Source organism: Vipera berus (genome assembly GCF_964194415.1).
Source record: "Vipera berus genome assembly, chromosome: 1".
In the NCBI taxonomy this organism is placed as follows: Eukaryota; Metazoa; Chordata; class Lepidosauria; order Squamata; family Viperidae; genus Vipera; species Vipera berus.
This window is the reverse complement of record NC_138202.1, coordinates 119,623,789-119,756,223: the sequence shown is the minus strand read 5'-3', so window position 1 is coordinate 119,756,223 and position 132,435 is coordinate 119,623,789. Positions and strand designations below refer to the sequence as shown.

Genomic DNA, 132,435 nt, shown 5'->3' with positions numbered 1-132,435 from the left:
TCTTCACTGCAAGTAAGTGTAGGGTTTGCTGGCTGTTTATATGCCAGTGCTTGCCTTGTCAGCTTTGGTGGAGGTGTAGTTTCCTCCTTGTATAAACAGGCAGCAAAACGCCATTCTAATTCACACTGATGATGTTACTAGCTGGGTAATGAAATATTAGCAAGCAAAGAACCAAGCTCAGAGAGCACCAAAAACTCCACAGTTGTGTTATATACACTATTGTAAAATCAACATATACCAGAACTAATAAAATCAGCAGAATAGAAATTCTGCCAAGATAAAACAAATCAAATATACTATTTTCCCCCTTGGGACTAAAGCAAGAAATGAATGAAGGACCAGAGTAGATACATGTCTTTCTAACCATTGGGTCTCGGTCAAAGAGATGGCCATATAATACAATATACTGGTTACAGAGCTTAGCTGAAAATTTTCATACCCAGGACAGCATATGTTGAGACAATAGATTCTTTAGATGCCTTGTTTTCTTTGGTCTCCAACTTTTAAAGGTCAAAATTGGTATTTTGAATTGAATTTGGAAATGGGATCCAGTGTTATATTCTGCTCAGAAAAAAAACACCATATTAATGGGGTGAAGAAAATAGCTTTGATGTCCACATTCCCAACTTGAATGTTGTGCTCTGATGTCTCCTATGGCATGTTCTTTTCATAGCTATATTTTACAATGGCTTGGTCCATTTATTTCAGGAAAGGTAATTCTAAAATGATACAAATATCCATCGATCAAATTACTGCAGTCCCTTTATTTCTGTAGTAGTTTTATAATCTGGGAAAGAAAGTGATGATCACATCAGCAGCAATAATTAAAAAAAAACTAATTCCCCCTAGCCTAGAGTAATTTCTTATATGGCAAAATAGATGGGAAGCCATCCCAGTAATTGGCAGGGTTTCCCTTCATTTTTGCAAGGAAAATATTTTCTTAAAAAAAGCAGGAAGGATAAGGATAGTGTTGAGACATCTTCATTCTGCTTTTTTTTTTGCCTTAGGAAGATAGTTTTGGAGTTTGAAAGCAGCCATCCAAAAGTAGGGGTGATTTCTGAAACCACACAGAATCTGTAAAGAGTCCCATTCTGGATATTTCCACAGGCTACCAAGTAGCATTAAAAATCAAAACATCTCTACGATTTTAGGGTATTTTTATAAGGAACATCAGGGCTTTTTTTCTCATAGAACGGTCAGAACGGAGTTCCCGCACTTTTTTTGGATGGAACCTTGTAGGGTAGGCAAGGCGGGTTGTATAACATGTGTGAGTTCCAGCACCTTTTTCTTTTACAAAAAAGCACTGAGTAACATTAATTCTTCCATGTTGGAATCTTCCAATGCTAGATATTGATAACAGCATACAAGCATTTTTATGAATGTCCTTTCTAGCCAACTCTGATATGGCATATTTGTTTTGGCTACCCAGTTGTTCTTAGTGCCTGGGCTGTTTTATGATTCACAACACCCACTTGTAGTTTTATAGATGCTTTTTTATGTGCTAATTGTCAGCTTGTAGTGTGTTGAAATGTTCAAAGTGGAACACATACTCTTGCTGGTCTTCTGAGAATTTGCAGCTTTTGGTCTGCCAATTTGGTGGAGGTGAAATCAGGCATTCTGCTGCTTTGCAAATGTTAAGGGAGCCCCCCCCCTTCCAAATTGAGTTTGTTCATAACTTTCACATTGATTCCAACTTCTTGTGCTATACTGTAAGTCCTGGCAGACTGATGACTTCCTAAAAATTTTCCACCCCCGAACACCTTGTGACCCAGCATGTGGGAATTGCCATGACTTCAACAATTACTCTGTGTAGGGATCCATCCAAAGCAGCCCATTTTGGCTGGGGATTTGATTTGCTCATTCCAATGACTCATGTCTTTCTTGTTGGTTTGGCATCTGCAGCCCCTTTCAGTTTTGCAGGTTTGATCTTCAGGTCAGAAGCTGTATGGCTGGGGAACAATACTTGATGATTATAATGTGTGTGTGTGGGGGGGGGGAGGTTTGAAAAAACCCACAAGCGTCTGCACGAGGCTATTATGCTGCTATATGGTGGAAAACAGTGAGTGGGAATATAAAAAAAATTCCCACATGCTAGACTTGCTTGGGCCCCTCAGTGATGTGTATGTGTGCACGCATTTATGTGCGGGGGGGGGGCGGGAATCCAGAAATGCGATGGGAACCACAACTCGTTACTCTCCTTGGCCTCTGCAAGTTAGGCTCTTAAAGGGAAACTCTGCAGTCTGCACATGCCAAGTGACCCAGGTGAACGAAACATGTGACACCTGCTTTAATGGGTTGCTGGTTTCCTCCGCTGAGCCGGGGCCAGCTTCACTCCAGTCCCCAGCCAAGCCCGGCAGGAGGGGGTCAGCCGAAGGCTCGGCGCGTGGGGCGGGAGCAGGCCAGCAGAGCCGCGGCGGGGAAATAGAGGAGATGGCCGGATACGAGTAGAGCGTCGGGAAATGATTTAATGGCGAGAAGAAGGAGACAAAGCAAACCCCGCCGACCCGATCCTTGTCCCGCGCCTGCTTCCGACCCAGCCCCGGCAGATGGTCGCGCTCGCTTCCTGGGACGGCAGCTGGCGAGGAGAGCTGAGCTCCGCTGCGAAAAGAAAAGCCAGCTCTCCCTCGCGCCTTGCTCTCTCGCCGCTGGCGGAACCGATATATCGCCGCCCGGCCATTCCTCCCGCCAGCTCTCGTATTTAAGGCCCAGGGCGGGTGACCTCAGCGCTCCTTGAGCCAATAGCGGCTCTCAAGGTTGCTGTGTTATTATTATTTTTTTGGAGAGGTCTCTCTCTCTCTCTCTCTCTCTCTCTCTCTCTCTCTCTCTCTCTCTCTCTCTCTCTCTCTCCTTTTATTTTTCCCTTTCTTGCACTTTTAGCTTTCTTTAATTTCTTTTTTTCTTATTTTATATAAACTTGTATTTTTTGATATTTTCTTAATATCCTGTTTGTCTATCTCTATTTCTCTCTCTCTCTATCACTATGTTGCTATCTTTCTCTGTCTCTGTCTCTGTCTCTCTCTCTCTCTCTCTCTCTCTCCTTTCCTTCTTTTATTTTTCCCTTTCTTGCACTTTTAGCTTTCTCTTTAATTTCTTTTAATTTTTTTCTTATTTTATATAAACTTGTATTTTTTGATATTTTCTTAATATCCTGTTTGTCTATCTCTATTTCTATCTCTCACTATGTTGCGCTCTCTCTCTCTCTCTCTCTCTCTCTCTCTCTCTCTCTCTCTCTCTCTTTCTCTCTCTCTCTCTCTCTCTCTCTCCACACGTGGCCGGCCTGTTAGAAACACAAGAAAGAAAGCCAGAGGGAAGATTAATATATAGATCACGCTATCCACCCTAAACCTCAGTCAAGGTTATTTCAGCGAACGTAGCTGCCTAACAAGGAAAGCTGCACGTCTTCTTGTGAAACCCAAGGTGTGGGTGTACTTGGAGGGATACTCTACTGAATTCAAACTTCCTCCCACCTAAACATATCTTTGCGGCAGGACAACCCACAGGACTTTCTCCACAGTTGAAGGGAAGTCCTTGTCAGCCATTCTGGAATCTGCAAGGACCATGCTGGCAGGAACTTGGCGGCTGCCCGCTTCTGTTGCTTCTCTCTCCATTCAGTGCCAAGCACCTGATTTCCCTTCAAAGTAAGGCGTGAGGAATCTTAGCAGGGTCTGACATTTGAGGCTGCCTTTGAGTAGCAGTGAAATAAGGAGGGAAATACTACTTGGGGGAGAGATTAAGGTAACTTTCTAGGAACATGGCAGAAGAGGAATATTGCCAGGGTATATTGTTGTTGTTAGTTGCGAAGTCGTGTCCGACCCATCGCGACCCTATGGACAATGTTCCTCCAGGCCTTCCTGTCCTCTACCATCTTCTGGAGTCCATTTAAGCTCACGCCTACTGCTTCAGTGACTCCATCCAGCCACCTCATTCTCTGTCTTCCCCTTCTATTGCCCTCGATCTTTCCCAGCATTAGGCTCTTCTCCAGTGAGTCCTTCCTTCTCATTAGATGGCCAAAGTATTTGAGTTTTAGCTTCAGGATCTGGCCTTCTAAAGAGCAGTCAGGGTTGATCTCCTCTAGGACTGACCGGTTTGATCGCCTTGCAGTCCAAGGGACTCGCAGGAGTCTTCTCCAGCACCATAGTTCAAAGGCTTCAATTCTTTGGCGCTCAGCCTTTCTTATGGTCCAGCTTTCACTGCCATACATTGCAACTGGGAAGACCATAGCCTTGACTATACGCACTTTTGTTGACAGGGTGATGTCTCTGCTTTTTAGTGTGCTGTCTAGATTTGCCATGGCTTTCCTCCCCAGGAGCAAGCGTCTTTTAATTTCTTGACTACAGTCCCCATCTGCAGTGATCTTGGAGCCCAGGAAAATAAAATCTGTCACTACCTCCATTTCTTCCCCATCTATTTGCCAGGAATTGAGAGGGCCAGATGCCATGATCTTGGTTTTCTTAATGTTTAGTTTCAACCCAAGTTTTGCACTCTCCTTCTTCACTCGCAACAAGAGGCTCTTTAGTTCCTCTTCACTTTCTGCCATTAGAGTGGTATCATCTGCATATCTTAGGTTGTTGATGTTTCTTCCGGCAATCTTAATTCCAACGTTTGATTCATCTAGCCCTGCCTTTCTCATGATGTGCTCTGCATATAAGTTAAATAGGCAAGGCGACAGTATACAGCCTTGCCGGACTCCTTTCCCAATTTTGAACCAATCAGTGGTTCCGTGTCCAGTTCTCACTGTTGCTTCTTGGCCTGCATATAGGTTTCTCAAGAGACAAATAAGATGGTCTGGTATGCCCATCTCTTTAAGGACTTGCCAGAGTTTGTTATGATCCACACAATCAAAGGCTTTAGCATAGTCAATGAAGCAGAAGTAGATGTTTTTCTGGAACTCTCTAGCTTTCTCCATGATCCAGCGTATGTTAGCAATTTGATCTCTAGTTCCTCTGCCTCTTCAAAATCCTGCCTGTACTTCTGGTATATTAGTGTCTTGGTAAGATGTACACCCAGAAGGCTTTATAGAATGTTGCTCAGGCCTATGGGCACATCCTCACTGTTTGGCTTGTCTAACACCAGGATCCTTGGTCCATTAAGAATGATGCTGCAGGCATAGAATAGATAGAGCAAAGCTTCAACTGGAATTACTCTGTGACCAAGGCTGTTTCTATATCAAGAATTTATATAGGTAATCCTCCACTGATGACTGATCATTTAGCAGCCATTCAAAGTTAACAACGGATCTGCCAGGGCTACTTACAACTCAGATTCAAAGTTCTGAGGACTCTCTCCCCACCCCACCCACAGTCACGTAGTTGCATTCTGGGCATTTGGCAACTGACCTGCATTTATGGCTCTTTGAAGCATCCTGTGGTCACATTTATGACTTTGGTGGAACCTGGTATTCCACTTTCTAGCGAAAAGTGCCTATTTGGATTTTCCCAAATGGATTCACTTAACAACTGTAGCATTTGCTTAATGACTATGATGTTTGCTTAATGGCAGCTGTGTTTGCTTAATGCCACAAAAAAGTAGTAACAGTCATGATCATATGATGACCCACTTAATAACAAGCACAATTTATGAGCATAGTTCTGGGCTTAATTACAGTTGTAAGTGGAGGACTTCTGTAGTCTCTTACTGTCATTCACCACTGCTGTGTTAACACATTACAAAGAAGACAGGCCTTACTCTGCCATAGCAATGACTTTAGCTTAGTGATGTTGTCAGTTCCTGGGATGAAAATTTATCCTATTAGTATCTTATGTCAATCTATCCTGGCATAAATAGTACTTTGTACTTACCTGTGATGGCCAGATTGGATTGGAGTAGGTTTTCATGCCTTAAATCACAATAGCAAAACCACAACAGCAAGGACTCCTGTGTTTTTAGACAGTCAAATGAAGAGGTGAAGTCTTTCCTGGCAGAGATATAAATGATGGGGAAGGAGCAGAGAAATTCCTGTCAAATGTCTTTATGCCAAAATCATAATAATCATAATCACAATAGTAAAGTTGCAAGGGACCTTGGAGGTCATGTAGTCCAGCCCACTGCTCAGGGAGGAAATCCTATACCATTTCGGACAAATGGCTCTCCAGTCTCTTCTTAAAAACTTTCAGTGTTGGAGCATTCACAGCTTCTGGAGGCAGGTTGTTCCACTGGTTAATTGTTCTGTCAGGAAGTTTCTCCTTAGTTCTAGGTTGTTTCTCTCCTTGATTAGTTTCCATCCGTTGCTTCTTGTCCTTGTCCATGTTGAAGAATGAAAGATATGGTCAGGAAATATATGTGTAATTATTTTATATGGAACTAAAATGCTTTCTATGCATAAGCAAGTGTTAGGGTTGGAAGGTTCCATTTAGATGTCAAGTCCAACACCCTGTTCAGTTTAGCAATTCAAATTAGTGCAACCCTGATAGATGCCTCTATTGCAGCCATCTGGCAAAGGGCAGCTGAGTAACACTAGGGAAATAGCTTCACTGTTAAAATGTTCTTACTGTTAAGAATTTTTCCTAATAATCAAAATTTGCCTTTCTATAACTCAGACTATTATCCTGTGCCCTACCCCATAGGGTGACAGAGGTCATAATCAGCTTCTGTGTAACTTGATAGGGGCTAATTAAAATAGACTATAAAAAGTGCAAATATTTCAGTTTAACACCAAAAGATACTGGGACAAAGGAATAAATTACTGTTTTTCCCCAGGAAAAAATAAAGACTAATGAAAGTTATGTAGACTAGAGATGCCTATTTGCTTACCCTGTTATTCCTCACCTACCACAACCTGAAGGCAAGAAACTTCAGATGTAGGATTTCTGACCCATGATTTTTATCAGAAATTGTCACTTCTTTTGGACAGTGAGAAATTAAGCCCTATTTGTCAGTTGCATATGTAATTTTATTTACAGCAAGCAATTTTGCGCTAGCTGTCAATTGCCTAACACAGAAATTAATTTTAATAAATAGAATTATACTTGATTTTTACCCATGATTTATATCATACTTGACCCATGATTTTTATCAGAATTTGCCACTTCTTCTGGACAGTGAGAAATTAAGTCCTATTTGTTATAAAATAATAAAATTATAGTTTAATAAATATATAAAAAACAAATAAATTAAGGAAAAGCAAGACTAAAACATAATGAGACATCTCAGAAATCTTCAAATCTTACACTGAATTATAACCTTAGTGCTGGGTATATAAATAAGATTTTGGGAAATTCATGTTAGTTCTCTGTAATTGTTATTTCTGCTTTCCCACTCTCCTTAACAAAAGGGTGATGGGAATGGAAGTGGAACAAAGGAAATAATGTAGAAATTGCAGTCTAAATTCTGAACAATTAGAGTGAGGATTATTGGGCTATTTTTCATTCCTGATGAGTATTTAATCATATTTACATAGCACTGAACATAGCATTATAGTTGTTTATAGGCCTGGGATTTTTGCTCTGCATATTACTTATCTCTCACTCCCACCCGCTACTAAGAAGTGGTTTCTTCTGCAGTTCAGTGCCAGGGGGCTAAATTTTAGAGTTTAAGAGAGATTGAGTTTGATCATGGCTGCAACTGTGATTGGTAACAGATGTTCAATTTATGAACACATATGCAGAAGTCACTTTCCATACCAGTACTGCTCAGGCTGTTACAGACAGGCACGATCAGATAAGGAGTCATCCTTCCACTTACCACTAACACAAACTGAGATGATAAAAAAAGGGGAAAATGATCTGGAATAAAGGCTTCAGCCTTATTTAAGCACAATACCTCTGTTATTTGTTAAAGCAAGATGATTCTCCCCCCCCCCCCTCTTTCAGGAGCCTTAAAAAAGACGCCACTGTTTTAAGAATCATTTGGATTTAAACGTGGTCTCCTTAAAGAGGTGGGATTTTATTTTCAGATTTGTATAAAAACCCGAAAAAATCCATTAGCAGGTAGATGCTGTGCAGTGTCTGAAACACTGAAACATACACAGCTCTAGTAAAAACTAATACATTGAACTTTTCTGGATCAGCAGCTAATACATCTGTGGTTCTCCAGTTGTCCTTAAACCTCTATTCCTAACATTTCCCAATACTAGCAATTGTCTCCATAGACTCTGTACATGTAGAAATTAATCTAAGGCTATTGTCCTTCCCTAATTGTTTCTCCCACCCATTGAAGAATCCCAAGTGTCCTTGCAAAAGAAATACTTGAGGACCATTTTAAAAACCCAGAGAGTAGAAAGGGAGTTTCATTATATACAGAGGTGCATGGATGAGGAATGCAGAGTCATTCTCCCACTTATAGAGCATCTATAAAATAAGACAGTTCCAGGTGCGAATGAAATACCTCCTACCTAGTTTAAAGCTGAAGAAGGAGGAACAATTAAAATGCTAACAGTTTTATGTCAACAAATCTCAAACATGACTGGATGACTGAAAAATATTTCTGTGTGTATACTGAAATACAGCAGTGCAAGAACATGGAGAATACTGAACGATCCATTAACTTCTACTTGCGAGCAAGGCTTTACTTAAGATCTTACACAGAAGTGTACAAGGAAAGAGATGAACAGGCAAGTTTCCGAAAAGGCAGTTCGGAGAAATATGGCTCATCAGTTACTAACATACAATAAATAACAGAGCAAGCAAGTTAAGAAAGAAGTTTATCTTTGCTTTATTGATTACAGCAATACATATGATTGTTTAGATCTAGAACATATGGAACATACTGAGGTTAACTGGGCATGCCAAAATACCTGATTATTCTTTACAACGAGCAAGAAACAATTGTAAAAACTGAATCTTAGGAAATGGAATTCAAAATAGGGAAGAGAGCAAGATAAAGATGCATGTTGAGCCCATATCTGTTTAATTGATACAACAGATACTGTATGTTAATGAATGGCAATATTAACAGAGATGACAGCCGGAATCAGATGTGAGGGTTGAAACACTAACAGTTGAGATAATTTAGATGGTACAAATACTATTACTGCTAACAATAATGTTTTCTACAGCTGAAAGTCTCAAGTAGCAAAATGGAAATATAATTAAAAGTTTGATAGAACTTGATAGAAAATAAAACAGTTTAATAGATAAAGTAATAGAAGCTACATAATACATTTAAAAACTAAAAAAAATAATTTATTAGAAAATATCTTGTTTTTATAGTCACAGTTTAAAATTTGGCTGTTGCCACTATCTGCTATAAGTAATACTACTTGTTAGCTAAAATCATATTGTAGAAGACTTTACAAATCTCATTAGGAAATCCAATTGTGGCCAGTGGTTAATTTTAAGAAGATAAGGTAGTGCTAGCCAGTATCCTTAGTGAATTGACAATTGACTATGAAAAAGTAGTAGTGGTAGACAGTTCTGTATTTTAGGGGCACAAGAATAATGAAAGATGGAGCGGAGTTTAATGCTATGAAGAAACAATGGCAAACTTAACCAGGATGACAGATTTTGGATTTTACCAGTACATACATACTATAGAAATATATTCTATACTTCAGCATTCATTAATTTGGTTTGGCTAACATGAATTTGGACTTTTAGTCAGTTCTGCATTTTATGTAATCTTCATACCTAATTCAGAGAAAACAAATGTGTGAGGAGTAAAAAAAATAATATAGTCCACATTTTTTGACTGATGGTAAAATGGTATGGGATTATATATATAATCTTCTGGGCTACAGTTTGATAAATATAAATATATAACGTTAAAAAAGGTTCCCTGGCTATGGCACCTTCTGGAAGATAAAGCTGCATGTCTACTTCTTGACAGGAAATCTTACCACTTCTTTAAAAAATACAATCATTCTATTTCTCATTAAGTCCCATAGCTTAGCAGATGTTGCTTTTGATACCAGCTCTGTAGATGCAGCTTTTAATTAAAGTGTGAGCAGATACAGTCATGTGAGTCTCTGAACTGCCAAATTGACAGAGATTCAATGTGGGCTTCCCTGGCAAATCTTACTGATAATCACAAACAGTTACTGCTGTTTGATGGTTTGTGATTTCAGGTTGCTAAGCAAACCCAAACACACCTTTCCTGCTTTATTGCAGATGCAGTGGCATTCTCAGGGGTGCAGCATTTCCCAGAGAGGATTGGTATGTTTGAGGAAACAGTTTTCCTTCTGCAACATGTTTGCAAAGGGGTGTGTTGCTTCTTAAAAGCTCTGCAATGGTTCATTTCTCAGCAGCAACAACAACAAAATGCCAGAAAAATCAAGTGCACATTTCTTTTCCTTGCAAAACACACCTAACATGAGTTGCAATGTAGTCTTTGGCATTTGTCCTTTGCCAGTGTAGAACACACTAGGACTAGGAAATCTGCAGCTCAGGTTGATTCAACATCTGCCTCACAGTTATATGGGCCTTGTGAATCAAGATCTCCAATCTTTATTGCTAATTGTTCCCACCTTCAATCTCGGGATGTTTTTGTGAAAGCCAGGAAGATGTTAAAGTGAGGGAAAAGGAAAGATCAAGCAGGTTTAACATATTTTACAGGGTGGATGGGGGAGTGAGTTATACAAAACAATTTCTATACTAATTTCATTTAACTTTCAACTGCTTTCTATTAACCCTTCATTTTGCTCCCCATGGGCTAGGCCTCTTCCACCTCCTCCCCATTTTTAAAATTTGACTTTGGAATCTGTTTATCTAAAACAGACCTGGGCTAGCTAATGAATACAGGTAGCGATGTAGCACACCACATACGTTCACCAAATGTATCACACAATCTGTGTGGAGCCTCTGTATTTCTTGGCACCTTATAGCTCAGAGAAAGGGAGAAAACTTTAGTATATTAAATGTTCCTGTGCTCTAAAATTTTATTTTATGTTATTTTATCATGATGGCTAAAAATTAGTTGATCCCACAAAACGTAATAAATAAGGTTACTTAAGTGCAACAGTTATACTTTTTGCTGTTATTATACAAACATGAGTCTAATTCACACCATTAGCACATATGTTACAAAATACTGGAAAAAACAGTTTCCCAACATACAAAAACAAGAAGATAAGGCATGAATTAAATTCTGGGAAAATTTGCTTGGAAATTTCAGATATTTTAAAATATCTGAAATATTTTAGAAACCTTTTAAACATTGGTAAAGAAATATCTCTTACTGAAGCATTATTAGCAAAAAAAGGAAAGTACAGAACAAATGCACCTCCAGATTAGAAGTTTTGATATAGTACATTATGATAAATGATAAGCAAAAGATCTTTAAATGTCCATATAAATTATTTTACTATATTATAAAATATAGTTATAAAATTCTATATACCTTCTATAACAGATAATAATACAGAAATGGTCAGTTAAATGCAGGAAAAGTGTATGTTGCAAGATTACTTATATTCCAAGATCATGGGATTTTTATGAGAGAAAAGGCCAATGTACTTATATTATGAACAGAAATGGCGTACTTGTTAAAAGACCACCATGGAAAAATATCTGTGGGAAATATTTTTTGTAAGTTGCAGAAATTAAAGACAGGTATCTAAAATCAGACTTCGTGGTTTTGTACCCGCACTTAGATATATTTAGATTTCTTCCTGCTGCCGACTACTATACATTCTGAATAGGCTGGGATTCGTTGTATTTCTACCTCAGGACTAGACAACTTGCCCATTCCAGTTCTCAGACTTTTCTGTCAACTGGAGGGTAGGTGGAAAGCACTTTAACTCAGCAATTGGGGGCAGGGGAGGGTGGTGGCCCAAAAACAGGTTCTCATTTCCTCCTCCTCAGCCCCATCCCCATCCTATGTTAAGGAGATTAGTGATGGTTTTTCCCTTTGGATTAGAATTGATCTTTGGTGTGAGGAGAAAGCCGGGGAAATCCATCAGCTACTTTCCTTGCTTGTCCTGCATTAATCTCTAAAACAGCACCCCTCCCTGGCTTGGTTACCAAAGCAGAACAGGGCTAAGTAATAAGGGCCCTGCACTGCATGCCAACCATCATCTTTTTTTGACACTCCCAGGCCTGGAGGAAAGCCCTTTAATGTGGTTGGCCAGGAGGAAGAGCTCATACATGCTTGTAAATCAAATAGTGTTTGAGCTATCATTGTTGCTCCACCTCGTATGATTCAGGTGGCTGCTTCCTCAATTATTATTATTCTGGTTGGTCACGCAATCACCCAGATGTTTAGACTGGATTAGGCATTTTTGTCCACCTGTTGAATCCTTCCCAAGGACCCAAGATAGGCAGATGTTTAATAACATTTCATCTCAGGATGATAATATAGTATTATTGTTAGCCACACAGTCAATCAGGCATTTAGACTAAATTTGGCATTTTTATCCACTTACTGAGTCGGTCCCACGTACTTAGGTTAGGCAGATGGGGTTGTTTAACAATATTAAAGGTATTGTTGCAGGATAAAAGCTGTCCCAAGTAAAGCTGTCTTTTGCAACTGACTGATGTTGATTTTGTCAATGCTGGTGGTGCTCCAGATCTTTTGGAATTACACCCAAGGCCACTATTATTGTCCATTTGTTTCCTTCTCTTCTTGCTGAATCGTCTTGCATTGAACATCACCATCTTTTTAGAAAGCAAAGTTTTGGGTTTTTTATAATGCTGCAAAAATGTTCCGGGCATCAGAGGAAGGAGTTTTCTGGTGACTCATCAGTGGCAGCAAATCAACATCAGGCACTAGTTTCGCATTCACCCCCTTTCCTCCCCACCCAAAGCTATCCTTCAACAGAAAAGGAATATTTGGACTGAAAATCCATGAGGGCATTTTTCACAGCATTGCGATGTGCTAATAAGTTTGTCTTTGCTTAAAGCAAATTTTGATAGCGAATGTCTGATGCTGAGGAGGGCTGGAGAAACAACCTCTTGTTTTTCACAAGCTGTTTTTCTTCTTTGTGGCTGTTCGCTGTAAAAACCTTTTCTACTAGACGTAAGTGTGCAAGCACACACAGAGAGACACAAACATGTATCTATTTCTTTTAAAGAAATTCCATATATATTTTCCCCAAAAAAATCAAGTCCTAGTTCACAGTAAATTTTCAGAGACTAATTTTATAAGAAAAAAAATGGACTTGTGCTTTTTGTCAGAACAGATATAAACTAAATAAAATAGTTATCAAGTTCTTCTGAACTGGAGGTGTGAAAAATACATGCAGTTCATTTGGTGTGTGTGTGTGTTAACTATTGATTTTGGTAAATTCGTACAAGCATCTATATTTTTCAACTAATGTCTTAATAAAAATAATAATAAAGTTGGAAGGGACCTTAGAGGCCATCTAGTCCAACCCCCTGCTCAGGCAGGAAACCCTATACCATTTCGGACAAATGGCTCTCCAGTCTCTTCTTAAAAACTTCCAGTGTTGGAGCATTCACAGCTTCTGGAGGCAGGTTGTTTCACTGGTTAATTGTTCTAACTGTCAGGAAGTTTCTCCTTAGTTCTAGGCTGCTTCTCTCCTTGATTAGTTTCCATCCGTTGCTTCTTGTCCTGCTTTCAGGTGCTTTGGAGAATAGCTTGAGTCCCTCCTCTTTGTGGCAGCCCCAGAAATATTGGAACACTGCTATCATGTCCCCCCTCGTCCTTCTCTTCATTAAACTAGACATACCCAATTCCAGCAGCCGTTCCTTATATGTTTTAGTCTCCAGTCCCCTAATCATCTTGGTTGCTCAAAATTGATAATGTGAATCCAGTTAACTGCAGGGTTTAAAAAGATGCCATAACCCAAAGTAGGAGAAATACAAAAAGAATATTGGTAGGATGTGAAATAGGAAGAAACATATCACCTAAATGAAAGGCAGGATTTTTTGAATTATTTCTGGCCTTGGAACCTGTTAATTATAATTTTTAAAACCCAGAATCTCTCATTAAGAGGCAAAAACTCTAATGACAGAAAATTGACTGATTCAAGTGAACTTTTTTTTTACTTCAAGTGAACAAAAACCTCCAAATTTTCATGGAACCCTAGTTTGAAAAATTTGAGCATAGCTTTACTGTGAACAAAAGAGGCATTTTTATATTGAAAGAGGCTATTAGTTCACCTAGGCATAGACAAAATGGTATCATCCAGATGTTTTGAACTTAATCAGGCCTAGTCAACACAATCAGTATCAATGGACTGTGGGAATTATATCCAAAACATCTGGAAGGCCCCAGATCTCTAACCTTATTCTAGAAAATGAATCTGAAATGCTGTACAACTTGCTAGTGAATTTTGAGAGAGAATGGAGTTTTGTTTCCAATTTCTCACATGCTGTCTTGTTCATAATTGAGTGTGTATGTGTTTGTGTTGATTAAAGCTCACATAGTACTTAAGGTACTGGATTTGAACTGGTGGTCTTATGCCTGCTTCCTATAAGAGATTATTGTTGCAATGGCAAATTGTTGTACAGTTACATGTTATTGCAAAAAAGCTACTATAATCTTTATTTAAACAATAAGATACAGTGTCAGCTTGCTAATGCATTCTTTTTGAAAAAATAGTTTCTCCATTACGTTAAGAATTTGGAGACGGCATCTGATGGTGTATATGAAATGTTTCTCTATGTGACATTGCATTGCAGAAATACCATTTCACAATGTTCTTCATTCAATTGGCTTATTAGGTCAGCCTGAATATCATGTGTTCACTTGCAGCTTCCTACAGACATTAGCAATTAAACCAATAATCTTGAACTATGCCATGGGAAACCCATAAGGCTGTACTTGGTTCCTTTATTATTTTAAAGGCTCTTTCTCGCGTTCATGAAGTGCATGCCTCCATTCTTCAGTGGTTGCAAGTAGCACTGTTCTAATTGTTTTAGAACGAACAAATTAAGGAAAGCAATTGGTGATGGCTTTGTTTCTCTTCTCACCCACTAAGGCATCATCTGCCAGGATGTGGTGGGGCAGACATGAGGGAGAGTAAATGGAATGGGAAGGAGACCTGGATAATCAAGGAATCATTGGTTAGTGCTGCAAGGGAATGGCAATTTATTTATTTATTTATTTATTTATTTATTTATTTATTTATTTATTTATTTATTTATTTATTTATTTATTTATTTATTTATTTATTTATTTATTTATGGGACTTATATGCCGCCCTATCTCCCGAAGGACTCAGGGTGGCTAACAACAATAAAAAACAACAATACAAAAATTTAAAAAGAATTAAATAACAGCCCCAAAATAAATTAACTGCCAGGATTTAGTGGTCATTGCCAGAAGCACCACAATAACCGCCTGTGGATAGACAAAAGATGGTGGGAATAGATAAAATGGGACTGCACTCCCTTCCCAAATAATAGAAACGGTAAAGAAAAAAAGTATAGCCATGTGAAACTGTAGATGCATTGAGAGACAGTTTGGTGTGGTGGTTAACATGCTGGCCTGGAAACCAGAACACTGTGAGTTGCAGTCCTATCTTAAGCATGAAAGCCAGCTCAGTGATCTTGGACCAGTCTCTCTTTCAACCCAAGTCACCTCACAGGGTTGTTGTATGGAAGATAGGAAGAGGAAGGAGCATTATGTATGTTTGCCAGCTTAAATTATTTGTAAAAATAATAAGGGCAGGATAACAATCTAATAAATACATAAAAAAAATCTCTAATGCACTCATTGATGTCAGAATCAGGAACATACCTCTGGCAAAACCAGGTTCTCTTTCCTGGTTTAAACTGACTTCCTGCATAGCACAGGACTATCATGCTTTCAAAAGAGCAGTGAAGGTATTTTTTTAGGAAGAAAAAAAACAAGTCTAGTGTTCTTTGTAAAAAGCACCTTGACATTAAGAGTCAGCAAACAGGTTGACAGATGCTAGTCAGCCCTATGTGGGCAGAAGACTCTATGAAAACCAGATAACCAGCCTCTCTTGTATCCCAAGCCAAAATGGTCTGGCAGACAGAGACCACTGAGCAGAGGGGCGGGACCTGGCTGCAGAAACTGAAGCCTCAGTTGGAGCTGGGCAGATCTGAGCGAGGCCGTGTCATCAGCCACATCACTGATGAAATGTTCTAGACCACGGGTGTCAAACCCGCAACGTCACATGATATGTTGCGACGTATCGCGACTTTTCCCCATTGCCGGCAATGGGGTGGGAGCGGTTTTGGCATGACGCATCTGGCCCACGGGCCGGCAGTTTGACACCCTTGCTCTAGACTGTGTCCATGGCCAAAGTTGTGTCAGAAGAAGGGAGAAAACTCTGTTCTAAATCTGGAACGTTGAAGTTGCCTTCCACTAAATGTGTATTCTGGGAAATTTAAGGAGTGAAGAAGAAAGAGTAATGATTAATAGTAAGGGCAGTCTTATGTATAGGTAATGGTAGAAATCAGTTGATGTCATGGGGTCATTTGGAAAAAGACTCCATTTGTCTAAAAAAGAAAAGCAGGAGACAATCTGAGGCTGAATAACTACACTCCGTCAAAAGCTGCCAGAATAAAGCGGATGAATCATCCTTACAGTGTCTGCCAGTTTCTGGTTTGTTGTAGACCGCTGGTAATCAGCATGATGATTAGGATAGTCTTAATTTAGTTTGCAGGTACTAAGTGTTCTGATTCAGAATGGATGGCGCCTACAGCTGAAACTGCCTTTAGAATAGGGTTGAGGAAGCTTCTGGTGGCTGGTATCCAGGCTGAATACTTTGCAAGACCCTATGATCAAGGAAAAGGCGGAAGGGAGTGAATCATGTACAAATGGGCAAGGCAAAGTTTTTCCCCGGGGGGGGGCTTGGGGGCTGTGAGATCTACTCTTTCGAATGGTGCTAAACTTACCTTAGCCTATACTCCGTGTTATGCTGCAGTCTTTCCAGTCTCAAAAGTGATGAGAAACTGTGCCGACAACCTTCAGCAAGGCCAATTTTACAAGAGATGCACAGAAATGGTTATTCACCCATCTCTTAAATGCAGGGGAAACTTAAGCTGGAAAGCAATAAACATAAGAGGAGAACTAGACCAGGTACAACTTTATTTCACAGTGAGCTTCCAGGAAGGTGCTGTGGCTCATAGTGCTAATATGATTTGTGGTCACATTCAAACCAAGATATCTGGCAGGGAATACTATTCTTTTCTGCTAGTAAAGATCGTTTTTGAATCTCAGAAAAACAAAATTTGGAAGACAAATAGAGATATTTAAAATGATCACAGTAGAATGTAAAATGCTGTATTTATTTCTGTCAGCACCTACTTTACCTTCACTAATCTAAAAAGCACAACAACATTGAAAACCCTGGAGAGTATTTTGATGGGAGACCACAAGTAAGGCTAGACTTAGGTACTACTGGTATTACAAGAAAACAGTCTAGGTATGTCAAACTCAATTTGAGAGAGATTTCATTCTTATCTTACTTAGCTGTTTGGCTTATATAACAGGAGATTAAAAAGTAATGTAAATGTAAAGATTTTTTTATTATGTTTAACAATCTCTGTGTGCTGTCAGAAATACTCTGAAATCACTGTTGTAAGATATAGATAGATTCAACTTCAAATAATATATTTCAAAATAAAGGTATTATTTAAAAAAATGGAATTTGGCTTTGTGGGGAAAAATATAGACTTGAGACATGCCCATCATAGTTTATAGGATAAATATTGTGTTTTTCCTTTATTCATTTAAATATTAAATATTGATTTTTGACATTTCTCCTTTTACATGGCTAACATTTTCCCCAAAAAAAAAATTGTAAGTCACCTTCAAGCAGTGAAGGTGTATAGGGATTAATGCTGTTTTCCCCCAGTTCACTACAACAGAAAGTCTAGCATCTTCTTTTAAGCATCTAAGCATTTTCATCATCTTATTTAATGCAATTGTTTCAAAAGGATGGGGCTTGTCATTTTCTTCATCATATTCCACTCTTTTTCCATCCACAAGTATAAACTTTGTCCATTGAATTGAAGAAAAAGTCTAATGGCTATACAGTCTAGCAGACAACAAACACTTATCAGATTAACGAAGTGTTAAAATTCATATATTCATAACTTAATGAGGAAAGTATAAATTATTAACCAAGAGGACATTGGCTATAGCCGCTATACAAAGTCCTCATATGGATTCTGGTAAATTGTGTTGAATCAGTTAAACAAGGTTCTTTATTCTGTCTTTTTCATCTTAATTAATTTGTAATAGTCTAAATAGAAGGTGGATCTTTCTGATTATACAGAAATGCTGAGAGGATTGGGATAATTTCACCTTATCCTTTATGGAGCTGGACTATTTATTTGGGTGCTGGATTTAGCAGTTATTAGGTACCTTCATGTTATCTGCATCTGATACAACCCAAGCAGAGAAAATGTAGAATTACCTTCAATTTAACATTATATCTGAAAAATAAAAATATTATCATGTGATTGCAACCATGATAGAAAGGAGCAACATGTATCCGAACTGCCAGCCCAAATGTTGGAGGTGTGGTTGTGAGGATGCAACGTATTTTCATATATGGTGGACTTGTAAAAAGGTTAAAGCTTTTTGGATAAAAATTTGGTGGAATATGAAAAAGATATTTAAGAAAAGGATAAAGTTTTCTCCGCAATTGTTTTTATTGGGTATTATTACACATACTACTGTTATAGATACAAAGTTGATGTTGAATTTAATTACGGCAGCAAGACTTTTAGTAGCACAATATTGGAAGAAGGAAGAACTGCCGACTATAGAAGAGTGGACTTTGAAAGTTTCTAACTTGGCGGAAATGGCAAAGATTTCAGCATATTTGAAAGATCAATCGCAACAGAGATACATTGTGGAATGGAGTAGATGGATTGAATATATTCAGAATAAATATGGGACTAAAAAGTATCATTTAGCATTTGAATAAGTAGCGGATTTTTATGACGTATAATTAGTAGTTATTTTATTAATATTTTGACTGGAGAGTTAAAGTGTGATAGAATTTAATGTTTTATTATTGTTGTTAGCATATTTTAGATTATGCTTGTTTGTATTATTATACCCTGTATTCAGCTCTGGGAAGTCGGGGAGGGGGGAGGGTAGGGTAGGGTGGGGTTGGGGAGGGGGAGGAGGGGGTTTTTTGTATTCAAAAATGTATTGTAAAACTTTTCAATAAAAAAAAGAAAAGAGCAACATGTTATTATGCAGGATGAGCCCTCTCATTGGGCCTGGGGAGCAGTTGCCTCAGACAGCAGGAGAAGAGTGAAAAAGTACTTCATGGAAGGAAAGCGATGCATATTGATGTATTATATACAGTATAAGCTACTGGCTTCAGATGTAGTGTGGAGGACAATGTCTCATTGCTAGTGTGGAACCAACATTCAGTTCAAAGTCCAGGTGCTATCAGCACATTGAAAACATTTCCACATGCAGGATTAGTGTAATCTTATCTAGTTCCCATTCTCAGTCTTCCTGACCACACAAGTTTGCTTCCCTTTTTCAGGCATCCAATTAACTTCCTGGCACAAAGTGAAGGGCGATGAATGCATTTGAGCAATTGAAAGGATAGGCCTTGGGGGTGGGCCATCTGGGAAGAAGCTCCTTGCTATTCTCCCCCTAACTTACAGAGGCTAAGCCACTGCAGCACTCTGCTGTTCTTTCAAGGGTCTTCTTAAAGCCCAGTCTCCCAGCAATTCGACAGTTTTTCCCCCCTTAATTGCAAAGAAGGAAGAAAAAAGCATTGCAAACCAAGAAAGGTATAGGGGTGCTAGGTTTTTCCATTCCTCTCCTGGTTAGCTGGAGGGGATGCTGGTGGTTGGCCACTGCCATTTCTTGGGCAGTAGTGATGAAGACGATCACTGTAAGGATGAGGACAATTGTTTTGACAATGTATCTAAGTAGCTATGTGGAACTTCCCAGAATGAAGATAAGGGTGGAACACTGAATATTTCCTTACGAGAAATGGCAAGCCGTCATTGGTGATGAAGCAGAATTTCTCATATCACAGCAAGAGCCTTCCAAACCCTCCCTCCTCCTTCATTCTCTTTAGAAAGAATGATCAAGGTCGGGCAGGAGCTACTCTATAGCTGACATCCACTTGGGACTAAAAAAATATCCTTTACACTTTTGTTAAGACACCACCCCTGCCCTCTTCAAACTTGCAAAAGGAAAGTGGTACAGATTCCTATAGAATTTATACCAAAGGCAAGGAAATCTCTGGGTTGCGTGGGAGAGAGAATGGGTGGATGCTGTCCCTGGTGGGCAGAAGAACAGTGGAAGCACTGAAGCAAGATGGAATCAGCGAGGCTGGGCTACGCTTGGGTGTGGCACGCCCTGAAAAATGCCACGGGATAGTCTTTAATGAAGCGCGAGTGGCCGGGACAGGCTGCGTGCTTCGTAGGTGAATCACCCAAGTGGGAGGCATTGGCATGAGTAATGCACTAGGTTTTTAGGGCAGCTTTACAGGCATAACCATATTCCTATCCTTGGTCTGGGAATAAAGATATATTGTAAATATTTCTGTCTCCGACAGAGCAAAACGGAAACACCAAGCAAGCTAAATGAATAATTTTTGTGGCATTCCTAACAATGCAGGAATGTGCCTTAGCCTTCCATGTAATGTTTCATGTTACTTAGAGCTTTTTGGCTGTATTTATCTTTTCTATTAGCATCCAAAATTTCACTCTCAAAATGTTAAGGTTTTTTGTTTTGTTTTTTAGAATTACATCATTTATGGTGTGCTAATAAACTTAGGAAATATAGTTTCTCTTTGGGGCTAAGAGCATTATTTCAGCCAAACAGTTAAATGTTTGATAGAAAAACTGTAGTTTAAGGTATACGCGGAATGTATTTCAAAAATTCGTTCATTATCTATAAAACATATAATGTTTAATGTACATTAATGAACCCAGATCACTAACACAGAATCTCTGACTAGTATTCTGTCAAGTATTAGATCACTTAAATTTATGCCTTGCTGAAAATAAGCCTTTGCCTCAGTTCTGAACATTCACTGGGAATTCGGGTGGGATTCTTAAGGAGACATTGTTCTCCTTAACAATAAGAGGGCCAATTTGATATAATGGCTAAGGCACCAGGCTAGAAACCAGGAGAGCATGAGTTCTAATTCTGCTCTAGGCATGAAATCAGCTAGGTGATCTTAAGCCAGTATCTCTCTGTATACCCTAGGAAGGAGGCCATGGCAAACAACTTCCAAAATATGTTGCCAAGAAAACTGCAGGGACTAGTCCAAGCAATTGCCAGGAGTCAAAATTGACATAGATATTTCCAGAGAGACCTGGTAATCTCCCTAATCTGCCAGCACTATATGGGCAGGAAACAAAAATAAGGAGTTTCCAAAAGAGAAAAGGGGGAAAAAGACATTATGTAAGAATCTTTTCATCCTAGAACAATCTTGGTAACCTTTAGGCTAAACTGGATTGGACTTGAGGTGAATCCAAGTAACATGTTTTATAATGAAAATAGCAATCTTGGTTTCAGGCAAGCAGTACTAGGGATTTTTCTTCTCCCTGCCCTGGCCCTACTGAAACCTACACATGCAGGCACACATCCCCTAAAGTTGCTATTTGCATCTGGGGAAAGTCTTAATTGGCCGTGATTGCTTTTAACTGTTGCCATGGGAAACCCTTTCTGTGGGGGAGGAAAAAAATAGAAAAATTTCTGCTGACATGTCAGAAGTACAAGAATACATGCAGCCATTTTGCTTGTATGAAAGAAGGACGGGACAAATAGGGTTGATGGGGAATAAGGATTGCTTGACAAAAGGCTTTTCTGGTGAACTCTTCCCCACAGCATCAGAATATCTTGAATCACTCCAAGCTAAAAGAGCTACCTGTTCCCAGGGTCTGAGCCATGCATGTAGATTTGATGTGTGTAATGAGTTTGGGGGGAAAATACATTCAATAGGAGTGAACAAGACAAGTCCTTTTCTCCTATGATTTCTCTTGGGAGCAGTGGGGTGTGGAGGAAGGAGGAATGGGGAATGCAGGCTTTGCTCCCCCGGTCACAGTGCTCCCTTTGCCCACAGCTCCTTACAAGTGTGCTCCCTGCAGGAGATTCGTGGGGGATCCTTGCCTTCCTGTGTGCCACGCTTTGGAACCTGCCCGGGGTGCCTGCACTGAACCGCACGGACCAAGTGACCACCAGACAGTCCATCCAGCAGATGTACGACCTTACTCGCTATCTGGAACACCAGCTGCACACGCTTGCGGCCACTTATGTGAGTGTAGAAGCTTTGGGAGAATGGAAGCAGCTGAGCTGAGCAACTGCCTAGACATTTCTTTTCTTGCTTCTGCCTTCCCCTTTCCTTGAACCATCTCCCACTTTTTCCTGCCCAGCTGATCTCCTTGGAAAATTTTGCCTCCGTGTTTCTCTCCACTTGGATATCTCTGTAGCAAAGGAAGGCCAGGCTGTGCTTTTCTCTCTCTGAATTCTGTCATGTGGGCTTAATACACCTCAGGTCACTTCTGCATGAAGGGTTCCTGTTGTCACCTTTCCATAGGACTCAGGCAGTTGTTTGTTGGTTTTTTTCCCCATTCTGGAACTTAAAATGATGCAAGAAGTGGTAGGGAAAGATACGAGTGCTGTAAACAGAAAGCAGTGTAACTTGCAGCTTCATAAAATTATGAATAAGACTGGTGCATAAGAAGAGAAAGATTATACAACCAGATATCGAATCCTGAAAGCCCATTGCAAGAGAAGGCAACAGACTGATTCTTCATATTATTTGAAAAGGGATTTAGGGATATGGAAATTTTGTGCCTGTAACACTTTGTGCCAGCACCTAAAATTTCCTCCTACCTGGTGAATAGCTGAAATACTGTTCGCTCTCCAGAGCTATGGCTGTCACTTGGCAGAATATCTGACATCTTTTCTCCTCCCTGCCTTCAGGCACCGGTGGAGTCTCCCTGTTTACAATCTGTTGTGGATCTCCTGCTGGGGTGAGGTGAGGCCTCGTCTGTCGGAACTTGCCAGGGAAACGCCCAACTGCAGAAAGTGGGGGTAGCCCCTCATCAATTTGCGTGGCATCCCTGCTCTCTGGCCTACCTGGCATTTCAGGCCCTACCCCTTGGCAGCTTTCCCTGACACTGAGCGTCAAATGCAATCAAATCAGGAATTTAATTGGTTTGGACCATGGAAAATGCAGGACCCATGTTTTCTAGCGTGTCAACATTCCAGAAATATTTTTTTAAGGAGGTGGATCAAGAAGGTCAGATTTTCACAGTCTAGAAAACTAAAGAATTGTGCCATTATACAGCAGCTAGTTGCTTGATGTCCCAGAAATGAACAAATTTCGGTAATAATAAGATGGAAGAGGCTGATCAACAGAAGCAAATTTAGCCTAAACTGAACTCTCTGGGCCTCCACTGTGCTCACTGAGGTCAAAATGATAATCATTTTGATCTTGTCCTCTTTCCCTGTCAGGGCAGGGATTGAAAAACTACATTCTGATAAAACCTGGGATGGTGAATATGTGCCATTTGTTGATAAAACTGTCCTCAATTAAATATTGATGCTATAATACTCATCAAAGATATCATTATAGCAACTAGAAGGGAGAGAGATACCATACTGGATTAGTAACTGTATACTGATCCTATATTATATACATACTGATGATCAATATGGGAATTTACTTTGCCAATCCCAGTAAACGGTGCATTCCCGTGTAGTAGCCCACGTGGAACACAAAAGATCTGAATGTCTTCAAAATATATAGCTCTGTATACAGACAGACATACACAGTTTTCCAAATTCATGTGAAAACAGGTATGAAACCTGTTCACAGAAAAGCCAAGTTTCAGTTAACACTTATTTTCAGTGAGTGAACAAGAGATGGCAATAGCAGTTGGTTCTCATCTGCAATGCATACTTAGGTTCACTTTGAACTTAGTCTCTCAAACTCTCAAACTGTTGTCTATTTGTAAAGATTTTTTTTTAAAGAAAAGTATTAACTAAATTTATATGGCTGGTCATCCCATGGAAAATGACTCTGGCTAGCATACAATAATCTGTATAAGTTATATAATAATTATTAAAAGAATTAAAAATTATAAAAGCAAAGCTAAAACAGGTAAAGAGGGACTTTCAGAAGTTCAGAAGTGATGAGATCCATAATATGGGACCTACAGCAAAAAAAGACACCCCCCCATCTAGGCCCTGCCGAATGTAGGTCTCAAGACATCAGAACTGGAACATACCTGTATTATGAGATCTGATGGGATTGATAAATGAAGTTGGAGAAAGGTGTTCCTTCAAATAAGCCAGTCCCGTGCCATTAGAATTTTAAAGGTCAGCACCATAATGGACTATCTCCAGTCCATCTTAATTGTCAAGAAATTAGAGCATGATCCAGGCCTCTAGAAATAACCTAGGCCAAACAGATTAAGATTTTAGTAAAGCAAAGTAAAAATTGCTTCCTGCAACCTGGTAGTTTCCAAACCTTTGGGACTGTGACTCCAAGCACCAGACTCTTAGTGAATTGATGGCAATATAAATGTAATAATAAATATCCCCTCATGAAACAGCCAGGGGCTAGTGGAACTTAGAGTCAAACCATCTGGAGACAACGGTATCAGGTTGGGAAAGGATGTTTCATAAGAAACCAACCTGAAAATAAAGAAATGGAAGAGGCAAGGATAAGTCAAATGAATATAAGGAAAGGCACTGTAGCAATACGATTGCTGAGGCCAATAAGTGCAGCAACTGGGAAATCAGATCCTATAAAAAGGCTATATTGCTCATTGCCTTACCTTGCAAAGAAAAATCTAACACTTATTTTTCCTGAGCTTTCCTGTGGAAATGGGAGCACAAGCAAACACCTACCACCCATCTTTGGAAAAGGGCGGGATATAAAATTGAATTAAAATAAAAAAAAAAAATCTACTGAAAAGACCTGAACTTGATTTGTGCTAATACTACCATTCCTCTCATTATAGAAGAAAGAAATTAACTGAGGTCAAATTCAGGAGATTAATACAAAGGAGGAATTCGGAGAGTAACAAAGAGATGATGGTCAAGGAAGCTGTGTTGATGCCTTGGGGTTAGGGAGGGACCGCCCAGCCTATCTTAAGTAGCATTCGCAATGTTTAATGGTTGGCAACCAAGCAGAAGGGGGAAAAGCAAAACAACACAAATAGGCCTAGGGAAAGTGCCCCACAGTCAAAAGAGCTCTGCTCTCAACCTGTCGGGGAAGGAAAACAATTAGGCAGGCCATCCTGCTGGCAGCTTTTGGAGGGATGTTACAAACTTATTCCCAAGTGATTTCTGTAGAATCAAAACTACTTCCAAAGGCTGCCATAGGAGGTATAGTCAGAGCAAGCTGCTTAGGCAGCCAGGAGAAATGAAAGGATGTTGACTGGTAACAGAACAGTCTTACCCACACAAGCCGTTTAGAGACTCTAAGTGTGTGGTTTAAGTGCATCAGATCTCTGCCATGGCCTTTTCTTGGTTTTCTGTGCTTGTGGGATGTGCAGGAAATGAAGTCTGTGGTAAGCATGGGCTTCATTAAGTGTCAAAAGCCTTTTCCTAAGAGATGCTGAAGAAAGTTGTTGTCTAGCCAGTTCTCTTTGCAACATCCCTCCAAACGCTAAACACTAAATGAGGACTACCTGATTAGCTACCAAAACTTAATGGCCACTGACTGGCTGATCCTCCAAAACCTATCTAAGATGCCTTCTGCAGAAACTCAGGTCTAATTGCATCTATATGCAGATGTTTTCTTCAGTGTTCCAGACAGCTTTTGGATCCTCCCCATTAAACAAATCCCAAATAAATGACAAAATGTAAAGAAGAATTTTAGTTTTTGAGATTCATACACATTTTCAATCTGAGCATTTGTGTATTCGCAACACACCTTTCTCCCTCTGTCTGATCCCACACTTGCAGGGAATAAGGCAACAAACAGTTGAGATCAGTGAATGAGGTTAATAATGGTCCATGTGTGAAAGCTGAAATTATTAGGAAAAGGAGAGCCCTTGACAGAGGCAGGGTCATATCACTTCATATTTTAAACAAACATTGTATCTTCCAAAAAACCTTCCGTGTTCCTTTCCTTAATCTTTTCCCCTACGAAGCCCCTATTTTTAAATATAACAGAATTTCTTTTTCTCCTTCCCCCATTTTCTCCTGCTGGTCTCATGGTGATGGCCACGTCCCAGCCTGCCTGTTAGCTGATCTCTGCTACTGCTATAAAATTGTTTGGGGAGCCTCTACTTGCCCTCGGGCAACAGAGAGGAAATTAATTTGTCTCCTGAGCTTGTCAGGTTCTTCACACACCCGCAGGGTTTGACACACCTCCCTTCCGCTTGGTGCTTCACCCACCCCACTGCCTGGGCAATCCTGCTGCCTGCGGGACACCACTGTTGGCAGGGGGTGGGGAATCCCAGGAACGCAGCCCAGCAGGGCAGGCAGGCAGGTGTGAATAAAGCCAGCATGTGTCTGTGTTTGTAACAGAGTGATCAGCCGGGAAGCTAGGCTTTTTCAATGATAGAAACTGACTAACTGCAGTAGAGCATGGAAGTGCAAGAAGTGCAACAGGTAACAGTGAGGTTTTTGCAAGTCAGTGGATTCAGGGACACTTTGCCCATGCCCAGGAATGCATTGGTCAACGGGCATAGGTGGGCAACAGCGTACAGAAATACATCCTCTGGCAGGTAGCACTATGTACAGCTAGTCCTCGACTTGTAATCATTTGTTGAGTGACTGTTCAAAGTTACAAATGCATTGGAAAAAAGAGACTTAAGACCTTTCCCGCCTCGCACTTACAACCATCTCAGCATTCCCATGGTCACTTGATCAAAATTCGGGCACTTGACAACCAGTATGTATTTACAATGGTTGCAGCATCCCAGAATTAGGTGATTGCTGTTTGCCACCTTCCCAGCCAGCTTCTGACAAGCAGAGTCAATGGGAAAGCTAGATTCATTTAATGACTGCATGATTCACTTAACAACTAGAGCAATTCGCTTAACAACTGTAGCAAAAAAATTATAAAATTGGACATAACTCACTTTTCAACTGCCTTGCTCAGCAACAGAAATTCTGGTCCCAGTTGTGGTCATCAGGACTACCTGTACTGCAAATAATCTTTCCCGCAACCAAGCTATCCACCCTTCCATCAGCAGAAACTCTACCAGTTGCCCCCACTGCATGGATCTATATTCCATTTCTCTTATCTATATTCCTGGGCACTACCAGTCACATGTTTTCCTTCCAGGATCACGGGTGACAAGGCATGACAGCTATTGCACAGCTTGAGGGCCGTTGGAATAAGCAGGAGTATTTTTATATGAGAACAGCTAAAAAAAAAGGTAGCCTTCCCCCTGGTGGACAGGAGATCAGAGGAAGCAACATCAGGGGGATCACAACAGAAAAAAAGAAGATTGTTTTGTGGATCACATATCCTGTGATCCCATAGACTTACATCTCCTTGTCTTGCCTGTCCTTTGTATGAGACAGAGGATGCATTTGTAGAGGTGGTGGGTGGAAAGAACTGAGAAAGTGGGTATTCCTGTTCAAGTGAGTTTTAACACTCTCCTGTCTTTTCCCCTCAGCTCAACTACCTGGGGCCACCTTTCAATGAGCCGGACTTTGATCCTCCCCGGATAATTGGGGTAGAAGCTGTGCCAAGTGCCACCGTAGACATTCAGGAGTGGCACAGCTTGAATGACAATGCCCGGCTAGCAGCTAATTACCAGGCCTACAGCCACCTGCTCTGCTACCTGAGGACCATGGATGGCACGGCTCCAACTGCCTTGCCGAGTCTGCGCCACAGCCTAGCCCACTTTCGGGCTAGCCTGCAAGGGCTGCTGGGCTCGATCGCAGGCATCATGGCTTCCCTGGGTTATTCACTTCCAACTCCAGGGCCCCCTCTAGAGCTTACCCCACCCAGCCACTTCCTGCGCAAGATGGATGACTTCTGGCTGCTCAAAGAGCTACAGACCTGGCTGTGGCGCTCAGCCAAAGACTTCAACCGACTGCGTAAAAGGGTGCCTCCGTCTGCTGTTATGCTGCATCTGGAAACCAGAGGCTTTTGATTCCTGCCGTCGCCATTGTCTCTGCCTTCACCTCATTCACTGACACCATTCAGACCTGCCACTCAAGGACTAGCACTTCTGAAAGACTCCAAATCCACTGCCTTCTCCCAGCCCCTCCTCAAGATTGCCCTCCTCCTCCTCCTCCTCCCTTGCTTTTTTGGTGCTGCATTGCTCTCTGCTACTAAGCTGTGCTCTGGGTGAGCAGATACACATCTATACAGCCTGTTTCTTCGCATCTCTTCCTCCTCTACCTTCTTGTATAAAATTAATATCTCCTCCTCCTCCCCCCCCCTCTCTCTCTTCCAGAGGGGCCATTCATTTTCCAGAAGGAGAGGGAGACTGTTTCCCTTCCAACCTCCAGGATGAGCAATTAAGCCCTGGCTGCAGAGCAGCCAACAGCTGCAGCCTCCGCTGCTGATGCTCCACTTGCCTTAACACCTCACTCCTTCTGTAGCTGGATTTCTCTGCATTCTCCCCATTCTCTTTAAGGGGCTGCGCCAATTAGGAGCTTACAAAGGGCATTCAGTGATCAGTCAGTTACATGGGAAGCATCTCTCCAGTCAGGTTGTAAAATATGCCCATACTGGACCTTCTGCTGGACCTTAATTCTAGAGGCTCTCTTCACCAGAAGGGGCAAACTGGACTCTGAACCATAGATGAGAGGCCTCATTTAGCTCAAACACTTGCAGGTTTTCAGCCTTTCTTTCCCCTCCGTGGTTAGGTAAGATCGTTCATTCATTCACTGTTGCCACATGCAGACCTACCCTTAGTAGGATAATTGTCTAAGCCAGCTATAATGGCCACTGCTTGTCTGTACATAAAACAGGATGGGTGAAGTTCTGTGGTTTACACTGTCACCAGCAAAGGAGAAATTTCCCACATGTGGCCCCATCTACCGTTCTTTCTCTCCATCTTTGCCCGCCCCTCCCTCCCCTCCTATCAGGTTGTTATTCTAAGTTTGTTTATATTAATATTTATTTATTTTCAGATGTTATTTATTAGATTGTATTTATTGCAGAATTTCTATTCTTGTATTAATAAATAAAATGCTTTCTCTAGGAGTAGCACTGGCTTTGTTTTCTCTCAACCCAGCATGCTCAGGGCAAGTCGCTGTCCCATTTAGGCTCAAACCTATAATTTGTGTCTATGTGGGTGCTGTACGAAAACGGGGTGATTATATTGTTTTCTTGCACTAGACGTTTACAGTATTTTTATAATGATTTAAGTTTGTGTCGACTAGAACCTAAACCAGCCTTATCCATCCTGATGTTTTCAAAATATTTTGGAGCTGTAACTCTAGAATTAAAAATATAAACCCATAACAGCAGTTTCTCACAAAATTGCTTGAGCAGGGGGTTGGACTAGATGACCTCCAAGGTCCCATCCAACTCTCTTATTATATTACATCCCTCCGTTGCCACAATTTTCTGTAACTGGTACTTGAAGCAATCTGCCTCCAATCTGAAAATAGCCCAGAATCTCGAGGCTAATAACTGTCAATAGACCCTGGCTGCCATGATTTTTCCCAACTCCTTTTTAAAGCTCTCCAAGGTGGGGGCCCTCAACGTACTTTATGGCAATGAATTCCATAGTTCATGAACAGTGTGAAGAAGTGCTTGGTTTTGTCTATAACTTCTTTTCGTTCAGCTTTATTAGGTGACCCATGTTCCCCAGGTTTTGAGAGAGGGAGAATAACATTTCCATGCCTATTTTCTCCACATAATGCCTTATTTTGTACACCTCAGTTACATCTCTCTCTGTTTCCTTTTTTCTCTTCTAGCATTTTAACCTTTTCCCCATAGGATCTCCTAGGTTGCCCTTGCCGTATCTTTTCTCCAAAGTTACAAGAACTGAATGTAGTAGTCCAGCTGTGGACACACCATAGATTTTTATGCAGGCATGATAACGTTGACCATTGTCAATCCCTTTTCCAATGATCCCAACAAGGAATTTGTGTTGTTGTTTTTTACAGCTGCCACATTTTGAGTTTTCATTTGGTGACTGACATGGCAGAAAGTGGACCTGCCCAATTCCTATTAGCCATTTTACATCACTTGGGACTCACCCCATTCCCTCCAGTCACTGCAAACGTCCCTCTGTGGCCATTTGGAGTTGAGTTATAGGAAGGGCTGAACAACTGACCTTTGCAGAGACATCTCATCTGCCCACACCCTCAGCACTTTCCAAAGCCCTTGTTAGATTTGTACGCTAGCTCTTTTGTACAAGTTTACCATTCATTTCCTACAGTGTTATAAAGTTGATTTAAAGCTAGAAAAACAGCCAGATTCTTCCAGATGATTGTAGTTAATTTTGTCACAATTTTGTGAATTGTGCCAATGGGTTTTTTTCCATAGCCATATTTGTTATTTCTTTTAATTATTTCTGAGGATCCAGTGGTAATGAGCTTCTGATCTAATTATCTGGTATCCATGATGTTCATTCATTCATTCAACAATTTATATAGCTGTCCATCTCACCGCAGTGACTCTAGTTTGCTTACAAAAAAATTAAAACCAAAAGAACAGAGTATAAACTCTATATAGGAAAACCCTAATATCTCACATGCCTGGAGCCGAAAGAAAAACTGTTCCATTTCAGTCACTAAGACAACAAGTGACCCAGCCAAAATGCTTGTGGGAACATCCAGGTCTTTAATAGCTTATGAAAGCCCCAACAGGTTTGATGCCAACCAAATCTGAGAGGGAATGTTGTCTCACAGAGCAGGCGCAGTGACAGAGAAGCCACAACTCCTAGATCTCACAAGATGGCATTGTCTTAAAAGATGGGATCTGAAGCACGCAAACTCTACTAGTTCTGGTAGGGTGAGCAAAAATACCATGCCCTGTGCCATATAGAATTATATAGGCGATAGCTCTTGAATTGCACTGAGAAACCTAGTAGGAACTAGTACACCTTGCAGACCAGAGGTTACACAGTCTTGTTGTGGATCGCCCCAAACTGCCCTTGATACCACATTCTGGGCAAGCATTCTGTTCTTCAAGGGCAGCCCATGTAGTGTGTGCTATAGTAATCCAACCTGGAGGTAACTACAGCATAGATTGCTGTGAGTAATGCCTCCTGAGCCAGAAATGGTGTAATAGGTGCACATGGTAAATTTGTGCAAAGACCCTCCTAGCCATGGTGAGACCACCTGCTCCTTGAGATGTTGAATTAAGCTATGCTAGTTTGTGGACAATCTTATTTTTATTCATTTCCTTTGCATGTTTATATCCAACCCCTACTGTTAATATTTATGAACATGAATATGCACAATTGCACTAGGGAACAAAATATTATCTCAAGGTAGGACAGTATGATGTTTTACTGTTTTAATTTTTCATTACCAACTTTTTGTTCACCCATAAGTGTATTTTACTGTACAGATTGCCTTTTCTGCAAGGCCACTAACTTAAGGGGAAGATCGGATGTAGATGCAGATCAGTGGTGGTATTCAAATATGTGAACAACCGGTTCTCTGTGTGGATGCCACTTCTGGAAGTCCGTTCTGGGCCTCGGCAACAAAAAATTAGCTACCATTTCTGCTGAACTGGCGTGAACTGGCTGAATCCCATAACTGATGCAGATGATTAAAACTCATTTTTAGTAAGCTAGATATATTCCAGGGAAGAAAAATGAGAAAGTTTATTACTAATAACTTCAGTATAAAATATGTAAAAACATTCCAAATATTGTTAATAACATCTTAAGGAACTCCATGATCTGAAACTTCTGTTTTCAGGACAAAAAACAATGTACTATAAAAGAAAAATTCAGGATATAAAATGTTGCAATATTCTACATATTAAGCTATAACTATTAGGGATCCCAGGTAAAATATCACTGCCAATTTCCTCATATACTATCAAGGAACTGAGTGAGAATATAAGGCTTCTTCCCTGGATGATATTTTAATCCTATTGAATATATTATCAACATATTGGAATATTAGGGTTTGAAGAGGTTGTTTTAGATCATCAAATCCAACCTCCTGTTCAGTACAGCAATCCAAATTAAAGCTTCCTTGAGAGATTGCTACCCAGCTCCCTCTTAAACATCCCCTTCCATATTGGACTCCACCAACTCTCTTAGTAATTGGTTCCACAATCAAAACATCTCTTATCATTAGGAAGTTTTTGTAATACAGGTAGTCCTCAACTTACTACAGCTGACTTAGTGACCGTTCAAAGTTACAATGGCACTGAAAAAAGTGACTTCTATTTTTTTGCATTTACACATGATCAAAATTCAGATGCTTGGCAACTGGCTTGTATTTATGACAGTTGCGGTGTCCGGGGATCATGGAATCATCTTTTGCGACCTTCTGACAAGCAAAGTCAATGAGGAAGCCAGATTCACGTAACAATGTCATTGCTAACATAACTACTGCAGTGACTCACTTAGCATCTGTGGCAAGAAAGGTTGTAAAATGGGGCAAAATTCACTTAACAGCTGTCTCATTTAGGAACAAACATTGGGAGCTCAGTTGTGGTCATAAGTCGAGGACTACCTGTATTCAGTTGGGGCCAGTGGTGGGATTCAAATATGTGAACAACCGGTTCTCTGTGTGGTTGCCGTTTCTGGAAGTCCATTCTCGGCCTGGGCAACAAAAAATTATCTACCGGTTCTGCCGAACTATGTGAACCAACCAGCTGGTCGGGACCTATCTTTCTGTAATGTAAAACTATTATTCCATGTCCCACATTTTGAGATGTTAGAAAATGTTGTGACCTTTTGTGTGGCATCTGTTCAGTTATTTGAAGAGTCTGATCACAGCACTCCCCTTCTCAAGGCTAAATATTCTCAATTCTTTCAATCTGTTTTCGTGAGATTTCATTTCAGGTTCTCTGATCATCCTCGTCATTCCTCCCTGTTCTTGCCTGAATTCTTCTTGTGGTGCAGAAGTAGGACACACTATTCAAGGTGGAAATTGATCAGTGCTTCAGAATTAAGTAAAATTCTTCCTTCCAAGGATGTGAAAGTTCAAGTCACAGATTACGTTGTAGGAAAAAAATATTAAGCACTACAGTATGTGATTTCTAGACATAAGAACCTCACTTTTACTATGCCTTGATTTTCAAATGTCTCATTGTATCTTGGTGAGAAGTACTTTTCAAATTTTGTCATCAGACCATTCATGAAATATTAATATTTCATTGAACTTGTGAGTTATGGCTTTTATGATTAGACAGGGTAGATAATAGAAAGAAGAGCTCTATTATGTAACTTTAGAGTGAGAGATTAAAATATAATTATACTTAGAAATGCTGTGAAGAATATCGAAAGCCACATTTTTGTATCATTTTTTTCCTGTTTTTCTTTTACTTTTGTCCCCTTTTTTGCACTTTTAGCTGTCTCTTTGATTTTTTTTCTTTTTCTTTTTTCTTACTTTATGTTACATTGTATGTTTTTGTTTTCTTTTTTAAAAGTTTCAACATGAAGCATATAAAATGTTTCACGATTTGTATATTGAAAATTTCTCTAAACTTCCAATAACATGCAATAGGAAAGTTAATTTCTAACCACATTTGTCCCTGGCCCATACAGCATCAAGTTACACGTCTGCATTTCCTCCAGGATTCTATAGGAGCCTAAGATTTTGAAGAGAAGGGGAAGTTTCAAAAGCTCCTTGTTGAACTTGTTCTGTAAAGAAGTGACAGTTCTTATAAACAAGATTTGGGCTTTCCTGTGTAATCCTGGAGCCTTTTCTACTGAACATGCTGCATTAGGAGGAAGAAGATATATTTTTTTATCATGCCACACCTGCTCTGTGCCGGGACTGTAACTATTTGTCCAAGTTTCAGACAATAAAACCCCCAGAAAGGACAAATAAAGGACAGAACATGCCTTCATTTTAAAGGAAGTATTATTCAACAGAATAAATATACAATCTCCTGCTTTTCCAGCGCTGATCTACAGTATTTCTATTGCTTCTTTCAAGGAAACATCATGAGTCACTTAGACACTGAGACCTTGTTTTAACAAACTAATTGGGAGGGAGGGAGATCCATTATTCATCAATGTCCATTAAATCAGAAAGTATGTCACAGAGATAGTTTGTTATGCAAATGATGTCATTGTGCCCATTGTGCCATGTCTTCTTTAAATAACTTACAGAAATGTAATTGACATTTTGTAAAAGACAGAAAGTTGTTCTGTGCATGTCCGTGCACAAAGTGTTGCATAGATCTCTGGTTTCATTGGTTGATAAATCCTAATATTAAGATCCATACTGAATGTCCATATGAAATTGCCTTAATATTATGATGTAGACATATCCTGAAACAGTAAATGGATAAGTGGATAAATGAATAAATAAAAGGCTGACTGGCTGTCTGGATCATAGGTAGGATTATATACACAGCTTAGGTGCTTCTCATGGTCATTACAATGATTTCATTATACTTTTTCACTTGTTATCAGGGCCTTTTCTGATCCCCTCTCTCTGTGTGTGTATATGATTGCGCATATACACAGATACAGAGATTTCAGGAAAATGAGATTTCAGAGAAATGAGATATTCTCATGGAAATCCTCTTTGTTTCAGAGGATCTGTGGCTTCATTGCCCAGAAAATGGACTTCTTTCCACTGAGCATCCTCCCCATTGTTACACATTCATTGGGGCAGATGGAGGGCTCAGTCTGTCTCCCAGAGTGCATCTAGCTCTCTTCTCCTTTTGAAAACCTCTTATTAGGTATGATGAAATCATAATCACTGTGTATTTTTAAAAAATTGTGAGTCTCACACTTTTTGCAATGCAGCCCAAGATAAATTGTTGCATTTCTATTCCAAATAAAAAGGATTGGAATCTTTTGCATGCATTTCTCACATACATATTCATATATTTTATAATCACTATTCAGCTTCATAAAACACTAGACCATAGTGTTTGGTTTTTAATTAGCATGTTGCAAGAACTCAATCATAATGCTATGTGGACTATAGGCTTAGAATATTATGTGAATTTTGCCAGTTGTGATTTAGTCAAGAAACCACAGTTAAATCATTGCTTAGAATAATGAACATTGCATAGAACAGGTGAAGCTTTATAGTATAGGTATTGTACAAAAGGGTATTCTTGTTGTTAGCCTAATTACCGCCATTTTGCTTCTGTAAACTGTGCTTGCATTAGGGCCGCCATTTTGTGAATGAAGGAAGAACATGTACCCAGACCCAGAGATAAGGAAAAGAGCGGGAAAGGAATGAAATGTGATTGGCTGATATGTGTACTGACATGTGTAATTTTATGATTGGTTATTGCCTGCCTATATAAAGAACTGCCTAACTGACCAGTGGGTGACACTTCTGAATGCAGCTGCCAGTGTTTCAGATAGTGTTCCACCCAGCAACTTCACTTGGCCAAATAAAGTTCTGTTTCTCTTGGAAGTCTCCACTTGAGTCTCTTGATTTGTCCTCTTGGAACCTCAAGCTCTTTGGTAGCTGCTGACCCTTACAATAGCATACTGAGCTGGGTAGAGTGCAGTATACTGGAGGAATATTCTGTGCTCTGTGACAGTCTGAGGAAGGTTAATAATATGGAGGGGACACTATGCACAAAACTGAGGCTTTGTTTTTACTTCCTATTTACTCTGTTTCCACAGGATCTTTCAAATTTCTTGAAGACAACAGGAATCTACAGACTAACATTTTAATTTGCCTATTTGCACATCAACACCCACCCCAAATGTACATACCTCTAATACTACCATAGTAGAACTTAATTTTCAAAGCAAAGCTTGGTTTTTCAACATAATACTTACTTAGAACAAAAATAAGTTTCACAGGCCCCATATCTGCACACTTGACCTTTACCTTTTCATGAATCTGATATTTGTTACCAAAAGTTGAAAATCTTGAAATATAAAGCTAAAGTGAAATTTTGCATTTTGGTTTAACAGCACCGAGAAATTACTGCTAGATACACTAAGAATTCTCCTGATAAGTGCAATGGGAATATTCATATTTATTTGCCTCTATGTTTATTTAATGAAATGCATATCCTATCCTTTTCTGGGCTGCTTCTGTAATTAATAAAGGCAGCAACCACAGGCAGAGAATTGTAAATAAAACCAATACAGTGAACCTCATGAACTGCTTGCTTGGGATGTTGAGTTTCAAAATATGTTTGGAAAACATTGCAGAAAAAGTAAGAGAGAACGCATCTGTCTCCTCTGCCTGAATGTTGACAAGCAAGCCCTCCATGCTGGGTCTAATGCTATTTCAGAGAAGATTTTCAGTTTTAAGTCCTAAAAAAATGGTGGGGATAATTGAAAACCACCTTCCTTGGGAAGAGAGTCTATTAACTTTCCCCAGTTATGAATAATGATTGATCCCCTGTGTCCTGGGTCTAGAGAGCAAATCAGGAATTATTTATGACTAAACCTACTTTTGTAATGACTTAGTTAAGGCCCTGTCTGGTTTTCATCAGTTGTGCTATTGCATAAATGAAATCACATTGGATAAGTTGTTCTGGTAATCAAAAGATAAGTTTTATTTATTTGAATCCTCCAGTGTTGCATGAATTTATCAGATTGCCACCCAAAGCTAGGAGTTCACTCCACTTTATTTTCAATTACCAACCATCTCATGAAGGGCTTCCCAAGCTAGTCATGTTGGAATGACTCATGGAATCTGGTATTTAGTATGCAATAAAGGATTTTAAGGAAACCAAATTTATTTTTCCTTACCAATGAAAGGATATTATAATCAGAAAACAAAAAACAACAATGCATGCAAATCAGTAATGTTCACATTTATTATGGTTTTGTGGGTTTGAATGGGAAAGAATTGTCTTCAGTTCAATCCTACCAACATTAAATTGGCTGTGGTTGTTAAGGGCACTAAGATCTTAGGATATTTCATCTTTAATCTTTGACGGGATAACATTTCCCCATTCAAATGCATAATTTGGGATTTTTTTCCTGGACTCACTGTTTCTGCTCAGTAAGCAGGTAGCAACTATGGCCAGGAATGTCTTTGTACAAATTCATCTGTTGTACCACTTGCACCCCTTTCTAGACCATTAGGCCCTTCAGTCACTCATGTTCTGTTCTATTCATAGCTCAACTACTATAACACACTCTACATGAGGTTGCCCTTCTGGAACTTCCACCTGGTAAGAATGCAATGGCACGGGTAGTGATGGGCCTGTTTTGGTATGCCCATATAAGCATTTCTGCTTCACGAGATTCAAGGTACTGGTGATCACCCATAAAGCACTACATGATGTAGGGTTATTTGAGGGACCATCTATCTTCCATAGCATCTGCTCAGCTGATTCAATATACAGGGTTGGTAAGCTCTGGGCTTCTTCAATTAAACAATGCCACCTATTGAGTCCCTGAAATTCTTTTTAGCAGCGTATGCTCTCTGGAATGAGATTGCCCATGAGAGCCAGATGGCTCCTATTCTGTTATTGTTTAGAAGGGCAGTGAATACCAAGCTTTTCACCAGGCCTTTGGTGAGGGTGAGTGAAGCCCCATTTTAGATTGTGTTGGCTGGTCTTTGTTCCTCGGTAGTTTTGCTATATTGATATCTGTTATTCTTATTCATCATTGTGTTGTATTGTTTTTCAATGTTTTTTTTTATTTTGATTCAGAGTCATTGGGAAGAAGAGGAGAAGGAGGAGAAGGGAATGGAGGAAGAAGAAGAGGAGGAGGATCCCATTCAAAGTGTTTTTATTATTGATCTATAATGCAACTCTTGTCCATCCACTATTATCAAGAGAAGAAGGCTAATTTCTGTCAGCTAAAGCCAGAAACTACTTTTCTATATGAAATATAGACTGAAAACATTACAGCAAGCAGTACAAAGAGCCCATAAATAAGGCATTATTATGCCCTCTTGGACATGAATTGCCTATTAGAAGAGTCATTTCAACTAAGAAGTGGACTGGCTCAAAAAGCTGAAGAACGTGAACAAATATTTGAAACAGTAATTGCAGTTCTGTTTTTCTGAGTCAAGAGCTAAAGATGTGGACTTGGCTTAGTAAAGTGGCTCAGACCCACACTGCTGCTCCATAAAACAAGGCTGAAGCTCAGTCTCATAAAACACATTAGTCACTGTTACGGACTAAGAATAAAGGGCAGACGGGAGAAATTGAGGGTGAAATAGGGGTTGAGAGGGTAGTAAGACCGGGATGCCGAAGATACATTGAATGTTGTCCAACTTGCTCCATACTCCTTTCTCTTGAGCCCTGCTCGCTCTTTGTGGGTTGGGGGAAGAGAATGAGGGATAGTGACTCATGTTCCATTGGATTCCTGATCGCAAAGTTCAGTCTGGGGCATGGCCTGAGGTTGGCGCCTCCTGCCATCTGTCTTTGTCTCATGGACAATCTTGTCCTGGAAACCAGCTGACTTGGTTCTGATTCCCAGCAGGGGACAAGGCCTAGGATGGGACCATGGCCAAGAATGGGAGGAGAGCATAAAGTAGGCCAGGAAATAACCTTGAATTCACCAGCGTTGTTTCATCACCACCCTTCATCCTCCTCCATCTGTCCTCTTATTGTTCACTGGCTGGCACACAGCAGTGCCAAATCATGGCCATTTAGAGGGCAATTTCCACAGCAGATCTAATGAGACATATTCTGTGTGAGTGTGTCTGTACGAAGGAAAGACTGAGAGAGATTGCAGTATTTGACTCTCAACCTTTCATGTTCAGAGCCTGAACAAAAAGAAAAATGCCTGATCTTATTAAATGGTATGATCTGAGAAATCAGCCAGCTTCACTTTGGCTTAGAATAAAGGTGAACAATCTGAGGAGCTACACATGACCCTTGATAACCTTGAACAAGGCATTCCAAAATGCCTCATTAAATTGCATTTTTTTGATGGAGAAGTGCCAAAAGCATGCCTGAAGAGTTAATTGCATCAGTTGCCTTTAATTTAAATTACATTTTTAAAGGATGAATAACATGTAGTTTATGTCCTTCTGGAAATACTCACCCACCACTTTGGTCCGGATAGATTGTGTATCCTGCCCTAGAATCATAAACATGGTTTGGGAAGAAGCATTAACATATATCTCTATGGTGTCATGATCCCAACTGGAATCAAGTAAATTTGTCATTTTAAAGTTGTACGAGTTCACAGGTTATTGCTTCAAATTGTATTGCACTGTCCTTGAAAGGAAGAAAAATATGCATGTAGTGTGAGAGTTAAACCTGACAAGGTCAAAAGTCAGCAATCCAAGCACAGCAGTAACAAGGAAGAGGTCAAAATCTTTCTTCCCATGTACAAGTGGGACACCTTGAACTTATGGCCCTATGAGAGAAAGAGGTGCAAAGACTGAATTTTGAATTCACTATAAAAAAGGCTTGCATTTTCTAGTTTGCAGTCATTTCTTAGTGGCTTTCTGAATTTTTGTTACAAAATGACTTATAGAGGTCTGCACTTCTAAATCTAAAATCAACCAAAAGAAGTCTGAGAGACAAATTAGCCATCAATAGCTACCTAGCCACAAACAACATCTATAGATTATGCAAAAGAGACTATCACCCAGCCCAAAAAGGAACAAAAAGACCCAAGCAGCTCTCCACCATCAGTCAGCACCCAGATCAGCACAGATTAACTCCAAGGTTAACATCAAATCAACAATCTAGTAAGTAATACCCCAATCAAGAAACTGCCAAAGAAGCCAACAGCAAACAGTGCAACCAAAGAATCTCTAAGACCACCCCCACCAACACTGACAGGCAAACCACTGGAATATAAATTGATAGCAAACTGCACTCCTTACTAGCACTGATGATGTTACCTAGTTTGGGCAATGAAATGTCTGCAAGAAAACAACCAAGGTCAGAGAGCATCAAGTACCCCTGTATTTACAACGTCTATGCAACGTCAACACACACTATATGTAAAAACAGCAGGACATGCCTTGTAATGTCCCATTTGCTATCTTCCTGATTTTGATGTCCTCTTCTGGAGTACCCCTGATTATGCTTCATGGGAGTCAGTGCCGCTATGTAGACCTTACCAAGAAATTAACTCCTCATGGTTAAAACTAATGTTATTAATTTTGGCTATAATAACATAATCTTGCAAGTCTTTACCTCACTCCCTAACCCCTTGTCCTTATTTGAATTAGAAGCTGTTTGCCTGAGTCTTTTGCAAATGCCTCCTTGTTTTCAACTCAAAGCCAAACACTTCCCATGATTCATATACTCAGGACAACTTCGCACTGCAAAACCTGAATTCATTTATTTGTTTATTTAATATATATTCTGCCCATCTCACAGCGACTCTGGACAGCTTACTATCTTGCAAGTCTTTACCTCACTCCCTAACCCCTTGTCCTTATTTGAATTAGAAGCTGTTTGCCTGAGTCTTTTGCAAATGCCTCCTTGTTTTCAACTCAAAGCCAAACACTTCCCATGATTCATATACTCAGGACAACTTCGCACTGCAAAACCTGAATTCATTTATTTGTTTATTTAATATATATTCTGCCCATCTCACAGCGACTCTGGACAGCTTACTATCTTGCAAGTCTTTACCTCACTCCCTAACCCCTTGTCCTTATTTGAATTAGAAGCTGTTTGCCTGAGTCTTTTGCAAATGCCTCCTTGTTTTCAACTCAAAGCCAAACACTTCCCATGATTCATATACTCAGGACAACTTCGCACTGCAAAACCTGAATTCATTTATTTGTTTATTTAATATATATTCTGCCCATCTCACAGCGACTCTGGACAGCTTACTATAGGACTTCATGAGTTGCCTTTCCTCCTTTTGACAAATTGTCACCATCACCCATTTCTACTTTCTGCTTTTATTTGGACCCAGCCAAGCAACTATTCCATATAAGTGAAGTCCTACAGATGAAAATGCAATCTATGGATTTGCATATGGCATAAATAGTGAATAATTCAGTCAGTTAGCCAGTCAGTCAGAAAAGAAACTGTAAAGATGAAGGTATCAGTATAATCTTAGATCGACTTAGAAGTCAACCCTACAGAGTTCAATGACTTATTTCAATGAAAGCAGTGCTATGTCTGTATGCCTATATTTCTGTATCTCCAACAAGAAAAAGTTATTAAACTGCTTCAAGCATAAATAATCTGCAGTGATTTTCTGAACTGTTTCCACGAGTATCCTGAGGCAGACGAATTATAGGGTTAACTTCTAACTTTTATAATAATTTTCATGAATTTCTTCAATAAAGCCAGTCTGTAAGTTTTCATGGGAGTAAATGTGACATCTGGTGGTGAGAGGTAGTAGGACTGATATCCTGTGAAAGAAAATATTTTTCATCCTTTTATGCTGACTTTTGACATCCCTTAAAAGTTCTCGAGCGACTTCTCTATTTAGTAAAGCTTTTTTAGGATTTTTCAGTCTCTAGTAAACTTATTCAAACTATTTGTTTTGTTGTTACTGGATTGACACTCTTCCTCTTAAAGGCTAACAACGTCTTATTTATAGCAAAGTCTGTGGTAATATTATAGTAATATTGAGTCATTTTTGGAGTTTTAAAATGAAATTTCCAGTTTGGACTGGCAGTTGATGACACTATGCTTCAAAAGGGAAGCCATCGATAGAAGGCCACATGGGCGCCTCTACCTGGGAACAGTTTTGCGGGAAGCGGAATGAGTGAGATTTCTTCACTGGTCCAAGTGCTACAGTTTATCAAGAAACAAAGCAAGTAGAAACAAACCTAGATAAAGCAGATTTCTGGAAACAGGTCTATTCTACAAATGCAGCAGAATTAAGTTGTAGAGACTAGGACTGGGTTACTTCAAAGGACAGTGGGAACAATCATATTTAAAATATGCTCCTAGGTTACCAACAGCAATAATAGTTCCTCTTGAGGTCTAGCCATGTAAAAAAGAAAAGAACAGGATGAGCCTGCTTAATTCTGAATATGTGCTATTTTTCTAATCTTAAAGATTGGGCTTTGCATACTACCAGATGTGACAGCATCTAGTTCACCTTGGCTGACTTTGAACAAAAGCTAGGCAAGGTCAAGTCAGGTTACGAATACTTAGATAGGTGACTATTAAGAAAAAACCACAGGGCTGTAAGCTAGACCAGAAAATAAAAAATAAAAAAAATGGAAGAAGGAAATAGTAAGTCACTTCCATGTTGCTCCCATGGATGTGGATAGGTAGTCTCAAGAGACAAGCTTGAGTTAAGGACACTTGTGTGTTAACTTTATTTATGACATGGAGAAATTGCCTACCAATGCTAATACTAGGCCAGGGTTTCTCAACCTTGGCAATTTTAAGATGTGTGGACACAGCTACCAAAATTCCACATCCACCATCAACCTGGACTGCCTGCCATGAAAGACTTTTCCTTCTCCTCCTCCTCCTCCTCCTCCTCCTCCTCCTCCTCCTCCTCCTCCTCCTGCCTGCCTAATTTGACTTTCTGATTTTCTAAAAAACAAATGCAGCAGAGAAGGAATAAAATATTGTCCATTGATCTGAAGTCTGTTTCTTCTTTTAACTGGGCAAACTTGTCAATTTCTGCCAAATTTCCCCTTCTTCTAACCCAAATGTAAAATTGTTGATCTACTAGTCCTCAAAAGACCTGCCCATAGAAGGGGAAGCAATTGAGACTGGCTTTCCTGGCGGGGAGGGGCAAATGGGTGAAAAGAAGCATTTTCTAGTTGGGGCCCAGGTTAATTGCAATGTGTACAGCCCTCGGTTGGGGCCACAGCAGAGGAAGTGGTTGACATTCAGAAAAGGATTTCTTAAACCAGTTTCATTTCTAACTGGTTTACACATGGGAAACAAGCTTCTCCTGTCCATGATTGCCACCTACTCTTGAATCAGGCGGGGGTATTCTAAGGCCTTTTCTGTACTGCAGCCTTTAAGCTGCTTGGCTCCTGTAGGAATAAACTGCAAATGAAGCCTGCTTGAGAATTCCCTTTCTGGATTTCAACTCATCCTTTGCTTTTTCTACAGTGACAGCTTGATGTTCTGTCTGAAACACTATTACTGCAGTCCCTGACTGGTAGATTTCCCTGCCAATCACGAGAACGTAGTTTTCAACTAGCTTTTGTAACAATATAGCAGCCATGCCCTCCAGACAGAGGAAGAGGGCATCCATACATCATACAACTAAGTGGATTGCTAAGAATCCAGAAAACTGGTTGGCCTTTCTTACCCAAGAAGTAAATTTTAGGGTGGTTGTTGATAAGACTGTCAAGAAATCAGTGGCTGAAATTGTTTTTGCCAAAATCCTAATTTTCATTTAGAAGAGCAACATGAGTTGACTTGTGGGTGCCAATGTGTGAATTCACATTTTATTCTAAAATACAAGAGCAGGTAGAGGAAGATGAATAAATGGAAAATCCTGAAAGAAACTTTGGGGTTTGCAGACATAATTTGGGGTTTGACCCCACAAGAACCAGAAAGCAAAGTGTTTTTTTTTCTTTTTAAAGGAAGAAGGAGAAGGAGTTCTGACTTTAAATTACTTCCAGATCTCTCTGGAGAAAATTATGTAGAAAATGAAGTCATTATTTTATCATACAGCTTGATTGTACAGGGAAATAACTTGTAGTCAAAATATTTGGAGAGGATCCATTTTACCACTTAATTTCCTGATTAATTTTGCAGGTGGAGCAAATCAGGAATAAATCTGACTATATAAATGACCTATCAAGCTATTACGTACACCAGAAGTGGACTCATGGTTTGGAACCAGGCTTCAGCAAGTCTTCTTCCAGACAGATCACGCCAAGCATGGACCAGACATTGCTTCTTTGTGGTCATCTACAAGCAACTGACTTTCTACAGTCTAACTATGCATATATATCCTGTTCTGTTCTGACTCCACCACTTGGGCAAGATCATAATAGATGTACTCCCATTACATCCTTTGTGGTGGATGTTCTTCTATGACAATTTTTTAAATTAATCCTTGAATTATTGCTGAAATTTTTTCCCCAGGAAGACTGCTTTTGTCATATTATTATTTTTTAAAAAACAGAAATGAAAGACCAATCTCATTGCCACAATGGTGATAAGTAAAAAGGCTTTTAAAACCACTCTTACATTATAATATTATAGCCTTTCTCACTTTCCATGAAAAAGAAACATCATAACACCATAATTCTCTCAGGTTAAATTTAATATTTGTATTTTATCTGCTCGTAGATTTAGGTCTCACTTTTCATTCAGTAGCCCAAGAAGGAAGGACATTATATTTGTTGATTGTTATTACATCATATAATAATGACAAATTTTAAATGGCATCTTAAATAAAGTAATAATCACCAGCTAGCAAACTTTCTAACAGTAATTTAAGTTGCATGAAAAATTAAAATTGGAGCTTTACAAAGGAATGTAGTGCAAAAACTGGTATGAATGAAAGAATGTTATGCTGTGATTGATTCAGTATTTGAATATATTGCCATCCACACCAAAACTCATCAAAAAGAATAATGCTAAAAGATTCAATATTTGTGTAGGTACTTATCTTTTCCATTTTTATTGGGGGGGGGAGGAATTAGACCTTCTGCATTCTGAAAAAAGACAAAATAATGACAGTAAAAGGGCAAGACTGCTAATGACACTATGTGATAATGACTTAGAGAAAAGCATGGTACTCATCTGTTAAAAATGATTGAAACTCTACAGAACATATCTCAATAGATTGATACAAATACAAGGCAAACAAGAAGAACTGTGGAAGTAAATTGGCTATAAGGTATGGGAAATCACCTATATATATTTGTGCATATACAGCGTGTTAAATATGGAGGCCAAACTGACACAAAGAATACTGGGGGTAGCACATTCAGTGATTGATTTCCCACACAATCAGCAAGAAGCCTTTTAAAACTCAGCTTTCCCCAGCATTGACATGAAATGCCTCTGCTTTTACTCTCCTCCTTCAGGCTATTTGCACACAGCATCCTCAGTATTCGAACTGAATCAGGATAGCGTTAGAATTTAAGAGTAGTTCATAGCAGCTTCCCTACATCTTTCTGATGGAGGAAGCATTGATAAAGCAAGGGCAAGTTAATATTAGACATACCATATTAGGCAGGAGACACAGCTATTTATCAGTTGGGAAATAGATGAGTGAAATTCACTAGCTTCTTTCAAACATGCCACACACACACACACACCCATGTAGAATACATGGACAGAAAGACAAGTGGGCAGGTCTAGCTCCAACATTGCCATTCCTTGGGCCTGGAGTTCTGGCTTTCTATTGATTTGATTGATTATATTTATATGCCGCCCTTCTCCCTAAGGACTCAGGGCGGCTCACAACAATAAAAACTAAAAAAGAACATGAAAATACAAATTTTAAAAAAGAATTAAACAGTAGATATGTTCATACATAGTAATTTAACCCCATTCTGCTTTCAGTCCTTTAATAATTGAACGTCTAGAAAGTTAGAAAACCAGGTTGCACCCGAAACACCTCTGTGGATATCAGCACAAGAAGGATTCCATAGAAGAGAAACAGCAAGCAAAGACAAATGGGTGAAACACCAGGAGTTATTAGGAAAATCATCAAGACGAATATAAGATTAAACCAACAGAGCAACTAATAGCAGAAGAAAATAATTGTCAATATTTTTCCTGTCTACAGTTATTTTTTCCCATTTACAGATTCAAAATGGACAAATGTTAAATGGTTGTGAAATAATAAATTTTATACACTGTCCAGAGTCGCTTTCCATGAGTTCAGCAGCTATATAAATTTGATTAATATGTAATAAAAATTAATAAATAAAAAGACTGATGGTATGAAGCAGACCAAGACAGAATCCAAAGTACAGTTGTGCACCAATGATGAGCATGTAATTGCAGAAATGTATAAACTTGTAATGAAATTTGAAACATAGGAAGAACAGATTAAAGAATGTACTGAGAATTTGTCACAACAGATAGATCAATATGTGTTAATAAGATTGAAATTTATGTTATGATCTTAAAGAGAATGGTTATGTTCTGATGTATTACTGATACATAATGCTAGAGAAACTGCCTAGAATGTATAAAGGATTTCAAATATATGCTAGAAATGTACACAGGAAGGGTCATTTTATCATGCTTACCAGACATGCAAAAAAGCTAAACAAAATTGCCTACAGATACAATGCTACAGAGGATTTTAAAAATTAATTGAAGCCAGAACATTTCCTTTTAGGATTGATGGACAAACAGTTAGAAAAAAAGTCTATGGAATATTATTTTAATATATATGATTACTACAGCAAGATTGCTATATGCACAAAGATGGAAAGATTTGGCACTGCATATCATGGAAATAGTGAAACTGACAGAACTTCCTGAGATGGACAAATTGACCTGTTTGGAGCACCTGAGATGTGATTAAAGTGAGGAATCCAAATGCTTGTGGGCTTTTTCACAATGCCATCTTAAGCTACTTATCTCCAATGCATAAACTGGAATGGTAAAAGCCAGATTCCAGCCTTCCTTTGCTTTAGCTACAATGTTGGCCTTATGGTCTACCCCACAGGTCTGCAACCTGCGGCTCCGGAGCCGCATGCAGCTCTTTCAGCCGTCTCCTGCGGCTCCCAGTCCTCTGCCATGTGCAGTCCCAAAAAAAAAAAGTGGGACTAAAAAAGTTCAACCAATCAATTCAAATATGCAGGGGCTCCACACTGCAGTCAAACCCTGTTCTGCGCATGCGCATGTACGCACATGCGCACACATTTTTTGCGGCTCCCAGTTTTTCCTTTTGTGAGGGAACCGGTTCCGAGTGGCTCTTTCACTGTTTCAGGTTGCTGACCCCTGGTCTACCCAAAACCTCCATGTACTTCCTAGCACGTATTTGCCTATGCGCAACCCAACACCTATGAAGAAGAGGTAAAAAGAGAAACATATATAAAATGCAATATGTTTCTTCATTACACAAAGGACAGTCAAGATGTATCCTGTGGCCACTGCTTGTCCTGCAAAAGGCTTGGGAAGAATTCCAGAAGTTGTGCTCCATAGATATTGTGCTTTGCTTGCTTTCTCTACCATTTTTTTTTAAACACACGGACAACTATTTTGTTTTAAACTTGCTTTGCTTCTTTCCCCTCCTCACCTAAATATATTGCATTGATGTCCTTCAAGAGCTCAAGGTGGTGTTCAAAAGATTCTCCTCTTTCCCAGTTTTAATCCTCAGAGAAACCTGGGGGTGGGGTGGGAGTTAGGTTAAACTGAAAGAATGACTCATCTGGTTACATAGTGGACTTCATGGCTGAACATACATCTAATTGTGGCTCTCCCCAGTCCTAACCCACACTTTTACACTGTAGGCAGGGACTGGCTTTTTTTTCTTCCAAAAGTTGGCTGAAGAACAAGATTTTTAAAATGCTATAAATACATGTTTATGCTGTATTCCCTATTTATTCTGAGGACATGGACATTGCCCCGTTTATATACATACTCTCTTTCATCTGAAGAACTGCCAACTATCACCCACTTACCCATTTGTTGGCCCACTATTGATGGACAGTAGTATTTTAAAAAGTGTATTTTTACTGCACTTTTGATGGGGGTAAGAGTGTACCCTTCAAAATGCCCATGGGTAATGACTGCTCACATGAAATTCAGATTAGGCAAAAGAAGAACAAAACAGCCTGTCATGTCATGGAAGTAAGCTTTTAAGGAGCTGCCTTAAGAGACATCTCTGCCATGTGGCAAAACAGCCTTTTATTTCTAGTGAAATGAACTAATTTGGCTTGATTTCCAGAAACTCTGGGAGTTGCAACATGCTCTAAATCTGATGTGACCTGATACCTGGTCATAGGACCAGAGGTGCAATGTTCACTTAACAAGTTGGGGGGGGAGGGAGTTCTGCATCTTACAGTATTAATTTGAATTTGAAAGAATTCCATGAACAATCAAAATGGAGGAAGCAGGCAGTGGAACCAGGTAGATGTTGGTAACACCATCTTGCTGGATTACTTCTGTCTGAAAGAACTAATCTTAGGTGACTTCTCAAGATGTTTTCCACAGAGAAGGCTGCCAGAGGGCCCAAGGCATTTTTTTAAGCTTGGGAAAAATAAGCATCTATATCTACCCATATCTTATCAAAATGACTATGAGAAGATTAGGGTTAGATATGTTCTACTGTCCAAGCGTTTTAACAGTTGATGGGTAATTTTTTCTTATGGTTCTTCAATGTAAAACGGAATTTGCCTTAAAATACAGAATATTTTCACTCAGTAACCACCATCTTTTGAGCCTGCTATCCCAGGAAGGAAAGTAAAAAAGAAATTGCTCTCTCTTTCTCATGTTTTAAAACAGGCCATATCTCTTCATTTTCAAAAACTCTGAACAGAGGACGTCACTTAAATATAAGCCAGCAGTGTGCTGCAGCTGCCAAAAAAGACCAACACAGTCCTGAACTGTACTAAGAGAGGGATAGAATCACATGAAGTATTAGTATTGCTTTATAATGCCTTGGTAAGGCCACACTTCGAATACTGCATCCAGTTTTGGTTGCCCTGATATAAAAAAGATGTGGAGAAAGAGTGCAGAGAAGAGCAACAAAGATGATTAGAGGACTGGAGCCTAAAATATGTGAAGAACGGTTGCAGGAATTGGGTATGTCTAGTTTAATGAAAAGAAGTACTGGGGTGACATGATAGCAGTGTTCCAATATCTCAGGGGCAGCCACAAAGAAGAGGGGGGTCAACCTATTTTCCAAAGCAATGGAAAAGGCAGAGCAAGAAGCAATGGATGAAAATTAATCAAGGAGAGAAGCAACATAGAACCAAGGAGAAATTTCCTGACAGTTAAAACAATCAGTTTGCCTTCTGAAATTGTGGTTGCTCCAACACTGGAGGTTTTTAAGAAGAGATTGGGCAGCCATTTGTTTGAAATGGTATAGGGTCTCCTGCTTGAGCAGGGGGTTGGACTAGATGACCTCCAAGGTCCCTTGCAACTCTGTTATTCTGTTATTTTCTCCTCTGCCTATTAGTTCCCACTGAAAACTGTAATGGCAGCATGACACTAGTTATACAGCTCAGTGGTTTAGTTGCACTGTAAATTCTCTATAGTTGTTTATATGGCGGAGTTGGTGGTAACTATGTACGTGCACCTGGAGAAGAGCAATGATCTGTTTGAACTCAGAAGCTAAGATGACAGTGTAAAGTTTAATGTACTTTATCCTGCTTGTATAATTAAGGGAATTCAAGTTTAACTTTTTTCCCAAGATTATGCAACAGACTAGAAGGATTGATATTGGTTCATTATTAAGGTCGATCACACAGTTACAAATAGATTACCAAGTTTCAAAATCACATGACCGGACGACAACAGTTGCTGCAAATGAGAAAATAGCCTATTCAAAACCCCGCAGAACTTCAACTTTGTAAGTTGCCAAACTGAGACTTTTTGACTGCCATAACAATGGATAAATTCTGGAGGAAAATGGCTCAAGTAATTTGAAGGACTTCTTGAAGCAAAAGGCTGGACATGAAAAGTAGCTTCAGAGACTCTGCTATTTGGTCTGGAGTGAAAGCTTTCAAGGTGCTGACAACCACAGACCTTTGTGAACATCTGTTCTTGGAAAAAACACAGGGGCTTTTCTTTATTGGTTGTTAGGAGATCATTAAAGGAAGTGTTTTTCTGGCATTCTTTCGTCTTTAAAAAAATAAACTTTTTTTCCCCCAATAGATTTCTGTTCTTTCAAACTAAAACATACATTTTAGGAATATGCAAATAAATTCCTTACATGAGTATTTTTTTCTCTGCCTTTCTGGAAACAGAATTTTAAACTTAAACATGTCCATTTTATTGTGTAAACTGTAAACTCTTTAGGCAATCATATTAATGGTCCACATGAGTTTTTCCAAGTAGAGGCCTCTTCTATTTTTGCCACTATAATCAAATTAGGCACAATTTCCTGTTTTGCCTCTACATCCAAGAAGTAATCTTAATGGTACTTTAGGGACAAAGTAGCATGCTGTGATTTTTTTTTACAGTGTCAAGTACCTCCTTCGATTATGCTTGAATTTTTTTCACCCACCCATCACATCTGACAATCATCTATTCTTGTCCTTATATATTACAAATAGAATTTTTTTCTCCTCATTGAGGCATCAAAGACCCCCTTTGCCTCTCCTATATTCAGTTTGGTATCGAACCCATTGGCCTGACTGAGGGGATAAATGCAGGACCATCTAGGCTTGAAAGGAATGGGAAAACAGATTGTTCTTATATGCCATTGTCTTTAATCAATGTTACAAATGCTTTACACTCACATTTATTGATGTGGTGCAATAACTTCATGAATTGTTAATCAATTGGAGTAAGTCTTATATACTTCATATAAACCAGTGTTTTTCAAACTTGGCAACTTTAAGATGTGCTAATTTCAACTCCAGGAATTCCTCAGCCAGCATGGTGGCTGGGGAATTCTGGGAGTTGAAGTCTACATATCTTAAAGTCGCCAAGTATGAACAACAATGACATAAGCTAATGTATTTGGTGTTTGAATTCTTGCAAGCATCTTGGAATATTAAACCAAGAAAAAAATAATTATAGCTGTAAATATTTCAAATTGTTTATTTCAGATTTGTGTGCATGTGTGTGTGTCTCTCTGTGTGTGCATGTGTGTCTTCAAGGCAGTCTGTACTCCTTGTGACTACATTAACAAGTTCTTGCAGTTCTCTTGGCAAGATTTCAGAAGTAATTTCCTATTGCTTGCTTCTTAGACAGACAGAATGACTGGCCAAAGGACATGCAACAGGCTTCATGCCTAAAACTGGACTAGAACCCATGCTTTTCAGGAGAAAGATAGATGTTATAAAAGTAAATACCACATCAAAGGGCATGTGTATACTGTATAAGCACACACACACCAATATAAACACACATATTTTGGACAGATGTAAATATCTTTAAGGTATACTACATCTACCAGACCTGGGTTGCAAAATAAAGACAGTCACTAAGTGATAGTAAAGAGTTAGATTCTTCTGTATCTTTTTGCTACCACCTAATGGGCATCCTAATTTGTGCAGCTTAGCTTTGGTAGTTGTGAAGATTTTTTTTAATGATGGGGGAGGATGGGAGAGTTAAGTCTTTATTTATAAAACTGTAGGGAAAAAATAGCAAATGGAACAAGAAAGAAAGTGGGGGGAAAACAAGGCTGTACAACACTACATATATACAAGTATGTTTCTCATATACATACATACATACTCTATAATGAATTGAGTATCATTTGAAAAGAGATTCCCAATGTAAGCTTTCAGTATATGACCTTGTTTCTTTCTTTCTGGAGAAATCAGTGCCACTTCTTGCAATGCTATTCATGTTGGGACCACATGAATCATAGCCACATGAAGGAAGCTATTATTCTCCTTTGCTAGGGATATCTTTCTTGGCTAGAAAGGTCCTTCATCTGGAGCTAGCTGCATCAAAGCAAAACCAATAAAGACACTATCATAAAGCTAAGCTATCTTTTCATTTTCATTAGTATTATTGATGAGTGGGCAACTACAGATTTTGTCTGTTTCCCCCCCCCCCTGCAAACGCTTCAGGGTGGTCTGAAAATGAGTTGAACAGAGAGGAACATGTTGTACTCCAGTCAAGGACCCATTATGACCAGTGGGGTTTCTACAGTTTATGTCAATTACTGCCCTGTGGCCTGATCAAGTATTTGGTGGAAGCTTGTATATGTTGACTTTCTGTATATGTATCTGTTTTCTTTGCTTGAAGAATGGTATATAGAGTAGTTTATTATTGGCAAACAATTTCAAAACAATTTCCATAATGATGGTGTTCAGTGATATTTAGCAGTTGTGTTCCTCCAAATCAGGCATGTGTCTTTAATTCACAAAAGCACAGTACAAGAGAATCAGATACAGAAGAATTTAACAAAGTGTTATATATGCTATAGATTAAATTTCTAGATCCTGAAATCCTGGATCATAACAGCTCTTTTAGCGAGAATAATGTTTTAGAGATTACAAAAAAGAACCCAACATTTTCCTATATGACATAATGCCTAATATAATTAGTTTTCATCGTTCACATTATGGCAGCATACAAATTGATTGACAGGCAATACAGATGAGATTATTTCAAGGAAATAATATACTACAACAAATAAAATAAATTTCAAAACTTGGGGGTGTGTGTGTGTTAATGGAAGCAGAGAATATGTAACTTTCAGCCATATTTCTGGGCAGCACCTTCCATGAGTTTAGCAGCAAAATAATGCCCTAATTGACAGGGGCAGGTAAGAAGAGGGGCAACACTCAGGCAGGCAGAGGGCAAAAAAAGGATAGCTTGTATTTCTTACAGCAGCCATCTGCCCATCCCACGGTCATAAGGACAACCACTTCTCCAGAAAATGCCTGTGAGACATACCCATCAGAGATTATACAACAGATTCTTAGGAATTCAGATTTGAGAGGGAGGATGAGGATAGGCAGGGGGTCTGCATACTGGGACAGTTATCTGTATATGTTATGATACAATCTGGTCCTTCACATTCAATGAGCTTGGGCAGTTCCCTCAAAGTACTCTAAGAAGTATAGATCTTTCTCTATTTGTCTGGTGCCAATTATGTAGGACTACTGTATCTGGGCTGTTAAATCTGGGTAACAAATAGACAGTAGCCTAGAGATGCAGAAAACTCCAATTCTTTGTTACCATCTCATAAATTTTGCAGCGGAGATATAGCTACACTATAAACATGGCTGCTCAGCTGATACCTAACAAATACAGCCTTCAAATGTTCTAAGTAGAGCATACTGGACAGCCGTAGCAACGACAGTCTTAGAGGATGTGTTACAATTAATTCACTAAAGTGAATTTCTGCCTTGTTATGTTAATGCCTGCAAAATGTCATAAGCTGTTTTCAAATTCCAGAGTTTGAACTTTGTCCACCCTGCTCGGTCCCATCTTTATGCATTTGTGCAGATACAGCACATTGGGCACTTACGTTTCTGCTCTACTATGATCTACAGCCCTGTACCTCCTTTAACTCCATATCCTTTTAATTCCAACTCTGTCGTAAGACTTGAGGGTTCCCAAACCAGCCAAGCCGGCCTTTAAGGAAGTAGCGGACTGTAAAAGTTCAAATAGAAATGTAAACAAATTCAACAATGGCTAGTCCAAGGCATTGTCTCACAATACACACACATACAAACTCCCTACTGTGTGTAATTTCCCTCCTCATCTCCTCCTTCCCTATGGCCAGAAACTCACTGCCTTGAAAACTGAGAGCCGTGGGACAGTCTGGCTCCAGATGGATCATTTGCTTAAGTTGACCATAAAATTGTCTCTGTTTCAAAGGACGCCATTGTGTCGCTGGAGGCGGCCGAGCCCATTCCAGCTGTTTGGCAAGAGGATGGAAAGGCCATGTGAGATGCCAAGGCAGGCCTCCCCAGAGAGTAACCATGCTTCAAATTCCTCCTTGAAGCCTGTGGCATGGATATGTCCTCTGAAAAGAACAATTGGTATCACCACAGACTGAGAAAGAGCTCTTACTGCTTTGATAGGATAATCATTTGAATAGTTCCTTCATTCCTGTAGCGGGCTTGCTCTTTAACGAAGGCTCTGGAAAGATGCTGAGGCCTCCCAGCTTCCTCGGTTGGTGGTTTGGGGCTCCGTTTGTCTGCAGCCAGCCCAGGGCTCTGACCAGAAGTGGCTTCCGCCGTTTGAGCAGAAGGATAAAGGATTATTATAGTCAGCACTGAGGTGGTCTTCTAGGCTAAATAAAGTAGTGGATGATTTTGCCAATTTGCTCTACTAAGAGAAAGCAAACAAACCCAAGACAGAGTTCCTACACAAAAGCTGCTGTGGGCTTGCATACTTCTTTTTATTTTCACCTTTTATGTTCTTATAGAGTTTGGTTTTGCTTTCATAATGGGTTTGGAAATGGTAGCTTTCTCCCACCTTTAGAGATCTTGCCATGGCTTCCTATTACCCCAGTCCTTCCTCCCAAGTAAATCCTGTCCTAATGGATGGAATAAGCCCTTTGCTCACACAGCTACTCTTTTTCTTGGCTACCTAGCATTTCACAACTTTTTTCCTATCAAGAGTAACTCAGAAGTATTTTTTAGGAACAGTACAGAATTCTTCCGTGATAGGATGCTGCCATCTGTTTTCATTATGAAGGTGAACCAAGGTGAAACCAGGAAATCTTTATTTTTTTATTGTATCTTTTTGAGTTTGTAGCTTATGGGGGCAAACGCGAGTTCTGAATTTTATACTCATCTGGTATCCAGTGGTTATGCCTAAACAGCAGATTAGTCCATATTTTAATCTCAAATATAACTTAAATTTAATTTTTTTTAGATGACCAAGAACTCTGTTACAATAGGTGGTACTATTAAAATCTCTTGCAGTGCACAACTTTATTAACCCTCACACATACTTGTCGCCAAATCACAATCAAAAATAGATTATTTTAATGTACCTCACCAAGCAAACATGACCCTCCACTCCGTACTTTCTAGACATTTTTACTATTTAACAAACCAAAATGGTGTTTTTTCATCTGCCAATTTCTAGCTATGTGAACTTCAACTTTCAGAATTCCCGAGCCAGCATAACCTTTGCTGAGCATTCTGAGAGTTGTAAGTCCATAATATGGTTGTTGCTGCAGTTTGGGAAGACTGCTCTAGAGAGGTAGTCTTATATACATTCCAAACCAAATCAGAAATCTACATGATGATTTTTGTTCAGCTCATTTTTTTTAATAAAAAAAGATAAAGAATGATTTGCACCCCGTTTCCATGAAAGGCTTCAAAGCCACATTACAATTTTGATGCAGTCGAAAGCATTACAATCACCACACTCCAAAAAAAGCAAGGCATCAGTTGCATTGACCTTTCCTAGCATGGGCAGCAATTGAACATGCCTGTTGCTGACTTGACAGTCTCAACTGAAGCAGTCAGTGTGCCTTATGCTCAGTATGCACATCTAATATTGAGCCTTGGTGGAGCAGTGGACTAATGCCTCCTTAAGTAACACCAGCTGCCTGCAATTAGTGCAGGTTCGAGTCCCACCAGGCTCAAGGTTGACTCAGCCTTCCATCCTTCCGAGGTAGGTAAAATGAGGACCCAGATTGTTGGGGGCAATTAAGCTGACTTTGTAATAATGCCGCTTGGGTGTGTGTGTGAAAGCCCTAATAATAAGCAGGCATATACATAGAATGAAGGCTACTGCTAAGCTTGTAAGCCGCCCTGAGTCTTCGGAGAAGGGCGGGATATAAATGGAATTAAAATAAAAAAATTAAAATTAAAATAAAAAAATTGCAGCCTCTTTAAAAAGAATTAAATAATACAACTTTCCCCACAAAAAACACAGCACTAGGTCCTTGCTGGTCTTTTAACTCTCTGAATTGCTATTTGCACAATGTGGTCCTATACTTTGTAGCATTCTTAAGCAGAATAATACAAGCAGAAGCAGCTTTACAATAGCAACCTACTCTTAACCATTGCCTTATCATATAATGAAAGTCTGATCAGGAAAATCATGTTTATAATTTGCATCCTGTGTTGCATGCACGTTTTTACCAAAGATCTAAATCTGCATATAAGTAAATAATTTTTAAAATAATAATACTAATAGTCACTCAAAATTGTTCCAGCAATAAATCTGGGCTGCAAAGTCCAGGAGGCAAAGAGGTGACTGGGCCATAAACTGCAATTAGCCATGAGCAGCTTATCTTTGTCCCTAATTGGCTGCAAGAAGGAGCAGGCTCCTGGCCAAAATGCAACCACGAAAAAAGCATTACTCAAAAGAAGCTCTCTAGAGGGGACAACCAAGCAAAGTAAAAGCAAAAAGAAGATGCTCTTCAAACACAGCACAATTATTGTTTTCAGTTGTTTTGAGGGCAGTATTCACTTGTGGGACTATAATCCAAAAATGTGTGGTAGTCTTGGGAAAATTGTAATATTTGGTAGATATGCCAATGCTATCACCTTCCATATCCACCAGCCTCTTCCCTATTCCTTCTGGCAAGGACAAAGAATTTTAATTCCTCTCCCCCACTCCCTCTTGGAGAAGGGCACCAGTTCATAGTTTGGCTTTTCAGCCAAATCTGTGAAGGGGCAAGGGGCTGATCTAGAAATCTTGTGTCATCTAAAGCCGTGGTGCATTCAGCAGAGCTACTGAGCATGTTAGGTCTAAGTGTGCAATTCTAAGAGAGGCCCTCCTCCAGCCTTTCTTCAAATACAAAAGTAAATTGATTATTCAGCAACAGGTGAATTTATTTACCAGTACTGCCTTGGTTAATAAGCTTTTATTTGTGGTTATATATTAATAAAGCAGCAGGCACTTAAACTGAATCCCATCCCTAGTATTGTGGGCACCCCCTTACCTGGCAGAAAAGGCAGGTTAATGTGCATTCAGTGGCAATTTGCAGTTGTTTTGCTGCCTTTAGTCCAATAGTAAGTCATTCCATCTAGTGTTCATACTTAAGGCTAACGGCTAGGTTACAGCAATTCTGACAATCATTAGATAATGCCACAAAGTTATTTTCTATGTGTCTTTGCTCTCAAGTGGCTCTCTGGATTCTAATAATAGCCCAGATTTGGACTATCTAAAATAATTGAAGAGGTATCTGACCAATATAAACAGATGTTGAAATTGTGTGAGATTCTTGTATGGTTTGAATGGAATTATGTGAATTTTTTATATGGTTTTGATGATTATATGCTAGTTAGTATTGCCATGTAGGATTTACAAACTTTGCCATCTCCAGAAAAAAAAGATCCAATGAAGACTGTTCAGGAGCTCTTGACTTGAAATCAAACCGTAAATGAGTACATAAATGAAAAGCATAAAAACTATTATCTTTCATGCTTCATCACTAGATGGCAGCAAGAGTACCCCTTTCTGAAATAATATTTCAGTACTGCATCTCATTCTGAGATAACAAAAGTGGATTTGCCTGGTTTTCATAGTGTATGATGTGATTGTGATTGAAGACGGCGAATGTAGCAAACAGATGCCCTTTGTCTGCCCCTTCCAAAAGTTGTTTTCTTTGTCGTGTATTGAAGGAATTTTATTATTTTGGTACACTGACAGTTGACTGTAGAGAAAAAATACTAATGAGCTATTAACTGCCTGTATTCCCAAATAATGAAAACCAAAATACGTCTTGCTATCTTCCTCCCCATCTTTTCAAATGTAATTTGTTAGTTATGTTAGAGCATGCACAATCTTATTGCGCAAGTTAACCCAGGAGTAAACACAGTAAACAGTTGTCTATATTAAATGGTGGTTTATCTTACACTATCTACAATATCATACACCAAGAACAATATACATACACGTGCTAATACAGCAAGATTCAATAAACCACAGTTACAGTAGGAAATGGAAGAGAGAGAACACATCACTGGAGCCTTCCCTTCATACAAAGGCTCTTAAAGAGACACAGAGCTTGCTGAGTCATTCCCATCATTACATCTTAAATCTTACTTTGCATAAGCTGGTTGGCTGTTAAATCAATGCCTTGACATGTTATTGTATTTATTGTTGCAATGTTTTATGGCTTTTAATATTTGCAAGCTGCCCAGAGATGCCTTGAGGTGAGATGGTGGCAAATAAGTCTAATAAATTAATTGAAAAGTTCACAGATAAAAGTCTGTCTATAGATCCAGCTACAACTTTATTTACTTTTCCTATTTCTGGAGTCAACCATTCTATCTATTATAACTCTTGACTTTTCTCTACATAATGATGGCCTACTGGAACCTGGCCTTGCAAGTAATACACTAGAGCTGAGGATTATTTTTCAACTTTGTGACTCTGGAATAAAGCTGAGAGCTCATGGAGTTCAAATGTATCTGGGGTTAGTGTTTCTATTTTTCCTTTATCAATAGATGTTCAGCTTCTATTGCTATTTGTCTGGAGAAAGTAAATTTTGCAAGAGGGGGAACTCAGTATCAATAGCTATTTTATTCTTTCTAACTCTCTTTCACGGTATTGGAGACCTCTTCTTTTGATATCTAGCATGCTTATGCTAATTTGTTGCTGCTTCAGGTTGACAAGCTAACATGGACTATAGCAGGTATTGTAAATAATTGTGGTAAATTGCTCTTGTTTTGTATGGCTTTGTTCAGTCTCCAAAAGTACATGCAAGTCATCAACCTGTTTGACATCTAAATGATAAGCAAATTCTTGGTTGGTACCATACAATATTTCCTGTTTGTGTAAGACTGAAGCTTATCATTAACCAGGTTGAGGAGACAACATCCAACAACATCCATTCACAGAATAGACAGAAATTCTAAGGTGGTGTGCAATACACTGGTTCCAACAGAAGCACTGAAATAAAAATTCAGAGAGGCATACTACATCCCAGATGTTTCCCTATGATAACTAGCAAAAACCAAGTATTATTGTCCCAACTTACGCTTGATTAGTCCAGTTTTATGGAGCTTTCAGACAAATTTCCCAGTTGACAAAAACCTGTACCTGGATTTTTTTTAATAAACTAGTCATAATGCAGAAGAAACGCCAAATATGTAGACATTTTTATATATGTTTCTTAGACATTGGGAAGGACAGCAGAATATTTGTTTGTATCCTGCCTTTATTATTTTTACACATAACTTAAGATGGAGCACTTATCCAACACACCTTTCTCTTCCTATTTTCCCCACAATAACAACCCTGTGAGATGGATTAACCTGAAAGACAGTGACTGGCTCAAAGTCACCCAGCTGACTTTCATGGCTAAGATGGAACTTGAACTCACAATCTCCCACTTTCTAGCCTGGTGCCTTAACCAATAGACCAAACTGTCTCTCACAGTAATCCTCATTAGCAATCATCTTTCTTCCTCTAAGAGTGGCAGAATCCTAAAAGATGGCACTTGGCATATGGAATGGATTGAAGGACATACTTTACACTATCCTACTGGTTAGTTGTCGGAACAGTAACTGCTGCAGGTAATCATTGGTCTGTTCTCAGCTCTTTGAAATTGGCAGAGGTGAAGATGATTACAGGATGGGGGGCTCCAAGCAATGGTAGGGTGGAAGAGCTCTTTTGAAATAAAAAGCGGTTTAAGGCCAAAATACTGGATCCAGATAAGGTGTAAAATGAATGTCAAGGGATATCTATGAGCTATGCACCATTTAAAGGATGCAAGAATTTTATTTTAGAATGCACAGTTATTCCTTCATAGCTATTCCTGGTTTTTGTGATCCTTTTTTTGACTTAAACTTGAATATATCCAGACACAGTCCCTTACATCTCTGTGTGAATGTTACTTCCAACCTCCCCATATAATGAAGCCTGAATGCTTCCCCCTGCTATTTCATGTGATTTGGAATGAAAAAAAGAATATACTTTGTCCAAGGCAAGAGATGAAAGCCACGGCTCCTTAAATGTTGCTTGGAGATCTCATTCTCTGGCCGAACTCTAGCATACAAGGCAAAATCTTTAGCATGCAACTTTCTGGCTACTGCCTGCACCACTGTTTTCATATGTCCCTTTCCCCGGTACTCAGGAAGAATATAACCATGTGTCAGGCACCCAAGGCCATCACTTAGGCTCCAGGCAACCAGCTGCCCTTTCTGATCTAGGAGACAAGCATTTGGGAAGTCCTCAATCAGACTCCTGAGGTAGCGCAGGCTCTGATCATTGCCTCCAAATTCATAGGTCTCATTGAGTTGGGCTGCATGGGATGGGTTGAGCATTCCCAAGTGGAAGGGGTCACTTCTGAGCCTGAAAGGAAAAAGCAGATGGCAGTGAAGGCAGAACAAAAGGAGAGCATCCCACCACTTTGGAAGAAAGCTTTGCTCACACCCAAAGCTAAAATGCCGATAGGATATTTCAAGGAGAATAATGATCTCAGAGTTACCCAGCAGTGGAAGAATGAAAATCCCAGTTACTCTGAAATATTCCCTTAACAGTCTCTTGAAATGCAATAATCAACTTCAGGATCTTTTTGTGTTTTGCTTTATTTTAAATATCATTAATATTTCCAAAGCCATTTTCTTTTGGAGAAGCCAATTGAGCAGTTACATTTAGGGAATTCTTCCAACTCTCTGTTAACTGTTGTCCATTCCACATCTTCCAAGTTGGCAGCAAAACAGGGAGCTTATTTGTAAACCTGTCTCTTTTTTATAAATAGGACAAACAACATATTCCTAGCTTTCTACAGCGGATAGGAATTAGTTATGGAAATACCAGAGGTCCCTGGTTTCATTACTGAATTGCAGAACTTTGCATGGAATCGAATCCACTTAACAGATCCCTGAAACTGCCCCTCAAAAAGAGAGCATGATCACTCACTGGTTCTGACATAATGTGGCTGCATCTGGGTGCAGTACTGCCTGGTAGAAATAGGGCTCCATGTGGACATGTCTAGCCTCTGCCATGACTTTCACAGCATGATAGAGACCATCCTGAAGACCTGCATAGAATAGAAATACCATTGGAAAACAGCCTGAGAGTCAGAATGAAATGTTATCTTCTCTCTCCTTCTAATCTCTATAACTGGGTGGCACAGAGTCATTTCCCAGTCAGAGGAAAATGGTGGGGATGGCAGAATAGAATAGAATAGAATAGAATAGAATAGAATAGAATAGAATAGAATAGAATAGAATAGAATAGAATAGAATAGAATAGAATAGAATAGAATAGAATCAGAGTTGCAAGGAACCTTGTAGGTCATCTAGTCCAACCCCCTGCCCAAGCAGGATACGCCACACTATTTCTGGCAAGTGGCAGTCCAGTCTCTTCTTGAAAGCCTCCAGTGATGAAGCACCAATAACATCTGATGCAATCTGTTCCACTGGTTGATTATTCTCAGTGTCAGAAAATTTCTTCTTATTTCCAGGTTGAATCTCTCCTTTGATCAAGGAGTTTCCATCCATTATTCCTTGTCTGGCCTTCAGGTGCTTTGGAAAATAGGTCGACCCCCTCCTCCCTGTGACAGCCCCTCAAATATTGGAACACTGCTATCAGGTCTCCCATGGTCCTTCTCTTCACTAGGCTAGCCATACCCAGTTCCTGTCACCCTTCTTCATAGTATGTAGCATAGAATGGCCCACTAGGACAAATGTCACCTATCATGGCAAACTCTAGATTGAATTATCTGGAATTATAAAATAACAGAGCACCACAATTTTTCATGATAAAGAACTTCTCCTGAGTTTAAAGGCCAAATAGCAGTTCTACAGGTTCCTCTGTGGATTTCATGCACAGGGCCAAAAGGAAGGTGACATATCCAGGATTATTAATTCTATGCATCATTTGATTTTCTCCTATGTTATGTAGTTAGGTATTTAAAAAGACATCGGTCTAAAGAACATTGAGAATAGGGTTTGTATCTCTCATAAGGCAATGTGACTGATGCTTTGACTGGTAATTTCACTTCAATTACAGAGGTAAAATGCCTTTATATTGATTTTGCAAAAAATTAAGAGAAATTTCTTAATGATTTAATCTGTTCATCTGCTTGCATTGACACCATTAAACTCAGTGGATCCCATAATTCTAGTGGATAGCTCCAAGCAAAATATGAAGAAGTTTTTTCCTTCTGTGATTTTCCTGTTTTAAACATTAATTGCAAAGTTACTCAATTTATGATTATTTTAAATGATAACTGAGACTATTTCCTAAACCATATGTTTAATTTTTCATACTGTGAATGTTTCTTTCTCTATGCATGTGTATGCACGAATGTATGTATACACAGAAACACACACACAGAGAGAGAGAGAGAGAGAGAGAGAAGAGAGATTTGTAGATATTTATTTAATCCAATTTTGGGAGTGCCCAATTCCAAAAATAACTCTGGGTGGCTTACAAATAAATAAAAAAAACAGGATAGCTGACCAGAAAAACAAGCACTCTGTCTTAAACTAAACAAAACTAAGCTAAGCTAAACAGGGTTCCACAACTACCCTATCCTGAGAGTTGGGGGAACAACCAGGTTTTAGCACTTTTCACAATCTTCTAAGGTTGGAGAAGAAATTGCCAGAGCCCAGGCCTTGCCTTGCAGCTGGAAGGCTTTGTCCCAATCTACGGCATCTTTGTTTTCCAGGAGCCTCCTGCAGGCATCTTCCTCCCGGTAGAAAGCGGCATGGAGGTTGGCATAATAATCCCTGTGGTCCTTCACCACCTGCAGGAAGTGGCACAGAGACACTCAGGGCACTGGGGATAGAGCAGATGGCAGAGACCAGGTAGAGGAGTTGGTGAGGTCAGGCTAACTTGAAAGAGGGATATTTTTTTAAAAAAAAAAGATGCAAGAACTGCTACAGCCTCCTGAATGGCTTTTGTGCCCCAGATGCCTAGGTTTCTTGTGTTTTTTCCCCTCCCATTTTTGCCAGTGGGCTGTGGGAAAAACCCATCAATTTTCTTTTGTAATTTCCTACCTCCTTCCGTGGTCGGGTAAGAACAACTTTAAATTCTGGCCAAGAGTCCACCACGACTTCGTGCTGAGCTGGGTTTCCACGGTTGATGTGCATCACTGCCCCACAGACCTTAAATTAAAAAGAGGGTCAGGAAGATCTAGTCCAGGAGAGATTCTGCTTTTCCTCTCATATAATGCATGAAAAGCTTTGGATAGGAGTGGATCTGGGTGCAGAAGTGAGCTGTCTCTGATTGGCTGAATCAGAAGCCACCCAAAGCCTGTTGAGAGCCAAATGCTAAGATGGGAGAGTTGTAGGAATTCACTGTCTCACTGAAAGGCCAAGTGGTTTTTGGATTTTCTGTAGCAGGAGAAATCAGCAAAGAGAGATTCTCTTGCTTCTGCTGTTGCAGGTACACTTATATTTTGGACATTATTGGCTTTGCATTTGCAAATGTGACTAAAGGAAAAGTAGACTTGAATGTGAAATAACTGCATGGCTGGTATCAGATGTTACTATGCATTTAGAAATTTAACAGATGCAGTTTTTTCCAAATTCACAGTAAACGGGGAAACAATCGGCTCTTACTGTATATTCACACTGAGAGAAGAGGAGTGCTAAATAGATGATTACCAGCAGCGTTTTGGGGAGGCCCTTTCGCAACACACTCTCCAGCAGCTGCAGCTTGGAAGAGCAGGTCAGGATCAGCATGGCTGGCCAGGTAGAAGGTGCCCCGCAGGTCCCGGAAAAATGTCTTTTGGTGATCAAATCTGAAGGGAGCAAAGAGGCAGAATTGCATCAATTGTTTATGAACCAACTTGCCTGCCTGCCTGCCTGCCTGCCTGCTGGAGACCAAACAGATGTGCTCAAATGGTGATGCAGACTGTGAATTCTCAGGGGGGAAAAAGTCTTCTTGATCAAATATGGACTGAACAGATCCCGAGTCATAGAATTAGACAGTATGTGAGCTGGAAAGCACCCTGCCCAACCTTCAGTCAGATATTTATAGCTTAGCTCCTTTAATCATTCTTCATAGGAAATGGTTCTCCTTTGATCCTGGTTCTCCTCCTTCTTTTAAAAAGCAATGACCTGAATCTGTCACAGAACGTCAAGTGTAGGATATAACAGGACTCTTTTCTCCTATATGCTGGATATTTTGGTTCCCTTTTAGGCAGCCCAGTCCCCTATTGGCTTTCTGGGTGCTGCATCCCAGTGTTTGCTCATATCTACCCTGTTACCTGCTTGGTCTCCTAGATCTTTATCATGATCTCTGCTGTCATGCCAAACTTCCCCAATCCTCTGTCCATGTGTTTCATTTTTCCCACTAGAGATAGGACCTTACATTTGTCACAGATGAATAACCATCTTGTTAGATTTGGCAAGGTGAGAGAGAGAGAGAGAGAGAGAGAGAGAGAGAGAGAGAGAGAGAGAGAGAGAGAGAGAGAGAGAGAGAGAGAGAGAGAGAGAGAGAGAGAGAGAGAGAGAGAGAGAGAGAGAGAGAGAGAGAGAGAGAGAGATGATAGATGATAGATAGATAGATGATAGATAGATAGATAGATAGATAGATAGATAGATAGATAGATAGATAGATAGAAAGAAAGAAAGAAAGATAGATAGCAACATAGTGAGAGAGAGATAGAAATAGAGATAGACAAACAGGATATTAAGAAAATATCAAAAAATACAAGTTTATATAAAATAAGAAAAAAAGAAAAAGAAATTAAAGAGAAAGCTAAAAGTGCAAGAAAGGGAAAAATAAAAGGAAAGGAAAGGAGGAGGGAAGGAAGGAAGGAAGACAGAGAGAGAGAGAGAGAGAGAGAGAAAAGAAAGAAAGAAAGAAAGAAAGAAAGAAAGAAAGAAAGAAAGAAAGAAAGAAAGGAAGAAAGGAAGGAAGGAAGGAAGGAAGGAAGGAAGGAAGGAAGGAAGGAAGGAAGGAAGGAAGAGCTTCCAATTAATGCTGTTTCTCTAGTTAATGCAGTCAATTTGGCCATCTCAGCAAATTCCATCAGCTTCACCATCCATTCCTCCATTGTGGGTAAAATTAAAACTTTCCACCTTTGTGCATATAATAGTCTTGCTTCAGTCGTATATAAAAACAAAGTTCCATAATTTTTTTCTAGCTGCTTATCCATCAATTTCAAAAGAAAAGTCTTTGGTTTTAATTGTAGAAGAGTTTTTAAAATCTTCTATTTGTAATTGAGTCTAAAATTTTCTGAGTTTTTTACATGATCACCAAACATGATAAAATATCTTGTTTACATTTCCAACCAACGTATGAAGAACCTTTATACAAATTAGCCAATTATTCTGGTGACCTGTACCAAAAAAGTATAAAATTATACATCATCTCTTGTTGTTGTTGTTAGCAGCGAAGTCGTGTCCGACCCATCGCGACCCTATGGACAACGTTCCTCCAGGCCTTCCTTTCCTCTACCATCTTCTGGAATCCATTTAAGCTCACGCCTACTGCTTCAGTGACTCCATCCAGCCACCTCATTCTCTGTCGTCCCCTTCTTCTATTGCCCTCAAACTTTCCCAGCATTAGGCTCTTCTCCAGTGAGTCCTTCCTTCTCATTAGGTGTCCAAAGTATTTGAGTTTTAGCTTCAGGATCTGGCCCTCTAAAGAGCAGTCAGGGTTGATTTCCTCTAGGACTGACCGGTTTGATCGCCTTGCAGTCCAAGGGACTCGCAGGAGTCTTCTCCACCACCATAGTTCAAAGGCCTCAATTCTTTGGCGCTCAGCCTTTCTTATGGTCCAACTTTCACAGCCATACATTGCAACTGGGAAGACCATAGCCTTGACTATACACACTTTTGTTGACAGGGTGATGTCTCTGCTTTTTAGTGTGCTGTCTAGATTTGCCATGGCTTTCCTCCCCAGGAGCAAGCGTCTTTTAATTTCTTGACTACAGTCCCCATCTGCAGTGATCTTGGAGCCCAGGAAAATAAAATCTGTCACTACCTCCATTTCTTCCCCATCTATTTGCCAGGAATTGAGAGGGCTGGATGCCATGATCTTGGTTTTCCTAATGTTAAGTTTCAACCCAGGTTTTGCACTCTCCTTCTTCACCCGCAACAAGAGGCTCTTTAGTTCCTCTTCACTTTCTGCCATTAGAGTGGTAACATCTGCATATCTTAGGTTCTTGATATTTCTCCCAGCAATCTTAATTCCAACTTTTGATTCATCTAGCCCTGCCTTTCTCATGATGTGCTCTGCATATAAGTTAAATAGGCAGGGTGACAGTATACAGCCTTGCCAGACTCCTTTCCCAATTTTGAACCAATCAGTGGTTCCGTGTCCAGTTTTCACTGTTGCTTCTTGGCCCACATATAGGTTTCTCAACAGACAAATAAGATGGTCTGGTACTCCCATCTCTTTAAGAACTTGCCACAGTTTGTTGTGATCCACACAATCAAATGCTTTAGCATAGTCAATGAAGCAGAAGTAGATGTTTTTCTGGAACTCCCTAGCTTTCTCCATGATCCAGCATATGTTGGCAATTTGATCTCTAGTTCCTCTGCCTCTTCGAAATCCTGCCTGTACTTCTGGTAGTTCTTGATCCACATACTGCTGGAGTCTAGCTTGTAGGACTTTAAGCATAACTTTACTAGCATGAGAAATGAGTGCAATGGTGCAATAGTTTGAACATTCTTTGGCACTGCCTTTCTTTGGAATTGGAATGTAAACTGATCTTTTCCAATCCTGTGGCCACTGTTGAGTTTTCCAAATTTGCTGGCAAATTGAGTGTAGCACTTTTACTGCATCGTCTTTTAAGATTTTGAATAGCTCAGCTGGAATACTGTCACCTCCACTAACTTTGTTGTTGCTCAGCTTTTCTAAGGCCCACTTCACTTCACATTCTAGGATGTATGGCTCGAGGTCAGTGATCACCTCATCGTGATTATTAGGGACGTTAAGCTCATTCTTGTATAGTTCTTCTGTGAAATTTTGCCACCTCTTCTTAATCTCTTCTGCCACTGTTAGGTCCCTGCCATTTTGGTCCTTTATCATGCCCATTTTTGCATGAAACGTTCCCTTCATCTCTCCAATTTTCTTGAAGAGATCTCTAGTCCTCCCTATTCTATTGTTTTCTTCTATTTCTTTGCACTGTTCATTTAAGAAGCCATTCTTATCTCTTCTAGCTATTCTCTGGAATTCTGCATTCAGTTGGGTGTATCTTTCTTTTTCTCCCTTGCTTTTTGCTTCACTCCTTTCCTCAGCTATTTGCAAAGCTTCCTCAGACAGCCATTTTGCTTTCTTGCATTACTTTTTCTTTGGGATGGTTTTAGTTGCTACCTCTTGTACAATGTTGCGAACCTCTGTCCATAGTTCTTCAGCCACTCTGTCTATCAAATCTAATTCCTTAAATCTATTTGTCACCTCTACTGTATATTCAACAGGGATATGATTTAATTCATACCTGACTGGCCTAGTGCTTTTCCCTACTTTCTTCAGTTTAAGCCTAAACTTTGCAATGGTCATGGTCTGAGCCACAGTCAGCTCCTGGTCTTGTTTTTACTGACTGTATAGAGCTTCTCCATCTTTGGCTGCAGAGCACATAGTCAATCTGATTTCTGTGTTGACCGTCTGGTGATGTCCATGTGTAGAGCCGTCTCTTGGGTTGTTGGAAAAGAGTGTTTGCTATGACCATCGTATTCTCTTGACAAAATTCTATCAGCCTGTGCCCGCTAAATTTTGTACTCCAAGGCCAAACTTGCCTGTTATTCCAGTTACCTTTTGGCTTCCTACTTTAGCATTCCAATCCCCCATGATGATAAGAACATCATTTTTTGGTGTTAGTTCTATAAGGTGCTGTAGGGCTTCATAGAACTGGTCAATTTCATCCTCTTCAGCACTGGTGGTTGGGGCATAGACTTGGACTACTGTGATATTGAATGGTTTGTCTTGGATTCGAACTGAGATCATTCTGTCATTTTGGGGATTGTATCCCAGTATTGCTTTTTCTACTCTTTTATTGACTACAAAGGCTACTCCATTTCTTCTGAGGGATTGTTGCCCGCAGTAGTATACCTGATGGTCATCTGAATTACGTAAATTCACCCATTCCTGTCCATTTTAGTTCGCTGATACCTAAGATGTCGATGTTCAGTCTTGTCATCTCTTGTTTGACCACATCCAGCTTTCCTTGATTCATGGATCTTACATTCCAGGTTCCTATGGAGAAAAAATCTTTACAGCATCGGACTTTCCTTTCACCACCAGACACATCCACAGCTGAGCGTCCTTTCGGCTTTGGCCCAGTCGCTTCATTCTTTCTGGCGCTACTAGTACTAGCCCTCTGCTCTTCCCCAGTAGCATATTGGACGCCTTCCAACCTGAGGGGCTCATCTTCCAGCATCATATCGTTTTGCCTTTTGGTACTGTCCATAGGGTTTTCATGGCAAAGATACTGGAGTGGGTTGCCATTTCCTTCTCCAGTGGATCACGTTTTGTCAGAACTCTCTGCTATGACCTTTCCGTCTTGGGTGGCCCTGCACGGCATAGCTCATAGCTTCATTGAATTACGCAAGCCCCTTGGCCACGACAAGGCAGTAATCCATGAAGGGGTACATCGTCTTTATAAAACAATTATTTTTAAGACTATAAAAATCATAAATTTAAATCCTCTCTCACTGATGGATCTCCCTCTGATATATATATGTACAGAATAGGGTAGATGACCTTGACAGAGATTGGGTATTTGGGAGACTGGAATTTCTATGCACAAACTGGGTATCTCTGTCAATTTTTTTGTCATTTTATCAGTGTTGTATTTTTCCCTTTTCCTTCCAAAGTTAGTCGGGCATAAAATCTGAGAGGTTTTGTTGGACTATTGGCTGCATCTAAGGACTAAGCTAGGTATGTGCAGGAATTGCTAGCTTCATGAAAGAGACAAGTTGTTGTGATGCAAAATTGTGTTACCACATACATTTCTCCTACCAGCCATTACACAGGCTCTTGGACAAAAAGGCACAGTGGCCGTGGACAAGCATCCATGAGAAAAGTTTCTCAGCAGTCAAATCACTACTGTCTTCAAACTCAGTACTCACCCACTTTAATGAAAAGGTGCCTATCAGCATTGCTTGTGATGCAACCCCATATGGGGTAGGAGCCGTGTTGAGCCATTTAATAGCTGACAGGAGGCAGGCTCCCATTGCTTATTACTCTAAGACTCTGTCTTCAGCAGAACGCAACTACACACAAATAGACATGGAGGCACCGGCCATAGTGGCCGGTATCAAGAAATTTCATGACTACTTGTATGGCTGCCCATTTACGGTCTTCACGGACCACAAGCCACTTCTGGGTTGGTTCACCATGAACAAACAAGCACCTCAGATTCTATCTCCATGAATGCTAAGGTGATCTATCTTTCTTTCAACCTATAATTGCAGACTGATTCACAAACTGGGCAAGGAAATGGGCCACACAGACGGCCTCAGCAGGCTGCCCCTGCCACACTTAGAGCCAGACCCCGCTCTGGCTGCATGCATCCTAGTTATCCAGGATTTGCTGGAGTCTCCCCTTCATGCTGGGGATGTGGCTGCTGAGACAGCCGCTGACAAGACACTTAGCTGCGTGTTGAATTGGGTGTACACAGGATGGCTGTACAACAGTCCAGGGCCAAACTACCAAAATTTCTACAGGAGGAAAGCTGAGCTGTCAGCTCACAAAGGCTGCATTCTTTGGGGGAGTCAGATCATAATCCTGAGCTCCTTGAGGCCCAGGGTTTTAGAGTCTCTGCATGATTGACATCTGGGAATAGTCCAGATGAAGGCACTTGCGAGAAGCTACCTATGGTGGCCTGGGTTGGATAAAGATATTGAGGCCCAAGTACACAGTTGCTACATTTGCCAGCAATCCAGACCAGAAATGCCTCAAGACCCAGTCCACCGCTGGGAAACCATGCAAGCCCCATGGTCAAGAATCCACATTGACTTTGCGGGACCATTTCAAGGACAGCTGTTCCTCATTGTGGTGGACAGTCACTCAAAGGGGTTAGAGGTCGCACCAGTCCTAACTATGACTACTGCCAGGACCATCCAGGAACTGTGCAGAATCTTTGCCACACATGGGCTGCCCGACGTCCTAGTATCGGACAACGGAGCTCAATTTACTGCTGCAGAATTCCAGTCCTTTTTGAGGGCTAACATGATCAGGCATGCCATTTTGGCTCCCTTTCACCCGGCCTCGAATGGCCAAGCAGAATGCATGGTCCGGACAACCAAAGAATCCTTGAAAACAATCGGAACCAGCAATTGGCAGCATCGGTTGGCAGACTTTTTACTTTGCCGACACACAACTCCTTGTACTTCCATGGGCAGAAGCCCAGCAGAACTTAGATGGGGTCGGCATGTAATTACTAAGCTGGACCGTCTGCATCCAGACAAGGTTGCCGCAAACACGGTACAGCCTAAACCACCACGAAATTTGCAATTTGGTGACCAGGTTTGGGCACGGAACTACACTCAAGGGGCACTGTTGGTGGTAGCTGTGGTTGGTAAGGTGTCAGGACCACTCTCTTATGAAGTGATCCTGGAAGACGGACGAGTGCTCCAAAGGCACATCAACCAACTGCACTGGAGGCTAGCGAACCAGTCACTGGCTCAAGACTCTCATGAAGGCCAACCCCAGGGGCAGCTCGACAGCAGCCCAGCAGCGGAGTCTGCATGCACCGATAAGACTCCCAGCCGAGGAGACGGAGGGCTAGCGCCAGGCAAATCACCCTCGAATGAAGAGACTGCACCTACTAAGTGGAACTGGCAGGAGGCTCCGATTTCCAGTTCAACTGAAACTGTTCCACCAATGGACTTTGGTTTGGGTCTAGGGACAGGCCAGCCAAAGGGACTCGGGTCAACCCATAGCAAACGGGTCTCAAAGCCCTGGTCTACCCAGCCTCACAGGCGAGCTGGTAGCCCGGGAGCAATCAGCGGCTCCGAGATGTTTGGAGAGGTTGCAAAGACCACTTAAGAATTTGCAGGACTATGTTCAATACTTGAGATAGTGAACCATCTAGGGGGAAGGGGTGTTATGTATTGATATTAATTGCTTGTAAACCATTGTGTAATAGTTAACTGCTGTGTTTGTTTGAACTCCAGACTGCTGGTCTCTAGGACTCTTAGCTTGTGTTTTGAGCGGGAATTAATGCTTTAATTCTATTGGCCACCACCTAGCGGTGATCCGTATAAATAGTAGTTAAGCGGCAGTTAGTGCTGCTTCTGTGTTAATTGAATAAACGTGTTGCTGTTTCACTGTACTGCCTCGTCAATGCCTCACCGATCCCAAAACATAACACCTACGATATACCATTTTGGGAGATGTTCATTCACCAACAACTGACTACTATTCTTGAAATCACATCCCATTCTTCTATGATTTTTGGAAGCTGTGGATGCCTCATGAGAATGGGGTATGCTTTTATGAGGCCTCCAAACATTTAGTCAGAATGGGGCATACTTGTCAACCATCCCATGCAGTTCATTCACCAAATAAGGATTCCTGGACCAGTTTCATTTTCCAAGAGTACAATTTACTGAGCTGGCATGGATACAGAAGTAGCAAAGCTAAGTTCTAACAGGTTCCCCTGAAAACAGCATAATTAAACATCCTCTTTCCACCCTGCTGTCCCACAGTCACTTTATTTCCTCCAATCTATTATGTTCATTTTGTTTGGATAACGGACTTAGCTTTCCCAGCTGACTGACTTTGAGGTGTTGGCATAGTTGGAAGCTTCCAGTTGCCTCTTTTGCATTCCTTTGGTCCCATCCCAATACCTCCCTTACATTCCAATCATTTCCTTCATCTGTTGCTTCCTGTCTGGCTGTGAGCAAGGTTTGCACTGCAAACCATGCTTCAGCCATGACAGTATTTTTGCATTGTTTTCAGAGATGGCAGAAGCCACGGAAGTTTATTCTCTGAAGCCTCTTCAAGAACAAAGGCCTCAGGTCAGCTGCATGGTCCTGTCAAAAAAACAAAGAGCAGCACCTGAAGGTAAATGGCATATGGCAGGCCCAGGTAAGTCCTGGGCCACTGAGGCAAGCACACTGTTCTGTAAGGTTTGAAATACATTGGGGAATGGTGCGAGGCAACCATTTTCACTGGCAGCAGTGGTCCTAGGGTTTAGGTTGAGCTTCAGGCCTCTACTTCCAGCCAGCATTGGCTGCCATTGAGTGCTGCTGTTCAGGGTGGCCTAGATGGAGGATGGAATACAGAATTGTTCCTCTTTTGTTGGTGGGGAGGTGACACATCAGCAGAATCAATTTCCAAATGTTTGACATACTGAGCTGAAAAGGTTTGCCATCACTGTTTCCAAGGGTTCTATTTTAGAATGCACATTCACTGAGAGCTGTTCTTGGTTCTTGTGATTCTTTTCAGATTCAATCTTGAATATATCCAAAGAGGCAGTCCCTTCAATCTAAGGTTCAAATTTACTCCTAACCTCTTAGTCTAATGAAGCCAGTAGCGGTGCCACTGATTCAAGGAGGAAAAATAAACTAGGCTATTTCATGTGATTTGGAGTGAATAAAAGAACGTACTTTATCAAAGGCAAGAGCTCAAAGCCCTGACTAAGTAAAAATTTCTTGGAGATCTTGTTCTCTGGCAGAACTCCCCCATATGAGACAAAGTCCTTAGCATGCAACTTTCTGGCTAGTGCCTGAAATACTCTTTTCATATGACCCTTTTTCCGATATTTGGGAAGGGTATAGGCATGTGTCATACTCCCAACGGCATCACTTAGGCACCAGGCAACTGGCTGGCTTTCCTCATCTAAGACACAAGCATTTGGGAAGTTCTCGGTCAGGCTTCTGAGATAGCGCAGGCTCCGATCATTGCTTGCAAAAGCCCAGGTGTCATTGAGCAGGGCTGCATGAGATGGGTTGAGTGTCCCCAGGTGGAGGGGCTCACTTCTGAGCCTGAAAGGAAAGAGAAGGCAGTAGTGAAGGTGGAACAAAAGGAGAACATCCCACCATGGTGGAAAAAATCTGAACTGAATCCACTTAACAGATCTCTGAAAAAATTGCTCATCCCCAGGAAGACTAAAAGTTTAATTGGGTATTTCAAGAGAATCTCAGTTATTCTGAAATATCCCCGTAACTGTTTCTTGAAAGTGCAGCCATCTATTGGGGATCCTTTTTTTGTGTTTAAATCATACTCTATGCTTTTGGAGAAACCAACAGAGCACTTGTATTCAGTGAATTCTTCCAATTCTAATAATATTGTCCTTTCCACATCTTCCAATTTGGCAAAGAATGATAAATTCTGCACTATAACCACTGGGGCCGTATACTGTATGTAAATCCATCTCTCTTTTACATAGGGGAGAAACAACTTCTTGCTCTTGTGTGTCTTGACTTGGATATATTTTTAATGTTTTTAGCTGCTTTTACTCTTTTTATTGTTTTGAAATGTTTTTACATTTTTAATTGTAATATATTTTATAAACCGTAAGCCACATCATTGTCTGAGATGGGCTGCCATAGAAATTGAAAGCAAACAAACAAATAAAATAAAACATACTCCTAGTTTTCTACAGAGGATATGATTAGTTATAAAGGTGCCAGAAGTCCTTGGTTTCATTATTGAATTCCAAGTAATTGCATGGAACTGAATCCACTTAACAGATCTCCGAAACAGTTCCCTCAGAAAGAGAGCACGATCACTCACTGGTTCTGACATAACGGGGCTGCGTCTTGGTGCAGTACTGCCTGGTAGAAATAGGGCTCCATGTGGACACGTCTAGCCTCTGCCATGACTTTCACAGCATGATAGAGACCGTCCTGAAGACCTGCATAGAATAGAAATACCATAGGAAAACAGCCTGAGAGTCAGAATGAAATGTTATCTTCTCTCTGCTCCTAATTCTCTGCAACTAGGTAGCACAGAGACATTTCTCCATACACAAAGAAATGTTGGTGGTGGCTGGAATGGGGTGTGGCATAAGGTTATAAATTTCTTGTCTTTGGTTACAGCTGGGGGAACAACCAGGTTTTTAGCACTTTTCACAATCTCCTAAGGTTGGAGAAGAAATTGCCAGAGCCCAGGCCTTGCCTTGCAGCTGGAAGGCTTTGTCCCAATCTACGGCATCTTTGTTTTCCAGGAGCCTCCTGCAGGCATCTTCCTCCCGGTAGAAAGCAGCATGGAGGTTGGCATAATAATCCCTGTGGTCCTTCACCACCTGCAGGAAGTGGCACAGAGACACTCAGGGCACTGGGGATAGAGCAGATGGCAGAGACCAGGTAGAGGAGTTGGTGAGGTCAGGCTAACTTGAAAGAGGGATATTAAAAAAACAAGGCAAAGGAAAAGTGCTACAGCACCTCCTAAATGGTTTTTGTGCCCTAGATACCTAGGTTTATTTTTTTTTCCTCCAATTTTTTGATAGGACGTTGTGGGAAAAACCCATTGTGTTATAATTTCTTACCTCCTTCCGTGGTCGGGTAAGAACAACTTTAAATTCTGGCCAAGAGTCCACCACGACTTCGTGCTGAGCTGGGTTTCCACGGTTGATGTGCATCACTGCCCCACAGACCTTAAATTAAAAAGAGGACCGGAAAGACCTAGTCCGGAAGAGATTCTGCTTTTCCTCTCATATAATGCATGAAAAGCTTTGGATAGGAGTGGATCTGGGTGCAGAAGTGAGCTGTCTCTGATTGGCTGAATCAGAAGCCACCCAAAGCCTGTTGAGAGCCAAATGCTAAGATGGGAGAGTTGTAGGAATTCACTGTCTCACTGAAAGGCCAAGTGGTTTTTGGATTTTCTGTAGCAGGGGAAATCAGCAAAGAGAGATTCTCTTGCTTCTGCTGTTGCAGGTACACTTATATTTTGGACATTATTGGCTTTGCATTTGCAAATGTGACTAAAGGAAAAGTAGACTTGAATGTGAAATAACTGCATGGCTGGTATCAGATGTTACTATGCATTTAGAAATTTAACAGATGCAGTTTTTTCCAAATTCACAGTAAACGGGGAAACAATCGGCTCTTACTGTATATTCACACTGAGAGAAGAGGAGTGCTAAATAGATGATTACCAGCAGCGTTTTGGGGAGGCCCTTTCGCAACACACTCTCCAGCAGCTGCAGCTTGGAAGAGCAGGTCAGGATCAGCATGGCTGGCCAGGTAGAAGGTGCCCCGCAGGTCCCGGAAAAATGTCTTTTGGTGATCAAATCTGAAGGGAGCAAAGAGGCAGAATTGCATCAATTGTTTATGAACCAACTTGCCTGCCTGCCTGCCTGCCTGCTGGAGACCAAACAGATGTGCTCAAATGGTGATGCAGACTGTGAATTCTCAGGGGGGAAAAAGTCTTCTTGATCAAATATGGACTGAACAGATCCCGAGTCATAGAATTAGACAGTATGTGAGCTGGAAAGCACCCTGCCCAACCTTCAGTCAGATATTTATAGCTTAGCTCCTTTAATCATTCTTCATAGGAAATGGTTCTCCTTTGATCCTGGTTCTCCTCCTTCTTTTAAAAAGCAATGACCTGAATCTGTCACAGAACGTCAAGTGTAGGATATGCTGGATATGCTGGATATTTTGGTTCCCTTTTAGGCAGCCCAGTCCCCTATTGGCTTTCTGGGTGCTGCATTCCAGTGTTTGCTCATATCTACCCTGTTACCTGCTTGGTCTCCTAGATCTTTATCATGATCTCTGCTGTCATGCCAAACTTCCCCAATCCTCTGTCCATGTGTTTCATTTTTCCCACTAGAGATAGGACCTTACATTTGTCACAGATGAATAACCATCTTGTTAGATTTGGCAAGGTGAGAGAGAGAGAGAGAGAGAGAGAGAGAGAGAGAGAGAGAGAGAGAGAGAGAGAGAGAGAGAGAGAGAGAGAGAGAGAGAGAGAGAGAGAGAGATGATAGATGATAGATAGATAGATGATAGATAGATAGATAGATAGATAGATAGATAGATAGATAGATAGATAGATAGATAGACAGACAGAAAGATAGATAGCAACATAGTGAGAGAGAGATAGAAATAGAGATAGACAAACAGGATATTAAGAAAATATCAAAAAATACAAGTTTATATAAAATAAGAAAAAAAGAAAAAGAAATTAAAGAGAAAGCTAAAAGTGCAAGAAAGGGAAAAATAAAAGGAAAGGAAAGGAGGAGGGAAGGAAGGAAGGAAGACAGACAGAGAGAGAGAGAGAGAGAGAGAAAAGAAAGAAAGAAAGAAAGAAAGAAAGAAAGAAAGAAAGAAAGAAAGAAAGAAAGAAAGAAAGAAAGAAAGAAAGAAAGAAAGAAAGGAAGGAAGGAAGGAAGGAAGGAAGGAAGGAAGGAAGGAAGGAAGGAAGGAAGGAAGGAAGGAAGGAAGAGCTTCCAATTAATGCTGTTTCTCTAGTTAATGCAGTCAATTTGGCCATCTCAGCAAATTCCATCAGCTTCACCATCCATTCCTCCATTGTGGGTAAAATTAAAACTTTTCACCTTTGTGCATATAATAGTCTTGCTTCAGTCGTATATAAAAACAAAGTTCCATAATTTTTTTCTAGCTGCTTATCCATCAATTTCAAAAGAAAAGTCTTTGGTTTTAATTGTAGAAGAGTTTTTAAAATCTTCTATTTGTAATTGAGTCTAAAATTTTCTGAGTTTTTTACATGATCACCAAACATGATAAAATATCTTGTTTACATTTCCAACCAACGTATGAAGAACCTTTATACAAATTAGCCAATTATTCTGGTGACCTGTACCAAAAAAGTATAAAATTATACATCATCTCTTGTTGTTGTTGTTAGCAGCGAAGTCGTGTCCGACCCATCGCGACCCTATGGACAACGTTCCTCCAGGCCTTCCTTTCCTCTACCATCTTCTGGAATCCATTTAAGCTCACGCCTACTGCTTCAGTGACTCCATCCAGCCACCTCATTCTCTGTCGTCCCCTTCTTCTATTGCCCTCAAACTTTCCCAGCATTAGGCTCTTCTCCAGTGAGTCCTTCCTTCTCATTAGGTGTCCAAAGTATTTGAGTTTTAGCTTCAGGATCTGGCCCTCTAAAGAGCAGTCAGGGTTGATTTCCTCTAGGACTGACCGGTTTGATCGCCTTGCAGTCCAAGGGACTCGCAGGAGTCTTCTCCACCACCATAGTTCAAAGGCCTCAATTCTTTGGCGCTCAGCCTTTCTTATGGTCCAACTTTCACAGCCATACATTGCAACTGGGAAGACCATAGCCTTGACTATACACACTTTTGTTGACAGGGTGATGTCTCTGCTTTTTAGTGTGCTGTCTAGATTTGCCATGGCTTTCCTCCCCAGGAGCAAGCTTCTTTTAATTTCTTAGCTACAGTCCCCATCTGTAGTGATCTTGGAGCCCAGGAAAATAAAATCTGTCACTACCTCCATTTCTTCCCCATCTATTTGCCAGGAATTGAGAGGGCTGGATGCCATGATCTTGGTTTTCCTAATGTTAAGTTTCAACCCAAGTTTTGCACTCTCCTTCTTCACCCGCAACAAGAGGCTCTTTAGTTCCTCTTCACTTTCTGCCATTAGAGTGGTAACATCTGCATATCTTAGGTTCTTGATATTTCTCCCAGCAATCTTAATTCCAACTTTTGATTCATCTAGCCCTGCCTTTCTCATGATGTGCTCTGCATATAAGTTAAATAGGCAGGGTGACAGTATACAGCCTTGCCAGACTCCTTTCCCAATTTTGAACCAATCAGTGGTTCCGTGTCCAGTTTTCACTGTTGCTTCTTGGCCCACATATAGGTTTCTCAACAGACAAATAAGATGGTCTGGTACTCCCATCTCTTTAAGAACTTGCCACAGTTTGTTGTGATCCACACAATCAAATGCTTTAGCATAGTCAATGAAGCAGAAGTAGATGTTTTTCTGGAACTCCCTAGCTTTCTCCATGATCCAGCATATGTTGGCAATTTGATCTCTAGTTCCTCTGCCTCTTCGAAATCCTGCCTGTACTTCTGGTAGTTCTTGATCCACATACTGCTGGAGTCTAGCTTGTAGGACTTTAAGCATAACTTTACTAGCATGAGAAATGAGTGCAATGGTGCGATAGTTTGAACATTCTTTGGCACTGCCTTTCTTTGGAATTGGAATGTAAACTGATCTTTTCCAATCCTGTGGCCACTGTTGAGTTTTCCAAATTTGCTGGCAAATTGAGTGTAGCACTTTTACTGCATCGTCTTTTAAGATTTTGAATAGCTCAGCTGGAATACTGTCACCTCCACTAACTTTGTTGTTGCTCAGCTTTTCTAAGGCCCACTTCACTTCACATTCTAGGATGTATGGCTCGAGGTCAGTGATCACCTCATCGTGATTATTAGGGACGTTAAGCTCATTCTTGTATAGTTCTTCTGTGAAATTTTGCCACCTCTTCTTAATCTCTTCTGCCACTGTTAGGTCCCTGCCATTTTGGTCCTTTATCATGCCCATTTTTGCATGAAACGTTCCCTTCATCTCTCCAATTTTCTTGAAGAGATCTCTAGTCCTCCCTATTCTATTGTTTTCTTCTATTTCTTTGCACTGTTCATTTAAGAAGCCATTCTTATCTCTTCTAGCTATTCTCTGGAATTCTGCATTCAGTTGGGTGTATCTTTCTTTTTCTCCCTTGCTTTTTGCTTCACTCCTTTCCTCAGCTATTTGCAAAGCTTCCTCAGACAGCCATTTTGCTTTCTTGCATTACTTTTTCTTTGGGATGGTTTTAGTTGCTACCTCTTGTACAATGTTGCGAACCTCTGTCCATAGTTCTTCAGCCACTCTGTCTATCAAATCTAATTCCTTAAATCTATTTGTCACCTCTACTGTATATTCAACAGGGATATGATTTAATTCATACCTGACTGGCCTAGTGCTTTTCCCTACTTTCTTCAGTTTAAGCCTAAACTTTGCAATGGTCATGGTCTGAGCCACAGTCAGCTCCTGGTCTTGTTTTTACTGACTGTATAGAGCTTCTCCATCTTTGGCTGCAGAGCACATAGTCAATCTGATTTCTGTGTTGACCGTCTGGTGATGTCCATGTGTAGAGCCGTCTCTTGGGTTGTTGGAAAAGAGTGTTTGCTATGACCATCGTATTCTCTTGACAAAATTCTATCAGCCTGTGCCCGCTAAATTTTGTACTCCAAGGCCAAACTTGCCTGTTATTCCAGTTACCTTTTGGCTTCCTACTTTAGCATTCCAATCCCCCATGATGATAAGAACATCATTTTTTGGTGTTAGTTCTATAAGGTGCTGTAGGGCTTCATAGAACTGGTCAATTTCATCCTCTTCAGCACTGGTGGTTGGGGCATAGACTTGGACTACTGTGATATTGAATGGTTTGTCTTGGATTCGAACTGAGATCATTCTGTCATTTTGGGGATTGTATCCCAGTATTGCTTTTTCTACTCTTTTATTGACTACAAAGGCTACTCCATTTCTTCTGAGGGATTGTTGCCCGCAGTAGTATACCTGATGGTCATCTGAATTACGTAAATTCACCCATTCCTGTCCATTTTAGTTCGCTGATACCTAAGATGTCGATGTTCAGTCTTGTCATCTCTTGTTTGACCACATCCAGCTTTCCTTGATTCATGGATCTTACATTCCAGGTTCCTATGGAGAAAAAATCTTTACAGCATCGGACTTTCCTTTCACCACCAGACACATCCACAGCTGAGCGTCCTTTCGGCTTTGGCCCAGTCGCTTCATTCTTTCTGGCGCTACTAGTACTAGCCCTCTGCTCTTCCCCAGTAGCATATTGGACGCCTTCCAACCTGAGGGGCTCATCTTCCAGCATCATATCGTTTTGCCTTTTGGTACTGTCCATAGGGTTTTCATGGCAAAGATACTGGAGTGGGTTGCCATTTCCTTCTCCAGTGGATCACGTTTTGTCAGAACTCTCTGCTATGACCTTTCCGTCTTGGGTGGCCCTGCACGGCATAGCTCATAGCTTCATTGAATTACGCAAGCCCCTTGGCCACGACAAGGCAGTAATCCATGAAGGGGTACATCGTCTTTATAAAACAATTATTTTTAAGACTATAAAAATCATAAATTTAAATCCTCTCTCACTGATGGATCTCCCTCTGATATATATATGTACAGAATAGGGTAGATGACCTTGACAGAGATTGGGTATTTGGGAGACTGGAATTTCTATGCACAAACTGGGTATCTCTGTCAATTTTTTTGTCATTTTATCAGTGTTGTATTTTTCCCTTTTCCTTCCAAAGTTAGTCGGGCATAAAATCTGAGAGGTTTTGTTGGACTATTGGCTGCATCTAAGGACTAAGCTAGGTATGTGCAGGAATTGCTAGCTTCATGAAAGAGACAAGTTGTTGTGATGCAAAATTGTGTTACCACATACATTTCTCCTACCAGCCATTACACAGGCTCTTGGACAAAAAGGCACAGTGGCCGTGGACAAGCATCCATGAGAAAAGTTTCTCAGCAGTCAAATCACTACTGTCTTCAAACTCAGTACTCACCCACTTTAATGAAAAGGTGCCTATCAGCATTGCTTGTGATGCAACCCCATATGGGGTAGGAGCCGTGTTGAGCCATTTAATAGCTGACAGGAGGCAGGCTCCCATTGCTTATTACTCTAAGACTCTGTCTTCAGCAGAACGCAACTACACACAAATAGACATGGAGGCACCGGCCATAGTGGCCGGTATCAAGAAATTTCATGACTACTTGTATGGCTGCCCATTTACGGTCTTCACGGACCACAAGCCACTTCTGGGTTGGTTCACCATGAACAAACAAGCACCTCAGATTCTATCTCCATGAATGCTAAGGTGATCTATCTTTCTTTCAACCTATAATTGCAGACTGATTCACAAACTGGGCAAGGAAATGGGCCACACAGACGGCCTCAGCAGGCTGCCCCTGCCACACTTAGAGCCAGACCCCGCTCTGGCTGCATGCATCCTAGTTATCCAGGATTTGCTGGAGTCTCCCCTTCATGCTGGGGATGTGGCTGCTGAGACAGCCGCTGACAAGACACTTAGCTGCGTGTTGAATTGGGTGTACACAGGATGGCTGTACAACAGTCCAGGGCCAAACTACCAAAATTTCTACAGGAGGAAAGCTGAGCTGTCAGCTCACAAAGGCTGCATTCTTTGGGGGAGTCAGATCATAATCCTGAGCTCCTTGAGGCCCAGGGTTTTAGAGTCTCTGCATGATTGACATCTGGGAATAGTCCAGATGAAGGCACTTGCGAGAAGCTACCTATGGTGGCCTGGGTTGGATAAAGATATTGAGGCCCAAGTACACAGTTGCTACATTTGCCAGCAATCCAGACCAGAAATGCCTCAAGACCCAGTCCACCGCTGGGAAACCATGCAAGCCCCATGGTCAAGAATCCACATTGACTTTGCGGGACCATTTCAAGGACAGCTGTTCCTCATTGTGGTGGACAGTCACTCAAAGTGGTTAGAGGTCGCACCAGTCCTAACTATGACTACTGCCAGGACCATCCAGGAACTGTGCAGAATCTTTGCCACACATGGGCTGCCCGACGTCCTAGTATCGGACAACGGAGCTCAATTTACTGCTGCAGAATTCCAGTCCTTTTTGAGGGCTAACATGATCAGGCATGCCATTTTGGCTCCCTTTCACCCGGCCTCAAATGGCCAAGCAGAATGCATGGTCCGGACAACCAAAGAATCCTTGAAAACAATCGGAACCAGCAATTGGCAGCATCGGTTGGCAGACTTTTTACTTTGCCGACACACAACTCCTTGTACTTCCATGGGCAGAAGCCCAGCAGAACTTAGATGGGGTCGGCATGTAATTACTAAGCTGGACCGTCTGCATCCAGACAAGGTTGCCGCAAACACGGTACAGCCTAAACCACCACGAAATTTGCAATTTGGTGACCAGGTTTGGGCACGGAACTACACTCAAGGGGCACTGTTGGTGGTAGCTGTGGTTGGTAAGGTGTCAGGACCACTCTCTTATGAAGTGATCCTGGAAGACGGACGAGTGCTCCAAAGGCACATCAACCAACTGCACTGGAGGCTAGCGAACCAGTCACTGGCTCAAGACTCTCATGAAGGCCAACCCCAGGGGCAGCTCGACAGCAGCCCAGCAGCGGAGTCTGCATGCACCGATGAGACTCCCAGCCGAGGAGACGGAGGGCTAGCGCCAGGCAAATCACCCTCGAATGAAGAGACTGCACCTACTAAGTGGAACTGGCAGGAGGCTCCGATTTCCAGTTCAACTGAAACTGTTCCACCAATGGACTTTGGTTTGGGTCTAGGGACAGGCCAGCCAAAGGGACTCGGGTCAACCCATAGCAAACGGGTCTCAAAGCCCTGGTCTACCCAGCCTCACAGGCGAGCTGGTAGCCCGGGAGCAATCAGCGGCTCCGAGATGTTTGGAGAGGTTGCAAAGACCACTTAAGAATTTGCAGGACTATGTTCAATACTTGAGATAGTGGGGTGTTATGTATTGATATTAATTGCTTGTAAACCATTGTGTAATAGTTAACTGCTGTGTTTGTTTGAACTCCAGACTGCTGGTCTCTAGGACTCTTAGCTTGTGTTTTGAGCGGGAATTAATGCTTTAATTCTATTGGCCACCACCTAGCGGTGATCCGTATAAATAGTAGTTAAGCGGCAGTTAGTGCTGCTTCTGTGTTAATTGAATAAACGTGTTGCTGTTTCACTGTACTGCCTCGTCAATGCCTCACCGATCCCAAAACATAACACCTACGATATACCATTTTGGGAGATGTTCATTCACCAACAACTGACTACTATTCTTGAAATCACATCCCATTCTTCTATGATTTTTGGAAGCTGTGGATGCCTCATGAGAATGGGGTATGCTTTTATGAGGCCTCCAAACATTTAGTCAGAATGGGGCATACTTGTCAACCATCCCATGCAGTTCATTCACCAAATAAGGATTCCTGGACCAGTTTCATTTTCCAAGAGTACAATTTACTGAGCTGGCATGGATACAGAAGTAGCAAAGCTAAGTTCTAACAGGTTCCCCTGAAAACAGCATAATTAAACATCCTCTTTCCACCCTGCTGTCCCACAGTCACTTTATTTCCTCCAATCTATTATGTTCATTTTGTTTGGATAACGGACTTAGCTTTCCCAGCTGACTGACTTTGAGGTGTTGGCATAGTTGGAAGCTTCCAGTTGCCTCTTTTGCATTCCTTTGGTCCCATCCCAATACCTCCCTTACATTCCAATCATTTCCTTCATCTGTTGCTTCCTGTCTGGCTGTGAGCAAGGTTTGCACTGCAAACCATGCTTCAGCCATGACAGTATTTTTGCATTGTTTTCAGAGATGGCAGAAGCCACGGAAGTTTATTCTCTGAAGCCTCTTCAAGAACAAAGGCCTCAGGTCAGCTGCATGGTCCTGTCAAAAAAAACAAAGAGCAGCACCTGAAGGTAAATGGCATATGGCAGGCCCAGGTAAGTCCTGGGCCACTGAGGCAAGCACACTGTTCTGTAAGGTTTGAAATACATTGGGGAATGGTGCGAGGCAACCATTTTCACTGGCAGCAGTGGTCCTAGGGTTTAGGTTGAGCTTCAGGCCTCTACTTCCAGCCAGCATTGGCTGCCATTGAGTGCTGCTGTTCAGGGTGGCCTAGATGGAGGATGGAATACAGAATTGTTCCTCTTTTGTTGGTGGGGAGGTGACAGCAGAATCAATTTCCAAATGTTTGACATACTGAGCTGAAAAGGTTTGCCATCACTGTTTCCAAGGGTTCTGTTTAAGAATGCACATTCACTGAGAGCTGTTCTTGGTTCTTGTGATTCTTTTCAGATTCAGTCTTGAATATATCCAAAGAGGCAGTCCCTTCAATCTAAGGTTCAAATTTACTCCTAACCTCTTAGTCTAATGAAGCCAGTAGCGGTGCCACTGATTCAAGGAGGAAAAATAAACTAGGCTATTTCATGTGATTTGGAGTGAATAAAAGAACGTACTTTATCAAAGGCAAGAGCTCAAAGCCCTGACTAAGTAAAAATTTCTTGGAGATCTTGTTCTCTGGCAGAACTCCCCCATATGAGACAAAGTCCTTAGCATGCAACTTTCTGGCTAGTGCCTGAAATACTCTTTTCATATGACCATTTTTCCGATATTTGGGAAGGGTATAGGCATGTGTCATACTCCCAACGGCATCACTTAGGCACCAGGCAACTGGCTGGCTTTCCTCATCTAAGACACAAGCATTTGGGAAGTTCTCGGTCAGGCTTCTGAGATAGCGCAGGCTCCGATCATTGCTTGCAAAAGCCCAGGTGTCATTGAGCAGGGCTGCATGAGATGGGTTGAGTGTCCCCAGGTGGAGGGGCTCACTTCTGAGCCTGAAAGGAAAGAGAAGGCAGTAGTGAAGGTGGAGCAAAAGGAGAACATCCCACCATAGTGGAAAAAATCTTTGCTCATCCCCAGGAAGACTAAAAGTTTAATTGGGTATTTCAAGAGAATCTCAGTTATTCTGAAATATCCCCATAACTGTTTCTTGAAAGTGCAGCCATCTATTGGGGATCCTCTTTTTTTGTTTAAATCATACTCTATGCTTTTGGAGAAACCAACGGAGCACTTGTATTCAGTGAATTCTTCCAAGTCTAATAATATTGTCCTTTCCACATCTTCCAATTTGGCAAAGAATGATAAATTCTGCACTATAACCACTGGGGCTGTATATGTAAATCCATCTCTCTTTTACATAGGGGAGAAACAACTTCTTGCTCTTGTGTGTCTTGACTTGGATATATTTTTAATGTTTTTAGCTGCTTTTACTCTTTTTATTGTTTTGAAATGTTTTTACATTTTTAATTGTAATATATTTTATAAACCGTAAGCCAAATCATTGTCTGAGATGGGCTGCCATAGAAATTGAAAGCAAACAAACAAATAAAATAAAACATACTCCTAGTTTTCTACAGAGGATATGATTAGTTATAAAGGTGCCAGAAGTCCTTGGTTTCATTATTGAATTCCAAGTAATTGCATGGAACTGAATCCACTTAACAGATCTCCGAAACAGTTCCCTCAGAAAGAGAGCACGATCACTCACTGGTTCTGACATAACGGGGCTGCGTCTTGGTGCAGTACTGCCTGGTAGAAATAGGGCTCCATGTGGACACGTCTAGCCTCTGCCATGACTTTCACAGCATGATAGAGACCGTCCTGAAGACCTGCATAGAATAGAAATACCATAGGAAAACAGCCTGAGAGTCAGAATGAAATGTTATCTTCTCTCTGCTCCTAATTCTCTGCAACTAGGTAGCACAGAGACATTTCTCCATACACAAAGAAATGTTGGTGGTGGCTGGAATGGGGTGTGGCATAAGGTTATAAATTTCTTGTCTTTGGTTACAGCTGGGGGAACAACCAGGTTTTTAGCACTTTTCACAATCTCCTAAGGTTGGAGAAGAAATTGCCAGAGCCCAGGCCTTGCCTTGCAGCTGGAAGGCTTTGTCCCAATCTACGGCATCTTTGTTTTCCAGGAGCCTCCTGCAGGCATCTTCCTCCCGGTAGAAAGCAGCATGGAGGTTGGCATAATAATCCCTGTGGTCCTTCACCACCTGCAGGAAGTGGCACAGAGACACTCAGGGCACTGGGGATAGAGCAGATGGCAGAGACCAGGTAGAGGAGTTGGTGAGGTCAGGCTAACTTGAAAGAGGGATATTAAAAAAACAAGGCAAAGGAAAAGTGCTACAGCACCTCCTAAATGGTTTTTGTGCCCTAGATACCTAGGTTTATTTTTTTTTCCTCCAATTTTTTGATAGGACGTTGTGGGAAAAACCCATTGTGTTATAATTTCTTACCTCCTTCCGTGGTCGGGTAAGAACAACTTTAAATTCTGGCCAAGAGTCCACCACGACTTCGTGCTGAGCTGGGTTTCCACGGTTGATGTGCATCACTGCCCCACAGACCTTAAATTAAAAAGAGGACCGGAAAGACCTAGTCCGGAAGAGATTCTGCTTTTCCTCTCATATAATGCATGAAAAGCTTTGGATAGGAGTGGATCTGGGTGCAGAAGTGAGCTGTCTCTGATTGGCTGAATCAGAAGCCACCCAAAGCCTGTTGAGAGCCAAATGCTAAGATGGGAGAGTTGTAGGAATTCACTGTCTCACTGAAAGGCCAAGTGGTTTTTGGATTTTCTGTAGCAGGAGAAATCAGCAAAGAGAGATTCTCTTGCTTCTGCTGTTGCAGGTACACTTATATTTTGGACATTATTGGCTTTGCATTTGCAAATGTGACTAAAGGAAAAGTAGACTTGAATGTGAAATAACTGCATGGCTGGTATCAGATGTTACTATGCATTTAGAAATTTAACAGATGCAGTTTTTTCCAAATTCACAGTAAACGGGGAAACAATCGGCTCTTACTGTATATTCACACTGAGAGAAGAGGAGTGCTAAATAGATGATTACCAGCAGCGTTTTGGGGAGGCCCTTTCGCAACACACTCTCCAGCAGCTGCAGCTTGGAAGAGCAGGTCAGGATCAGCATGGCTGGCCAGGTAGAAGGTGCCCCGCAGGTCCCGGAAAAATGTCTTTTGGTGATCAAATCTGAAGGGAGCAAAGAGGCAGAATTGCATCAATTGTTTATGAACCAACTTGCCTGCCTGCTGGAGACCAAGCAGATGTGCTCAAAAGGCCTCTGTCAGCGATGCAGATTCTGAACTCAGAAAATGCCTTTGTGGTCAAGTAATGGTTGAATGGATCATGAGACATAGAATTATATAGTGTGTGAACTGGAAAGGACTCTGCCCTATCTTTGATTGAAAAAAGATCATACTCTGTGTGAAAGCCTTGCAATATTTATAGCTTAGCTCCTTTAATCATTCCTCATGGTTAATGTTTTCTAGAGCCTCCCCAGCCCAGGAGGTCTCCTCTGAACTCTCTCCCACTTCTCCCTCCTCCTTTTCAAAAAAAAAAGTGTCCAGAACCTCAAATGCAGCCTTGTCATTGCAGGATATAATGGGATGGTTTTCTTCTATGCGTTGGGCATGATTCCTTTTTAGGAGCCCAAACCTCTATTGGCTTGTCTGGGTGTTGCATCCCAGCATTTGCTTATGTCCAGCCTGTTGTCTGTTTGGTCTCCTAGATCAGGGATCCCCAACCCCTGCTCTGTGGACCGGTACAGGTCTGTAGCATGCCAGCATCGGTCCACAGAAACAAGCAAAGTCCCATCCATGGGATGCAGGCCAACACACAAAACCATGCACTCTCCGGTCCGCGGAAAAACTTTTCTCCATGGAACCGGTCCCTGGTGCCCAAATATTTGGGGACCTCTGCCCTACATCCTTGTCACAAGCTGTGCTGTTGTGCCAGCCTTTCCCTGTCCTCTGCCCATGTGTTTCATTTTTCCCATCAGAGATAGGACCTTACATTTGTCACTGATGCATAACAATCCTCTTAGATTTGCCAGTTTCAGCTTTTTTTCCATGTAATATTGAACTGTGATTTTTGTCCTGTGATTTGCTATTGAACCACCTCCTAGTTCATGTCCTTAAAAAACAATCTGATCAATATCTCCCTCCTCCCCTCCCCTTGTACCTTCTTAATCATTGATCAGTTTGTTAACTAGGGCTGCCTCTGAGAATCCACTTGAAATTTCCTTCAGTGTTGATGCAGAGGAGTAGGCCGACTTTAATTATGAAGAGATTCAGAGCACGGATGACACCATTACTGTTTGGCTATCCCAGGGGTCGGCAACCTAAAAAAGGAAAAGAGCCACTGGGAACCGGTTCCATCACAAATTAAAAAAAGTGGGAGCCGCGTGCGTGTGTCCATGCACGCGCATGCGCAAAAAAAAATTTGCGCATGCGCAAAACGGTTTTTTGTGGATGCGCAGAAGCACGCGGTTGCCACTTTTTTAAAGTGACATGGAACCGGTTCCCGGTTGCCCGATGGCGACGGCCCGTCTGCAAAGCTGCCGCTTTCGGCAGCTTTGCAGACGGGCCGTGGCAGCTTTCTCGAAGAGCGACGCCGCTGCCCATTCCGAGAGGTGCGCGTGCACCTCCCCAAACCTTTGGAGAGGTGCGCGCGCACCTCTCGGAATGGGCAGCGGCGTCGCTCTTCAAGAAAGCTACCGCGGCCCGTCTGCAAAGCTGCTGAAAGCGGCAGCTTTGCAGACGGGCCGTGGCAGCTTCCTCAAAGAGCGGCGCCGCTGCCCATTCGTGCAGAGGTACGCGTGTACCTCTCCAAAGGTTTGGGGAGGTGCACGCGCACCTCTCGGAATGGGCAGCGGCGTCGCTCTTCAAGAAAGCTGCCGCGGCCCGTCTGCAAAGCTGCCGAAAGCGGCAGCTTTGCAGACGGGCCGCGGCAGCTTCCTCAAAGAGCGGTGCCGCTGCCCGTTCCGAGAGGTGCGCGCGTACCTCCGCGCGAACGGGCAGCGGCGGCGCTCTTTGAGGAAGCTGCCGCGGCCCGTCTGCAAAGCTGCCGCTTTCGAAAGCGGCAGCTTTGCAGATGGGCCGCGGCAGCTTTCTCAAAGAGCGACGCCGCTGCCCGTTCCGAGAGGTGCGCGTGCACCTCCCCAAACCTTTGGAGAGGTGCGTGCATACCTCTGTGCGAACTGGCAGCGGCGTCGCTCTTTGAGAAAGCTGCCGCGGCAGCTTCCTCAAAGAGCGGCGCCGCTGCCCGTTCCGAGAGGTGCGCGCGTACCTCCGCGCGAACGGGCAGCGTTGCCGCTCTTTGAGGAAGCTGCCGCTTTCGGCAGCTTTGCAGACGGGCCGCGGTAGCTTCCTCAAAGAGCGGCGCCGCTGCCCGTTCGCGCAGAGGTATGCGCGCACCTCTCCAAAGGTTTGGGGAGGTGCACGTGCACCTCTCGGAATGGGCAGCGGCGTCGCTCTTCGAGAAAGCTGCCGCGGCCCGTCTACAAAGCTGCCGCTTTCGAAAGCGGCAGCTTTGCAGACGGGCCGCGGCAGCTTCCTCAAAGAGCGGCGCCGCTGCCCCTTCGCGCGGAGGTACGCGTGCACCTCTCCAAAGGTTTGGGGAGGTGCGCGCGCACCTCCACCCATTCGGGGAGGTGCACGCACACCTCTCCAAACGGGCGGTGACACTCTCCATTCGGAGAGGTGCAGGCGCACTACTGCCCGTTCGAAGAGGTGCGCGCGCACCACTGCCCGTTCAAAGAGGTGCGCGCGCACCACTGCCCGTTCGAAGAGGTGCGCGCGCACCACTGCCCGTTCGAAGAGGTGCGCGCGCACCACTGCCCGTTCGAAGAGGTGCGCGCGCACCACTGCCCGTTCGAAGAGGTGCGCGCGCACCACTGCCCGTTCGAAGAGGTGCGCGCGCACCACTGCCCGTTCGAAGAGGTGCGCGCGCACCGGGCGGCTGGGAGCCGCAGGAGACGGCTCAAAGAGCCGCATGCGGCTCCGGAGCCGCGGGTTGCCGACCCATGGGCTATCCAGTCAACCAATCTTTTATTCCTGAAAAATGAATCATTAATAAGATAGTACCTTTGTCCTCTGTACTAGAGGCCTGGAAAAAAGAATGGGCATAATTGAGCTGGCAAATAATTTTGCCTTGTTTCAATTTGGTTATAAACCAGAGAAAAATAGAGCTCAAACACTTTGCCTTATTTTTTTATGACTAATATTCACAACCCATCTTTTCACTTAGCTTCTACTGTGCAGGTAGTCCTCAACTTACAACTACAATCGAGTCCAAAATTTATGTTGCTACGTAAGACATTTGTTAAGTGAGTTTTGCCCCATTTTATAACATTTCCTTGTTAAGCGAATCACTGCAGTTACTAAGTTAGCAACATGGTTGTTAAGTGAAACTGGCTTCTCCGTTTACTTTGCTTGGGAGAAGTTTGCAAAAGGGATCACCTGACCCCACCAGACACTGCAACATCATAAATATGAGTCCATTGTCAAGCAGCTGAATTTTGATCACGTGATCCTGGAGACGCTGCAATGGTCATAAGTATGAAAAACAATCGTAAGTCACTTTTTTCTGTGCAGTTGTAACTTCGAACAATCACTATATGAATTGTTGTAAGTCAAGGACTATCTGTATTTTTTTTTTACTGTAATGTTTTTCACAAGCCAGAGTGGCTGTGACTGAATAGAAAGACAGAAAGCCATTTTGAATACCAATGTTTAACAATAAGTAATCATATCTGCTAATGAATTTGGCCCCAATCACTTCTTAGAATATGTGGCATCCAAGATGCACTCCTTAGTTCTCAGATGTTCTTTTTGTACAGAATATATTATGTTTGGAATAGAGGTGGTTTGGTCATTCCTTTCACCGTATTTGGGGGATCAGGAAATCCTCTTGGACCAGTTATCCAGGTAAAAAAAAACAAAAAACTATTTAGTACAAATGTGGATCATTCCTTGTGATAATGTCAATTTTTCAACTAAAGAAGGTTGATTTAAGCATATCCCCTCAATACGTGTACATTGCCTTGTGTAGCAGGGGATTTTGGTCTAAGATTACAAAATTTAGTATTTTCCCCATTCATAGTGTGACAAAGAAGTATTATATTAGTTAAATGTGTAAACTACAGAGGAAGCAATTCCAAAGCAAAAACTCTTGTCATCATTTTAACCATTGTCTATCCATTGCAGAATGAAGGCTTCTTCCACATGTTTCCAACCAATATGGTCCTGAGCTTTCTTTTGCCAATTGGGCCCCCAATACTTGCAGATGTCGTCGCTCCATCTTGTTTTAGGTCTCTTTTTTGGATGCTTTTTATCAAGTAAGATGCATTCTATGACTGCCGTGGTCCACCTGCCATCAGTTCTTCTTGCTATGTGACCAGCCCATTTCTATTTCAATTCTTTTACTCTCTTGATGATATCATATACTTTCGTTTGTTCTCTAATCCATGTGCGGGTCCTTCTACGTATCTTGTCTTGTGATGCCGAGCATGTATCTTTCCATGGCTCTTTGCGCCACTCATTAGCTTTTATACTGATTGTGAGGTTAGTGTCCATGTTTTGCTGGCGTATGTTAGAACAGGTAGCACACACTGATCGTAAACTTTTCTCTTCAGGCATAGGAGGAGGTTGTTCTTCAAAATTACACTTAACTTGTTGAATGCCTGCCAACCACATTTAACATACCATTTGATTTTCTTTTTTTGTATCACCTTCCATTGAGATCTGTTGGCCAAGGTATATGCAGTGGTCTATTATGCCTAGTTCTTCTCCAGATATATAAAAATTATAAATAATTTGTGAATTTACTAAACATAACCTGGCTCTTTTTCAGGTTTATTTTTAAGCCAAATGGTTCTCCTGCTTTGTGCAATTCTTATATGTGTCTTTGTAACTCTTCTGGATCTTGTGAGAAGAGAACAACATCATCTGCAAATCTTAAATGATTTAAATAGGCGCCATTGATTTTTATTTCGTCTTTTATCCAGTCTAATTTGCAAAATACTTCTTCAAGGCAGACTGAGAAAAGGATAGGTGTTATTGTATCACCTTGTCATATACCTCATTCTATTTTAATTTCCACTTTAAGATCATTAAGGCAAATTGTCACTATTGTTTTTTTATATTTTGATTGTGGTAAGTTTATGTAAGCAGTGTCTATGCCTTGGCTGACCAATGCATTGGTTATTGCTTGCTGGAATACTGAGTCAAATACCTTTTTGTAGTCAATGAAAGCCATGCACTTCTAATTCTGCTTTAGCAAAAAAACCCAGGCCATTGGTGAAGAAGGATGAACCAGTCAGAAAGACAATCCACTCTTTCTTCTCTCTCTCCTGCAGCTGAATTTGGAAATTAGCCAAAACAACAAGTCAGTCTCAGAAAGAAATGGCAACAGCTGTGCACATTCTGAGGGTGGGAGCAGAGCTGACATGTGCAACATTTGGGCTATCAAATCTGGGTACAAACTCTAGGTGACCACTGGAATCAGCAAAGGCCTTTTTGATATAAGTTTGCACCATACTCCATAGGCTGACTGGTGTGTTCACCCACTGCCTAATGTCTAGGTTCCTCACAGGAGTGGCCTTTTGAAAAAAATGTGGGTCTGATTTTGTTCCCCATGCTCATAGGTCCCCAAGTGGTAGCAACCCCTACTTTATTGTATTTATCTACCAAAAGATGAGCTGCTTAGAAATTACCTCTGGTTGGCTGAGAAGGTAATTCTTTTTTAAATGACAGCACTAAGTATCATTTTTAGGAGCTTTGGTGGTGCAGTCATTAGAATGCAGTATTGCAGGCTAACTCTATTCACTGTCAGGAGTCCGATTCTGACTGGGTCAAGGTTGACTCATCCTTCCATCCTTCTGAGGTTGGTTAAATGAGGACCCAGATTGTTGGGGCCAATACGCTGACATTATAAACCACCCACAGAGTTCTGTAAAGCACCATGGGGCAGCATATAAATCTAAGTGCTATTGCTATTTGTCAGATCTGCATATATTTCAAAGAGCCTGCTCTGTAGATCTTAATAACAAAGTCCAGTATCTTCTTCCCTAACAAAAGACAGGCAGATAACAAGCAAAGACCAAGGTTTGGAACCGAGTCCTGAAGCATTGCATTTCTCAAATGTGACAGTGGGAATAGCATTGGCAATGTCAAGGGAGTTTCGTGAAGTTTCCTGTCCCACTAGAGCAGGGGTGTCAAACTGCCGGCCCATGGGCCGGATACGTTATGCTGAAACTGTGCCCACCACATTGCCGGCAATGGAAAAAAAGTGACGTTGCGAGTTTGACACCCCTGCACTAGAGCCTCTTTCAGGAGTTAACACCTGATGAAACAGGCCTAAATAGCTATGGATAAATAGAGTTAATTCGGGAAAGGTAGCAGCTGTTGCACTGAATGGATTTGTGTAAGTCATAACATGAAATCCCAGAGAGCAAGTAAAGTCAGGGAATATTCCTAGATCGTGATCCTGCTCTTTGTGTGGAATGCAATCTCTTATGAAACACAGAATTTAAAGCCCAAAGCCCGAACGTTATATTGATCCAAAGCAGCTCTTTTTTGTGTGTAAGAATTTTATTTTAGTTTGCTCCTCTTCATGCAGAATATTATAACCAACATAGCACACCAAGGTATTGACTACCTGCTCAGGGGTACAAAGAGGAAAAGAACTGAATCTGGCCAGCAGTTGATACCTTCCCAAAGGGCCTCCAGCAGCTATAGGAAGCCTATGGAGAACTTGGGAATGAGGTAGAATTCAAATCCTAAATATTATCTTAAGTCAAAGAATGAGGCATTAAAGAATAGGCCTGGCCACCAAAATAATTTCAGAGAAATATTCTTCATAAGCCTGACCCTCCCCGGGGATCTGGGAGGCGTCCAATAGCTATCAAATAGTGTGTAAGTATCTCTCAGAGTTCAGGGAGCAGGTAACAAAAATCTGGTTAAACCAAGGAAAATAGCCTCTCTCCTCACTCTGTTCTGCTAACTGGAGTAATGAAAGCACAAGTAGCTTAGCTCAGATAATTTCTGATACCCTCCCTTTTCCAACGCAATCTGCATATTGTTATTTTTTAATACGACAAAGCCATATAAAGGATAACCAGCATTATAGGCCTGGATAGAAAGCGCCTTAGCTGTTATAGCTAAATATCCCTTTCCACGGAATGATGGGAGAGTGTATCCATGTGCTTGTGTGCCAAAAAGATCCATCAACGCCCAGCTGATAAGGTGACCCTCCTGGTTCAGAATGCCACTACTAGGGAAATGCTGTATCATTTTGGCCAGATACCTGCGGCTTTGTTCATTGCCCCCATAGGCCCAGTTTTCATTCAATAGATCAACATTGGAACTATTCAAGGAGGAAAGTCTGAAGCCGGGCTCAAGCCTGCAAAAAGAACAAAATCAAAGAGATGAGAACAGAAAATTAAACTGTTAGTTTATCTATTAAGTCCAGAAATAGGACACGATGGCCCTTGTATGACTTGCTGGTTCAGGAATTCTAAGAGTTGAAGTCCACAAGTCATAAAGAGGCCATCATTTCTCACCTCTGATTTAGTCCAACACTGGCCAACCAGACAAGTGTGAGCTGTTCCCAGAAGGGATAGCAGCTTACCCTGGGCATGATTCCTGATAATTCTGTTTCTGTAAAAGTGCAGAATCACGGATTGATTCCATTTTTCTTTATCTAAGTGCGGAATTCTATTTTTGGTTACTATGTTGCTTTTTTAAAAAAATGCTACCCATGATGACGGAAAAGCATTTCCAGTGTCTCATGTATTATAAAGCGATAAAGAATAAGTTGCAAATATTCCATTTTTATGAAATGGGAGTTTCAGATAGTCTTTCCGCACTTATAACAGAATAGAATAATACAGTTGGAAGGGATATTGGAGGTCTTCTAGTCCAGGGGTCTGCAACCTTGACAACTTTAAGACTTGTGGACTTCAGCTCCCAGAATTCCTCAGCCAGCATAGAGGAATTCTGGGAATTGAAGTCCACAAGTCTTAAAGTTGTCAAGGTTGCAGACCCCTGTTCTAGTCTACTCAGACAGGAGACCCTATACCATTTCAGACAAATGGCTGTCTGATCTCTTCTTAAAAAACTTCCCATGTTGGAACATCCACAAATTCTAGCGGCAAGTTGTTCCACTGGTTAATTGTTCTAACTGCCAGGAAATTTCACCATCTTCAAATTTAGTACAATACTGTTATTAAGCAACTTTGTTCCTAGAGCAATCACAAAGCAAAATGCTGATTGTGTTTGAAGTTTGACACAGACAACCTCTTCTGCTCCAGCTTTCTCCTTCTCTTACTAAAACCTACTGGGTCTTAGTCCTAAAGTCTACAAAACAATGAGAAACCTAAAATAGGTTTGCGCCACAGGCCACACTAACTAAGCCTTGGACAGGCAAAAAATTAAAATTAAAATGAAATGAGGACATGTACCGTATATACTTGAGTATAAGCCGACTCGAGTATAAGCCGAGACCCCCAATTTCACCCCCAAAAACTGGGAAAAGTTGTTGACTCGAGTATAAGCCGATCCGCCGTTCTGCAAGCCTCCGCCGCCGGCGGAGGCTGGATCCGCGCTCTGCAAGCCTCTGCCGCCAGCAGAGGCTCGATCCGCCATTTTGCAAGCCTGAATACACAGGAATACCCTGTGTGGCCGCGGCTCTCGGGGAAGCCCTGGCTGTCCGCTTCCTCGCTCCACACTGCCATTCGGGGCCCGCGCGTTCCCCGGGCAAATTGCGGCGCCCAGCAGGCGAGGAAACACGCCCGCTCCAGTCGCCCCCCCTTCCCTCAGGAGACGCGAAGCAAGTGACCGCCCGGAGCTTACCGAGGACTTGCGCGCGGCCGAGGCTTCGGTGCTTCCAGGATCGCGCGCACCTCTCCAAACCTCCCCAAACGTTGGCAGGTCTACGTTCCTCCTGCCGACGTTTGGGGAGGTTTGGGCGCCTCCCCAAACCTCCCCAAACGTTGGCAGGTCTACGTTCCTCCGCGCAGACCTGCCGACGTTTGGGGAGGTTTGGGCGCCTCCCCAAACCTCCCCAAACGTCGGCAGGTCTATGTTCCTCCTGCCGACGTTTGGGGAGGTTTGGGCGCCTCCCCAAACCTCCCCAGGTCTCCGTTCCTCCGCGCAGACCTGCCGACGTTTGGGGAGGTTTGGGCGCCTCCCCAAACCTCCCCAAACGTCGGCAGGTCTCCGTTCCTCCTGCCGACGTTTGGGGAGGTTTGGGCACCTCCCCAAACCTCCCCAGGTCTCCGTTCCTCCGCGCAGACCTGCCGACGTTTGGGGAGGTTTGGGCGCCTCCCCAAACCTCCCCAAACGTCGGCAGGTCTCCGTTCCTCCGCGCAGACCTGCCGACGTTTGGGGAGGTTTGGGCGCCTCCCCAAACCTCCCCAGGTCTCCGTTCCTCCGCGCAGACCTGCCGACGTTTGGGGAGGTTTGGGCGCCTCCCCAAACCTCCCCAAACGTCGGCAGGTCTCCGTTCCTCCTGCCGACGTTTGGGGAGGTTTGGGCGCCTCCCCAAACCTCCCCAGGTCTCCGTTCCTCCGCGCAGACCTGCCGACGTTTGGGGAGGTTTGGGCGCCTCCCCAAACCTCCCCAAACGTCGGCAGGTCTCCGTTCCTCCTGCCGACGTTTGGGGAGGTTTGGGCGCCTCCCCAAACCTCCCCAGGTCTCCGTTCCTCCGCGCAGACCTGCCGACGTTTGGGGAGGTTTGGGCGCCTCCCCAAACCTCCCCAAACGTCGGCAGGTCTGCGCGGAGGAACGGAGACCTGGGGAGGTTTGGGGAGGCGCCCAAACCTCCCCAAACGTCGGCAGGTCTCCGTTCCTCCGCGCCCTGCCTGCCTGCTTCTTTCCGCTGCGGAAAGAAGCAGGCAGGCAGGGCGCGGAGGAACGGAGACCTGCCGACGTTTGGGGAGTTTTGGGGAGGTGCGCGCGCACCTCCCCAAACCTCCCCAAACTTCGGCAGGTCTCGGACGGCGGTGGCTTGGGAGAGGTGCGCGCGATCCCGGAAGCACCAAAGCCTCGGCCGCGCACAAGTCCTCGGTAAGTTTTTTTGTTGACTGGAGTATAAGCCGAAGTGGAATTTTTCAGCCCAAAAAGTGGGCTGAAAAATTCGGCTTATACTCAAGTATATACGGGTAATTCTGTATCACGGTCTTTGCTAATGGATAATCTTTCACTTTATGAAATTTGCAAGCAGTCAACAAAACCTACTGATTTCGTACTGCGGTGCTTGAAACTGCTAAACAGATTTGTTTTAGCATTACTGTATTCCACATCCCATTTTCTCTAATATTCTGCCTTTGGAAAGGCAAGCAATAAAAAAATGCCGTAAAGCTTACATGTTTAACAATTAATCTTTTTTTCAAGGGCCATCATGCCCGTTACTGGTTTTTTCTATCTATTCTAAGCAGGCTTCCTGTTACACCTCTCCTCCTCTGTGACTTTGTCTCTCTGTCCCTGGAGGGATCAATGTGTCCTATAGGAATCCTGTTGATTTTGGCACCTGGTTGACCCATAAGCAATGTGATTGCAGATTTCAAGGATGTATAGCACCCATTACTGTGGGAGCCTGATCGTAACAAAATCTTCAGAATGCCTTAACAGTTCTGCCTCAGGCCTTAACATTGCAACAGTGGTGATGGCCAACAGGGTGGTCACTCACCTACCAGTGGGCAATTTATTTGGATCAGAAAGCTCATAGAGGAAGTGAGGAATTACAGATAACTCTCTTTGCTTAGCAGCTGCTGCCTCCTGAGTAGCTTCAGGTATCCCTTCTTGAGTCCCTGGAAAAATAATAAAGCATTCATTTACCAGGGAAAGACTGTGTGCACAAGTTGGAAGTACAAACCGGCAAGATATCAGAGTTCTACATGACCCCCGGACACTGCAACTGTCATAAATATGAGTCAGTTGCCAAGCATCTGAATTTTGATCATGTGACCCACGTCTGCAATGGTTGTAAATGTGAAAAGCATACTTAGATTTTCACACATGGCTTCTCCATTTTGGTTTTCTTTTTGTAAAATAAATGATGACATGGTGTAATATCTTATGTGTTGCTGTTCGCCTGAGGTTGTATTTACCTACTTTTAAGAACTGCTAAGGACCAGGTTATTTTTACTATGTTTTGACAGGTAAAACCATAGGACTGTAAGAGGGTGTACTTTCTTTTTCACAGGACTGTAGTCTGGATCAATCCAAACTATCATTCCTGAAGTTTACTCTAGATGTGGGTAATGTTTAATATGAGAGTCATACAACCTGGTGAGATCAACTCAGTTCACTTTGGGAGAGGAATAGGCAAAGAATTAAAACTACATCAAGAAAATATTGCCAGAAAGTGACAACATCACTGTACACTTAGTGGTTGGAATAATGTGAGAAGGGAGCATGCAATTATTGTCTTCTTTTGGGGGGGGGCCTTCAGTGGTAATTACTCAAGAATGTTTGAGCCATTTTCATTCTGATGCCACTGCATATATAGTGTAATACAAAACCTATCAATACAATGCCTTTTCTTCACTCCTTCAAAAAGGACCATTACCAAGGAGATGGAAGGTGTGGGCCCAGTTCACAGCATCTGTATCCTTTACAAGCCTCCGATACGCATCCAGATCCTGATAAAATGCTGCATACGCATTGGTATATTGGTCTGAGGGATCTGTGGCAATCTAGAAGAAAGGCATGGAGCTTATATATAATCTCCTGATTCACCTCTTCCTCATATCTCTCATATCAACTATTTGCCAAGCATTTTTCTTTAATGTGGAGATGAAATGATAGGAATAACTTCATTAATGTAATGCCTTCTTTTTTGAAAAGGCTGAAATGGCCTCTTCCAAAAAAGCAGCAGTACCTTAAATTATCCATTAGAGGCTGGCCATGGACTCCTAGATATCCTTTCCTTCTTTCCTTTCCTTTCCTTTCCTTTCCTTTCCTTTCCTTTCCTTTCCTTTCCTTTCCTTTCCTTTCCTTTCCTTCTTTCTCTTTCCCTTCCTCCCTGCCTCCCTCCATCAGAATTGGCAAGGCTGTTTATTACCTCTTTCCGTGGTCTAGTGAGGACAACATTGAACTCTGGCCATGAATCCACAATCACCTCATGACCAATTGGATTCCCTCGATTTATGTTCATGACTGCTCCGTGGACCTGTCAAGAGTCAAGTGTCAGTCAGAGTAGTTACAGGAGTCGGTCTGAGATCCATGTGTGAAGAAAAGTAAAGTAGCATTATTTTAGATTTGCTGCAATAACTTTCACCTAATGCTCTATCACTTCCCCTTCCCCACGTTGATGATGTTCCAGAATTACTTCTTTCTGTTGCTGAATAAGATGAAGGATTTTCACCTGTTATGCAGAAAATTGCAGATTTGCCCTGCAACTCTCCATTCACCAGAGATCTATGCCCATTAGGCACATCTGGATGAATCTATCTTTTATATCTTTTATTTTATATCTTTATGATTCTACAATGCATGGTATGTTACATGGATCATGTTTTAGATATAGGTATTTTCAAGGAATTGTTTCTTGCAATTTTTGGTAAAAGTAAGCAAAAAAAAAATAAATAATATACTTTATTCATCCTGAGTGCCAAATATTAAGTTCTAGAAAATAAGGTTATTGTCAAGAATCTATGTCCATGTTTTAGCAAACGTTTCAGAATTACCACAAGTGCCTGAGGGAGACTCTTCCTCAGCATTCCCTCCAACAAGCGCAGTTTGTAAGGACAGGAAAGGACCAACATAGTTTTGGGGATTGAAGCTGATGGGTAGAACAAAGACATAGTAAATACCTGAATAAGAGTCCACTTCTCCATACCTTCCTGTCACTCCCAAACTGGGATGCTCTCTATCTCAACAAAACAACAAATTTATCCAAGATCCCTGTCAAGAGAAGGCACAAAACAATGCAGCTTCTCCACTTCCCACTGTAAATTTCCTTCCCTTTCAGCTCACATTTCAACATAACCCAGGACTTTCCTTTAGGAATCACCAATATTCTATCTCATTGTCTCCTGCTCACCTTCAGCAAGCCAGGTTTTTGTCAGGGCAGCTCCACAATTTCTCTCTTCCTATTTCAGTCTTCTGTCTAGTCCGGTCTTTTTAATACTTGCTTTGCTGTCAAGATCAGATTTATACTACAGCAGATTAACTATTAACAAATACTGTATGGATGTAGAGGTTTCTGATGAAGAGTTGTTAAAGGTTGTTCAGTAATAATTGGCCAAGTCACTGAACCCCGGGACAGGTTTCTTCATAAGTGGGATGATGATGGTATTGTAAGTAGCAGAAGCTTCTCAGGTTACAAGTTCAGGTCGCACAAACAGACCAGATTAGCAGATGTGCTTAAGTTGGAACAGAAAATACATGCAAAATACTTTGTGTTTAAGTTTCCAGAAATAGGCACGTCTCAACATTCATATGAGAAACAGCTACAAAGATTCTTCAATAAAAATAAGAAAAAGGACAATTTTAAAATCCAAGGTCATCCATTAAAGGTCAACAGAGGGACATGCAGGTTAGGCAGAAAGAAGATTGTTTTTACTGGTTGTCACAGAGGATGTTCCAATAGCTATTGTGTGAAGTGAGTAGTTAATTGTGTTTAACTGATTTTTATTTTCTATATATGCATTTATTTTGATCCATTTTAGGGTTGTGCAAATCCTTAGAAAGGCGTGTTTTGGAACAAGCAGGAAGCCCAAAACATCCCATTTTTATTATAAAAGCTTATTTCTTTCAAGCTTACCTGTCAAGGCTGCTCCCTGCCAGCCTTGGTAGTGTATTTGCGCACTGTGTGCACACACATGCAAAGAAAACAGGGAGGAACTTCTGAAGTAGCCAGGTGAAGCACACCATGACAACGAAGTTCCATGCAGTACTTCGCTCAATGAATGTTCTCCTGGACATCAGATTTTATTTCATCTGTTCTGTTCCACTGGAATAAGCGCAATCTTGAGTGTTATAATGCCTTTCTAGAGAATGACCTGCTTTGAGATAGTTTAATGGGGAACAGGGAATATGAAAAATGGATTCTGAAAGGGGAAATGGACGAGCAACATCAAAATTTATGTGTATGTATTTATTTTATTAAGAGTATCTGATAGATAAGAATGTAAAAAGAATGTAAATACTTGATGAAATATTATGGTATATTTGTTGATAGGTATGGGGGAGAGTTGGAGAAAAATAAATGGAAAAAAGAAAAGAAAAATGGACTCTGGTAGAGATCTAATTCATGTGGAAAGCTCTAATAAGGAGGATCTTGCCATAGACAACCTGTGACCCATTGGGCCATCTTTTCAGAGATAGTTGCTTGATTAAATAAAGAAACAGAATGACCGCAGGAGAGCAAAAACAATACTGGACATATCAATTATGTTCCACCATAATGGTTTCAAGGAACTAAGAACCTATCACTGCCAAGATGAAGCAGCAAGCAATTGTAGATTGCACATTTTTATAAAAATCCAGGCATTTGCTCAAATCCATCTTCATCCTTAGGCATATTTTTGGCGCATTGCTTTGTGGAGAACAGAAAATAAATGTCACTTTTTATATTTACAAAGCAAAAACAAATTTAGTTTTGTATACTAGAAGTCAAGGAAAGGCCAAATATAATAGATTTATTTAGTGATAGGGAGATAACTCACAGAAAGTGAAGCTGCAACATCAGGATGTATCAAATCTTACCCATGAGGAATGCCAAATGCCTTGCATTTTAGGAGGACCAAAAAAAAAGACCTCAACTGAAAAGCAATTCAATACTTGGGGGCATATCATCACTTTCCTACCTAAAAGTCTAAGATGGTTTTAAGGCAGAAAAGTCAGAAAGTCATTCAAAAGAAGGAAGTGTGATATGGATGGATAATTTTTGGTAATTTTCATATACGCTGTATGTCAGGCAAGGACATCAGGTTATCTCACCCAGCACATTTTGAGATGGCCTTGTAGTGGCAACACCTCTGGGCTCTAAAACTTAAGCACAGTTGGGTCTGGTCAGAAAACTCCAGGAAATATTATGGCCAAAGACTAGGAAAAGGGCAACAGCAAGCCATTTTTGTATTGATGCCAGGAAGGCACATAGCATGAGGGTATCAGACTCACATTTGTGCCTTTGAGCCTGGACTATAGATCCTGTGGGGATATAGAATTGATACAGCGAGTTTTAGCCAGAGAAACCCCATTTTGTTGAAAAACCTTTTCTTTTGCTCTAGATGTTTTACTTTTGGGGCCTCTCATTCTTGGGCTTCCTATCCTAAAATGTCTGGAAAGCTAATGATACCCTTACCAAAAAACTGGAAGCAGGCCGACAGCTTATTCAGGATTAACTTCCCCTTTCCTGTTGTAGATAAATTAGCTAAAAGGTTTTGCACATTTAATTACTCATATTATCAATTAGGGACAGGAGGGACAGAGCTGCAACATTTTAGGAATGAACCCAATCTATGGGAGAGTCACTCTCTACTAGGGGTATGATCACCTTTTGTCACTTGTTGCCTATTGCTTGATCACGTGCCTTTGTTTTTCAAAAGTGTATAAAACTATGCTAATTTGGATATTGAAGGTTTTTGATTTTTGGTATAGTCCCAAGCAGACACCTTTTTGCCCTGTAAAAAATAAACGAAGTCTGGCCTTGTGTGATAATTAGCTACTTCACACCAGGGGAAAAAAGAAATTCGCATTTAGTTGGGCCAATCTATGGTTTGGCCAACAGGGCAACATTTTTGGAAGTAGCAATATCAAACCATCTTTGGGCTAAGACAGGGGTAGGCAACCTTGGCTCTTTTATGACTCATGGACTTCAACTCCCAGAATTCCTGAGCCAGCTATGCTTCAGAAAAATTCAGCTATGCTGGCTCAGGAATTCTGGGAGTTGAAGTCCATGAGTCATAAAAGAGCCAAGGTTGCCTACCCCTGGGCTAAGAGAAAGTGCCTGGCCCAAGATCGCTCGGCTGGCTTTGCCCCTGAGACGGAAACTACAAATTATAGTCCCCTCCCTTAACCGCTACACCAAACTAGCTCTGAATAATCATTTTTAATAAAGTTAATTATGGACGAAAACTTTCAGTGATTTTTGAATTTAATGCCTGAAAGACCGCTAATCTTTCGTAGTAGGTGTCCCTTGCCACAGATCTCGCAGAGCAACTAGCACCGTTTATAAAAGTAGGCTGCGAGAAGGCTCCGTTCGCGACATTTTCCTGCCATCAGCAGAGGCCTTCCTTCCCGTTCCTTCCAAGGCAAAGCGAAAGCAGCTCCGCCATTGGCTGAGCCAAAGCAACAGTAACTATACGCCACCAGGGCTATTCCGGGTTGTCGGGCGACAAGCTTGGAAGCTAGCCCGCCCTGTCCGCTCCTGCGTTCGCACGAGACGTTCCGGGCACTGCTTGGACCCTGCGCGAGTCGTGAGGACGGCGACCGCCGCGTTTCCCCGGGTTGGTTTCTCTTTCTCTTCCCCAGTAGGAGAAAGCAGGGAAAAGGCGCCCAAACCCCGGGGAGGGGGAATCTTCTTTCTCCTCGAGGTTGCTTTTTCTCTCCCTCGAGGAAGGGAGCGAGCGCGAAGTTGGATGGATCCGGATCGTCTGGGAATAAAATTTAGCGAAGGAAAGCCTTTCTGGGGGGGGGGGAAGTAGGGGGAAGAGCAGATGATGGGGAGCGAAGACGCGGATGAGAGTGGGGGCGATCGGCCCCTCTGTTTTTTTTTCTCCCATCCTTCGCGAGGGATTTGTCTGCATTGTAAGCAGGGGATTGAGGGGCGTCCCGTTGATTTTCTACCCCCGCCCGAAGGAGAAGAGGACTTGGCGCTGCCCACGTCTCCCAGCCTTAATCTGGCAGTGCCAGGGCTTCGTTGAGGTGGTTGTAAGGGTGGAGTGGAGTGGGGTCGGGGAGAAGCATGGAAGCTTTTCTTCTTCCCCGCTGAAGAGGTGGGAATGAGACTGGGAACCTGTCACTGCGGTTTTTGTTGGTTTTTTTTTGTTCGTCAGAAAGTTCTTTTCTAACTGTACATTTCCCCTGCTCTCTGCACCTGTTGTGATAACTTATCTGGTAACCATAGTGAATCCCATATGACTACTTATGTTATGGTTTCAGTCTGTTTAGTGCGCATGTCTAAAAAAAGTTCTCACGTGTTTTTCTTTATTGTCTTTCACTTTGCTGTTACTGTCTGTTACGTTAGGATGTAGTCAGCTAGCTCTCTTTATAATATATATTTAGTTTTTGTATTTTTGTAATTAAAAGGTATTTAGTAAGATTATGCGTGGTTTTTTTATTGCCTTCTTTCATGCACATCATGCATCCTCTGAAGCACGGTCCTTCGCCCTCTACAAAGGTGATTTACACCTTGACAGAACCTCTGCTCGAAAGCGGGCAGTCGGGGCTGGGTCGCAGAGGCTTCTGGACGCTTCAGGAATTGGCGTGGGGGCCGCTAGTCTAAGCGTGTCTACTTCTCCTTCCACTTCACTGGGAGCAGCCGGGAGATGCTCGGGACTTCACATGGGGAGCCATGGACAGGAAGCGACTCATCACCGATTCTTTCCAAGTGGTGAAAAAGAAACGAGGCGGGAAAGAAAGAAAAGAGGAGCCTCAGAGCCCACCGCAGGGTAAGCACTTCTGTGGGCTCTTCCCTCATCTCGCCTTTGTGGGTTCCATCTCCTTCCCCTGCTTGGCCCTTTGGAATAGCCTGGTGTTGTGGATGGATTCCTCAGCTTCTTTACTCTTTCCACCCATGCCAGAAAACAAGCACTAGTCTCCATCTCATCGGGGTTCATTAGGTGGATTTGGAAGCAGGGCTAGCGATCACAGAGCTGGAAAGTGCCTTAGAGGTCATCAAGTCAACCCTTGCTCGGAGTGAGTATTTCAATGGTTAGAAGGACACCTCCATCCCACTTCTCAGTTGCTCGGAGCTTGTGGGTTGGTTTCTGAATGTTTGGTTACCAGGCTAGGTAACATCTTCAGCAGAGGCAGTTTGGTGGGTCGAATCCCGAGTGCCACGTAACAGAGTGAGCGCTTGTTACTCGTCCCAGCTTCTGCCAACCTAGCAGTTCGAAAGCACGTAAAAATGCAAGTAGAAAAATAGGGACCACTACGGTGGGAAGGTAACAGTGTTCTGTGCGCCTTTGGCGTCTAGTCATGCCGGCCACATGACCACGGAGACATCCTCGGACAAGCACTGGCTCTTCGGCTTTGAAACGGAGATGAGCACCGGCCCCTAGAGTTGGAAACGACTAGCACGCATGTGCGGGGGAACCTTTACCTTTACCTTTTAGGCAACCTTGGCTCTTTTATGACTTCAACTCCCAGAATTCCTGAGCCAGCCATGGTGAGGGGAGAGAGGTTTCCAAGCTGAGCCATGCTGGCTGCAGAATTCTGGGAGTTGCAAGTCCATGAGTCATAAGAGAGCCAAGGTTGCCTATCCCTGGTTTAGGGGATGTCAGTGTTCTACTTTCTTGATCTCACTGGAGGCAAAAGAGAAAACTGGCAATCTTTCTAACCCTAGCCTTTGGTGAGCCCAAAGAGACATCTTCTCCTAGCATTTGGCTCTGCCAACCCCATTAGGAGAGCTTCAACAAATCAGTAATGTTGCAGAATTCCAGTCCCAAACTGGGAAAGCATGTTTGTTCTGGAGAGACACAGCGGATTGGGGAGGATTTATTTTTCTTTTGTTTTGTGCCTGACATCCTGGAGGATGCCTCACCTGTATTCAATTTCTATAGCTGCCCATCTCAAACAATGGACTCTACACAGTGAACAGTAATAAAATAATTAAAAGCACTTACATAGTACAAATTTAAATATATATGGCAGCTGAGAAAATATATCATAGATGTCAGTATAGTCAGGAAATGGGGCGCTTCACACACTTGGGGGCCCAGGTGCAAAGCCAGGTCTTTGGCACCTTACTACAGGCCAATAGTGTCAGGGTCTTCCTCAACTCTTAAGGAGGGAGTATTCTGGAGGGCAGGGATTTTGGCAGAGAAGGTAGGTCTCCTGTTCCCCACCAACCAGCATTCCTTGGTTGACAGGACCCTTAGCAAATTACAACTCCATTTAGATTTTGGAATTGGCTAAAGAGGTGGTAACACAATTGATTAAGTGCCACCCTAAGCCCTTTATGCAAGGAAAAATACCAGCATTCCACCTATTAACACTAATGGGTTGATTGTTTCTCAGACTTAGTTCAAGCAGAATCTCACCTACAAGATACTGTACAACCCGATCAGCTGGAAATACTGAAGCAGTTTGATCTCAGCTGGCAGTATGGTCCCTGCACTGGTAAGATTGTCTAGTTATCTATTGAAACAGAAGTCCATTTTGTGAAATAAGTAAATGTTTGCCTTTTCTTTGCTGTTGTTTCCTTACTGCCAAATTTTAAAATATAACCTCATTTTACACACTGTAAAGAAATAGGTTCATCATATTGCGTTGCAGCTGCATTGGATATTTGCAGTAGATCACAATTATTATTCCCAATTATTTATTGACACAGTACAGCATTGATTTAATAGTTATTGGCCAGGAGACAAGTCCACTAAAATTAAATAGCCACTCAATCCATATTTACATATTTTATGTTATTATCTTCCTCCCAAACCAAGTAATTTTATTAATAAATTGTTATTATGCACATGCACTTAAAATTGATGCAAATAATGACTTTATGTTAGTTGTCTGGACTGCTATAGAAACAGCAGTCTAATATTTTGGGGTGAAGTGCAACTAGAATTCTGTTGCATCCAAAATTTGCGGAATGACATATTGTAAAATTGAGGCTTTACTGTAGCAGCAACAAAATAACTACCCTACTCACTAAATTTACACTGTATAAATTAAGAGCAGTTGGACAAAAAATGACTGGATATTTATTAGAAAGAACTGTGTATATTCTATTGTGGCCCAGAAAACAAGTTAATGTCTTCTTTACTTAGTTTTGAATGATGGATCCAAGTACTAAATAGAGCTTGCAAGTCTGAAATATATACACTTGTACTGTAAAATAGCGTGCATGATGATAATGCCAGACAAACAATAGTAACATAGAAAAAAGGAACTCATAAATCACCCTCAAGCTCTCATAACTACAGTTGTCTCAGCTAAACTGATTAGGAAGCTTCCTGCATTCTTGAATCACTTTCTTCTGCTGACAGGAATTACCCGTATGCAGCGCTGGGAACGAGCCAAATTCTTAGGACTCAACCCCCCTACAACTGTGTGGGATTTGCTCCTGAAGTGTAATAAGGACCCTTTTGTTGTGTATAGGTCAGTATATTATGTTTCTACACTTTTCAGTCCCTTGTGTTTTGTTTTTTAAAAAAAACCCATCAAAAAGAACATTATGAAAAATATCATGATTAGGTTAAATTCCGGTGCTACATTTGTGTGAATAGGCTGTAACTACCTCTCTAAAGAGAAGACTCAAAATAAATTCTAGAAAAATGAGATATAAGATAAACCAGAAGAAAAATTCCAGCCATTCACATTGAAAATATAGAATTTGTGCAGTAACACAGCCACCATTCTTTCCTTGAAGCTCAGATTGAGGACCCAGATTGTTGGGGGCAATAAGATGACTTTGTAATAATGCCGCTGGGGGGGGGGGCGAAAGCCCTAATAAGCAGGCATATACATAGAATGAAGGCTATTGCTAAGCACATTGGTTTGTGCTTAAATTGTAAGCCGCCCTGAGTCTTTGGAGAAGGGCGGGATATAAATGGGATTTTAAAAAAAAGGTATCTGTGGCTTGTATCATAGTAGTAATTCAGTAGTCTTCATAGTAATGAAGACATATGCTGACCATGAGAAAAATATCAGTTAGGGTCAGCAAGGATAGAAGTCAGAACAAAGGCAGCACTTCAAGTATGTCTTTTCTTCAAGACAATGTCTACCACAAGCAATGTGAAATGTAGTGGAGTAAGGATGCTTAATTCCTTCCGTATTTATAGCCTTAACATTTATAGCCATGTACTTACATTAGCGAAGGAAAACCTATGACACACATGCTAAAGGTGACACGCCACATTTTGGGTGACAAACTAGCATCACCAATATTCGTCAAAAACTGTTCTTGAAAGCATGCTCCGTACTTTTTGGGAGCACAATTTTTGGAGCTTGTGGAGGCTGCATGAAAATGGGTGCGTTCTTGTGCAGCCACCCAGCCCTCCAAAAATGAGTTTGTTTTCATTGTATTTCATTTTTGGAATTGTTTAATGTTTCTTTATATAATACATAGCATCATGATTGGACTATATATTTTTTAAAATAAATAAATACATACAGAATTGTTTCTCTTTTGTCGGGGGGAGGGGAAATGACACACCAGCAGAGTCAAATTAGGAATTTTCCTAATTTTTGATACACCAAGCCCGAAAGGTTCACCATCACTGCTTTAGAACTGTATTTTACAAAGCTAAAAAGAGAGTAACAACGGAGCCTTCCATCCAAGTACCGATTGGCTCCTAACTTTCCTAGCTGCTTCAGTGCTGTAGGAGTAAGTGCACGGTCACCACCAAACATTACAAGAGCCTTGGTGGAGCAGTGGGCTAATGCCTCCTTAAGTAACACCAGCTGCCTGCAATTAGTGCAGGTTCGCATCCCACCAGGCTCAAGGTTGACTCAGCCTTCCATCCTTCCGAGGTAGGTAAAATGAGGACCCAGATTGTTGGGGGCAATAAGCTGACTTTGTAATAATGCCGCTTGGGAGGTGTGTGAAAGCCCTAATAAGCAGGCATATACATAGAATGAAGGCTATTGCTAAGCTTGTAAGCCGCCCTGAGTCTTCGGAGAAGGGCGGGATATAAATGGGATTAAAATAAAAAAAAATAAAAAAAATTAAGGAGATGATGACAAATTCAAGACGTCCCAGATATGGTATCCCTTTGCTTCCCTTCCATGAGTTCATTTCCCCTCCTCCTCCGCTTTGGCCAAGAACGTGCTAGCTTTGAAAGTTGAGAGCTGTGGGACAAGAGCGAGATGGAATGTTTGCTTAAGTTGACCATTAAATTGTGTCTGCCACAAAGGATGCTGTTGTGCCACAGAAGACAGCCAAGCCCATTCCAGCTGCTTGGTAAGGGGATGGAGTGGCCATGTGAAAAGTCAATCCAGTCCTTCCCCGACAGTAATGGTGCTCCAAATTTCTTTCTTGTAGCTTGTGGCATGAATATGCCCTCTGAAAAGAGCAACTGTTGCTACCTGAGGCTGTGAAAGAGCCCCTGCCATTATGTCGCCATAATCATTTGGATGATTCCAGCATTCCTGTAGAAAATGCTGCTTTGCAAGTGGTGGTAAGGTTTTGTTATAGGGGTGAGAAGGCCTTCTAGCTGATCTCCACTTGTGACTTTGGCCTCAACTTTTAGAAATGATCAATAAGAACTAGATCAAAGCTGACATATACCAGTGCTATCACAGCAAGCCAAGTTCAGTATGGACTTGCAATCTGCTTTGTATTTTTTATGTTTCATTCAATTTTGAACCTAGTTTTATTTGGATAAGTGCTTGTGTACTTTAAGAGGTGCTGAAAGGCATAACTATTGATGTCATCAGCATTTTTTGTCTATGCATTATGAGCCACTCTAAGAAAAATCAAGCTGTCCTTAGTAAAACTGCATCCTAAGTAAAAGCTTTGTATTGGTTCCATAGTTTAAGGGTGCGGAGGACATCTTTAGTAAACATATAACATGCTGTAGCTATTGAACTAAAGCTACAGGTAACTGAAGGTTCAGCTGGCATCAGCATTGCCAAAATAAAACTAAAATCTGATTATTTGCTCAGATTCCTTAATTCGTAATAATTATTTTGCTTTTAATGTTTTTTTTATCATATTGATTGGTTTTGTGGATTGCACGTATCCTGATATTTATATATCAAACCTTTAAAAAATAATAAAGTGTACTTTCTTGTACAATTTTTCTCTCTTCTTCCTGGGACTGAGGAGGGGAAACAACAGTTTCAACCTTCCACAGATATTACAATGAACTGGATAGAATTTCAGCACACCACAGCTTTGGGGGAATGTTAAATACTGAATACACAAGAGCATACTGCCTGTACCATGAGCTATCAAACAACAGCACTTAATCTGTATCTGCAGAAGCACCAATGGACTGATACATTATAATCAACTTGATTAAAGTAATAGATAGGCCAATGGAAGGCATACCTGATAAGATAAATGGAGACAGGAGCTGAAAATTACAGAAACTATGTTTGATAAAATCATGATAAGACAGTCCTTTAAAACCTGTAACGTAAGTGATAATTTAAAAGTGCCTTTAATTATGTATAACAATGTGATGCTGATCGTGTAGGTGTCTATATCTATATAGAAATAATAATAGTGAAACGTCAGGAAAATAACAAAAGGGAAAAGAAAAAACTAAAAATACAAGTTCAGCATAAAAAACCCCCCACAAGTTGCATCTGAGATGATAGCCTCTGAAATTACGAAATAAATTGTAATCACAAGACATCTGTAGTGGTTCATTAAAACTGAAGAAATTTTCAACTAGGGAAATCCCAGGTGACTGGAAAAAATTAAAACCTTGTTAGTATTTGTAGCCAAGGTAGGCAACAATTTACTTGCCTGCCTATCTTATCATTTGGCAAGAGTTCAAAAGTGGTTTGCCACTTCCAGCTCCTTAGGGCTGAGAGAGAGTGTGGACTGGCCCAAGGACAGCCAATTGGTTTCAGACTTAGTGCAGAATTAGCCTGACAGTCTTATCCACTACACCAAACTGGCTTTTGGTGGTATCTTAGATTCCTCCTCCAAACATGAATAGAGGACACAAAGGGGCTACAGATCATATGACAACATGTATTAAAAAAACAAGGGGTATTTCAGTTCGTAATGAATTTTGCATATTTCCGCTTCCACAAAAATGTTGGACAATGGAATGTTATATTTTCACTAAATCTCTAAATCAACGGATGTCTTTTTAAAATCAGGTTTCACTTATTTTAGACCTGAGCATCACTTTGAGATGGTGGTAGATGTCCTAAAGTCTATAAGCACCATATTGCCAATCCCTACACCATATAATTATGAAATAGATACGGTCAATTTATTGTTCAGTTTTCACTTTTTATCAGTATCAGCTTAAAGGCAAGAACAATTATAAGGACATAAGGCTAATTTGCATGCTATCAGATAGAATAGATACCAACAGAATCTGACTACTTTGCTATGCAATGTCCCGATGTTTGCTCTCTACAATGTCTTTATACTTTATACCAAGATGTAACTCCTTTAATCAAATGAGTATATTCCTTAATGGCAGTTGTCTCCCATTTGATAATTTCACATAGAGGCAGCAGCACTGTGAAAAGTTGTCCCTGGTAACGGATTCGGTATGCCACTATCTTTGAGTACATTTATTACTGAAACATTTCTATAAAAAAGCTGTGCTACAAGACAGTATTTTAGAAAAAGTTCCCTACACTTCCTGGGCATTTGAATTATTGTATGGAAAGCATTAATTGTAGTATGTAAAATAATTAGGCAATAGTTGTATTCTTAGAACTAAGCAAAACCTTCCTTTGAACAGAGGGCACAGGATTGCACTGAAAATAACTCTGCTCCATCGATTGCTTTATAAGAACCTGCTCGTGTTCTTCAGAGGTTAGATATTTAGTTTTTATCCAAATATCAAGATAACGATCTTTGGAGGTAGACAACCCCAAAGTAAACATCGTTGCTGGAAATCAGGTTCCACCCTCCTGAAGAAATTCAGGGCACGTCCAGAAAACAGGTAGCTCTGCATAAAATCTCTGATCAGGAAGTAAATTAGGCAAAGTGTGTGTCAGCAACCATCCATGTGAATGAAGCCTGCAATCAGCCTGTAAGACACCCAGTTTTTCAAGGCACGAGCAGACCGGCAAGCAGGACGGGCAGTCCATGAGTTATGACCAACATTTCTATTGCTAAGTGAGACAATTGTTAATTGAGTTTTGCCCCTTTTATGACCTTTCTTGGCAGAGCTGAATGAATCACTGCAGTTGTTAAATTAGTAACACAGCTGTTCAGTGACGCTGACTTCCCCACTGACTTTGCTTGTCAGGTTGAAAAAAGGTAACCATATGACCCTGGGACACTGCAACCGTCATAAATACGAGTCAGCTGCCAAGTGGCCGAATGTTGATCGTGTGACCATTGGGCTGCTGCAATGGTCATGTGAAAAACTATCATCGTAACTTTGGTCATTAAACAGATGGCTGTAAGTCAAGGACTACCTGTAATCAGGGACTGCCAGCCATAAGCTTTCACATTTTGTGAGAAACTGAATCATGCTAAGTATCTCTACTGCCCCCTGGTGGGAAAACTGTGGAAATGGAGACCCACACTCTTCCCAGTTCTATAAAAATCTTGAAAAGCCATGCCTGATGACTCCTTTCTACAATTTTAACTCCATACCTTGTCCAGTTCCCTCTACCCTTCCACTGTTCTGCCATGATGACCAGCACCAAAGGTGGTCCTCCCCAGAGATTCCCTGCTGTGGAATAGCACCAATATTGTTACAATGTCCTTAATTCCATGATGAAGGGATTTCCTGAGTTAGAGGTTCTTATTCTGGATTCCAAGCAACCTCTGGGGGAAGGAAGCCAGATCTTCGTCCTAGTTGTTGCTCTTGCTCTGTGGAGAAGATACTGCCCGTAGAGCTTGTCCAGGCAGATGGTTTGGCTGAGTCAATATTGATGTGATTTTGCTCAGCTGCAGAAGAGAGCCAGAGATAGCTACAAAAAGAAAAAAAGAAAAAAACCCAAAGTATTAATAAGAAATTAAGTTAGATGCCTTTTCCTAATCCCTAGAAATGTGGTCCTTGCGACTGAGATGGAACAAAAGCCATAAGTATATACGCTTTCCTTGCATAGCCATTATCTTGTGATAATTCTTGCCTTTCCTCTGCTCCAAATCTAGACATGGTTGTGCAGTTTTCATTCTCCCTATTTTACACTTACATTCTGAGCTTCACATTATTCTAGCAAAATCACAATAGGCAAGTTATAGAATTAAGATAAATCTTCCAATTCCTCCTTTCATTTTTCTCATGTCATACTAAGAATTTAAAAAACGTACATGGCTGCCTATCTCACATAATGACCCAAGGTGGTTCATAACAACCAATTAAAAACAAAAAAAAATGGCTGAAATAAAAGCAGAACAATCTTCACACTAGGGGCCAGAACAACCAAATATTTGGCCGCCTGACTCAACCCCACCCTAGCCCAATGCTTGAAAGAGCTGCATCTTCATAGTCTCCTGAAGGCTAAAAGGGCAGGGGTAGCACTTAAGATGCTATGTTTATTTCATCCTCTGGAGCAAAGGTACTCAAAGTCCTGTCTTTGATCAAGACCCAGATAGGACCCTGGAGTATTTTCCTAGGTACTCATTTGAAAAAAATCTGCATGGAGTCTTCAGCTTTCCTCACAATTCTAATTCGTCCTACCAAAGTGTCAAACCATACCAGGGCGCAAGATGGGTAATGTGCAGTGCTGCTCCAACCAGTTCATCACTGATTGGCAGAAATCCTTGATGCTGCCCGTGTTCACCATTCTGGTATAGCTCTCAAACAGTGGTTTAATTATAACACTGAACTGAAAGTTGAAAAGAGTTAAGGATTCATTATAATCAACTTTTCTCATTTTTAACTGTTGCTGAGGCAAATACATCAGATTTTATGCCCCCAATTTGTTCTTTTGCAGTAACCAAATAAACCCCACTTTGTTAGTTCCTAATGGATACAATCCAAAAACGCCAGTCCTCTAATGTGCGCTGACGTACATATTCTTCATAGAGTTCAGAAGCCTGATTTGATTGTGGTGGTAATACGGGAGCTCCATTAGGTGGAAGTTGGCGCTGGAATTTACTGCAGAAAAAAAGAAAAGAAAAAGTACAACTCAACAATATAAATTTCCTTTACTCAGATCAAGTGACAGCTCAACCATTCAAGCCTACTATTCAACTTACTCAATGGCAGTGCTCAACTCTTCAATTTCTCCACGCAGTCTTTCTACCATTTCCTGATTCTGTCGGCGCTCTTGCTGCAGTCTTCCTACATATGCTACACTTTTCTGCAAGAGCAGCGCTTTGCTGAGCTGAACAGAACAAGGGAAGAAAATTCCAAGAGGATCACAGGAGAAATGGGAAAGACAAAATAAATACTTACCTTCTTTCATACAGGGAAAAGATATGTACCTTAGTGCTGGTTTGTTGATCAGATCCTGACAGTACTAGACTGGCAAGAGTGTTAAAGCCTGAGCTAATGATCATACGACGGGCACAGTCAGCAGAAGTAAAACTTGATCGGCAGCTTCCCTGCAAGGGACAATTAAAGGTAAAGGTAAAGGTTCCCCCCCCCCGCACGTGCGTGCTAGTCGTGCGTGCTAGTCGTGCTAGTCTAGTCGTTTCCGACTCTAGGGGCCGGTACTCATCTCCATTTCAAAGCCGAAGAGCCAGCGCTTGTCCGAGGGACAAGGGACAATTACATTCTGACAATTCTCAGCTTTGCAATTCATTCAGTTGGGATACACAAGATAAACCATTGTTTTTGATCTGCAGAAGACACATGGCATGGGAGGGTGGGATATGTGGGTGGAATCAGGTGAGATTAATATATTTATTTAGTCAAAAAGAAGATGACTCTGAATTTAAGACAATTATCTTCACCCCAAGTGATTATAAAGATAAGTAATAATATTGCCACTTCCACTATCATATTCTGATTCTGATACTCTTCAGATTTAAAAACCAACTTAGGAGAAATATGATCTCCCTTTCATATACAATAGCGATCTTCTTACCTGAACAGGATTATGTTTGTATTTTTCCTGGTGACTACACAGATTCTTCTCCTTGGCTATCTTCTGGGTTGAGGAATCTGGAACATTTCCCAAAATATAGGGGTAAATGGACTTATATCCCGTTTTCATCAAAATAGAATACATAGACTAAAGAAGAGGAATAGATGAGACAGAATATGTGAAATGACTCCAAGCCTAGCATGTTTACCAGTATCAAGCAAGGCAGCAGCTGAGACAGGCACTGGTGAAGGCTCCTTTGTAATGGAGACTGACCTCAGTAGGACATCAGCTGAGAGGTGTGAGTTGCCACAAATCTGTGGGAGATGATAAAAAAGAGTTATCTGATAGGGGTCAAAAGAAATTATGAAGAATAAATTGTGCATATCAATCTAAGAAGACATAAATAAGGCTATTTATCGAAAGGCCTCCAGCACAGAAGGTGGCGAAATCAGAGCTGCTCATCTTACCCTTTTCAGAAGATGATAAAAGAGAACATCCTTACCTGAGCAGATTTTGTAACTGGAGTGAGGGTCAGTGGTACAGGACCTAGAAATGAAAGAAAGAGGGGTTTTTTCTCCCCCCATTTCTGTTTCCAGGCTCTATGGACCCCCAGTCATTAGAAATCTTGGCTGGCTAATAAGCCCTACCAGGAAAAGAACACTGAATTCTCCAGTAAACTACATTGGTTAGTTAGTCAGCCAATCTTCTCAAGTAAATCCCACTTACCTTATCTAGAAATTAAAGCCACCAGCTGCTACTTAAAATGATGGGCATCACACTCAGAATGGCAACTAATACCAAAAATCCAAGTGAACCAGGCCACGTCACAACCATTGTCTAAAATGTTGGTTTGTATTACTCAGCTTGAAAACTATTCCTCAGAGTCTATTCATAGCTGTACATTTTAATAGCTGCAGAGTAGAAAAAGGAGTTCCAGAGTTAAATTTTTGCCCTTGTTATTTTTTTTATTAGAATATGCACACTGGATATGAGTATAAGCTTTGCATTTCAATTAGCACATTTCAATATTACTTCAATTTGGGAATTAAGGAAATCTTTCAAAAAAGTGATTAGGTAGATCTCAAAATTTGTAAATGGACTTTAAATGGTTCAGTCTGTTTCATGCAAAAATAAATTGGAAAAATATAACCAAGAAAAGCAAGTGTTGGACAGCCTAAAGCTGTCATGCTTTTACATAAGTAACTTCTAAAACTGTAATCGAAAACAATCTGCTATTTCCTTTATGCATACAAATTTATATGTATACCGTGTTCTCAAATTTACATTTAAACTAAAATAGAAAAATCGATAAAGAGCTCTTCAGCCCCATTATTTATGACTACAGACTAAAATCCTAAATCTACTGAAGCCACTGCTCCCTGAGCTACAGATTATTACATAATTTTATAGTGGTGCAAATACAAAAAAACCATTTGTATACTTCTAAAGCTCTTGTGTCTGTAACATTTAACTGGATGAAATTGTGCATCACAGGGCAAAACCTTTTCAATCAAGGTAACTCAAAAAGAGCTAGCAAAGAATGCCTTCAAAATCTGGAACCCATGATCCCGTGAAATTGAAGTTTGGCAAATTTTATAAAACATGTCATAAAAATTATTATAAAGTAGTAGTAGTTTATGATAGGGGTCCCCAATCCCCGGTCCCTGGACCAGTACTGGGCTGTAGCATGCCAGCAACCGGTCCACCCGAACAAGCAAAGCCCCATCCATGGGATGCAGGCAGCACACAAAACCACACACTCTCCGGTCCGTGGAAAAACCTTTCTCCACAGAACCGGTCCCTGGTGCCCAAAAGGTTGGGGACCTCTGATTTATGACAAATTACAAAATATCATAAAAACATTTCATGTGGTCAACTGCACAGGAAATGTTCGATTGTGCTATACAGTTCAACATGGGCTACTTTGGGGGTAGATGCATCTCTGAACATCTCCCTGAATTTTTAAGAACTTTTCCAGCACATTAGAAACTCTGCCATTGTTGAAAGCATTGATGAATCCGATCAGGAAATATTTCTGAAAGAATGAGAGCAATGGGTTGTCTAGAATTCTATAAATGTATGTTTCATTTTCCTTTTGTTTGAATTAATCAATAGGAACAAAACTAACTTCTACAGTTATGAAAATGAGGTACACCAAAAATTTATAGCCAGAAAGACCTTTAAAAATGTAAACCTTTTTCAAGCTTCACCAACGTTAGCAAAGATGAAGACGTTCAACTGATGATAGTCTGAAAAATCAAATGTCTACCCAGGAGTGTTCACGTGTGTCAAAAAAAGTAAGATGGCAACTGTGTCCTTGTGATCCTGCTACTATTTTACATGCACTGCACCTTGACCTGTTTAAAAAGGGATCGGTCACCAACTGAATGGTTGTGGCCAGAAATATTTTTTTTGCTGTTTCCCCCCACCCCCTAAATCAGTGTTTTTCAACCTTTTTTGGGCAAAGGCACACTTGTTTCATGAAAAAAATCACGAGGCACTCCACCATTAGAAAATGTTAAAAAATTTAACTCTGTGCCTATATTGACTATATATAAAGTAATTCTCTTGAATAGGAATCAAATAAACACAAAGAAAGTATTTTATAATTACTTTTCAATTTTTCCCACGGCACACCAGGCAACATCTCGCGGCACACTAGTGTGCCGCAGAACAGTGGTTGAAAAACACTGCCCTAAATACCCGGTGACTGCTGTAAAACTAACTAAGGTAAGTGCACAATCCCCAGTACTACCGGTACTTAAAATCCAAAAAGCAGAAGTCCAAAGAAAGCATAACTACTCCTCAGCCCCATTTCTCCTCTCTATGGAACCCAGTTTAGCAATACGTACCAGCTGTAGGTAGTGGAGTGAAGGAAGGCTGGGGTGTTGCTGGCTGATGACGAGGAAGAGAAGGTGCTGGAGCAATCCACTGAAGCTGCCTGACCCCCCCACCCTTGGTTGAGGAACCAGAGTTTGGCATAACAAAAGGTCCCCCAGAAGGGGATGGCAAGGTCTTCTCCAGTCCAGTGTTACTAACGACAGAAAAGACAAATGTGGTTTGTGGCTGTAGATGCAAGATAGGAGGGGCAGGTGGAGGGCTGATCCTTGGCGGAGAGGTGGGGAAGAATGGCAAGAAGATCTGCTGTCCTGTCAGAGGTGTAGGCAGCTCTACATCCAGAAGTGGGTCTCCCAATGCTGGGAGCTCCTTAGCGTGAGGGGAAACAGAAGGCAAATCGGGGGCGGCAGGGTGTAAGGCAGTAGCGTCTGGCAGAGGTGCAGGAACCTAGGGAAGGTGAAGGAAATGTCAGCTCTTATACAGAAACCTTTTAAATTCTGTCAGCACTTTCTTTATTACATAAGGAAGGGTGGGAGGGAAAGATAAATTACAGGTAGACCTTGCTTAATGACCACTCAAATTAACAATGGCCTTGGAAAAGGTGCTTTACAGCCTGTAAAGCACTTCTGAACACACACACACCGTGGTCATGTGATGACATTCTGGGTGCTTGGCAAATTATTCATACTTATCGCTGGTCACCCAGTGTCCTGCAATCAGAAAATCAATGGGAAAGCCAACAGGGAACGTTGCAAGCTGCTGTTGCCACCTGCTGAGAGGACTTAAGTGAGATGTCACATGATTGCTTCGCTCAGTGAACGTGATCCCAATATTCCCAACTGTTAAGCCATCTCCAAAGGGAGAGGCAGGGAGACGGGATTTTAATATGTAAAAGATCCCTGCTTCTCAGAGCTTGTGCGTGGATTTTAATATGCTAAAATCTTTTGTTTCCCTGCCTCTCTCTTAGGAGATCATTTATGATTGCAACTGGGAGTATTGGGATCATGGTCATTGAGCGAAGCAGTCACATGACATCTCATTTAATGATCTCTTTGCTCAATGTCTGAGCTGCCATTCCCAATTGTGCTCATTAAGCAAGGACTGCCTGTAATTTCTGATTCAGATTTGTAAACAGGCACAGCACACTCTTTGTAGTAAATGTAGTAGCTATAAAAATAATAATAAATTATATAGTTCTTTATGTATGGTTTAGTCTACCTTATACAGGAATATAATAGAGAAATATAATCCAGAAAATCAAGTAATGGGTTGAAACAGTTATGTGAGTTTTGGGCTGGGCTGGGCTAAACTTTTCAAAGTGCAGTTTTCACTCCCTGTAACATAAGTGTCTTCTAACAGAAAATAATAATCCTTCCCACTTTATGCATATGGAACTAAGTGCTACTGTAGCTACTGTAATAAATGACTGAATATACTCCTTCTCCTTACCTGGAATACAGGCTGAGGACGACAAGAAGTAATAAATTCTGTGAAAAGAAAGAATTAGGGTAAATAACTTGGAGGAGTCAATGAGTAACAAAAATGAGGATTGGCTGATAAGCTCAATCAATTAAGCAAATAACCATTAGGATTTTTTCTCGGTTAGTGATATTTTAAAAAATCATAGACAGGAAGACAATATGGGGTTGCAACCTGAGGAAAGAAAAAACAACTTATAAATTTTGCCGGGCTATATCACATAATAGTTGTCATGCATAGAGAGAAATTAAATAATTGTGTGTGCATGTGTGCGTGTCCCTACACACATATGCAGGGACTAGAGAGATTGTAGAATGCAAGCTGTCATATATCTACACATTAATCTTCATCCAAGTATATCCATAGTAAATATATTAACATTAGTCACAATCTTTAAATTTTAATAGGAAGAATGGACCAATTTTCATAACTGGAATATCGTATTGTGATCTGACTCTTTCTAAATTTCCATAAAGTAGACAATAGTGATTTGCATTAGATTTTAAATTACTAGCAATAGATTCTAAATTGTAGATGGAAACAACTCTGTTCAGATTACCCTTTCTAATACTGTTTGTTGAAATAGATAAAATGTAAAGTCAATCTCATGTTGAGCTTGATTCCTGATGACTACACAGACAGGTCTATCTTGTTTGCTTGGTAGCAATATGGAAATGGTTTCCAGGATGTTTTTCAACCTTCCAGCCTAGTCTGCAGCTCCAATATTCCCTGGTGGTCTCCTATCCAGGTACCAACCAAAGAGCCAGGACAGAAATGGAAGAAGAAACATGACTGAATATCTACAGATCGTGAATGATGAAAGGAGATGATGGCCAGGCAGCCTTTCAAATAGTCTTGACAAAGGTAAGGAAACAAATGAAAGAAAAAGACAGACAGAAGGGAAGACCAATTTAGGCTCCAGGACCATAGTAGTGGACCATAGTAGTGGAATACTGTATAGCACATTCACCAGAGAAACAGTGGTGATCAATGGTTAGTACAAGATGGAGCATGTACATTAACTAAATCAAAAGCTGTCATCCAGGGTTCAACTCGTGAATATTGTGTGCTTCTTTGTGTTTTTTCACTTTTCAGTCTGAGTTGACTAATTGAATTAATTCCTCTATTGAGTTATTAATCCTGCTATGAAAACCCATTTGCAGAAACAGATGGATCAAGTGGGATTAGATTCGAGTGCTACAATATAAAATATAATCATCTGGGATTCAGACTAGACATTGGTGCTGTTTTCTAGCACAACCCTTTCAATTTCTATTCTTCCTGGTTTCCTCTTAACCCAGGGGTAGGCAACTTTTATGACTCGTGGACTTCAATTCCCAGAATTCCTAAGCCAGCTGGCTCAGGAATTCTGGGAGTTGCAAGTCCACGAGTCATAAAAGAGCCAAGGTTGCTTACCCCTGGCCTAACCAACCAATCAATAAACTGATTTTCCTCCACCTTTTATTTTTATTTATTCTGCAAAACACAGTGTTTTTGTCAAGTCTCTTGATCCTTCAGCCTTGAGCATAGATGTTACATTAAAAGAGAACATCAGCACTTATGAGAGTGAAATCACTACTACTATATAGGATGCTGAAAAAGGTTTATTTTCATTTACTCACTTACAGTAACGGATTGGCACACTTGCAGACTTGTAGAATCTTAGCAGGAGAGAGGATTTTGCCCGAGCAAAACTCTGCTCTTACTTCTTGTGACTTAGGCTATCTGTGTTCACTAGCTATACCTCTGAGCCAATGTACACTAATCAATGGCTCTAATACTATTTACTGTTGAGGTCAGAAACCAACCTTTCATAATCTGGGGATTAATTTGAGGCTTTTGAAAATAAGTCAGTAATCTCATTTTCTCCCAAAGCATGAGATTTAGATACTTTGCATTTTGAGATTGTAAAAACATTTCCCCACTGAAATATACATTAAATAATGAAAACAGATCTAGGGAATCCAGCAACAAATTGCCATGCTGTACACTTTCTGGAATACATATGTGAAACTTTTAAAAACATAGCCTTGAACTGACCCTAGGAAACTATGCAAAGCTCATTTTAAAAATATACATATTTTGTCTATAGGATGCTCCACCAGATCACATAATTCAACTTAGTTATATAAAATTGAGGAATTTCTGTTACCCTGAATAGGATCCAAAGTGTTTACAAATTCTTCTCCAAAATTGGGGTGAAGTTGGGTCAGAGTAGGCTGGATCATGTCAGCATTACCCTGGTGAGCTGAAGACATAAAATAAGGAGTGATACAATTCACTATTCATTTTAGTTATTTATTAAACTAATTTATATCACCACCGAACTCACAACATGGTGACGCTGGGCAGCTTAGAGCATTAAAAATCCACAATGTAAAACTCTTAAAACGCCAGCTTCTCCGCCACGGCAACAACCAATACAATTACTCTAGCCTCTTGACAATCCATACAATTAGTCTAGTCACTGGCCACTCCATAGCAGTCTGGGGGCCCCAGGCTCCCGGACAGAACCTTGTCTTCAGGGTCTTCCAGAAAGGTGAGAGGACTATTTTATCTCTGGGGGAAATGACATTCCATAGAGAGGGGGCCGCCACCGAGGCAAACATTTTTCTTGGTTCCACCAGACGTACCTCCCTAATTAATAGATGGGACCTGCAACATACCCTGCTTCCTGTTCTGGTAGACCAGGCAGATATAATTGGGGAGATGCAGTCTTTCAAATCAACTGGCCCCAAGCTCTGTATGGCTTTAAAGGTTATAAGCAGCAACTGGAATTCAACCCAGAAGCAAATTGGCAACCAATGCAGATCCTATAAGAGCTGCTACATTTTGAACCAATTGAAGCTTCTGGATACTCTTCAAGAGCAGCCCTATGTAGACTGCGTTACAATAGTCCAAACAGGGCCTGGGTGACTCTGTGAAGGGCATGTTGGTTCCGGAATGGGCGTAACTGGTGCACAAGGAACAGGCTCTCCTGGCCACTACTGCCACCTCCTCAAGCAGGGGTCGCTAGTCCAGGAGCACTCCAGATTATGCACCAGGTCTTTCTGGGGCAGAGCCGACTCCATTCTTGACCACAGATGATAATTCTCCAAAGCCCAAGGAGCCCCAAACCCAAAGCCACTCCATCTTGCCAAGCTTCAATTTTGGCCTGTTGCTCCCCATCCCTACCTCAACAGCCTCCAGGGACCAGGAAAGGGCCGTTGCAGCATATAACTCAACGAAGGCAGAGATGTACAACTGAGTATTATCATCATTTTGATATCTTTCCCTTGGTAATGGATGATTTCCCTCAATGGTTTCATGAAAATGTTAAACAGGAGCAGAGAAAGCACTGATCTTTGCAGGACCTTTGCAAAGCTGGGGCTAAGGATTGGACCTCCTGCTCTCAATCAACAGCAACTGAAAATGACCTGGGAAAAAGGAAGTGAACCCAGACAACACAATGCCCCCTACTCCCGACCTCTGAAGCCATTCCAGAAGAATATCATGGTCGATGATATAGAAAGCCACTCAGAGATCACATAGAACAGGGATGGAAGTACTACCCTCATCCTGCTCTCGCCAGATAACCAATGACATTTGTGTCCCGTATCTGGGCCTGAATCCTTATTGAAGAGGATCCAGATATTGCTTCATGCTGGATCCTCTGGAGGTGCCACTTGATCACCCTCTTAACAACTTTCCCCCAAAAGGGAAGGCTGGAGACAAGACAAAAATGTATAGCTAAATTTACAACTTTTATAGCTACACAGTCTTTACAAGTCAGCAACTAAGTCCTATATGGAAGCCCTTGGAAAGCTCTCTGCACTTGGGCATAAGGAAAAAGTTTCACTACAAAACCATTGCATAAAGGGCATAAAGTAACTTCTCACCAAGACCACGTAAGTTGGGACCACCATAAGGGTTGCGGCTGGAGACCATGGTGTCCAGAAGTACATCCAGATCATGTAAGGGATCAAGCTCCATAGAACCTCCACTTGCTGTTTCATTGTTGAATTCTACCTCCGAAATTGCATCAGACACCTCCTGCACAAAATAGGGGGGGGGGGAACCCATATGTTCCAGCAAAGGATTGGGGAAGTGGAAGCCTGGAATGCTCAATGGTTGTTATTGTAAGTATTCCAGTTTCAGACTCTGCCACAGGGAGAAGGGAATAGGGACAGGGAACCTTTGAATATTAAAATAGCACCTGACTGGGATCACAGATTGGTTTGTCAAACTTCTTCTGCTTCTAAAACAAAAAGACAGGATGGTTTGGATTAGAACACATTCCTGAGATATTCGCTAGCAGAGGACATTTTAATTTATTCATTAAAAGAAACACAAAGCATTAGAGAACCTTATAAGCAACTGTAAATATTAATGATTATTGTGTATCTTATACAAATGGCAAAAAGTCAAAAAGTATGAATTACTACAGGTGGAGACTAAGAGTCTTTCGTCTCAGGTACCTGACAGACTCAGATAAAAGATAAAAGAGCCCCTCTCTGATGAAGATGGAGAGTTTAGAAATATGAAATATAAATAAATATAAAAATAAAAGGATAATCATCCGGTAAATCTAACGCTAGGTCCCATGATTGGGAACTGCAATAACAAACTTTCTCAGTTATGAAAGGCTACTAAAAATCCTAGCCAAACACACTATACAAAATGCCTATAAATGTTGGTGAAAATGTGCAGAAATTCTGTAGAGGCACTTGCATACAGCCCTTTTGTCCTCATCATGTTTTAAATCTTGTACATGCAAGCTAAATATGTAAGTAAAGGTAAAGGTTCCCCCGCACATGCGTGCTAGTCGTTTCCGACTCTAGGGGCCGGTGCTCATCTCCGTTTCAAAGCCGAAGAGCCAGCGCTTGTCCGAGGACGTCTCCGTGGTCATGTGGCCGGCATGACTAGACGCCAAAGGCGCACGGAACGCTGTTACCTTCCCACCGGAGTGGTCCCTATTTTTCTACTTGCATTTTTACGTGCTTTCGAACTGCTAGGTTGGCAGAAGCTGGGACGAGTAACAGGTGCTCACTCTGCTACACGGCACTCGGGATTCGACCCGCCAAACTGCCGACCATCTGATCGACAAGCTCAGCGTCCTAACACACTGAGCCACCGCTAAATATGTACAGAGGGTTAAATTGTTTTAGGACAGAATTAGTCTCGTCTGCCACAGCAACAACACAGAGGACAGCAAGATAAAGAATATCATCTGGAGATGGAAGATTTCAATATAGTACTATATCCCCGCTATTTTATCACACTAATATTATGTGTTATCCAAAAGGCTTTACTTGCTTGAGAAGAAACTTACCAGAATATGGAAGAATGTCCTCCATTTATGATATTCCCTAATAACAACCCCAACCTGGCGTTTCCAATACTTTCCTTCCATGATGACAGCCTAACAAATAAATAAAGTTATAGAAGTTAAATAAAAATAAAAGTAAAGTAATAGAATCTGGTATTTATGGAACAGAATATTTATAGTTCAGTGTTGGAGTGTAGGGTCCCTATTGCTCTCTGAGGTTGGTGATTTTCTTGCAGATGTTCCATTACCAAACTAGGTAACATCATCATTGTACTGATTAGTTTGGTATCTCTGTGCCATAAAAGCCTTGCTCACCTCAGGCTTGCGGTGCTGCTCTATGTCACTACACTCTAGGGGAGTCACAAAACTGCACACAGGATTCTGCCTCTTCTCCACATCTGTGCACAAAATGAAACAGAAACAGAACTCTGAATGCAATTGCCACTTCAAAGGCAGACAAATGTACTTTTTGACTGACTGACTGATTGAGAGGTACCGCAAACTGTACATTCACAAACAGGAAGACAATGTTCATGGGCTTCACAACCAGACAGAACAGACTATGTGATGTTCAGCAGTACATGCTATTACTTGCAGCTCACAATAGTGCACAGAAAATAGACTTTCACTACAGAATTCATCAAGAACATGGACTCCTTACAGAAAGAAGATGCTTTGGGAATAAACTTCTGAATTTACTCTGTTCCAGTACTTACACTGTAGATACCATGCCCTCCAAATAGCATTATTGAGCCGAATCTTGTCACGCTGCAGCAATTTCAGCCCCTTGAAAGTTTTCCATTTGGGAGATACGATTTTTCCACTAAAAAAAATTCCAATGAAACTTCAGTAACATCTGGTATATCTGGATTAAGGAAACACTAAATAAGTCAAGCCAAAAATGATTAAGAGAGCAAAATGAACAGGAATACTAGCTCAAAGACTTGACAATATAGCTACAAATATACATGGTGCCAATAAAAGGAGAAAATAAAAGAATTCAAAATAGAGTAATAAAATAAATGCAATTATTTATCTTTTTCAAAGACTGGCTAATGTGCAAGGTTTCTTTGAAACCTAGTATCTGGTCTCTGGTGTCCCTTCCCCATTAGATTTAGGGCAAACTTAAGGAGATGGATGAACAGGTGCACAACAGCAGATTAATTCATGCAGAAAATATCCAGACAATTAACTATAAGTAACTATGCTGGTCTGAAGATCAGCTTTGTGACTATTGAATTAATCTTAAAACAATATATCATACACTTTTTTAAGCAAAATGCATAATACATTTTAGCCACTCTGTAAAATACCATATAGCTAATATAATAATTTGTATATGTGTTTACCTATATCCTATCTTAGCTAACTGCTATTGTAGAATTCAAGTTGTAACGTGGTGAGTAATGGATAAGTGTGTGTGTTTGTGTACACACACACAGACACACACATACATATATATGAGGACATTCAAAAACAAATGGAATGATTTGTGATGTGTCATCAATATTTCCAAATGAAAAAAAGTATTTCCAATAGAAATAAATCTTAAAAGAATAATATGTTGAAACCTTTTAGCAGTCGTGTACTGTAGATTACATTCTAACTATTTAATCTCACTAATATAATTGTGCCACTCAAAAAAAATTATTGCTGGAAGTAATTAAAGGTCAATTTCCCCCCAAGTACTGAACATGAAGCTAGTGGTCTGAATACCATTGATCAAGAGCAACACAATTTGATATCCTCTCTTTATGAGTCATGTGATTGAACATAAACAAGCAATGTGAAGATTCATGTGCCCAGTGCAATGTACCCTGACCAAAACCACCTTAAGTCTGGCATTTACTGAATAACTGTTCCGAAATCAAAGGACAGATTGCTGTCTTGAGTATTTCCAAATTGAGTTTATAGATGCTTCTAGCCAAAGATCTAAAACTGGTAATCCAAAGATATGTGATACTAACAGAAGTGTATTTTTGTTTTTCAACATTTTTGGGGTAGCAAGAAAAGTATGAAATATCAGGGAGACAGAAGAGATTTAAAAGTGGAAGAGGCTATTACTTCTCCTTTCTTCATAAAGCATTCTGAAAGAGACAAAAATGAATGCACAATGGAAGCCTTGTGCCAAAGCATTCAGAATTCCTTTTGTCCTTCGTCCCCCAACAATTCTTTGGACCAAGTCTAATCTAAGAATGGAGAACTCGGGTCTAAGGCTCAGCTGGCAGATTAATCACGAAGAGCTTTCCAATAAATAACACTCTGTTACAAAGGGCAATTATAAAAGATACTTTATCAACTGGATATATTGGCTACATATTGCCAGTTTTATCCAGCAAGCTCAGGCACATAACAAATCAAGCTTACAACGAAGCTGACTGACTGATAAACAAGTTTCTTCATTTAAACATATGCATACTTTTTGCCACAAAGTTTAATTCAAATGGCAGGTTAGAAAACCACTCTTCTACTTCTCATGATTTTTGAGGCAATCCAGAACAGGTGGCACCTTTGCTCTAACTCTTAAAATTGCTTCTAAGAGCAATTTTATTTCTACTTGTGAAATGTCTGTGCTTTGTTCTGAAGTACTCTACTAGGCTCATATGGGATATTAACAGAGACTTCCGAGCCTCCCTATTTGTGGGCAGGTTCTAGTATGAGGAAGAAACAATGGGAAAAGTCTCATTTGAATTCAGGGTTTTAATTGAACATTGGCCAATGGGCCAGGCCCATGGTTAATTAGTTTAAGGCAGGGGTGTCAAACTCAATTTCATTGAGGGCCGCATCAGCATTGCGGTTGCCCTCAGGGGGCCGGGTGGGTGTGGTCTGGGTAGGCATGGCCTACTGGGTGGGCGTGGCTAGAGTGCGTATGGCCTACTGGGTGGGCGTGGCCAGTTCTACATCGTTCGCATCAAGGGTGCCTATGGGGGCCTGGGCAGGAGTGGGACAGATCTGAGGGTCTCTGGGCCAGGGCCAAGGCAGAGGGGGCCGTTCCCTCACTGTTTCCAGGATGGCTTCGAGGGCCACATGAAACCACTTTGTGGGCCACATCCGGCCCCCGGGCCTTGTGTTTGACATGTCTGATCTAGGAGATACATATGTGTGTGTGTGAATTTATATGTTCTTATTGCCTTCCTCCCCTATAAGAAGGATAATTGCCAGTTTCAAGTACTGTTCATAGAATTATTTTACTGCAGTGCTTTAAAATGAAAGTGCCTCTTTAAAAATGAATATACTTAAGAATAGAGCATAAAGCAAAACATGTTCTCATAACTGTCTTTCAAATCCGGCCCCCAGGCCTTGTGTTTGACATGTCTGGAATAAGGCAACTCGGAAGGAAGGTATGTTGTCAAATACAACTTCAAAAGCATTTGAGATCTTGATTTCGGCAGCTCTGCGGCAATCCACATCGGTCGGGCCAGTCTTCTCGGCACTTTCCCTCCTGGGTGTCTTTTATAGCCAGGAGCCACCGAGCGGGGCCCGCCTCCCTTCGTCTCACCGGGCCCTCCTCACCTGTAGGCCAGGGTCATGCACTCGAACAGCTTGGTGAGGGAGGCGTCGATATTGAGCGCGCCGCTGCTGCGCGGCCCGTAGCGGTAGATCTGACAGGTGCCTTCGTTCACCGTGTCGAAGTCGTAGGGAGCCCTAAAACCAGGCTGCGCCGCCCCTTCGCCTTTCCCCGCCGGCTGCTTCCCGGGTCCTCCGACTCGCTCGGCCGCGCAGCTTTGCAGGCCTAAGCCTAAGCGAACGGCTCGCTCGGCCGAGCTGATGGCCTCTTCGGAACCGACATCTGGATCGGGGTCCGACTCGGCGTGGGGTTCCGAGACCATGAAGTGGCCACTGTGGATTATTTGGGAACGGGACATGGCTGCTGCTCCGGCTGCGCTCTTCTCCCTTGGCCGGCTCCACCGAGAACATCGCTAGCCAGCCCAGAGTAACGCTACCGTCACCATGGCAACAAAGGAAACTCTCTCGCCCCCCCCCCCCCGAATTGGAACGGGGTAACTTCGGCTGCCAGATCGCAGGGGGAATGAAAGGAGAGGGGGCCCTACCGAGGGATCGCCCGAAGTCGGGCCCTACCGCTGCCTCCCATAGAAAACAAGGAAAGGGTCTTCTGCGCATGCGTCCCTCAGTCGCAGAGCACGACGGTTATTGTAGTTGTTTCAACTTTCCTCCAGAGGGCATACCTCGCGTTGGTGCGGCGGGATCAAGCGACAGCTTTAAACTTTTAAAATGTTTATTAAACTTGTCATGCCTCAATTTTAAAAAAAATAAATCTCTGCATTTTTAAGAGGAAGTGGGTTTAATGATGCAAGGCTTGTACCCGAAATTAATAAAACACAGCCAGCTGGATAACTTTGAGCCAGTCAGTTTCAGACTAATCCACCTCACAGGGCTGTTGTAGAGAAAATAGGTGTATTAAATATGTTAACTGCCTAAATTCACACAAACAGACTACTGCGTCTAGGCCAGGGGTAGGCAACCTCGGCTCTTTTATGACTCGTGGACTTCAACTCCCAGAATTCCTGAGCCAGCCTGGCTCAGGAATTCTGGGAGTTGAAGTCCACGAGTCATAAAAGAGCCGAGGTTGCCTACCCCTGGTCTAGGCAAACAGATAATTGAAATGACCTGAATGATATTTGACATATAAATGACATCTTTCTCCTGTCCTGGCCATTTTTTACAGAAGCATGATTTGAGAGCCTTTTAAACTAACAACATCACTGTCTGGTTTGGTGGCAGCAATGCCTCAGACAGAAGGTCCATACAGAAAGTGATAAGGACAGCCGAGATCATAGGAAGCTCTCTCCCTGGTATTCAGGATGTTGCTTATAAGCGCTATGTGCTTAGAGCTCGAAGCGTTGTTAGAGATTCCTCACACCCACTTCACGTCTGTTTTTGTTGCTCCCCTCTGGGAGGAGGTTTCTAAGTATTTCCAGCAGGACTACTAGATTTTGTAACAGCTTTGTTCCCTGTGCCATCCATCTGGTAACCTTGCAAATTCATTGTTCTCACCATGTACATGTACATGGGTGCAAGCCACGGTGGCAGAGTGGCTTGACCTTACACCTGCAGCCCCATAGAGGTGAGAGCTCTATGGGGTATGCTTCACCCAGAGGGGGTTCTGGACCACCTCCGGAAGCAGAGTCACAACCCATCGTGAGAGGATGGGGAGTGGCCTGCTTCTGGGGTTCACCCAGCCAAGTGGCAGTGGCTGGGTGACGGTCCAGATACCCACCTACCCGACTAGACCCTCCTGCTAATTCTCCATCCAGGGGACTGCCTTCCCAAAACCCTTGTGACTCTATGCTCCTCCAATACTCCAGCACAGACCTGCACGCCCTCAGGGGTTCCCCCCTCTCCTGGGTGCGACCCGCCTACGCTACATCCAATCTCGATGACGGGCCCGACCATTGGGCCTCTGAGAGATGGCCGGGCAGGGTCAGGGGCCTCCAGTATAAGACCAACAAGAGGCCCCTGGTTAAGTTCTTAGTTAAGTTCTTTGTCGGGTTAGGGAGGGGGGTGGGAAAAGACTATGGTGGTTCGGCGAAGGGGGGGCCTTCCATCAACCATAGCGCAGGCCAGGCCTACGACCGTTCACGAAGGTGAGGAACGGGGTCCAGTCGCCGACAAAGCCCAGTGGCGAGCTGACAGACAACCAATTCCCAGGATGGTGGGGAACGGCAGAAGGTGCACAAGCAGAGGGCCGTATTGACACCGGGAGGGTCATCTCCGCTCTCTACAAGCGGTGAGACGCTCCGACCCTCTGTACTTCCCCCGAGGACCCGGGAGCGAAGATGTGCAGCCTCCTGAGCTCAGGCTGGTCTACCTAAATGCCAGGTCCGTTGCTAACAAGGCTCCCCTTGTTCGAGACCTAGTGGAGAGGGAGCGCGCGGACCTGGCTTGCATCACGGAAACCTGGCTGGGCCCAGAGGGTGGTGTCCCTCTGGTTGACCTCTGCCCGCCTGGTTTCCAGGTGCTGCACCAGCCTCGGGCCCATGGTAGGGGCGGAGGAGTGGCAGTAATCATCAGGGAGACCCTTAGCCCGCGGGAGACCACCGTCCCTCAGATAGTCGGGTGTGAGTCTCTCTTTCTGAGATACGGTCCGGGGGCGCAGTTGAGCCTGCTGCTGGCATACCTTCCACCTAATCGCGCAGCGGCAGCCCTGCCTAAGCTACTCGATGTCCTCTCGGGGTTGGTGGTTGAATTCCCCAAACTCATGGTTCTGGGCGACTTCAACCTACCATCCCTAGGAGGATCGTCCGAACTAGCTCGGGAGTTCATGGCTTCCATGACGGCCATGGACCTGTCGTAAATAATTTCAGGACCGACTCATGAGGGAGGCCACACCCCCGACTTGGTTTTCCTATCTGGACGGTGGCGTGATGATCTCGGTGGGGGCTCCCCAACCATTATGCCCCTGTCATGGACCGACCATCACCTCTTACGGCTAGACTTCCGCTTTGCCACCCCCCGCCGTGGGTGCGCGGAACCAACCAGATGGTACTGCCCCAGACGCCTAATGGACCCGGACAGGTTCCAGGCAGCGCTTGAGAACCCACCTGCACTCTCTGCTCACAGCTCGGCGGACGCCTTAGTGGAAGCCTGGGAAAGGGCAGCCACGGAGGCACTTGACCGAGTTGTACCCCTGCGGCCCCTGACCCGGCGCAGATCCCAGCGAGCCCCATGGTTCACCGCGGAGCTCCAGGAGATGAAGCGTCGGAGACGGGGCCTAGAGAGCCGTTGGAGATCCAGTCGATCCGAATCTGACCGGTTGCGACTAAGAATCCTCACCAGGTCTTATCTCGCAGCGATAAGGGTGGCGAGATCCAATTATTTCTCCACCCTCATCGCGTCCGCAGATAATCGCCCGGCTGCCCTGTTCAGAGTGACTCGCTCCCTTCTGAACCAAGAGGTGAGGGAGGAACCCTTACAGGGTCGAGCCGAGGAATTCGGTCAATATCTGTTGGACAAAATCGCTCGGATTCGAACCGGCCTGGACTCCAACTGGGCAGAGTCTGAGGAACAGGACATGGACAGTTTTGTCGACGTCATCTGGGAGGAATTTGATCCTGTGACTCCAAAGGAAGTGGACAGGATTATGAGGAGGTTGAGCTCCTCCACATGCTTACTGGACCCATGCCCTTCCTGGCTGGCTTATGCAGCTCGAGAGGGGACACGAGGCTGGTTTCAGGCGGTCATCTCTGCTTCTCTGAGTGAGGGTCACTTCCCCGCCTCCTTGAAGGAGGCGGTGGTGAGACCTCTCCTCAAGAAGCCCACCTTAGACCCAGCTGCATTGAATAACTTTCGTCCAGTCTCCAACCTTCGCTTCCTTGCGAAGGTTGTTGAGAGTGTGGTGGCGCATCAGCTTCCTCAGGTCCTGGAGGAAGCGGATTATCTAGACCCGTGCCAATCGGGCTTCAGGCCGGGCTACAGCACGGAGACGGCATTGGTCGCTCTGATGAATGATCTCTGGAGGGCCCGGGACAGGGGCCATTCCTCTGTCCTAGTCTTATTAGACCTTTCGGCGGCTTTCGATACCATCGACCATGGTATCTTGCTGCGACGCCTCAGGGGATTGGGAGTGGGAGGCACGGTTCTGCGGTGGTTCTCCTCCTTTCTCCTGGGACGCTCGCAGTCGGTGTTGGCAGGAGGACAGAGGTCGACTCCGAGGCCTCTCGTTTGTGGAGTCCCTCAGGGGTCGGTTCTCTCGCCTCTCCTGTTCAACATCTACATGAAACCGCTAGGTGAGATCATTCGTGGTTTTGGAGTTGGGTATCATCAATATGCCGATGATACCCAACTTTTCTTTTCGACCCCAAACCACCCCAGTGATGCCCTCGCCGTGATGTCCCGTTGCCTGGAAGCGGTCCGGGAATGGATGGGGAGGAACAGGCTTCAACTCAACCCGGACAAGACTGAATGGCTGTACATACCGGCATGCCAGGATACTCAGAACATTCCATCCCTTAACATCGGGGATGAGTTATTACCCCCTGTAAATAGGGCCTGCAACCTGGGTGTCCTCCTAGACTCACAGCTATCCTTGGAAGATCACATAGGAGCTGTGACCAAGGGGGCCTTCACTCGGGTTCGACTGGTGCACCAACTACGACCTTATCTGGACCTGGATGCCTTACGTACAGTCACCCATGCACTTGTGACCTCCCGCCTTGACTACTGTAACGCTCTCTACATGGGGCTGCCCTTGAGAGCCACTCGGAAGCTTCAACTGGTGCAGAGTGCAGCTGCACGAACACTTTTGGGGGCCTCCCGATACTCCCATATCACACCTCTCCTCCGTGAGCTGCACTGGCTTCCGGTTGCCTTCCAAGTGAAATTCAAGGTGCTAACAATGACATACAAAGCCCTACATAGCATGGGTCCGGATTACCTACGGGAGCACCTTCTGCCAACGTCAACACCCCTCCGTCCTGTACGCTCCCACAGAGGACCTCCTCAGGGTGCCACCGCTCAAAGAATGCAGGCTGGTGGCCCCCAGGGGGAAGGCATTCTCAGTGGGTGCACCAACCCTCTGGAACTGCTTGCCTACCGAAATCCGGATGGCCCCCGACCTTCGCACCTTCCGGCGCGACTTAAAAACTTACCTGTTCCAGCAGTCCGGCCTGGCCTGATAGCTCTTGGGGTTTCATTTGTTTTTTACTATTGTTTTTACTATTGTTTAACTGTATACCTACCTTACTCTGTACACCGCCCCGAGTCCCTCGGGAGAAGGGCGGTATATAAAAACAAACAAATAAATAAATATATCCGAACTAGATTGTGTTGTTTCTCTGTGTCATAAAATATATGTCGGTATGTGGCTATATGCATTTTTTTTCTTTTTTGTCACATTTATGTAGTGCATATTGGAGGTGGTGACCCCCCAGAGCTGAATGTCGATTAGTGTATATTTAAAGTGACAATAGACAATGTTCTATTCTATTCTATTCTACTCCTATTCTATCCTATCCTATCCTATCCTATCAATCATTGGAATTGAAAATTGCCTCTACCCCACTGTAATGTAAATTGCAAATTACACTGCAGAACTATCATAAATCACAGGCTGTTAAACGCAAATGTTTTCCAGTGATGTGACTATGGAATAACAACTTTTAAAGCATTTGCAAATTATTAAATGTGATTTATATGAAATAAGAGCTGAATAGTAACAAATATATATTAACTAAATAATAAAGAACTATCAACTGATGCTTATTTTTGCTTCTGAATAAATGTCCTGGCACCATGCCTCGCCTACTTTCTGTGGGCAGCTAATGCTTTTATGTCGGAGAGTTTTGCTTGTGACTTCTACCAGAAAGTTCCCACGTCAGCAATGAAGTTGATTATTGCACAAATGTGTCTGTACTTATCAGTAGGCATAAGGGCACAACCCAACAGTGAAGTCAGGACTACAGACTCCAAAACAAGTTGCAATAATGGAGCACAGGTATTAAAATATTTATTTATTTTTTCTTCCACAGATGTTTTAGTTCATGGTCATTCATTAGATACAATGAAATCAGTTCCTCCTTGAACTCGTCACGGGTGATACTGAGTGAGATAAATGT

The 132,435-nt window shown here is 41.8% G+C and overlaps 7 protein-coding genes and 1 long non-coding RNA gene across 14 annotated transcripts in view; 3 read left to right on the top strand and 5 right to left on the bottom strand.

The window, feature by feature from the left end:
- Window positions 1-27,875, top strand: part of CLCF1 (cardiotrophin like cytokine factor 1) — a gene marked incomplete at both ends in the record, with an annotated part of 51,620 nt that extends 23,745 nt beyond the window's left edge. Inside the window, 2 exon segments of the mRNA XM_081325875.1 lie at window positions 21,866-22,057; window positions 27,393-27,875. Of these exon segments, the coding sequence (XP_081182001.1) occupies window positions 21,866-22,057; window positions 27,393-27,875 (675 nt within the window).
- A 31,207-nt stretch (window positions 27,876-59,082) lies between these two features.
- Window positions 59,083-62,841, bottom strand: LOC308673246 (glycine N-acyltransferase-like protein 3; the record flags this gene model as incomplete). The annotated part of the gene is made up of 5 exons (XM_081336797.1): window positions 59,083-59,497; window positions 60,068-60,188; window positions 61,775-61,901; window positions 62,155-62,262; window positions 62,764-62,841. 5 exons carry the CDS (start codon window positions 62,839-62,841, stop codon window positions 59,083-59,085), a joined length of 849 nt encoding a protein of 282 aa, XP_081192923.1.
- Window positions 62,842-71,072: 8,231 nt separating this feature from the next.
- Window positions 71,073-74,237, bottom strand: LOC308673179 (glycine N-acyltransferase-like protein 3; the record flags this gene model as incomplete). Its single annotated transcript, XM_081336672.1, has 6 exons — window positions 71,073-71,091; window positions 71,875-72,045; window positions 72,797-72,917; window positions 73,181-73,307; window positions 73,551-73,658; window positions 74,160-74,237. The coding sequence occupies 6 exons, from the start codon at window positions 74,235-74,237 to the stop codon at window positions 71,073-71,075; spliced, it is 624 nt and encodes a 207-aa protein (XP_081192798.1).
- Window positions 74,238-82,433: 8,196 nt separating this feature from the next.
- On the bottom strand, window positions 82,434-85,556 carry LOC308673114 (glycine N-acyltransferase-like protein 3; the record flags this gene model as incomplete). The annotated part of the gene is made up of 6 exons (XM_081336545.1): window positions 82,434-82,452; window positions 83,025-83,492; window positions 84,116-84,236; window positions 84,500-84,626; window positions 84,870-84,977; window positions 85,479-85,556. 6 exons carry the CDS (start codon window positions 85,554-85,556, stop codon window positions 82,434-82,436), a joined length of 921 nt encoding a protein of 306 aa, XP_081192671.1.
- A 6,868-nt stretch (window positions 85,557-92,424) lies between these two features.
- Window positions 92,425-98,195, bottom strand: LOC308673047 (glycine N-acyltransferase-like protein 3; the record flags this gene model as incomplete). The annotated part of the gene is made up of 5 exons (XM_081336424.1): window positions 92,425-92,827; window positions 96,116-96,236; window positions 96,998-97,124; window positions 97,493-97,600; window positions 98,118-98,195. The coding sequence occupies 5 exons, from the start codon at window positions 98,193-98,195 to the stop codon at window positions 92,425-92,427; spliced, it is 837 nt and encodes a 278-aa protein (XP_081192550.1).
- Window positions 98,196-101,753: 3,558 nt separating this feature from the next.
- Window positions 101,754-108,343, top strand: POLD4 (DNA polymerase delta 4, accessory subunit). Of its 3 annotated transcripts, none has more exons than XM_081332513.1 (5): window positions 101,754-101,882; window positions 102,917-103,046; window positions 104,617-104,718; window positions 105,591-105,702; window positions 107,588-108,343. In XM_081332513.1, exons 2-5 carry the CDS (start codon window positions 102,950-102,952, stop codon window positions 107,610-107,612), a joined length of 336 nt encoding a protein of 111 aa, XP_081188639.1. In that variant the 5' UTR covers window positions 101,754-101,882; window positions 102,917-102,949; the 3' UTR covers window positions 107,613-108,343. The 3 variants fall into 3 exon arrangements, 1 of the variants encoding a protein (XP_081188639.1); XR_014027081.1 differs by lacking the exon at window positions 107,588-108,343 and adding an exon at window positions 103,179-103,293 and having other exon boundaries at window positions 101,864-101,882; window positions 105,591-105,631; XR_014027082.1 differs by lacking the exons at window positions 101,754-101,882; window positions 107,588-108,343 and adding an exon at window positions 103,179-103,293 and having other exon boundaries at window positions 101,890-103,046; window positions 105,591-105,631.
- Window positions 108,344-108,478: 135 nt separating this feature from the next.
- On the bottom strand, window positions 108,479-127,231 carry LOC308670758 (MLX-interacting protein-like). Of its 5 annotated transcripts, XR_014027078.1 has the most exons (18): window positions 126,374-127,224; window positions 123,577-123,683; window positions 123,176-123,258; window positions 122,864-122,953; window positions 121,748-121,789; window positions 121,431-121,584; window positions 119,705-119,800; window positions 117,523-117,560; window positions 116,088-116,520; window positions 113,738-113,781; window positions 113,444-113,549; window positions 113,236-113,312; window positions 112,631-112,750; window positions 112,403-112,530; window positions 112,178-112,301; window positions 111,900-112,029; window positions 110,849-111,168; window positions 108,479-108,756 (listed from the first exon to the last, which is right to left on the bottom strand). XR_014027078.1 is itself a non-coding variant. In XM_081332476.1 (17 exons), the coding sequence occupies exons 1-17, from the start codon at window positions 126,724-126,726 to the stop codon at window positions 111,050-111,052; spliced, it is 2,244 nt and encodes a 747-aa protein (XP_081188602.1). In that variant the 5' UTR covers window positions 126,727-127,224; the 3' UTR covers window positions 108,479-111,049. The 5 variants fall into 5 exon arrangements, 3 of the variants coding, with proteins under 3 accessions (XP_081188602.1, XP_081188603.1, XP_081188604.1); XM_081332476.1 differs by having other exon boundaries at window positions 108,479-111,168; XR_014027077.1 differs by lacking the exon at window positions 112,178-112,301 and having other exon boundaries at window positions 108,479-111,168; window positions 126,374-127,231.
- LOC308670786 lies at window positions 112,654-119,009 on the top strand. Its single transcript, XR_014027086.1, has 4 exons — window positions 112,654-112,769; window positions 115,351-115,532; window positions 115,876-115,965; window positions 118,301-119,009. It is a non-coding gene; the product is annotated as an uncharacterized lncRNA (long non-coding RNA).
- Window positions 127,232-132,435: the final 5,204 nt, after the last annotated feature.

Excerpts from the sequence above, each read along its gene's own strand:
- POLD4 (XM_081332513.1), top strand. The coding sequence starts at position 102,950 with ATGGACAGGAAGCGACTCATCACCGATTCTTTCCAAGTGGTGAAAAAG. Across the intron at positions 103,047-104,616 it reads GCCTCAGAGCCCACCGCAGG|ACTTAGTTCAAGCAGAATCT; the intron begins GTAAGCACTTCT and ends ATTGTTTCTCAG. Across the intron at positions 105,703-107,587 it reads GACCCTTTTGTTGTGTATAG|CTTGTGGCATGAATATGCCC; the intron begins GTCAGTATATTA and ends TCTTTCTTGTAG.
- LOC308670758 (XM_081332476.1), bottom strand. The coding sequence starts at position 126,726 with ATGTCCCGTTCCCAAATAATCCACAGTGGCCACTTCATGGTCTCGGAA. Across the intron at positions 123,684-126,373 it reads TGCATGACCCTGGCCTACAG|TGGAAAAATCGTATCTCCCA; the intron begins GTGAGGAGGGCC and ends AATTTTTTTTAG. Across the intron at positions 122,954-123,175 it reads AGCAGCACCGCAAGCCTGAG|GCTGTCATCATGGAAGGAAA; the intron begins GTGAGCAAGGCT and ends TTTATTTGTTAG.